Raw genomic sequence first — 144,179 nt, 5'->3', positions numbered from 1 at the left:
AACTAACACACTAAACTAAACGTTTGCGCTAACGTTGAAGGTGGTTGAAGTTGTTGAGTTATCACCGTCACCTACTCTCCAAACTCAGCAGAACACCGTTGGCAATATTCAGCATCACTCCGTACGACACCCGCACCTGGTCGAGGGTGAGCGTAGTTTTCAGTCGGTATTTTCTCAATATGTGTGCCGCCATGATTTTCATCGATAGCCGAGCGTACCGCAGCCCCATACAGTTTCGTGGCCCGGCACTGAACGGAAGATACGCATACGGGTGGCGTTTTGCTATCCTTTCCGGCAGAAAGTTATCCGGATCGAACCGGTCGGCATTGGGTCCCCACACTTTTGGATCCCTGTGCATCTGGTAGATGCCGAGGATTATGTTGCAGTTGGCTGGGATTGTGTGGTTATCTGGAAAAAAAATTGCGGTTTTTGATTAATTTGGACTGAAGCCACATTCTTGTGGCTGGAGTTTTTGTTACTGGGAAGGTAGAATTTACATGTTCTGGATTCACCTTACTAGTGAGACGATCCATGTAATGTTTTTGACACTTTGATGGAAAATCTTATCAAGGAGTAAGTCAACACCTTTGGTGATGTATCATTCAAATATCTTCATAAACATTAAAATGTAACAAAATGAATTGTTTGTTTTTCAGGAACAATAGGTTGGGAGCCCACACTTAGGCAGCATCCATTTATTACGTAACGCTAAAATCGACAATTTTTGACCCCCCTCCCCCTTCCGTAACGCTTTTTTGTATGAAAACCTGAATTTTTTGTATGAGTCGTAACGCTCGGCCGGACTCTAACCACACCCCCCCCCCCTCCCCCTAGAGCGTTACGTAATTTGTGGATGGCGCCTTATACGAAAAACATAAAATCTAAAAAAAATAAAATCTTAGCTTATTTGAGTTAAATCGATTTACAAATTACGTCACGCAAAAATCGAAGATTTCAACCCCCCTCCCCCCTATGTCACACTTTTTGTATTGGACCTCATATTTTTTTGTATGAGTCGTCACGTTCTGCAAAACCCCCCCAAAGATCGTGACGTAATTTGTGTACAGCCCCTAAAGTCTAAAGGAGCGCTCAACGAGCTTGAAGTTTGTATGGAAAAATTTGGTCAAATGTTTAAGATTTTTGCAGCTAGGTGGCGCTGTAAGTGTTCAATTAATATACTGCCGTCGGACGCATAAATGTCACATGTTACATTTCGACATTTTTGAGGTTTTATGTCAAACATCATATTTGGATACGTATTTTCGAAATATTTTGTCAACGTATTCATTTTTATATGTTTCGATAGTTGAATTACGTTGAAATTAATCAAAACCGACAATAGCCAAAGTTTATTTGATACTTCAAATATGTTTTCTCGTGTTTTCGCATTGTAACATGTGATATTTATGCGTCCGTGGGCAGTATAGCGTTTGGTATTCTTGTAGTTGACTACATTCCAAACAACTTTGTCCAAGACCGCAAAGTGATCCGAATCCTATTAAAACAGTTATACCCTGCCAAGTAACATTTTGATTACAAATTAGTCTTAAAGAGGTTTTGAGAACCTTCATTAAACCTAACCTTTTTTTGGTTTTATTTGACTAAAAAATGTTACTTGAGCTTGAGCAAATGATGTCCCAAGATCCAACGAAGAAGCATCAAGACTCTGGCTCTGCTATGGTTTTTGCCATGTGAGCCTTCAGATTTCAATTTTATTATTATGATATTGTTTTTTTTAAGACGAAAAGGTTTTGTACCGTTTTAAGTTTTTTTTTTCTCTCTTACAAATTTATATGTGAAAAATAAATAAATAAATATAAATGCTCTCAAAATCGTGAGTGATGCCAAAGTCGGTCATTTTGGGGTTCTAACAAGCCTGTCCTTTAAAAAAATCTGCCATGAATGCCATGAGTTATTCCATATATTACTTCAGAAATTTCATAGTTTCCTTCAGAATTTTCTTCAAAGTTGTCCTTTATATAGTTTTTCAGGAATCCGTACGAGAATTATTTAAGGAAACCATCCACGGATTCCTTCAGAAATACTTTTATTTATTCTTTAATAAAATCAACGGTTGTGAGCTTCGTGGCCGTGCGGCTAGAGGCGTCAGTCATCTAGACGTTTCGTAAGCCTCGGAGTGTGGGTTCGATTCCCGCTCCAGTCGGGGAAAACTTTTCGTCAAACGGAAAATTCTCCACTGGACCACTGGGTGTTATGTGTGTTGTCCTTTGTCATATGTTAGTGCTTGTTCAGTCTGTACAACCTCTGGTTGAAGACGGTGTAGTGTCTTTTTTTTTAAATCAACGGTTCCAATTTCTCTAAAGATCTCTTTTGAAAATCCACCACAGACTCCTTCAGAAGAAGATTGTTTTGGAAATTACCCTAGAGATTCCTTCAAAAATGTCTAATGGGATTCCTCCATAAATTTGTCCAAAGATTCCAAGTCCAATCCAAAGCAACACACATGGTTACAAAACAGTCACGGCAGCGCATGTAAGGGTTGCGCAGTAAGTCGCAGTGACTTCTGTGCAACCCTTACATGCGCTGCCGTGACTGTTTTGTAACCATGTGTGTTGCTTGGGTGGAAATCTTTAACGGATTCCTTCAAAAATTAATCCAGAAATTCGGTCCAAAAATCTACAGAAGCTTCTTTCAGAAAATCCTCCGACGATTTTTTTTTATTAAATTCTTTAAGGGATTCTTCAAGTAATTTCTCCAGGGCTTCTTTCTGATATTCCCTCATAAATTTCTTCATAAAAATCGCCAAGTCTTTTCTGGGTAGATTTCTACCCAAACTTTAGAAATTCTCTAGGGATTCGTTTAAAAAAAATCATCGAAAGTTTTTCCAAGGATGCCTTCAAAACTTTCTACAAAGATTCCACTAGAAAAACTTTCAAGGATAATTTCAAAAAAATTTCCAGTGGTTTCTTAAAAATGTTTTCTAGAGATTTCTTCAGTAACTCGTTCAGGTGTATCTTCAAGAAATTCACCAGAGATTTGTTTGGTAATTATTCTTGGTATTCCATTCAGAAGGAACTTTTCCAGAGATTTATCCAGAATATATGTATTTTTTCCTGCAGGAATTCCTCCAAAGATTATTGCACTATTACTTTTAGATTCAGGCAGGATTTCCTCCATATATCCTCCCATGTATTTGCTTAGAGATTTATTCGACACTTCCTCTAAGGATAAATGCAATGATATCTCCAAGTATTTTTTGAGAAATTTATCCAATATTTCCTAGGAATTCCTACGGGAATTCGTTAAGAATCTCAGGGTTTTATTTTCTCAGGACCTTTGCAGACGCTTATCTATGCGTTTCTACAGGTTTCCACAGATTTTTTTTTTTTTCAATAAAGTGTCCGCAGATTTTACGTGGAATACTTTCAGAAAACCTTCCAAGAATATTTTCAATGGATTTATCCAGGAATTTTTAGAGCTTCTCGAGAAATTTCTTCAGATAGTTCAGATATAAATTCTCCCAAGATTCCTTCTTGAAATTCCCTGGGATTTCTTCAGATATTCCTCCAGAGAGTCTTTCAAAAATACCTTCTAAGATTTATAAAGGGATTCTACTAAAGATTTTTTTTAGAAATTCAGGGGTTCTTTCCTACCAGGATTTTTTTAGGGATTTCTCCTGTAGGGATCTCTAAAGACATCTCAGGGGATGATTCAGATGGACCATGAAATATACCCTATGATGTCTTTAAAGATCCCTGCAGAATTTGTTAAGATAATCTTTCAGGGATATTTTAGAAGCTCTTTCAGAAATCCTTTAGAATTGTCGCAAGAAATTCCTACAAAAAAAACTCCTGTTTAAACTCTTAGAAGAAATTCTTGAAAAAAATATTGGAGAAATTCTTGGACAAAAATTCCTAAATCAATTTCTATCTATAATTCCTGGATGAATGCCTAGAACAATATCTATAGGACCTATACTGCCGCCACTCGCATAACAGTCCCATCTTTGCTGGGTTTCCTATTCATATGGGACTGTTTTGCGAGTGGGGGCAGTATAGGACCTATAATACCTATAGGAGAAGAAGAAACACCTTGAGATACCTCCCTAATTCTTAGAAAAAAAAATGAGATGCTTCTGGAGCCACTTCGCAATAATTCCAAGAAAAATACTGTTGAGAAATTTCTGAAGGGAATCTTGGAAAAGCCATGGAAGAACTTCTGAAGGAACCTCTTTCAAAAAATCAGCACAAAACGCAGACAAAGGTACTACTGGAAATCTCAATCAATTTCGGAGGGACCCCTGGAGAATTTTTGAAGGAACCCTTGGAAGAACTTTTGAAGATATATCTGAAATTATTCTCAGAATTTTTATATAATTTATGAAGGGGATGGTGCACAAAAAGTGTCTAGACCACTAAATTTCTGAAGGGAATCCTGCAGAAACAAAAAAAAAACGGGAGAAATTTTTTAGAGAACCAGTGGAAAAAATAGCAATCTTTGAAATACCTGGAAGAACTGGAAAATTCTCTGCAGGTATTCATAGAAACATTTCTTGAATAATTCCTTAACAAACGCTAAGGAAAAGATTTTGAAGTCATTTCTACAGAAATTGCAGAGAGAATTTTTGGAAAAAAAATGATCTGAAAGCATCTCTGAAGGAAGATCTGAATTAACCCATATTAAAACCTGGAGGAATACCTGAAGGAGCTTTTGGAGAAACCTATGGAGGAACTTCTAGAAAAATCTTCTCAGAATTTTCTAGAGGGCCAGAAGGAACCTCGGGAGAAATACAAGCCATAATTTCTAGAAAAAAATACTGTATATCTAAAGAAAAACCCTGAAAGAATCACCTAATCTTTGAGAAAAAAAATCTGCTGAAATCACATCATTCAAAAAAATGTTTGAATGAATTTCTAGAGAAACCTCTAAAGAAATTCCCAAAAGAATTTCTTGAAAAATTACAAGTAGATTTTTCAAAGAAATCCCAAATAAACGCTCCTGGAAAAAATCCTACAATATTTTTGAAGGATTTCCATCAGACATGTTTGAAGAAATACATGAAGTAATACAAGAATGAACTTTTGTTGCAGTTCTTGAAGAAATCTATGTACTATAGCATCCTTTGGAAAAAAATGGATTTCCGAGAAAAACCGTGAACTGTTTTTTTTTTAGAAATTCCTTGTGAAACTGCTGAGGAGTTCCTGAAGAAATCTCTGAAGGAATCCCAGGAGAAGTTTTCAATGAAATGCATGGACATAGATGCATTCTGAAGAGATACTAAAAGAAATCTATAGAAGAATTCATGTTTAAATAATTTTAAGAAATCCTGCAATATTCTCCTTTCATGTAAGCCTGATCATTCGGGAGAAAAAAACATTTCTCTTAAAGTTTCCTATGGAAATGTCCAATTGAAAAATATTTCTAGCATTCCATTAGAAAATTTAACCAAAACTTTCATCAAAATATATTTCATAAATTCTTTTGAATTAAGTTGTGTATCCCACTGTACTTACCATCTGGAAAATTTACCTGAATTACTTCGAAATTATCGTCGTATACTAGAACTTCATTTTACTATTTCCCATCATACCAGGAATTCCACCTGATTTATTATACGAAACTTTTAAAGATGATCCGAAAGGAATTCCATCCGATATTTCGATAGATATTATTTTCTCCATTTCTACCGGGTGTTAGGTTCTTGAGTGCAAACTTTTTAAAGGGTAATAGTGAAAAAAATTGTTCTACGCATATGGTCAAATCTCAACCGTTACGTAGTTATTAAACTTCCCATGTTTTTTACTCTTATTACCTTAACTGGCTCTAACTTGAAAATGGTCAAACTTATCGCAGTTTTTTTACCCTTATTCGAAAGATTATTGAATTTTCAATCAAATTGCATCTTTGAATCGATTGGTTTAGTTGAATAACTATGTTTTCTAGAGCAAAATAGCTCAAAAGCAGTGTGTTTCAATTTGTTTTTGTCAATTATCTTTGGAAAATGCGTAATTTTAAATTCTTTCATAAGCAACTTTTTTGCGCACTGTGCCTCACATTTAAATCACAATTGCAAGAAAACGATAAGGGCTAGAAGTTTGGTGTCAAATAACGAATTGTACAGTGTAACAGGGGCCACAATTTTGCCTAAGAAAGAATTTTAATTTATTACGCATGTTTCAAAGATAATTGACAAAAACAATTTAATACACACTATTTTTAGCTATTTTTCTCATGAAAACTTAGTTATTCAACTAAACAAATTGATTCAAAGATGTCATTTGATAGAAAATTCAATAATCTTTCGAATAAGGATGAAAAACCGCGATAAGTTTGACCATTTTCTAGCTTTAGCCAGTTAAGGTAATAAGAGTAAAAACATGGGAAGCTCAATAACTACGTAACGGTTGAGACTTGACCATATGCGAAGAATAATTTTTGTCACCATTTATGGTCCTCTATCACCCTTTAACCCTCCTTTGGCATTAGGGTCATTTTTGACCCAAACCGTACACTACTTCAGTGAGCTACTTCCAACGTGATGCAAAAAAAAAAGGTTAAAAAGTTTGCACTCATGAACCTAACACCCTGTATATATCTTTTGATTGATAAGTTCTTTTAAAATTCACTTAAAGTTTCTCCAAAAATTCTGGGCAAAAATCATTAAAAGCACTGATAGAGTTGCATAAAAAGAAACGGTTGAAAAACTTCAAACGCATTTTGAATTTGTCATGCAAAATAAACCTTATTATTAAACAAAACTGATCTGAAAAAAGTCAACTCTCTTCAAAACTACAAGTAATTTTGGAAGCTCTACAAAGCTTGAGAAAAATATCGAGACGGTAAAAGAAAATGCGGAAAACCCCCTGACCTGTTAACTAGTAGTAGAAAAGTGCTCAAAAAATGGGATGGACAAAATTATCGGGACAGGCCAAATTTTCCCTTTTAAAAAAATGGTCAATTACCGTCGATGGGGGTGACAATGGGTCTGGGGGGTGAGATTGGGTCAAAACGGAGAAACATAAAATTTGAAATAGCTCATCAACTATCGCTAATTTATATAGAAAACTTTATATTATTTCAAAGAGGAGATGTTTTTACACGTCATGATACAGAATAAGATGTTTAGCAATAATCGTTTTTTGTTAAATTTGTGGCTAAACTTATATGATCAAACTACTAGTAAATCACCCTGAAAAAATTTCTCCTTCGCAATGTTTCACAGAGGCACCTAACCATAAATTTTCTTATAAGTGGTTAGCTGTAGGTATTATCTGGTTAATGCAACGAAAAAAGTGGGCTACCAATGCACTTTTTATCAAAAAATTCAATATTTTCGACCCTATGTCTAAATATTAAGAATGGGGGTGAGATTGGGTCAAGCAAGTTATCGAGTGCACATAACCTTTCAGTTAAGTTTAGTTTAGTTCAACTTGTTATCCAGTCCCCATTTGACGTTAAAAAGGTGCCATGTTTACCGTATCTTCATAAAAGCTCGATTTTTTCGAAAATATGTCGAAGAAGTGTCAAGCAAGTGTATTCATACGTTTAGTGCTTAAAATCATTTATAACAATAAACCCATGCGTTTGGACAGCTCCTCTAATCATCATCTAGCCTTTCTTTAGTGTACTGCAATATCGAAAGCTAACAAAATAGACTTAACAGCGTTCTTCCTCACCACTCATTTTTGAAATTTTAAGTAAATATCGTGAAACTACCAGATGGTAGTGGGATCCAGGAAATACCGGGGCTATAAAATTTTAACCGGTAATATAGCACAAAGTCGGAAAGCGAACAAACGTCGAATTGTGGCATACGAGATTGCTTATTGATTACATATTTAATTTGAACTTTACGAATTAAGAGTGCCATATAAGGATCATTCATAAAATACATAAAAATACTAATGAAAGAAGAATAAGTCTACCGTTGTGCTAGAACTCATATAAAATTCATAAAAAAAATCCGTTTAAATTTTATTGCGAGAGAGGGTCTAATAATGTGAAATGTTGTGTAACATAATATTTGAACGACCCTATATCTTGAGATGGAGTGATTTGCTTTGGCAATATAGAGGCCAATGATCATGTACATAAGAGTTTATAACGAAGGGTTTGGTTAAACATTTCTTATGCAGTATACTAAAAATATCATGTTGTTTTTTTCAATCAATCTTTTAATGCGTCCCTCCCTCATTGTTTTCTCCCCTCTCTCCTCTCATGGAGGTTGAAACTTTAAATGATGATGATTATGGTGGCTAAAATGACGATACAACACACAAACGTTATTTTATTAAATTTCATCCATTTTTTCGGTTGAATTAGCCCTTTTAGGTGAATTAATCATCTTTTGAAGTTATCTAAGTTTTCGTTCGTCGAATACTTTGACCCATTCTCACCCCCTCTAAGGGGTGAGATTGGGTCAACTTTCAATCACTTGTAGTTTAGTAAGCAGTTCATATAATGTGATACTTTCTTGCTAAACTATTATTACCACATAGAACAGTATGCATACCAAATAAAAAGTTATTCCGACTTCAATTGCATTTGTTATTTAACAAACAATCTTTGAGTATCCTTTTTTGACCCATTCTCACCCCCAACGACGGTAGCTGTAACTTTTCGAAAAGTGCATTAAAAATTCTCAAATTTTACTGTAAGTTGGTCAACTAGTTTAAAAAAAATGGCTCTACGTTTCCACTGGAACTTGGCCTGCCTCTCTTCAACTAATTGTTCTTTGAGCACTTGGACTTCTATTCATTTCATTTCCCCTTAAAAACTTGGACCTCTTCATTACTTACATGGTATAGATTGAATAATCGTACTACTCTTCCAATACTTACCACTAAGTTTGATATCGGCGTTCGCTGCACGAGCCATAATAGGAACAACGGGGAACAGTCTCATCGATTCTTTACAAACCATATCCAGGTAAGTAAAACTGGTGGCATTTTCTGCAGAAATTACCCCGGCTTCATCAGGGCAGATTTCCGTGACTTCTTGATAGCATCGTTCTTGCACGTCGGGATGCATTGCCATCATGAGTAAAATGTAGTTGAGCGACTTTGCCGTTGTATCGTTGCCAGCAAAAAGCGTCATATCGATGTGGGAATAGATGTCATCCTGCGTCGAATGAATCGATGTTCGAATGTATTTCACAAGACACTCGATAAAGTTTTGCTGTTTGTACGAATTTTCTGACGCCAAATATTGTTCGTCTGCCATGTTTATCCGTTCACGAACTTTATTCTGACGTACAATGTTTTCGGTTATATCATGATGAGCTTTGAGCAAAGCTTGTCTAGTCTGGCAGGCGTCTGTCATGCGGTCAATGCATTCTGGATACAACCAAAACGAGAAGAATTTCTTTGTCAAGAGATGCATGTAGTCGTTCATCATATTGACGGTTTTATCTCCATCGGGAGATGTCTGCATTGAGAAATCACAACCAAAAGCTGTTACTAAAAAAACACAAAAGTGTCAACTTTAATCAGAAATTCAGTATGAATGCATCAATTTACCATAGATTTGGTCTAGAAAACACTTAGCAATCTCATGACTGAAATCGCGTTCCGGTTCCCCAACGTGTTTTTCCAGCAAGTCCACCAACGTTGCACTTGCTTTGTTGAAGATCGGAACGAAGCTCCCCAGAATAGCTGGTCCTAGAGATGAGTTCAGAGCTTTACGTTGAGGTTTCCACAAGTGACCTGTAATTTTATACAAACAACATTATTCACAAGACCATAAAAAATAACAACTGTAAGTCGCCTACCGGGGGCACTAATCAGCGTTCCAGGTACTTGGAGGAAATCATAAAAGAATGCTTTATCGAGACAGTTCGGAGAGTTCAGAACGATTCGAGCCTGTTCGGCATCGAAGATACCCACCTGCGGGAATGGTCCCAAGTGGATGCAAACCGGTGATGGGAACTCGGCGAAATACTTGAGCCCATCGGCGATGGATTCTGAAACGAGAAAATTCAAATTAAAGCATTTTATCTTGAACTTCAGCTTGATTGACCGCTAGTAGATGCTACTCTAGTATCGCCAGATCAGCTACACTGATAAAAATATCCATATTGCTATTATGTGTCAGCTACTATGAATTTTTGCAATTAGATTTTACATATAGTAAAAATGTTCCGTACACATACCTTCAGATGAACTCTCAACTTATTGGACGTATGTGTGGCTCTTATAAAATTCAATTCTCTAGTACTTACTTTTGATCTTCAATGACTTATTTATTTCATTTGGAAAATTTAATGGTTTTTGTTGCATCCTTCATAGATACTTTCAATTCTTTTTTATTTTGCACAAAAAAAAACAAAAAACAAACGAATCAATCTAGCAGTTTATTTTTTCACTCTTTTTATACAATATGTTTGTCTTTGCAATACACATGATTGTAATACACCTCTTATTCTTTAGCCGGCAGCAGATGAGCAAGTATGTTGGGGCCACTTGCGGCGATGAGAATTTTGCTGACATGATGGTACCGTCGTGAAGGGTTCTACAGCCATAAATTAGGCGATGAGTCTATTCAACTGCAAAGGAATTTAAAAGGAATTATGCTTTAGAAGAGAGGCTTTTAACGATTTATTAACAACTTACCAGCAATTATTCCCGCAAATCCCTGAGACAAAGTCCACCTGCTATCTGTGTTCCTATAACACGTTTAAAATTCTTGCTGAGGAACGCTGCTCAATTCTGGTCCTAGGTTCGATCCTTCCAGTCAGGCTTGTCCGCACTGAGCGCATGAAATTTCTGCTCTTTTGATTTACACCACCAAAATCATTGTATTTATGCAATCTTTCTATTTTACCTGATAGAAGGATGTTCAAATATTCTAAATGTCATTTCCAAATGTCAAAAGGTCGCACCGCAGTGCCGCACCGAGCGCGCGAAGAGAAATTCACTGGGGTGAATTCACCCGGGTGAAATTCTCTTTGCACCCTCAGTGCGGCACTGCGGTGCGATTTTTTGACAGTTCGAAATGACATTTGAGATATTTCAACATCCTTCTATCAGGTAAGATAGAAAGATTTGATAAATACGATGATTTTGGTGGTGTAAATCAAAAGAGCAGAATTTTCATGCGCTCAGTGCGGACAAGCCTGCTTCCAGTCACTCTGAAATAGAAAAATGTAATATAATATAGCAATATTCAGTGAAATATCAATTATTTTATATTTACCCGCACAATGTTTCAGCTACTTGGCACGTCGCCCATCTTGAAAAAGGAAAGAATAACAATAAAGTTCACGGGAGGCGTAGGTTCATTAGCGACAATTTGAAATTATGTGTGATATTTTATGGATTTTTACTATAAGGGATGACACATAAAACTGTATCTATTACACCAACAAAATTTTTGTGTGGCGGTTATAAACGTCGGAATGAACTCGGTCCATCAGATATGTGTTTTCACACATAAATAAAATCATTATATTTTTTGTAGTGTACACTCACACAGAGAATTAATGAAAAAATTGCAAGCATCTTCACCTTCAGTGTGTGAGTGTTGGTGATCCTCTACTTTAAGGCGAGAATGGTGCCTGCTACGTCAGGTTGCAGACCACTGTGGGGATGGACGCAATGATTGCAATCATTTGCCTACTTCAGGGCATTGAGTACTCTGCACCTGCACAAGGTCATATGCATATCCATGTGACTATTTTGCATGTGTGCTCAAGAAATTCAAGAAAATTTCCTTACAAAAAGTTTCTGGATCAACCCGGAATTGTACCCGTCGCACTAACGTCCCTTCCCATCCCCTACGACCGTGAGGACGTGGCCGACGTGGCTACTGACAGCATAAAATTTTGGAATTGAACCAACGCATGTTTCGAACTTTTACTCCAGCGGTGGGGAAAGAGTTCGAATTTGATCAAATTTCATCTTATCCGTAACAAAATGTCAGATTTACATTTTAAGTTTCATGGGAGTTTCAGAAAGCTTTCGGAGGAGTTCTTGGGTGTCAATTCTTAACATGCATCCTATAACTTGTTTCAATCTATTATCGGATATCTTGTTACTTCATTTAAAAACATATCTATATTCAAGTCGATTTGAGGGAATATAACTGATCTATCGTGACCATCTTGAATTTCGAAGCGGTGTTGAAGTTTTGAAAAATTTGGGGTTTTATTATAAATATAATCTTATCGCTATATTTTCATCCGTGTTTACATAAGGGGCCGTTCATAAACCACGTAGACTTTTTGGGTCTGGTCAAAGTCTACGCTCCATACAAATTTCGAAATTTTTGTATGGACAAAAGTCTACGAGGGGGGACTACGGAGATAAAGGGTGGTGTGGCCCATGGTGTGGCCAAAATGTTTGGGATAGGCATCCATTTTTTTCTCACATGAAAGGTCAATATGCTGTAACTTTACATAGAGTGCACCAAAAATTCTCAAATTTTGACTGTTTGTCAAACTATTATATAGCCTCCTTAATGCTAGAACTAGGTAACACGTTTTGGAAAGTACGAGTAAAAATGGCTGGTAAAACTTAGGGTAATTCATGTATTTTGGACAGGCTGAAGACAACGTTGGAAAAATCGTCCCCTAGCTTCCTTAGAAAGCAATTAATTATTTTGCAAAGTGACTAATTCACTTATAATATGATTGTACTTTGCGTTCCTGGTGACAAAAACCTTAACGAAAGCATTTTAAGCTATGAAAATCACAATTTTCAATCGCCTATTAGAATGGCATTTTGGACACCGAATATATGTTTTGGACACCCTCAGGTATATATAATTTGGACAGGGCAATTATCTCCATGTTTAACAATGAATACTGCTAAATCATGAAAGTAGCATAAATTAATAAATATTTTCTTGCAAATAATCAAATGTCTCCGCTTAACAGGCATCTATTTTGATAACTATTACAGTTTTTGTTAAAATCGAGGAAATATCGCCAGACCTACAGAATACGCCTCCAAGTATGCAATCGCACAGCATCCCTATGTAGTTCGTCAGATGACCAAAATATATTTACAGTAGAAAACTTGTAATGTATTTTGGACACCACCTATTTTAGGCGTTCTAGATGAATGTTAAGAGATTGGCTGCCCAATGCTTCTTTATTAAACACTAGCTGTACCCGGCAAACTTTCTCTTGCCTACTGCGTTTTTTGACGTTTCAAGTCTAAGTCCCCGTTCAAAATGTATGGAAACCCGATTTCCAAAAACTCTCAATTTTTCCATGTTTTTTGCCTCATAAACCTTCCTCGGGTGAAAACTAACAGAACAAAACATAGACGACCCAAGTCGGACCATCCGTTCGCAAGTTATGCGCGGTCCCACGTATGCCACTGCATTTTTATATATATATATAGATTTTTCTTTGCAATAAGGCATTTAAATTTCTTACAATTATCAATTCAACGATTTTGAGGTGAATATTGTATATGGCTGTGAAGTGTATGTCGTCTTGCATACCTGTGCACTTGAGGGGTTTTAGTGAATTAATTTACATTTTCGATAATTTTGAAGTAAATTCTTAATTGTTAAGCGTATTTTCAACGTAAGTCATCAGAATAGGGTCGATATTGAGAAGTATCTACTTTTATAAGCTCTCCGGAACAAGACATACATCGCCGTGCATGTCCAAATTACATACATGTCCAAATTATATTTTTTACCCTATCCTGCTATAAAACAAACACTTTGTTGGTCTCAAATGAAGCATCATTATGTGTTTTTGTAGTTTCAATCGACAAACTTTTGTTTATTGTGGTGAACGTTCAGATGTAAACAAATTGCTCGCGATTTCGCAAAACCAGTTACCTAGTTCTAGCATTAAGGGGACAATATGTGCATCATTGCACAGTGGGAAAAATCGACCGAAAAAACGGATCTTTTAACGCCGCTGGTTTCGGTACGTGAAGATGATCATTTCTGACGTAAAAAATTACGAGAAATCGATTGGTGCTAAATTTATTCACCGCACGGCACGGGAAGTGGTTCATTTTGCCCTATTTTCCCCTTTTTTCATACAAAAAGAGAATCAAAATGTACTTTTAAACCGCTAACGCGACTGTAGATCATTGAAAATAGCTGCAGGTGTAATTAGAGGTTAATAGAAATCATAAACATACATGAAAGATCCTTTTCAATGCTTATTTTGCCCCATATGCCCCAACACCTGCTGGAACTTCTGAGTTTTACATGATTATGAATGGATTTTTAATGTTACTGATTTGAATTTCATTTTTGTTGCATTAACAAAAAGCGCTAGATCTGTTATCACCAGAATCATCTTCGGGAGTTGTCCAATTTGCCCCATTCCCAAGTAACACACTTGTCACCGAAGAGTCACGGCGGCGCAGGTTTTTGTTACGCAAAAGTCACTGTGACTTACTTCTAGCAAGTAAGTGTTTATTTGTTAGAAGTAAGTCACAGTGACTTCTGCGCAACAAAAACCTGCGCCGCCGTGACTCTTCGGTGACAAGTGTGTTACTTGGGTTGTGCCCTATTATCATGGGAAAATAAGATTTAAAATGTATTTATAAGAAACAGATACTATAATGGAACGTTGAAATTAGTTTTAGTTGCAATTGGAAGCTAACAGCTGTCAAGCGCATAAATGAAAGATATTTTCCCTATTTTGCCTTACATGCCCCTAAAATTGCTGGATGATAACATTTTTTCTATTGTTTGGTAATGTCACTGGTTGCAATACATGAAGTAATAGATCATTTTTATATGTACAAATACGGTTTATCGATAAGCTTTACAATCATCCACGGGAGGGTACAAATAGCTGTACATTTTACCCCAATTTGCCCTGATTTGTTGTCGCCTCATGAATGAATCGATTTCCCCCATTTGCTTATGTCCGAATTGATGGACTTTTGTTACCAATCGGAATCGAAAGGACAGTTAAAACATATGACTCTGGTGGGGAATGAAGGGTGTAATAAGCATTAATCTTTATCTTAATTTGTGGCAAATATGCACGCAACTGATTAAATGAGGCATCTTAAATATAAATAATTTGATGCTTTGAGACGCCCTATTTAGTTAGTTTAGCGCATATTTGACATATTTTATAAAATGCTTATTATGCCCTTAATTCCCCATCAAAAGCTGAAATTATAGAAAAAGTCATATAATTAGGAAAATTGTGAATATCCGACATTTGTTGGGGCATATGGGGCAAAATAAGCATTTAAAAGGATGTTTCATGTATGTTTATGATTTATATTAACCTCTAATTTCACCTGCAGCTATTTTCAATGATCTACAGTCGCGTTAGCTGTTTAAAAATACATTTTGATTCTCTTTTTGTATGAAAAAAGGGGAAAATAGGGCAAAATGGACCACTTTCCGTGCCGTGCGGTGAATGAATTTAGCACCAATCGATTTCTCGTAATTTTTTACGTCAGCATTGGTCAACTTCACGTACCGAAACCAGCGGCGTTGAAAGATCCGTTTTTTGGGTCGATTTTTCCCACTGTGCATTGGTTCAAATTTGAGATCGATTGGTTAATCTTTCGCGAAGCTAGAACTGTTCTGGTAAAACACTATTTTTTAGACAATTAATTTTTGAACTGTCATATCTCGGACACCAGTGAACCGAATTGAATGAAATTTTGAACGTTTATCAATATATTACCGCTTCACAACATTATTAAATTTTTGAATGTTGAAAAAAGCTATGATGGATGAACCCTTTTTGGATCTTTCTCGAAAAAAGGTATTTTTAGATCAACGTCATTAAATTTTAGTTTTAATATCCACAGATTTTCTACTTCTGTTGTCAAGATAGCTCTAGCAAGATATATTAGAGCCTATCTGGATTGAAGGAAGAACACATTTAGTATTTTTTGTGCGGTATTGTAAATTTGACATATTTTCCTCTATACATGGATGGGAACACTCACTTGCAAAGAGTGTATGGACGATTTTTGCTTTGTGGTTTTGTTTGCCGAATAAAGTAGGGGTCGCCGCACACGTATACCCAAATGAGTAAGCTGCGAAGGCAACTCTCTACGAGGTGAACGTAAATTACACTCACCTCGTGGAGAGACGCTTTCACAGCTCTGTCACGACTTTGGTATGCGTGGGCGACCCTTACTCCACAGACAAACAGACGTAACACTTGCAAAATTTCCATCGATCACGCTTTTAACGATCATTTTCAATTTTCATAGTTGTGGCTTTCACAATCAGAGACGCGCGCATCGTTTTGCTATGCGTTTGACATTTCACACGAGCGCCTTCTGTTGACGATATTGCACAACACAGTGATTCGTGCAGCTTTGCCACCGATGGATGGATTTCCATGAAAATCGTTCAAGGTGTTACGTCTGTTTGTCTGTGCTTACTCTATTCGGCAAAGTTTTAGACAAAACCACAAGGCAAAAGTCGTCCACACAAGCAACAATTCAAAATCATTAATAAGCATGTCTGTTGATTAAATGTGCTACAAAGGCGCCGACTGTTGTACAAGAGTTTATGTTGAACAAAATGGCGAATAAATGTTTCATGCAGTGGAAACTGCACGTTAGTTAAACTAGAAATCCTCTACATAGAGATGAGCGGAAGTTACATACGTCGATTCGGCAACGCTGTTTGTTTTGTTTACAACAGCTGCCATCACTTGCTACAAAGCTAGATGTTCAAACTTTGTGCGTGACTTCGTTGTGGTTCAAGTTGTTTGGTTTACATTTTCTAATTATGGTAGAATTTTTTTTGCAAAATTTTGTTGAAATAGCAGAGAAATCGAAGAAATCTGAAATTCATTGCAAAAGTGTTACGCTAATCATATCGGCAGAAGTGAAGCAAGAAGCAGCAATGGAAGTTTTTTCGACAAGTTCAGCAACAAAAGTGTCGTCATAAGCATGAGCTTTTGAAAGCAGAATTAATCAATTTTTATCTTTTTACTAAACATACATATGCCGCCAATTTCTCGATATTAAAAATAAATAATTTTTATTTATTTAGTTCCGATTGCAATACCGTTCAAACGACGCCTTCCTACGAACGATAAGCATGTTCATTTGGCTCACACTTTGACAGTTCTCTCTGCACGATTGGCTCACAATGGCCGCCTCCGCAGATCTCTATAATGTAGGATTACTAAGTTAAACATAATTCTGCTCATTGAATAACCAATGGTATTGTTGCGAAACTGGCAACCGCGCCAGGGCGAAAATCGAATCAGGCCGAGCGAAATGACGAAGAGACGTGTACCGATGAGAATAGAGAAAGAAACAGAAAACAATAGTTCTCGACATGTGATGTGTTTATTGCGGAGCACATAAAACTGTATTTCATGATTAAAATACTTACCAAACCATTGTTTAAGGTTGGAGGATTCGTCATTGTCATAATCGTCATCATTGAAAATACGAAAGCAGTTTTCTCGCTCAAAACTTTAATGTTTGCATTGAAAATGTATTCACTGCACTCCATTCTCCACCCACGAAACAGTGAATACCTTTTGACTGCGAAAATTTCAGTTTTGAACGAGAAAACTGCTTTCGAAATTTCAATGATGACGATAATGTCAATGACGAATCCTTCAACCTTAAAGCCTGTTCAGACAACGATTAGTGTCAGGTGTATATGTTATAGGTGGATGTGAAGTGAATTAGATTAAACAACACCTATTTCTATTCTAGACTAAGGCCACATATTATCCAACTTGATAACCTATACTCATTGTCATACACCAAATGAGATTCGTTCAATGAACTTATATGCGTAATGTATGCACTTCTTGACTAGTTATTTATAGAATAATAATTAAGCCCCTTTGTATCCTATATGCGACAACGTGTGATCGGGTGGCAGCCGATCAATGCAAGGATGTGCATGTTGAGAGTTAAGGGCCGTTTCTTCAACTACAGCATCATCAACGTCCACTGCCCACACGAAGGGAGACCTGATGACGAGAAAGAAGCGTTCTACGCGCAGTTAGAGCAAACATACGATGGTTGCTCGCCGCGTGACGTGAAAATCGTTGTCGGCGACATGAACGCGCAGGTAGGACGGGAGGAAATGTACAGACCGGTAATCGGGCGAAACAGCCTGCACGCCGTATCGAATGATAACGGCCAGCGATGCGTAAACTTTGCAGCCTCCCGTGGTATGGTAGTCCGAAGCACCTTCTTCCCCCGCAAAGATATCCACAAAGCCACCTGGAGAGTGGAGATCACCCGACCATCAAACAGAAAACCAAATCGACCACGTTCTAATCGACGGTAAATTCTTCTTAGATATAACCAACGTCCGCACATACCGCAGTGCGAATATAGATTCGGATCACTACTTAGTCGCTGTATGCATGCGCTCAAAACTTTCGACAGTTATCACCACGCGTCGAAGTCGAACGCCGCGGCTCAACATCGAGCAACTTCGTAACGTAGAAGTGGCTCAAGACTACGCGCAGCAGTTAGCAGTGGCCCTACCAACGGAAGAGCAGCTTGGCGCAGCTACACTTGAAGATGGCTGGAGGGACATCCGATCCGCCATAGGTAGTACCTCGGCTACAGCACTAGGCTTCGCGACTCCGAATCACAGAAACGACTGGTACGACGGCGAATGTGAACAGTTGAAAAACGAGAAGAATGCAGCATGGGCGAGAATGCTGCAACACCGTACGAGAGCGAATGAGGCACGTTACAAACAGGCGCGGAACAGGCAGAACTCAGTCTTCCGGATGAAGAAGCGCCAGCAGGAAGAACGAGATCGCGAAGCGATGGAAGAGCTGTACCGCGCTAAGGACACACGAAAGTTCTACGAGAAGCTGAACCGCTCGCGCAGAGGCTTTGTGCCACAAGCCGACATGTGCCGAGATAATCACGGGAATATTCTCACGAGCGAGCGTGAGGTGGTCGAGAGGTGGCGGCAGCATTACGATGAGCACCTCAATGACGACGTTGCAAGTACCGAAGGTGGCGTGGTAACAGATCTAGGAGTATGTGCACAGGACGAAAGACTTCCGGCCCCTGACCTTCAAGAGATTGAGGAGGAGGTTGGCCGGTTGAAAAACAACAAAGCCGCTAGAGCAGATAAACTACCAAGCGAGCTTCTAAAATACGGTGGAGAAGCACTGGTGAGAGCACTACACTGGGTCATTACCAAGATTTGGGAGGAGGAAGTATTACCGGAGGAATGGATGGAAGGTATCGTGTGTCCCATCTACAAAAAGGGCGACAAGTTGGATTGCGGGAACTACCGCGCGATCACACTACTGAGCGCTGCCTACAAGATACTCTCTCAAATTTTATGCCGCCGTCTATCACCGATTGCAAGAGAGTTCGTGGGGCAATATCAGGCTGGATTTATGGGTGAACGCGCTACAACGGACCAGATGTTCGCCATCCGCCAGGTGTTGCAGAAATGCCTCGAATACAACGTGCCCACACATCACTTGTTCATCGATTTCAAATCGGCGTATGATACAATCAATCGAGAACAGCTATGGCAGATTATGCACGAATACGGATTCCCGGATAAACTGATACGGTTGATCAAGGCGACGATGGATCGAGTGATGTGCGTAGTTCGAGTATCAGGGACACTCTCGAGTCCCTTCGAATCTCGCAGAGGGTTACGGCAAGGTGATGGTCTTTCGTGCTTGCTGTTCAACATTGCTTTGGAGGGTGTAATAAGAAGAGCGGGGATAAACACGAGTGGGACGATTTTCACGAGGTCCGTTCAGCTGCTTGGTTTCGCCGATGATATTGATATTATTGCTCGTAAATTTGAGACGATGGCGGAAACGTACATTCGACTAAAGAGTGAAGCCAGGCGGATCGGATTAGTCATTAATGTGTCGAAGACAAAGTACATGATGGCAAAGGGCTCCAGGGAGGAACCACCGCGCCCGCCACCCCGAATTCATATCGACGGTGATGAAATCGAGGCGGTTGAAGAATTCGTGTACTTGGGCTCACTGGTGACCGACGACAACGACACCAGCAGAGAAATTCAGAGGCGCATTGTGGCAGGAAATCGTGCCTACTTTGGACTCCGCAGAACTCTACGATCGAATAAAGTTCGCCGTAACACGAAGTTAACCATCTACAAAACGTTGATTAGACCGGTCGTCCTCTATGGGCACGAAACATGGACCCTACGTGCAGAGGACCAACGCGCCCTTGGAGTTTTCGAACGGAAGGTGTTGCGTACCATCTACGGCGGAGTGCAGATGGAAGACGGGACTTGGAGAAGGCGAATGAACCACGAGCTGCATAAGCTGCTGAGAGAACCAACCATCGTCCATACCGCGAAAATCGGGAGGCTACGGTGGGCGGGTCACGTCATCAGGATGTCGGATAGCAACCCGACTAAAATGGTTCTCGAGAGTCATCCGACCGGTACAAGAAGACGTGGAGCGCAGCGAGCTAGGTGGGTCGACCAAGTGGAGGACGATCTACGGACCCTACGCAGAGTGCGGAACTGGAGGCAAACAGCCATGGACCGAGTGGAATGGAGGCGGCTACTATGTACAGCAGAGGCCACCCCGGCCTTAGCCTGACCGGTAAGGTAAGGTAAGTAAGTATCCTATATCAAATTATCTGATTCTTTACATTGTTTTGGGACAATTTGCTGAAGATTATAAACCCACTGAAATTGTAAGTCAGCCATTTGAAACATTTAATGAAGATTTCAACTAATACATAATACATTTCTAGCTTAAAGCATCTGCTATACAGAATCAGCGGCGTTTTACTTGTCCCCCAACAGGTATGAAAGTTTAAAAACAGTTGCTTAAGTATTCACATCATCTGTCTGATAGTGCTCTAATAATGATAGAATACAAGCTGCTTCAAACGTATTAGATGCCGTTATTCCACATAAGATCTTCAATGGAACAAGTAGCCTATTTAAAGTTTAATAACTTTTGCTTGATCATTTTATTCAACTACACTGATATAGCTTAACAACAAGATATTACCATGTTTCTTTAATACAAATGTTACACTTTTATTCAAGCAATGTTGATTAGCAGTGGTACTGTGTCACTTAATTATCGTTGTTCGGCCTGCCCCTTTTTGTAAACACGATTGCTGATTAGGAGTCTAAAAAAAGCAACCGCGGCTACAAGCTTGAAGACCAAACAAACTTCTTGCAGCAGCTCCAAATATCACACTATTCACACTTTTAAAAACATTCTAACTTACCTTTTACATTACACGCTCCAATGGCAGCAAAATCGGTAACAAAAACACCAGAAAAAGCAGCTGAAGTGGATCCTGGACGGGTCCTGGGCGGCTCCTCTGTTTGGTATTGACAATCAACTCTATCCACTTTGTTGCCACCGGTCAAACCGGGCTTATCTTCCTTATGTCCATACCTTATAGCTGCCTGGAGATATACACAAGTTTTACACATTCTCCTCCCGACACAAAACAGGAGCAGTGAAAATAAATAAAGTTCACTTATTTGGACGTTCAAATAAAAAAAAAGTTCGAAGCGATACCAATCTTACAACACAACACCGTGAATTACTGTCAGATTAGCAACATAATTAGCATGCATGCCTTTTGATTAAACGTTGCGGTTACAATTATTCAAACATTGATCAACTTCAATGTTTATGAAGACAATTAGTTGAACAAAATATGTAAGCAATGTTTAAGCAGCATATGTACGGTAATGTATTGAATATTTATATACTGCTTTAAATCTGTCGATTAATGTAATTCGGATTGAAGCAGAGCGGATGCAGACGAGTGTGAACCCAAAGATCCAGGTTTCGAGTCTTTCTATTGATGTGATTTGTCCCATAAAATGATATAAAATAAAGATGTTGGGGGTACATAATCAGAGAGAGCTATTCCAGACACAAATGCAGAAATGTTGAATGTTAAATTGTTTTCTCATTTTATTGTTACATGATGTAACATGATGTTGAAGAAACATTTCAGAATCGTTTTAGTAGCAATTATAAAATCATATCTATAAATAGAAATAAATATCGTAAGTTGTATCACGGCTCCAGCATGTTTTGATTATATTATGGTGGAATAAATATCGAAGAAATCTTGTTATTGTGCGCTATACTGCTAGTGTACAATAACGGTTTCTAAAACCATTCTTAAATGACACTAGTTTACAAAATAAAACGAAAGTCGTGAACTTTTATCAACGACCAAAATTTTTGAAGCACAATTTAGCGCTGATTTCGAAACCGCGCTTCAAAAAATTTTAAGTAGAGCAGTTTTTGAGTTCTAGCTTAATATCGAGTTTTACAATTTTTTGAAATATGAAATTTACTAAAATTAAAATATCTTGCGTTTTGTTCAACCAATTTAAAATCTTTTTCCATAAATTAAAAGCTGAATACAATACCATTCGATCATCTGAATGTAGATTTTGCGTCAGATTGATGAAATTCAAGATATTGGTGGGTTTTAGAGACAATCTCCTTAAATTTTAGCAAAATTTCCAAAAAATTATAAAGAAATGTAATTTTTTCAATAAGAAAAAAACAATCTAAAAATTCTTTCTCAACTTATATTTGACATATCATATGTAGGCGAGTTACAGTAAAACACTCAGCTCAATCGGAGCATGAGCATGCTTAAAAATAGAACAAAAATCGATTTCAAATCATCAACCTTGTATGGAAAGTCGAAAAAATTTCCGCTCTACTGTAATTTTTTTCCTTCACGTTTTCGAACTCAGGGCATGGTTCTACACCAAAAATGATCATCAGCTTACCGAGTTCAAAAATGCTGTAAACTAGTGTGATTAAACGAATAGCGTCATACAACATTGTTTAATAAACGCTGAAGTAAAGTTTATGATATTTGTGTAAATTGCTGATGGTTCTAACGTTGAACAAGAGTTTCACAACCGATGTACGATCATTGGATAAACATTCATTTCATCGTGCTTATAGAACTGTTGACGTTGAATAGATTCTCATTTTTGGGCGAACAAGAGTTGAAGGACAGTTTTATTTCAAAATTATTCAAATATAATACGACTTCCAGTATAATAACGTTGCTTTGAGAAACATTTCTTAAAGCATAAATTGTTTCTTGGGCATACATCGTTTCTTGATTGCACGCTTCTGAGCTGAGAAAACAGCAAGTGAGTGTAACTATTTGCAAGTGAGTGTTCCCATCCCTGCCTCTATAGAGAGGAAATTATCAAAGCGGTATAGCTTCATTTGTCATGAGAAAATATTACATATTATAACGTCGAATCAAGTAAACGTTTAGGAGCGGACCTGGTGTGATGGTTAGAACACTTGATTATCACGCCGAGGACCTGGGATCAAATCCCACTCCCGACATACTCACAAAATATGGGTTCTTCCTTCGGAAGGGAAGTAAAACGTGGGTTCCGAGATGAACTAGCCTAGGGTTAAAAATCTCGTTAATACAGAAAAAAAAGTAAACGTTTAAAATCTCATTCAAAACGGTTCACTGGTTTCCAAAATGTGACAAAAATAGTTGCTTCGTGATCGCGAAAGATTAACCAATCGAGAGCAAATTTGTAGTAATGATGCATATAGAATAGGATGATAAACAGTGAAAATTTGAGATTTTTTGATGTACTCTATGGAAAGTTGCAGTTTGTTGAACATTTTTGTGAGAGAAAAAAGTTTCCTATCCCAAACATTTTGGCCGTCCCCTGTGTAACAGTTTAAAGTAGGCTATCGGATAATTATGCATTTTACCAGAATATATCTTACATCATGTAGAATAAACCGATCATTGCCAAATTTTGACCAATGATAGACAACTACTACCAACTTACAGTAATAAGATTTTATTAATGCACTTTTCGAAAAGTTAAAGCTTATTGACGATTTTTTGAAAAAAGAAAATTGTGCCTGTCCTGATCATTTTGTCTATCCCCTGCAGTGTCAACCTTGACCAGAACTGTATTAACTTGCATTGTTGTCAATGCAATGCGGAAGGGGTGAGAATGGGTCAATTTTCATACATTTGAAGTTACAAGAAAAAATGACGAGCTTCAAATATTTTTTTCCAAAAACCATTGATCAAGGGACTTTTTCATGCAAAGAAACAAAAGTTATTGAACATTGTATGTGGATGTATGCATTTTTGACCTATTCTCACCCCTAACGATGGTACCTTTTATTGTGTTTATTTTTACTCGCCACGCTTAATTCACTATCCCTACTATAACTCGGATAAGTCGTATCCCAAACACTATAAAGTTTATTTGCCCGCTCTTTGTCACTGCTCGCCGTGCACTCCGTATGCGTAGCGCGTGATCGCTAACAAAGATGGGCTAACTGAAGTCTGGTACCACTAGCTATCCCAAACCATAACAACTGAGTCATCATTTTATATTCATAACCACTATTTTGGTCTTTGTGACCATTCAAGGCACATTTTCAGGTCGAATTTCTTCACTTGGTAATCCATTATTTTAGCTTCTGTTATAACTTCCAGCGATGTTTGAATTATTTCTTCTGTTTCTTCTTGCTCTTCTGTTAATAATACATTCACAAGATCATAAGAATTAACTCTAAGTTATAGTCTAACGTTCATACACACGTATCACATAAAGGTCCCCGGCAACTTTGCACTAGTAATTCCTCAACATAATGAGCACATTTCATAATCATATTTGCTAAATACTGCAGTAGACATGACTGCAGAAATAAATTCACGGTTTTACAAACATTGCAATTATCAGGAAAGAAATAAAATCCAATGGCATCAACCACAGATGTAATAACATTGCATAGAACGCTTTAAATTTATTGTAATAAATCTTTAAACACAGTAAACAACCACATCCTAACATTTACCTGGCGTCGTATTGAAAAACTTATGGGCATGTCCAATGAACGGCCACTTCTTCGGACAGGACATGCTCGCCAAAGTTTTGTACATTTTTCGTCGGGTCCACTGAATGTACGACACCACAATGCTAACGCCCACGCAGATATACGGAACCAGCAAGTACCACCACATTATTGTCTTTCTTCCGCCGTAGTTAAAATACACACAGATCGATATACCGAACCCGTTGCAAATCTCTAAACAAAATGACCAGAAACCTACCAGCAATGCTACATTTTATCTGCTTTTGCCAGATATTGAACGTTGATCGCGTTTTGCACAGACCTAGGGCCGACCGACCGGCAATGTCAGATGGCTGTGGCTATCGGTCAGCTATCTCAGACCAGCTGATATATCATCGTAGGTCAACGGATTACGCACGGTTGCTGCTGGTTGGGGAACGCTAGTTATGACGCATAATTACTACAGAACTATTCCCGCACAGTGGGTTAATGGCTTGGCTAATGAAATGGAAGCTGTTTAAAGTTGTAAATTGTAACTAACCCAGTCAACCAGTGATCGTATAAGATGTTAAAGTGTAGGCGATATGCGTATATTTTACATGCGCCTAAATGGAGGCATGCACGCATATGGCCTCCACTGTATCATCTTATGCAACATCTCATACGATTACTGGTTGTCTGGGAAGTGCTTCGGTTAACCACATTCGCACAGTTTACAAGTTCAATTCAGATTGTCTCATAAAAAATACACATGTTCGTCAAATATATTGACATTCAATGAAAATGCACTAAACATGATCAAATTACAATATATTACATACTGTATTATTATATAGATACTGATATTTACTCTTCTCGATATACGCTTCAACCAGTTTCAGAATCTTTCCCACAGTGCACCAACGCCCGGTGCCAAATCAACATACCTACTCGTGCATTCATTACCAATTTCAAGTCCAGTAGATGTATAATTGCCTCTAAAGCATCAGCATGAATGCATGGAACGCGATTAGTGAGTGCCTGCAATAAAGGCATTGATAGAACCATCAACAACCGGATCGGGCTCCTCCGTTCGGTTTATTTTCAATTAGTTGCCCAGTTTCTCTTGAAAATTACCATATTGCTGTAGTATAAGGGGCATCCATTTATAACGTCACGCATAAATCAACACTTTTTGGTCACACAACTTCTCTCCATTAGGTTTTTTTTAATAAAAATCCCAAATGTTTTGAATGATCTGTAACTACTCGTAGAGCGTTACGTAATTTTTGTACGGTGCCTTCTCCTTCGAGTACTGGACTAACATTGAATTTGAAAAATGAAAAGCGGATTTAAAACTATTTAAACATTTTTTCCGCGCTTGTTTTTTCAATTGTTGGAATGCGTTGCAGATCAACTCAGTGATAAACGTAATCAAGAAGCGAACGCCCGCGCTCATTGGCTGATTTGTTTTAAATTTTTATTCACGTGTTCTTTAACTTAGGCTAAATCTACACTTATTGGCTAAAGCTACGACAGTACAACTCGAAAGGACCGCCTTCGATTGAAAGAAAGGATGTCTCTGTTTCAAATATGAACGATCACTATCAGCTCACCGTTGGAACGCGTTGGTAACCCGTACTGCATCTCTGAATGCTGAACGTTGTTGGTAATCAGATTCACAACTACCACATACAAATGAATCAACTTGCTGAATATCCTGAATATTCACCATGTGATAGCTGAGTCGACCAGTCAATGCTTTGTTCAACATGCTGCAATTCAGCTTGGACAGATTTGTTAGATACCACTGGAGGTGGCTCAATTCGCTCAATACAATACAATTTTGTTTGACGTCATGACTCCAAACTATTCTAATATTGCTTGTGTTTAGTGGCAGCCCAGGTGTAAATCTAAAGCTTTACCCAACACGTCGATACCGGAATAGCTGGCTCAGGGCCAATGAAGTCATGTGATGTTCCAGTGCGAGCTAACTTATTTCCAATTTATTTCCAGCAATATAAGGATTAGGGTGCCAATGGAATGTATGGGAAAAATTTTATCACCGAATTTCGAAAACGGGTAGCGCTCAAAAGTTTCGTCTTCCCAAAGAAAGTCACCATGCAAAATTTCAGCTCAATCGGACTTCGTTAAGGGGTGGCCCAAAGCGGTCAAAGTTTGGCTGTTTTGAAACACGAAAAAAGTCCCAAGGTAGGGATACATGAAAATTTCGAAATCAAAAATTTTTTTTTGATGCCAAATGCCTTAAAAGTGCATGAAACGTCGAGATCTGGCGTTATCTCAAAAAAATTTTTTTGGAAAAAAATTGACTTTTTGGACTTAGAAAATTTTTGAGTTGAGGGAGTGAAATGAATTTGAAATGGAGGATTTGAATTTAGTTGCTGAAATATTCATAGCAATAGTACTGGAACATGTCTTATATCATCGTTGGCAACTGCTAGCATATTATATATCATATATCGTTAGGGTGGTTCACTTATTTTGCATTAGGGTGGTCCTTTTTGTAGAAAAATTTAAAAAATAAAATAATAGTATTAAAAAATCTCTTATATAACTGTAAGTCATTTTCAATGTTATAATATTTCATTAGTGTGGCTCATTTATTTTTAATTAGGGTGGTTCTTTGAGATGGAAATTAAGAACAAAAAAATATTTCCAGAAAATTTACCACTCATATTTTTGTATAGTTTAAAATCATGATCCTTTATTGGCATGTAACACTTTGTTAAGATATTCCAAGACTAACATGTGGAAAGGGCGTAACAACCATTGCAAATTTCTGCTTCTCCTGTCCAGCCCGGGCGTATCCCCAATTATTCATGAAATATTTTATTTTCTTTTTTAAATTTTGAATCTGTTTATTTTTTTGGTGCTTCACTTATTTTGCATAAGGGTGGTCCTTTTTGTAGAAAAATAAATGAAAAAAACGTTAATAGTTTTTGTATTTGTATTGTGTTTTCCGTTAGGGTTGCTTTTTTTTTGGAAATTAAGATCAAAAAATACTTCCAGAAAATTCAACCACGTAATATTTTTCGTATAGCTTCAAGCCTTGATTTCCTACAAATCTTTCGGTGACTTATCTATAATGAGATTATTATCTCTCCTCTCGTTCTATTTCATTAATCACATAGTGATTAAAACCGATTTCTATCTACAGAATTAAATATTGTGGTACGGACTACTAAAGAGATTAATTTACTAGAGAGGTTCATCTCATTGTATGATTTTGAAAAGTTTTGTGAGACTAAATTCAAAAATTCGAGTAAACATTTATTCAGCTGTTCCTATGAGGAAGAAGAGTTTAGTTTGAAGAGTAAACTGTTTTTTGAACCCCTAAGATGGGGAAGTTTTTCATTAATGCGGTATTTGCAGATATAATTTACTTTTGCAATGGTCATGAATGTCCGTACTTAGCGGATGAAATTTATGCTCGCAGTTCCGCACGGAGCGTTAAAATTCACCCGAGTGAAATTCTCTCCGTGTGCTCAGTGTATCAGGTATCAGAAGGCCGGCTCCAGAGGCACGTTATCCTCCATTTGGGACATTTGTGCCATCGCCAAAATAACAGCCTATTTCATCATCTACCTGAGGGAAAAGGAAGGAAAAAGGATTTGGATGGGGATAGGGACAGGTAGGGAAATAGGAAGAATACCCTGGAAGAGGGTACTAACGCACAAGCGTACCACAATGGGTTCAAACAGCGCCCTGAAAAGGGCACTGTAATAACGCATAAAGCGAAAGAGAGCCTATAGCTCTTTACCACAGCGGGTTAAGAACAACAGAATATCCTGAAGATTCAGGTTTCTGAAGTCAGTTTCACTTAATAAGTGTTTACCGAATACTCGGAAACGCAGTTGCGCGAAAACTGGACAGTTACATATCAAATGATACGAAGTTCCATAATCGGATTCACAGCTATCACAGGCAAATGAATCAGCTTGCTGAATATTCGCCATGTGATAGCTGAGTCGGCAGTGGCCAGTCAATGCTTTGACCAGCATGCTGCAATTCTGCTTAGACAGATTAGTTAGATACTTCGCCACCCGTAGAGATGGCTCAGCACTATACAATTTGGTTTGACGACATGACTCCAAACTATTCCAGTATTGTTTGTGCTGAGTGGCAGCCCAGATGTCAATCTGAAGCTTTACCCAACACTTGGATACCGGAATAGCTGGCTCAGGGCCAATGAAGTCATGTGATGCTCCAGTGCGAGCTAACTCATCAGCCAATTCATTTCCAGCGATGGAAGAATGGCCAGGTACCCATACAAGGTGAACAGCGTTTGCTGAATTCAGCTCCTCGATTTGAGTTCGACAAGCGATAACTATCTTCGACCTGGAGTTGGCCGAAGCAAGTGCTTTAATAGCAGCCTGGCTATCTGAACAGAAGTATATTACTTTGCCCATTACGTGCTGTTGAAGTGCTGATTGCACTCCACACATAAGAGCAAAGATTTCGGCCTGAAAAACGGTGCAGTGTCTACCAAGTGAATAAGACTGATACAGCCTTAGCTCACGAGAGTAAACACCAGCACCTGCTCGACCTTCGAGAAGGGAGCCATCAGTGTAACATACGATGCCGTCTGAAATACTTCTTTCCAGATAACCAGATGTCCACTCTTCCCGGGAAGGGAATTTCGTGGAAAATGTCCTATATGGAAAATTACAAGCAATTGTAAGATCACTTGGAGCAAGGACAATTTTGTCCCAATTCACTAAAAGTGGAAACAACGAGGTGTGTGTTGATGTGCGGTTCACAGAAGTTTCCTCTAGTAGACCGAGTACCCGTAACCGGTAAGTGCAAGAAAGGGCTTCTTGTTTGAGATGAATGTGTAGTGGGGCAACGTCAAAGAGAACTTCGAGCGCTGCCGTAGGAGTTGAAGAGAACGCTCCAGACATCGCCATTAAGCACATCCTTTGGAGATGACCTAATTTAAATTGGACCGTTCTCACTTCACCCTTTTGCCACCACACAAGACATCCATAAGCCAATATTGGCCGAACCACAGTTGTGAAGATCCATTTGATATACTTGGGTTTTAAACCCCAAGTTGTACCAAAAGTACGCCGGCATTGCCCGAAGGCCATACAAGCTTTCTTGATTCTGAACTCAATGTGAGGTGTCCAGGAAAGCTTGGAATCAAGAACGACTCCAACGTTCTTTACCTGTTCAGTCACATCGATTTCAGAATCAAAGAGACGCAAAGGTCGAACGCCATTACGGTTTCGCCTTTCCGTGAAAAGAACAATAGATGTTTTACTCGGATTAACCGAAAGGCCATATTGGCGACACCAACCCTCAACTACCTGAAGGGCGTTTTGCATCAGGTCGAAAAGGGTGCTGATGCACATACCAACTAACAATGTTAGGTAGTCGTCGGCAAAACCATAAGTAGGAAAACCGCTATTATTGAGTTGCCTCAATAGCGTATCTGCTACGAGATTCCACAAAAGCGGTGATAAGACTCCCCCTTGGGGGCATCCACAGACACTCAATTTCCTAATCCCTGCTAGACGCAATGTCGAGAAGAGATATCGGTTTTTGAGCATTTGGTGAATCCAATTGGAAATCATTGGAGATATACCATGACCCCGTGCGGCTTCCAATATGGCATCGAAAGGCACGTTGTCAAAGGCACCCTCGATATCTAAGAAAACACCCAAACAAGATTGCTTTTGAGCGAATGCTTTCTCGATATCGTAAACAACCTTGTGTAAAAGAGTCACAGTGGACTTACCAGATTGGTAGGCATGTTGGTTCACATGAAGAGGCACGTTGGCCAGATGAACATCACGGATGTGATGATCCACAATGCGTTCTAAGCATTTCAGAAGAAAAGAGGTCAAACTGATAGGTCTGAAACTCTTTGCTTCTTCATACGACGCACGACCCACTTTCGGAATAAACTTTACAGTAATATCCCTCCAGGATTTGGGAATATACCCTGTAGCAAAACTGCAAACAAGTAGTTTTTTCAAAACATGTTTGAAATAATCAAATCCCTTCTGAAGCAAAATAGGATAAATCCCATCTGCCCCAGGAGATTTGAAAGGAGCAAAGCTATTAAGAGCCCACTCAATCGATTCTAAAGAATCATAACTACAAGAAAAGACATCAGGATCATCCGAAGATGTAATATCTACACATCCAGGGAAGTGTGTGCTGAATAAGCATTCCAGAACTTCCTCATCAGAGGAAGTCCGATCGCCATTTGGCAAACGAAGTTCGTTCACCCGGAAATCCTTAGATTTCGCAAGGATTTTGTTTAACCGACTGACTTCACTCAAGCTGGAAACATTTGTACAAAGGTTTTTCCAGCCGGATCGTTCAGCAGACCGGAGAGCTTTCCTGTAGGCCATGCGAGCCGACCTGAAAGCCTCCGAACCAGCCAAACGTCGTCTGTTCCAACTCTTTCTACATTGTTTCCTGAGTTTCGCCAGATCAGAGTTCCACCAAGGGGTTCCTCTTGTGATCTTCACAGACCGTAGAGGGCATGCTTCTTCAAAAGCTTCCATGATGAAGGTCGTTGTAGTATCAACGGCATCATCTAAATCACTTGGAGTGTCAATGGATGGTGAATATCCATGAAATTTGGCTGCAACCAAATCAGTATAAAGATCCCAGTTTGTTAACCGAGGATTCTTGAAACGCAATGTTTGCGAAGTAACATTTAAATGTTCAAAAAAGATGTAGCGATGGTCAGATAAAGATTCTTCATCTGACACATGCCAATTGGTCAGCTCGTGACTAATTCTGCTAGAGCAAAGCGTTATATCTAACACTTCCTCTCTAGCAGATACCATGAAGGTTGGGCGGTTGCCTATGTTAAGTAATGCAAGATCTGTACTACTTAAGTACTCCATCAAACTGGAGCCTCTCAAGTTAATGTCTGAGCTGCCCCAGATGATATGGTGAGCATTAGCATCACTGCCAACAATTAGCGGAAGGCCTTTTGAAGTGCAGTATGCGATGACTTGTTTGAAAGCATCCGTAGGGGATGGTTCATCATGCGGTAAATACACAGAACAATAGACGTATTTCCTGTTGAGGTTTCCAACGGATACATCAATTGTGATAGCACATACATCTCTGGTGGTTAGTTCAGAGATGAGTGTAGCAACTATTGCGTTGTTGACAAGCACACAGGCTCGAGGCATGACACGCGAGTTTGCCATTTCATGTTTACTGAAAGTGGCAAACACCGGGTTCACAAGGTTTCCTAGATAGAAATTTCCCTTACGAAAGTAAGGTTCTTGTACTAAGGCCACTTGGGCTGTACCATTTTGCATAAGTCTGCAAAGATTGATCGTTGCTGTTCTTTTATGCTGAAGATTGATCTGAGCTATCTTAACCGTAGCCACTACCCAAACTAGGTAAGATTAAACTCTTCGCAACAACAGCACAACAAAGAACAGCAACAATAAAACCAAATCGGTATCGATTGGAAAACGCCAAAGGCGAGGATACACAGAATACACTGTGTAAAACGCATAATGCGATATAGGTGAAAATTTAAACTAATTAATAACATCTTCATAATCCCGCCCTTATTCAGCCTCAAGTATGAGATTGAAGAAGGGCAGCTGATTGTCTCGGAGAAACACAAGGTCCACCGCGCTATTGCTCCGGTTAGCACAGTAAGGGCAAATACTGTGGAGGGTGCCCTGGTACTCCACAGGCTCCGTTTGCGATTAGGTTTTTATAAGACCCCCCTAACCCTTCATTCCTAGGTACGGTAAGCGTAAAGCCGCATAACACCTTGAATTAGGGGTCACCTCATTAGTGAATTCCTACCACTGGAACAGGCGGTCCGTAGTGCTATTCTTAGCCAGTTGAACTAACCGCTACCGACACTACACAGCTATCTAGGCTGATCGGGAAAAGAAGTTAATATTGATGATCAACTTCATACGGGCCCGAAAAGCCGTCCATCCACGAATTTCTCCAGGAAATTCTTTAAAAGTTCTTCCAGGATTATCTCTAGGAAAACCTTGAATTTTTATCAGAGATTCCTCCAAGAATTCTATCAGATTTTCCTTCAGGAATTGCTGCAGGGATTCGTCTAGGAGTTCCTAGGAAAAAATCTTCAGGGATATTTCCAGTGATTTCTCCACGAATTTGTCCAAGGTTTCTCAAAGGAATTTCTGCAGAAATTCTTTCGAGGATTTCTCTAGAAATTGCTCCAGGAATTTCTCTAGAAATTCCTCCTGGAATTTCTCAGGGGATTTTCCAGAAATTTCTCCCAGAGTTTCTGTATAGATTCCCACAGAAATACATCCAGTAATTGTTGTTAGCGTTCCTCCAAAGATTCCTCCAGGAATTCCTTCAAGGATTCCTTAAGCAATTCCCAAAGGAACTCCTCCAGGAAATTTTCCAGCAATTACGCCAAGAATTTCTTCAGAAATATCTGCATCAATTTCTCTAGGAATGGATCCAAGAATTTCTCCTTGACATCCTTCAGAAATTATGTCAGCAATTTCGCCAGGATTTTTTCCAGGAAATGTTCTGTGGATTTTTTCAAAAATGTTTCTTGGAAATTCTCCTGGAATACAATCAGAAATTTTCCAGGGATTCCTCCAGCCATTTTTCTATTTTTTTCCTGAGATACCTTCATGAATTCCTCTGGAAGTTCCTCTAAGGATTCTTACAGCAAATCCTCTAGGGATTTTTTCAGCAATTCTTCCAGGAAAAGCTCCAGGAATACATTCAGTATTTTTTCAGGGATTCCTCCGGGTATTCCTCCAGAAATTCCTCTAGAGATTCCTTCAGGAATTTCTTCACAAATTTCTTCAAGGATTTCTCCAGAAATTTCGCTAGAAATTCCTCCAGGATTTTCTCAAGGGATTTTCTCAGAAATAGAAAAATAATAGAAATCTCCCAGAATTCCTCTAGAGATATCTCTATTAATGTATGCAAAACTATTTCAAGAATTCCTCTAGAAATTCCTCCAGGAATTTCATCTTGGCTTCTTCCAGCAATTCCCACAGGAATACCTCTAGAAATTCCTACAGAAATTCCTCCAGGATTTCCACTAGAAATTCATCCAGCAATTCCCACAGGAATATCTCTAGGAATTCCTCCAGGCATTCCTCCAAGATTTCATGCAAGGAATTTCTCCAGGAATTCGTGCTGGGTCTAATCCAAGAATTCTTCCAGGAATTACGCCAGGAATTCGTTCAGAATTCAGGCATTCCTCCAGGATTCTCTCTAAAAAATTTCCCAGGAATTGCTTTAGGGATTCCTCCAGCAATTCCTTTGGAGATTTCTCCAAGAATTCCTCCAAGGATTCCTTCTGAAATTTCTCTAAGATTTCCTCTAGGAATAACTCGAGAGATTGCTTTTGATTTTTTTCTAGGGATTCCTCTCAGAATTCCTCTAGGAATTTCTCCAGAATTTTCTCCAAGGAATCCTTCAGAAAGTCATCTGGGAATTCTTCTAGGATTTCCGCATGAGATGTATTCAGATATTTCTCCAGATATTCTTCCCATAATTTATACAGGAATTCCTCCAGGTAGACTTTCAAAAATTCTTCCAGGGATTCCTCCGGGAAATCCTCCTAAGATTCTACAGTGCTTCCTCCAGGCAAACCTAAAGGAATTGCTCCAGGGATTCATCCAGTTGTTTCTTTAGGGATTTATCCAGGAAACTTCCAGGGATTACTCCACGAATTCCTCAAATGGTTTCTTCAGAAATTTCTCTCAGGTTCTCTTCAAAAATTCATTCAGCAGATCCTTCGGAAATTTCATTAATCTTTTAATCTTCTTCTCAGGGATGTACCCAAGAATTTCTACAGGATTATCTGATGATTTATTTTTTAATTATTTCAAAATTTTCTGAAGGAATTACTCCAGCGAATGTTATTGGAAGATAATTTTCAAAGGACTCATACAGCAACCAGGAAATTCTCAGTTCGTAATTTCCAAAAGACTTCAGCTATAACATCTTATCAATGTTTTGTAAACATTATCAAAAAAAAATAGAGTAAAATAATTCACGAGTCAATAAAAATCCTTTATCTTCCTATTTCTAAGCTAACTGGCAACGCTGAAGGTCTCATACTTCGGCCCTGCGAGAACCACTCACACCAACCGACGTGACCTGCAGTTTCTATAGCATCGCAAGATAAAAACAAAACCGATAACGAAACCTCAGATGAATGCGAGCCCTGAAAGCATGGTGAAGTGAATGTGCATTATAATTACCATTTAGATATTATATCGAAAAACCGTGAATTTCTGCATTATATACCCATTAAACTATCCCTTATCTAAGTGAAATTCGAGCGATAGTGAAGTGTAAGCCCGTTTATTGTCTAAGTAGTTATAAAATTAATTATCTAATGTTGACCCTCACTAGGTGAATCATCACAATCGATTCATGCGAAAGGAAATTATAAAAGAGTAATTTACCTAAATTAGTTGTCTATAACGAGTGAGTTTGGTCAGATTATTCTGTATTGATTTGTAATTACAGTAACTACTACTTTCCAAGACGGAATTGAGCCTACACTGAACCAAACCTAAATTCTATAAGCCTACACCAAATTGTGAGTAGATACGTTCAGATTTGTTGAATTTTTCTAATATGAAAAATATTTTAGCTTGAGCTGATCTGGATCCGTCGCAAACGGTTCCTTTAGGAGAAGGCTTTGGAGAAGAAGCGACTCGAGCAGGAACGGCAGCAGATATTGGAAGAAGAAGAACTGGAGAAAACCTTTCTCCAGGAGAAATTCAGCTTGATGGAGATGCAGGAAGCAGATGAGCAGGGAAGCGTTAAGAGCAGTAGAAGTCGTAGGAGTAATCGCGAAAGCATCATGCAATGGATGCGGAATGACGGAACCAAAGAGCCCAGTGGTAGTACGCCAAAGAACGCGACAACGCAGGCACTAAATCCGGAAACCGTTCCACAAAGTGCGTATGCTCGCGAAGATAGAAATCTAGTTTCGTCCTACCTTGCGACCGAGCAATCTACGCTACTTGTACAACCCAGTCCCAGCAGAACCATCATTCAAGGATTAGAAGCCCCAGCACTAGTTCCAGCCGCCGAGCGAAACACCGCGCCGCAGACACGTCCGACTCCTCCGCCACGAGCAGCATTCCCTCAAGCACCACCTCGCCAACGGCTGTCATGCTATCCAGCGCCAACGGCGCCACCAGCCAGTGTCGCGGAAGACGACGCTAGCATCGATGTACCGCCGCTTCCCTTCGTATACGCCTCTTCTGAGTTGGAGGTTGACCATGGTCCTCGTAGAAGTGCCGCCAGAGTTAGACGAGTGGCACCACCTGTACAAAACGTACCACAAGCAGACCTTTCAAGTCAAACAGCCGCTGTACCGCCCAGGAATGTGAGGTACAGCGAACCGAGGGATTATTCCAGAACGAATTTGGAAGATACGTCCGAATTAGCAGCGCATGGACCTACTTCTGCGCAAATTGCAGCGCGTCGTGTAATGTCTCGGGATCTTCCTGATTTCGACGGCAATCCAGAGGACTGGCCAATATTCATTAGTCAGTACGAAATCACCACAGAAAGTTGCGGGTTTAGCAACGCCGAAAACCTCATCAGGCTGCAACGATGCTTGAAAGGACACGCTCGGGAGTCTGTACGCAGCCGCCTGCTGTTGCCCGCCTCGGTGCCCCAGGTGGTAGAAACACTGCGGATGCTGTTCGGTTGTCCAGGATTGCTCATAACCGCTCTGCTGAACAGAGTGCGATTAGCTCCAGCCCCAAGGATGGAACGTCTCGAAACGGTGATCGAGTTCGGAATGGAACTGCAAGGCCTTTGCGAGCATTTGCTAGCCTCAGGAGAATATGCTCATCTGAACACCCCCTCCTTACTGCAGGAACTCGAGGACAAACTGCCCTCACAGATGAAGCTGCAGTGGGCAATGCACAAGCAAACCGTGGTAAACGTTACACTACAGACCTTCGCAGCGTACATGTCACACATGGTTACGGCAGCGAGTCAGGTGACAAAATTGGTGGACTGTTCTGGGGATCGTCGACCCGCCGATCAGAAGAAGAGAGGAAACGCAAAGGCGAAAGGTCATCTTTATGCACACGCATTGACCTCTGATAGTCTACCGAGTAAGAGCACGGCTACCACACAAGAAGCGACCTCGCGCCACTGTCCAGTCTGCGAGAAACCAGACCATCGAGTAAAAGACTGCCGACAGTTCTTGGATTTCAACGTCGAGAATCGCTGGCACTGTATCCACAGACTCAAGCTATGCCGCACTTGCTTGAACCCGCACGGCCGGAATCGTTGTCGGTTATCTGCTAAATGTGGTATCAATGGGTGTGAATACAAGCATCACCCACTACCCCACTCTAAGTCGGAGAACCAAGTTGGACCAATCACCGCTGAAAACCATTCGCATCGGGATCAACTATCGTTGATTTAAACGTTGTTCCGCGTCGTTCCCGTAACGTTGACTGGAAAGGCTGGGAAAGTACATACGTATGCCTTTCTAGACGATGGCTCCGACCTAACGTTGATTGACAAATCAATAGCTCAACAACTCGGTGAGTCCGGACCAAAGGGAAAACTGTACCTCAACTGGACTAGTAACGTGACGCGATGTGAAGCAGATTCTGAGGAAGTTTCTTTCAGAATATCGGGTCTGTCTGGGAGCAAGTCCTTTTTAGTTCGGAGTGCTAGAACAGTGTCCGAACTAAAGCTACCGATACAGTCGCTAAATGTGGACCGACTGACACAACAATACCCCCACTTGAAAGGAGTCCCCATATCAGGGTATGAGGACGCTGTCCCACGCCTGCTTATTAGACTCGACCAGCTGAACCTTTCACTGCCGCTAAAACTACGAGAAGGTCAACAAGGAGATCCCGTCGCCACCAAGACAAGACTCGGCTGGTGCGTCTACTGTGGAAGTAGCAACACAAAATCCGTTGGAGTAAGCTGCCATATCATGCAATCGCAGCCGGAGATGGACCTACACGACGTCGTCAAGCAGTACTTCGAACAAGAAGATACAGGTACCAAGCCAGCGGTACAACTGGAGTCAGCTAAAACGGTGCGAGCAAGGAAGATACTACACGAGACCACTGTGCGTTTGCCCGATAGGTTTGAAACCGGGCTGCTTTGGAGATTTGACCACTTTGAATTTCCGGAAAGCTATTCCATGGCTCTTCGGCGTTTGGAATGCCTGGAACGGAGAATGTCCCGAGAACCCCTGTTGAAGGCGACTGTGGTTCAACAAATCCGAGACTACGAAGAGAAGGGCTACGCTCATCGTGCCACGGAAGAAGAGCTCTTGGCAGCTGATCCACGTCGGACTTGGTACCTCCCGATTGGAATTGTTACCAATCCTAAGAAGCCCGAAGGTTAGGTTAATTTGGGATGCGGCCGCCAAAGTGGACGGCATTTCTCTTAATACCGTTCTATTAAAAGGACCCGACCTACTGAACTCCCTCCCAGGAGTTATATTTCGCTTCCGAGAAAGGGCTGTGGCGGTCAGCGCCGACATCCGTGAAATGTTTCACCAGCTCCGCATTCGCCCAGAAGACCAGCATGCACAGAGATTTCTGATGAGGGAAGATTCAAGCCGGGAACCAGACGTGTACATCATGGACGTGGCCACCTTTGGTTCTACCTGTTCCCCTTGTAGCGTGCAGTATATTAAGAACAGGAACGCAGAAGACTTCGTGCAAGACTATCCCAGGGCGGTGGAAGGAATTACCAAGTGCCATTACGTGGACGATCACTTGGATAGTTTCGACACGGTGAAGGAAGCTCGACGAGTAGCCGCTGAGGTGAAAATGATCCACGGAAAGGGCGGATTTGAAATCCGGGGATGGCGTTCCAGCTCGGCCGAAGTTCTCAGCCACCTGGGAGAAACGACGGTTCCGACGACGAAAGATCTTCAATTAGACAACGGCGGAGTAACGGAGAGGGTTCTCGGTATGCTGTGGTTACCAACGGAGGACGTGCTGTCATTCTCTACGCAAATGCGGAAGGACATAGCTGCGATCATCGACGACGGCCGGCGGCCAACCAAGCGTCAAGTTCTAAGATGCGTCATGTCTTTGTTCGATCCACTCGGACTGTTGGCCATGTACACCGTGCACGGAAAGATCCTAATCCAATCGATATGGCGTTCGGGTAAGGATCGGCGATGAAGAATTCCACCGCTGGATGAAATGGATACGCGTGCTGAACCAGGTTGACAGCATTCGCCTCCCCCGTTACTACATCGGCAAAACTGTCTCCTTGGCTCTGGGATCCGTCCAACTTCACCTCTTCGTGGATGCAAGTGAAGAAGCCTACGCAGCTGCCGCCTACTTCCGGTTCACACTTCTCGACGGAACGATCATCTGTAGCCTCGTCGCGGCGAAGACCAAAGTGGCTCCCCTTAAGCCGCTTTCTATACCTCGATTGGAACTGCAAGCGGCAGTCCTCGGCGCAAGGCTAGCCATCTTTATTGGAGAAAATCATACAATTTCAATCGAAAGAAGGGTTTTCTGGTCAGACTCCAGCACAGTCCTAGCATGGATTCGATCAGACGCCCGTAGATACCGGCAGTACGTAGCCTGCCGTATTGGAGAACTACTCACAATTACGGAAGCTAGTGAGTGGAAATGGGTTCCTACCAATATGAATATTGCAGATGAAGCCACGAAGTGGGGTAGTGGCCCCTGCCTATCTACGAACGGAAGGTGGTTCCAAGGACCGCAGTTTCTGTATTCTCCTGAGCAGCATTGGCCACAACAAAGTCACATGAAAAACATTTGTACGGAGGAAGAACTTCGATCCTGTTTCGTTAACAATGTCTCGCGGCATGTACCGTTGATTCCAGTTGAACGGTTCTCTCGCTGGATTCGGCTTCTAAGAGCTACTGCCTATGCGTTGCGGTTTATCTACAATGTACGGAGGACCAAACAACAGCGAAACACTGGACCATTGGGCTCAGAGGAAATGCGTGAGGCTGAGAACGTTCTTTGGCGGCTCTGCCAAGAAGAATCGTTCCCGAGTGAGATTTCACAACTAAACTCAAAGAAATCTGAAGTGTCGAAATCATCACCTATTGCCAATTTGTCGCCCTATCTTGACGAACTCGGAGTACTGCGGCAAAATGGTCGAATCGGCTCGGCCTCCTACGTTGGATTCAATACGAAGTTCCCGATAATCCTGCCAAAGGCACATCGGATTACTGTTCTACTCCTTGAAGACTTCCACCGCCGAAACCATCATATAAATGTTGAAACTGTCGTGAACGAAATAAGGCAAAACTTCTACATCCCACAGCTCCGCACTGCAGTACGGAAAACGGCAAGAAATTTCCAATGGTGTAAGATCTACAAGTCACAGCCGTCTACTCCAAAGATGGCACCACTACCAGCTGCAAGATTAGCATCCTTTGAACGGCCGTTCTCATACGTTGGAGTGGATTTCTTCGGTCCAATACTAGTGAAGGTGGGACGAAGACACGCAAAACGCTGGGTGGCCCTCTTTACGTGCCTGACTATAAGAGCGGTCCATCTTGAAGTTGCGCATAGCCTAAGTACGGAGAGTTGCATCACCTGTTTTCGTCGTTTCATCGCTCGTCGAGGAGCCCCCTTGGAAGTTTACAGCGATAATGGCACCAACTTTCAAGGTGCCGAGAAACTTCTTCGAGAGCAAATAAACAACGGGTTAGCAGAGTCTTTCACGAACTCCAATACCAAGTGGTTCTTCAACCCTCCCTCAGCCCCGCACATGGGTGGAGCTTGGGAGAGGATGGTGCGCTCTGTAAAAGCCGCTATAGAAAACATCGACACCGGGCGGAAACTAAACGACGAAGGACTTCTGACGCTACTGACAGAAGCGGAGGGTATCGTCAACTCCAGACCGTTAACCTACTTGCCACTGGACTCGGAAGAACAAGAAGCTTTGACGCCGAACCACTTCTTACTTGGAAGCACAACTGGTGTCAAACAACCACAACTGGAAGCAGATTCGTCATCAGCTGGACATTTTTTGGAACCGCTGGCTAAGAGAGTATTTGCCGACCATCTGCCGGCGCACAAAGTGGTTCAGCGATACCAAACCCATCGAGGTGGGAGACTTAGTACTCGTAGCGGAAGGTACTAAACGAAGCAGTTGGACACGCGGGCGAGTGACGGAAATACAGCCAGGTCCCGACGGACGTGTACGACGGGCCACAGTACAAACATGTTCGGGTTTCATGAGAAGGCCAGTTTGTAAGTTGGCCCTGCTTGATGTTCAAGAACCTTGTAAAACAGCTCCGAACACGCAGTCTTACGGGGGCGGGTATGTTCCTAAGCTAACTGGCAACGCTGAAGGTCTCATACTTCGTCCCTGCGAGAACCACTCACACCAACCGACGTGACCTGCAGTTTCTATAGCATCGCAAGATAAATACAAAACCGATAACGAAACCTCAGATGAATGCGAGCCCTGAAAGCATGGTGAAGTGAATGTGCATTATAATTACCATTTAGATATTATATCGAAAAACCGTGAATTTCTGCATTATATACCCATTAAACTATCCCTTATCTAAGTGAAATTCGAGCGATAGTGAAGTGTAAGCCCGTTTATTGTCTAAGTAGTTATAAAATTAATTATCTAATGTTGACCCTCACTAGGTGAATCATCACAATCGATTCATGCGAAAGGAAATTATAAAAGAGTAATTTACCTAAATTAGTTGTCTATAACGAGTGAGTTTGGTCAGATTATTCCGTAAATATGTATAAGATTGCTAAATTGATTTGTAATTACAGTAACTACTACTTTCCAAGACGGAATTGAGCCTACACTGAACCAAACCTAAATTCTATAAGCCTACACCAAATTGTGTGTAGATACGTTCAGATTTGTTGAATTTTTCTAATATGAAATATATTTTAGCTTGAGCTGATCTGGAACTAAACGTTTCAACTGCTAAAAGAAGTGTGGCTACTTGTAGTTTTTAACACTTCCAGAAATTGCTCACCGCTATTAGCACCACGTTGATTAATGTAGATCCGACGAGCTTTTTTAGCGTATTGTACAAAATAAAACAGCGTGACTGCTGAAGGTTAAATAATGCATTTAGAATATAATGTTATTAAGTACCGTAAAACGGGGTAAGTTTGATAGTTTTACAGAGGCTTTTCTTAATCTTTCTCCATGTAACAGTATTACTCTTAGTTTTATATTTTTAAAACAAGTACTGGAGTATCAGTTATCAATTGCATTTGAAAGATCCGATAATCTTAAATATTTTGGATGACTTTTAGTTTTTAGTATGAGCGAAAATCAGATTTTCAGTTTGGGGTAACTTTGATAGTGCCCTGTAAAACACATCAAATCTTAAAAAATAATCACAGATTGATATCTTAGAAGTATGAACATGATGAAAGAAGCCTTGTGGAATATATCGAATAGAATTTTTATATAAAAACATACATTTTTAACTAAATTCTAAATATAAAAATGTGTTTGTGAAGTACTGAGTGGAAAACACAGTGAATTTAGCCATCAGAAATCATTATCTTTGCAAAAATATATGTTCAACGATACATCAACATGTGATTACATGCTATTCATGATGAGTTTTCTTAATTTTTGATAGTTTTTGAATGTTTTATTAACAAATTTTGAACAACAACTGGTTTAACTACATTAAATTCCAATGGCATTGCATACTTTTAGGCGTTTATCGATGTATGGAGATTTATGCCACAATTTACAAAATTGCTTCCATTTTGTAAAAACACCCTTCGTTAAGAGATTCAAGGCCAGAATTGGAATCTACTATGATGGATCTATTGTGAATAAGAGTCCATTCATTGAAGAAATAGTTGAATCGAAGTCGTATAGCAGATTGTTTGAAGAGGTTGGCGAATGACAAAATTATCAACAATTTTTATTTGTCGCCCAAAAAGTTGTATAGAAACTAGATTATAATGAAGATACGTCTAAGATGAACTTCCATATGTATAAACTTAATCTACGTTTGCCTTTTCCTTAACTGATTGAAGGAATCATAGTTATTAGATAAACCATACAATGTCTGTCGCACTATCAAAGTTACCCGCATTATCAAAGATACCCCGTTTTACGGTATATTCAATTTCATCGCATGCGTGTAGTTTTTAAAGCTAGTAGGTACAAATTTGCTAAGGGTGCTTGCCCCTCCCTGACCGAAAAGCTGGCTACGCCCTTACTGAGAAGCACATGTTTTTCTCTCATGGAACCTCGGCAACTTCACGAATTAGTTACATGGGTCTCCCCCAGGGCTCATGCTTAAGCCCCCTTCTTTAACAACTTTTACGTCAGAGACATTGACGAATGTCTCGTGGAAAATTGCACGCTAGGACAGCTTGCGGACGACGCCGTGGTTTCGTCACAGGACCAGAGGCGGAAGAACTGCAAGGACCATTGCAAGATACTTTGGACAATTTGTCTGCTTGGGCTGTAAAGCTGGGTATCGAATTCTCCCCGGAAAAATCTGAGTTAGTTGTCTTTTCTAGGAAGCGTAATCCAGCAGATCTACCCGAGCAGGAATGAATAACTGATACATAACTGGAGCATACCAAAGTCAGGTATCATACCAAGACAAGGTATTGGTCGATTATCCTGGTATTGAAAATAACTTATTTTGGTATTTTGTTGGTATTGATAAAATACCTCAACGAGGTATTGGTTTGGTGTTGAGAACTGCTTGAGGTATCATTCAATTATGGAAAAATCACTATGTATATGGAAAAATCGCCGATTATTATTTAGGTATTGCAATACCTGAAGTCATTATTCACGCGTTATGCACAGAATACACCCCAGTTATTATTTTAGATATTTTACCTCTTATGCAGGGCTACTTAATACCTCATTCAGGTTGTAGGTATTCGGTTTTCCATACCTGAGTTAGGTATTCTTCAGCTATTTTCTCCTGCTCGGGTAGAGCTTCAGTTTTTGGGTAAGGAACTCACTCAAGCTCTTTCGCATATGTATCTAAGGGTCTGGTTCGACTCTAAAGGTACCTGGGGAAAGCACATTAAATGCAATGATCCGAAGTCCTTTTTAATGATGTATCGATCTTGTTAACTTTTCCAGTGTTATCGTTCATGTCACATTTGTCAGAACGGATGTAACATACTTGATATCACGTAAAGGGAGAACGCCTGTGACTACAAAGAGTCGACGCGCTAATCCAACTGTGGAAACTTGCTCATCTCCATATAAATTTATATTGAAGTAACAACCCCTGCTATACATGTGTTTTTGGTATTGGACCAGTCTCTATCTAAAAGTTTGTAAACACTGCAAAACAAGTAAATGATGAAAACGAGTAAAAAATGTGAAAAATTAACACATGCAAAGCACAAAGAACGATTATTTGAGGCGAAATAAGAAAGTGATGATTTTAGGTATGCAAGTAGGTATAACGTATCCACAATCCACATAATGTGTTCTGCATAAATAAACAAAGTGCGTGTTCTTGCTTTAGAGTAAAGGAACTAGACCATGCATGAATAAAGCAAACTCCTCTCGAGCAGGTGAAAGTCATGCCGTCTGCCAGTCCACATAGATACCGCACACGATCGCCACACGTTAAGCTTTACTAATCAATATGGCTAGAACATAGCGTTGCAATTGCACATGCACACCCCTCTGATATTAGCCAACAGCATTTCTGGTGCATCAACCAGATAGCGGCCGGCCGAAGAACACGGTTCTTTCAGACAAAGATACACCCGTTCGGTCCAATTGCTCTGGCTTTAGTTTGTTTTTTATTTCCATGCAATAAAATCCGACTCCACCTGTTAACAGTATGCTCGACCGTTTTACACTTGGCGCGGCAAGGGCTACCGAGTGTTCCGGCATTAGCACCCCTATCGTCAGTAGAGCACCATATTTGCAGAAGCAATCCAAATTCCGACGCCCAGCTTGCACTGACCATATGATTAACAATGCAAAATCCACCGTTATCGGAATAAATATTGTTTTTGGTTTGATTATCGCACCACTTTCGTTCGGACCGTGCTTCCGATGTGAACGGGTTTGATTTTTTCCGCGCAGCAACAACTCGCAGTTCGCGTCGTCCCCGTCGTCGATAGTGTACGCGTACGGTGTAGGCGTAGGGAACCATCCATCCGTCTTCAGGATACAGCAGCGCCCCCGGGAAGCATGTGGTGGTGGGATACATTGTTAACGTATGTCTGCGCGAGTGTCATCATGGCGGTTTTCTACTTTCGGTGGACCCGAAGGAAGATGAACGCCAAGCTGGACACAATGTCCGGTCCACGGCGGCTGCCCGTGTTGGGCCATGCCCACAAGTTCTTCGGAGCGACACCAAGTAAGGACGTGATGGGAGTTTGGTGAACTTCTGTTTGAGGCAGTAGTTTTTATGAAGAAAATGAAGTTATATGTTTGAGTGGGGAATCTTACTCGATCTAGGATCTAGGATCTTTTGTATGGCACAAATGTCCCAAATGGAGGATAACGTGCCTCTGGAGCCGGCCTTCAGATCATCGTACCTGACACATGATATGCAGAAACAAACAGTGATAAAGAAGGCATGTGGAAGTGCTGTCCCAGCGGGAGCATAAGCCAGAAATAATAAGAAGAAGACGTTTGAGCTATAATGTGAAGTGGTTAAAAATGACGCTTATTCATTCAAAAGTTAACTGCAATTGAGTCTTAATTTTATTGGTACAAGAACCAAAAGACATTATACTTATCTTGCCGGTCAGACTAAGCCCTGAGTGGCCTCTGCTGTACGTATAGTTCCTAATTCGTGCCCATAGAGGAGTACCGGTCTAAAGATCTACTAGAATGAGACAGACTTCAATACTCAAAGTTTAAAGTGAAACTAGATTACTTCCAGGCGGAGACTTCTTAAAGGGCACGGAGTTGGAAATACTACCTTACTGATTAATTTATGACGAGTGTGCAAGCAATGATAATTTAACTCACCTCTGTGTGTTGTTCGAATGGCGAGATTCGTGCTTTTAGTGTATGTAAAATAGCAATTTTTAAAGGCAATTTTTGAATTCTGGATTTCAGGATTCATTTTTGAGCTAAAATTTTTTGTTAGAAACAATATTGTTAAACATTTTGTTTTTCCGGCAAGAGCATGTTGGACGTGAAGTTTATAATTGATAAAAAAAATATGTGTATCATTTTCAGTGAAAATGAATACGCTAAAAATACGTATATTCATTGCCATATATACTGGTGAAAAGAGCGATACAGAGAGCAACCATCCTTGCTCACTAGAGTGGGCCATCGTTTATATGGAAAAATGAAAATTTCAATGGTATCCCATCAGATCAAAGCTTTTTTGATCCTATTTCAGGACCCAAATAAGTGTGCAAAATTTGAGCACGATCGGTTATGTCTACGTTTTGCGCATCGCGTTTGAAGTTTGTATGGGGTTTTACATAGGAAAACACACTTTTTTGCATTTCTCTCATGACAAGCTCGAATTTTTCTAAAACCATGTAACCGATAAAGTGAAAACATAGCCTAGGGTGTCCTGAAAAACTTTGTCGGATACCGCGAAGTGATCTGATGCTTATGAAAAAAGTTATAGCGTTGGCATTGCTTAGGGAAACAGCATGATTTTGTTGCTATTGTTATTCCTTTACATGTTAAAACATAAACACATGTATGCGGTTCGTTGGTTATAACTATTTTCACAAGCTTCGGATCGCTTTGCGGTCTTCAACAAAGTTTTTTAGAACATCCTTAGGCTATCATTTTATAGTATCGGTTAAAAAGTTTCAGACAAACTTTTTCAACTTATGACAAAAATGCAAAAAGTATGTTTTCCCATACAAATTTCAATTGCAATGCGCAAAATGTAGACGCAATCGATCGTGCTCAAATTTTGCACAGATACTCAGGACCCGAAACGGAACCAAAAACCCGGATAAATCCACCTAGTGGTGATTGTGCCTTTCTCGTTGAATATGTACTCATGATCCTTCCGTCGACATAAGCATCCTGAATCCTGTGAATAATTTATTTATAAAAGCAAAAATCCAAGCCATCATCGAGTTACTGATGACACATATTTCCGGTGTTATGTTCAATGTATAGGCAGAGCTGAAAAATATCAGACCTCTTAGTTGACTGCGTGACCACCTTTACTATTACTGGAATACCATCAATACCAAGACGATATTTCATTTTTTTCATTTATTTAGTTAACATCAAATTCATGATAATACTGAATCAACAATTTGCCGCCATAATACTCGATTTGCAGCTGCAGCTCTCCAACGCACAGTGTTCGAAATCGATGATTTTGCGATCAAAATTAAATAACTTTTTTTAGGTTGGTTCTAGAGGTTTGGCGTGTTCTACAAACTTTTTCTGCATGTTAAAAGCCGTCTTCTGATAAAATGTAATTAATGATTAATCCCCCTAGAAGTGAGATAAAAAATTTATTTTTTCAAAAAAATTTTTTAGAGGTTTGACGTCTTCAGCAAAGTTGTAGCTCATAATAAGAGAAAAAACTTCGTAGAACATGTCAAAGCTCCACCTCTTACGGTTTTCGAGATATGGAGCGTTTTGTGCGAAGTACCCCTAAAACTAGTTTTTTCAGTGTAGCTTTAACAGATAAAATCCTACAGTTTTCTGACCTTCTACAAACTTGTTCAGAACGTCAAAATACACATTTCTTCTGAAGATGTCCAGTCATTATATCCTAAAACAAAAAAGTTATAGGCAAATTTATCATATTTTAAGGTGTACTTTCACCTTAAGAAACTATTTCCGGCGCAAAATGGCGCAGATGGCTCAGTCGGTAGGTGAAAGATTAGACTTTATGCTATCTCTTGAGGGTGGAAACCCTCGTGGGCAAAAGTGGGCAAGATGTTTTAAATACAAGGCAAAAACGTATTATTTTGCCTGTAATACTGTAAATATATATATATAAAATATAATTAAGATGCCCGCAGTAATTTTTAATGCACTGTGTTGCTTCCGGCAGAATCTTTACAAAGTTCTTGCAGAAAACAGTGAGTTTTAATCAGTAAAAATTGAAAAATCAGTAGAAAATATTGTTATAATCCGAGAGTTATAACTAAAGCTAGTTCTAAATAAAAGTATTTGAATTTCTTCAAACTTATGACAACATATGCTCAAAGGATTGACTATCTACCCAATAGTTATACAATTGAATGGCTATAATGGTTAGAATAGTAAATGCGTTTTGATCAATACCTTCGCAATTCTAATTGACTTCTTTAACGATGTTGAGACACTTCCATATTCTGAATCTGCATGCCAAACTGAGCCGAAATTCAAATTTTCATTAATTTTAGTGCCCGGGACCCTATTTAAAAATCAATTTCAAGTTTGTATGAGAGCGATTTGTTGAATCACCCCTTGTCGCATTTTGTACTGGGCGGAGCTGTCAAGCAGTTGCCCAGCTGTCAAAAGTTGATCGAAAAATCTTTTTGAAGTTGATTTCAAGTACCGAAATAAAGTTCTAAAAATCTAAAATAAAAATCTAAAAATCAATAAATTTTCCAATATTTAAAAACACTATTAAGATAGTTGTAATTTCGCACTCTTCAATTCACATTTTGACGATTTTCTGATGAAAACAAAGCAATATATATTTCAATTGCTCCCCAGTTGAAAGTGAAACTCGTGAATTACCCAAAAAGCTGTTAATTTGCTTTCGGGCGAATCAAAGCTTCTCCTGATATTTTCCGATACTGTGTCGGAAGTTGAAAAGTCAAACAACAACAAATATAAATACATGAAAAAATCTACTCTGTGTTTTGATGCACATCTTGAACTGTTTAATATTTCCTCTCTCCTATTCCTAGCGCTACGTAACTTGAATATTGCCTCGAAAAAAAAACTTCAAACAGTTAATTTTAAAGTAACTTTATCAAAAATTACCTGACCATCTGATAGTTAACAATATGAATTCAAAATCATCAAAAAATATTCTGTTTGATAAGCACAATGCTCAAAAATGTTGTAAAATATATCCGGAAATTACGCAATGCAGTAAAAATTACTGCGGGCATCTTGATTATTATTATTTTTATTTATTTTTCTGTATTACAGGCAAAATAATAAGTTTTTGCCTTGTATTTAAAACACCTTCCCCACTATTGCCCACGAGGGTTTCCACCCTCAAGAGATAGTAAAAAGTCTAATCTTTCACCTACCGACTGAGCCATCTGCGCCATTTTGCGCCGGAAATAGTTACTTAAGGTGAAAGTACACCTCAAAATATGATAAATTTGCCTATAACTTTTCCGTTTTAAGATATAATGATTTGACATCTTCGGAAGAAATGTGTATTTTGACGTTCTGAACAAGTTTGTAGAAGGTCACAAAACTGTAGGATTTTATATGTTAAAGCTACACTGAAAAAACTAGTTTTAGGGGTACTTCGCACAAAACGCTTCATATCTCGAAAACCGTAAGAGGTGCAGCTTTGACATGTTCTACGAAGTTTTCTCTCTTATTATGAGCTACAACTTTGCCGAAGACGTCAAACCTCTAAAAATTTTTTTTGAAAAAATAAAAAATTTATCTCACTTCTAGGGGGATTAATCATTAATTACATTTTATCAGAAGACGCCTTTTAACATGCAGGAAAACTTTGTAGAACACGCCAAACCTCTAGAACCAACCTAAAAAAAGTTATTTAATTTTGATCGCAAAATCATCGATTTCGAACACTGTGCAACGTCGGTCACGCCCAACACTCGCCAGATCACGCTCCACCTGGTCCGCCCATCGTGCTCTCTGCGCTCCACGCCTTCTTGTACCAACCGGATGGTTAGCAAACACCAACTTTGCAGGGTTGTTGTCCGGCATTCTTGCAACATGCCCTGCCCACCGTATCCTTCCGGCTTTGGCTACCTTCTGGATGCTGGGTTCGCCATAAAGTGCAGCGAGCTCGTGGTTCATCCTTCTCCGCCACACACCGTTCTCCTGCACGCCGCCGAAGATCGTCCTTAGCACCCGTCGCTCGAAAACTCCGAGTGCTTGCATGTCCTCCTCGAGCATCGTCCACGTCTCGTGCCCGTAGAGAACCACCGGTCTTATTAACGTCTTGTACATGGTACATTTGGTGCGGGGGTGAATCTTTTTTGACCGCAGTTTCTTCTGGAGCCCATAATAGGCACGACTTCCACTGATGATGCGCCTTCGTATTTCACGGCTCACGTTATTGTCAGCCGTTAGCAAGGAACCGAGGTAGACGAATTCCTCCACCACCTCGAAAGTATCCCCGTCTATCGTAACATTACTGCCAAGGCTTGTCCTGTCTCGCTCAGTCCCACCTACCAGCATGTACTTTGTCTTAGCCGCATTCACCACCAGTCCGACCTTTGCTGCTTCACGTTTCAGGCGGGTGTACTGTTCTGCCACCGTTCCAAATGTCCTAGCAATAATATCCATGTCATCCGCAAAACATACAAATTGGCTGGATTTCGTGAAGATCGTACCCCGGCTCGTCGCATAACACCTTCCAGGGCGATGTTGAATAGTAGGCAGGAAAGTCCATCACCTTGTCGTAGTCCCCGTCGAGATTCAAATGAACTGGATAGTTCACCCGAAATCCTTACGCTGTTCTGCACACCGTCCATCGTTGCTTTTATCAGTCTAGTCAGCTTCCCGGGAAAGCTGTTCTCGTCCATAATTTTCCATAGCTCTGTGCGGTCGATACTGTCGTACATATGCCGCTTTGAAGTCGATGAACAGGTGATGCGTTGGGACCTGGTATTCACGGCATTTCTGGAGGATTTGCCGTACGGTGAAGATCTGGTCCGTTGTCGACCGGCCGTCGATGAAACCGGCTTGGTAACTTCCCACGAACTCATTTACTTTAGGTGAAAGACGACGGAAGATGATCTGGGATAGCACTTTGTAGGCGGCATTCAAAATGGTGATCGCTCGAAAGTTCTCACACATTAACTTGTCGCCTTTCTTGTGGATGGGACAGATTATACCTTCCTTCCACTCCTCCGGTAGCTGTTCGGTTTCCCAGATCTTGACTACTAACTGGTGCAGACAGATGGTCAACTTTTCCAGGCCCATCTTGATGAGTTCCGCTGCGATACCGTCCTTACCAGCCGCTTTGTTGTTTTTGAGCTGGTGGATGGCATCCTTAACTTCCCTCAGCGTGGGAGTTGGTTCGTTCCCGTCCTCTGCTGCACCAACATAGTCATTTCCTCCGCTGCCTTGGTCCTCCGTGCCTACATTCTCTTCGCCATTCAAGACGATAATCACAAGCTTAAATATAATTTATTTCACAACCAAAAATCACTTTACAGCAGTGTACGCAGAATATGCCATCTCAAGCGAAAAATAGGCAACAAAGAAGGCACGGCAACAACGCTTTGTTTTTTCGTTAGCAGATAATGACAAAATCGCTCCCGAGTTTGTTCACAACAAAAACGGTAGGAATATTTATCACGTTCTATTCACATCGTGATTTTCGCATTGTTTTACAATTGAAACTCAACTCTGAGGTTTGCAAGAGTCATAATTCGTCCAAATGCTTATGAATTCGATGATGTGGGCCGAAAATTTTAGCAGAAAAGCAGGAATATCGGCACACGCACGGCAAGCGATGTTTGTTTTATTGTTCTCATCGCCTGACGAGCGTTTGTTGCGGAGCGCCTTTGTTACCAACATACACCGCTTAGGACAAAGCGTTTGTTTTTCGGTGTGATCCGTTTTTCATACCCTGCTTTACAGTCTTCGATAAACTTTTTCCTGCACACTTCAGGCTATATTTTACTATCACTGGTTACTAGATTCAAAAAATTTGACCAAAAAATGGAAGCAAGTGAAATTTTTCGTACTGAATCCAATTCAAATTAGAACCACATCACAGAGCGCGAAGAGCAATCAGTGGGATCAAAATTTTGCGCAGCAATTTTAGACGCATTTCAATTGTCTCATGGAACTCCCATTCTACTGTATATTTACTCAGGAATATGAGAAGATGTGATTTGATGAGCCTGCATCAGTTTTGTCAAGATTTTGTTCTCTTACACATATTTATCGCTTGCATTGATTATTTTCACTGTTTTTACCACTTTCTGTGAGATACCCGGAACCGGTTTCAAGACTGTACCTATTGTCTCAGAGTAGTCTCTTGCTAACTGTTCAACAGGTTTTCTGAAAAGCCGAAAATTGGTGTGCATGCATGGATTTCATTCATTTTACATTTTGGTCATTCTGGCGGGACATACAAAACGGGTTCTACCGGTAGTTTCTAATGTGATCTGATACTATTTTTTTTGTAAACCGTTCATCAGGTTATCGAAAAAGCCGTGGTTTGATATGTCGCATGCATGGGTTTGGCTCTTATATGCATTTGACCACTTCCAACAAGACACCCGGAACCGGTTCCGGAATAGTACTGGTTGTCTCAAATATGGTTTGAAACCATTTTCTTGCTAACCGTTCATCAGGTTATCTAAAGAGCCGCGATTTAATGTGCTGCATGCATGGATTTGGTTCACTTCCGGCGGGATATCCGGAACTGGTTCTAGAGCACTACCGGTAGTCTCTGCTGGCTATTTTCCTGCTTACTATTCACCAGGATATCGATAAAAGCCGCCATTTGATGTGTTGCATGCATGGGTTTGGTCAAGGGTTTGGTTCACTTTTATATTGGACCACTTCCGGCGGGACATCCGGAGCTGGTTCCGGAACACAACCGGTAGTCTCTGCTGTGATTAAAGACTATTTTCCTGCATACCGTTTTTCAGGTTATCGAAAAAGCTGCAATTTAATGTGTCGCATGCATGGGTTTGGTTCCCATCTACATTTGACCACTTCCGGCGGGACACACGGAACCGGTTCCAGAATACTACTGGTTTTCTTAAATATGGTCAGATTCCATTTTATTGCTAACCGTTCATCAGGTTATCTGGATTTGATGTGTCGCATGCATGGGTTTGGTTCAATTTTATATTTGGCCACTTCCCGTGGGGCACCCGGAACCGGTTCCGGAACACTACCAGTAGTCTCTTCTGGGTCAAAGGCTATTTTCCTGATCACTGTTCATCAGGTAATCGAAAAAGCCGCTATTTGATGTGTCGCATGCATGGATTTGGCTCACTTTTATATTTGGCCACCTCCGGCGGGACTTCCGGAACCGATTCCGGAATACTACTGGTTCAGATATGGACTGAGAGTATTTTCCTGCTTACCGTTCGTCAGGTTATCGAAAAAGCCACGGTCTGATATGTCGCATGCATGGTTTTGTAGCATTTTCATATCTGGCCCCTCCCTGGGGTACCGATCCGGAACACCTAAATGGCCATAACTCCGGAACGGCTGAATCGATCCGAACCATTTTCAATAGGAAACAATGGGACCAGATTCCGCGTCGAATGAGCCGGTGGTCATGAAAATCGGTTGAGGTTTACTGCCAAAAAGTGATGTGAGTTTATTTTGTACACACACATACTCACACACACACACATACACACACACACATACATACACACACACAGACATCACCTCAATTCGTCGAGCTGAGTTGATTGGTATATGTGAATCGACCCTCCGGGCCTTCTATCAAAAAGTCATTTTTGGAGTGAACATATAGCCTTTCCAGTACACTTAGTGTACGAGAAAGGCAAAAAGCTTTGATCTGAGAAAACGATTCCGATGACCCACACTATTGCTCACTCTCAGTCTAAATTTTGATTGCTCCTGCTTCCACTTATCTCTGAAGCATGTTAGGCACAGCCCACAAATTACGTAACGCTTTAGATGGAGGGGGAATATGGCTAAGCGTTACGGCCAAAATTTGAAGATTTTCATATAAAAAAGCGGTACGCAGGGCGAGTCAAACAATGTCGATTTTAGCGTTACGTTATGAATAGATGCTGCTTTGACAAATGAAGGTACCGTAAAATAGGATAACTTTGATAGTTTTTTAGCAAATTTTCTTAATATTTTTCAATAAAAGAGTATTTTTTTAGCTTCATATTTTTAAAACAAGTACCGGGGTAGAGTATATTTTTTATCTGTATTAACGAGATTTTTAGCCCATCTCGGGACCCACGCTTCACTTCCCTTCCGAAGGAAAAACTCACATTTTGCGAGTTTGTCGGGAGTGGGAATCGATCCAAGGTCCTCGGCGTGATAGTCAAGTGTTTTAACCATCACACCAGGTCCGCTCCGGTAATAAACCTAAATATCTACCGGCCGATTTTCCAAAAATTTGCTTAAGCTTGTACATATGTACATACATTGTACCTAACACCTCGCCCAGGACTCCCATCTCCTTTCCTGTGCTTGTGGGCTGGCTTATCCTTCTCTTCGTGAGTATCTGGCTACTTGCACTGTCCATCGTCTTACGGTCTACCTTCTCTGCCAGGCGCATTTTGTCCTCTTCAAGCCGCGTCTCGCAGACAGGGTTCCCTTCATCTGGTGTCGTGGGCCATTGTCGAGCTTCCGGCAAAAAAATGCTGTCAGTTTGGGTGGATCTCTCCTCCTTGCGTGCATCGCCCGTGCTCGGCCACAAGGTCGTACTCCTTCTTGACCAGAACTATCGATTTGCGGAGTTTCGGCAGTCCCTGTTTTAGTTCTTTGCTGATGTTGTTCCGCCAGCAGCTTCTCGAGTTGCTCAGCGACTACCAGCATTTTCTTTGGTAGCCCACTCCTGCAGCGGTTCAGCGCCCGCGTGAACTCTGCGCCACTCATCTGCAAATCCTCTGACGGTGCTGTTATGCCACGTGCACCACCGGCAAGCATGGTTTTGCCCCCCCATAATTGAGGATTTTTCGATTTTCCTATACAAAAAATCAGAAAAATCAGGCTCTGCAGCAACCCCCCAATAATTTGGCCAAGTTGGCGCGTCTATTTAGAGGTATCATGCCATCTACCAGAGCTGCGGCAACACACGCGAGCTGGGAACAGCTTTCATCGTGATGAGTGATATGCAGAGGCGCGTAATCGGTTGGTGGCCGATCCATGAAAGTAAGCGCAGATTGAGGATCAAGGGCCGATTCTTCAACTTCAGCATAATAAACGTGCACAGCTCACACTCCTAAAACACTGATGATGACAAGGACGCATTTTATGCGCAGCTCGAACGCGAGTACGACCGCTGCAAGACCAACAACGTCAACATGATCAGGAGATTGGAAATAGACATGGGTAACTCACTCGCGAGTCGACTCAAAGAATCGATTCGCGAAACCGAGTGAGTGAACCATGATTCTTTTCAAAAGTGTTACGATTTGCTGAAGTTCATTACGAGTACAACAAGTTGCCGAAAATAGTTGGATTGATCGCGTACTTTGGTGATGATAAGACACAGAACATGGCAATCTTGGCCAATTGTTTATTTTTCATTCATATATGGCCGGGGTTCTGCTAAACCGAACTAAGCGCCAAAAACTTTATTCCGAGATATTTAAGCTTAAAGTTCAACCACTCACCAATAAACAAAAGCTAAGCTTATTTGAAACTTTTCCGCATACATATAACTTATAAGCCTTTAGTAACCATCAGAGATGAAGAATACATGTAAATTATTTAAAATCATTGATATAATTACATTTAATTTCTCAGTACTTCGCACTCAGTTCACTCTGGCTGAACAAAAACATAGGAATATGGTTTATAGTTCAGTGTGGCTGACTGTGTTTTTTTGTTTCAGAGAAAACCAGTTGGAATGTGAAAAAATCTCGATTTTTCATCGTCTATGAAGTTGAAATCGATACCACTCACAATCCTTCACATGAATCAGAGAGGACGCCTATGGTATGGTAGCACGGAGGTCTCAAAACAGTTTGAAATATGGATGGCGGAAGGCCTCCCAGCTCAGCCCTTTCCACCCATGTTTTTTCATAGGCGGTGCATGTGCAGGCACAGAGCAAGAGTGATTATGTCAAATGATGTCAGTGCATGTCCTGAAGTCCTCAGATGTGAAAGTGGAGCAATTTGTGTACTTCAAATTTATGCTGGTCAAAGAAAACCATGAAAATGTTCTGCCAAAGAGAACCAAGACAAAACAAATTTCAAAAATACGAAAAAGATTCGAACTTGGAACATTTGAGTGATAACCAAGCGCGTTACCTCTAGGTCATTTTACCTACCTGAATGTCAGTCGTTAAGTCAGAATCAAGTTCTAAACATTCTTCTCAAGGATGGTTTTCGTGAAAACGCCATTTTTCGATCAGCCAAAGCGAACCAAGTGTTTAATTTTTTTTTCAAGCTTTATTATTCTAATCAGCCTTGTTGTTCAATGACGGCTCCTGTGTTAAATTATCAGTATGAGGTGTGTCGACGTAACGCAAGTATTTAAAACCAGTTGATTTTTGTATTGTTGAGAACAAATTGATTCTAAAATTCAGTGGATTTGGTACGGTCTGGCTGAATGTGATTTGGAAAAATGGCGATCAGCGCCATCGAAATATAATTGGATTCTCCAACATCCGCATTTGTAATAACGTGTTCAATTCTCTAAAAGATTGTTACTATGAGTCGGTTAGAAGTTATAAATCTGACGGCGATGAGGAGAACTTGAAATGTTCTTCATCTGGACCAAAACTAAAATATTTCACTGATTCTATGGAGTGGTTTACAGTTCACTCTGGTTGGATGAAATTTTAATTTTTGTATGTTCTGCCAAACAGAAATTTTGAATTTACTCCACGAAGAGCTGTCAGAATTATTGGATTTTTACATGGAAAGAGGATCGTCAATTTCTTCATCCAATAGTTAAGAAAACTCAATTTATCAAAAAATGGTCTTTGGTTCGGTTTAGCAGAACCCCGACCATATTGTATGGCCGGCTCGCGCACGCGCTAGTGATTCGACTCTTTAGTCTTTGGTGGCTGGAACGAAAATATTTGTATCCTGCATTTTACTGCGTCGACAGCTGAATCGACGGCCATACCTTGCGAGCTTATTTCCTAGAAAACTGGATATATAAAAAGGGAGTCAGCTAACATCGAAAAATGGCATTCGGTCGCATCGGTCAAAAGAGTCGACTCTTTTTTGAGAGTGAATCGGAAGCGATTTACTCTCAAAACTGAATCAGTTACCCATCTCTAATTGGAAAGTTCAGCGCCCACCTACGACTCATCGATTTCGCCACCTCCAAGAACATGGCCATACGTAGCATCTTTTTCCAGCCCCCCTTATCGTTACCCCTGGATATCACCACATCAGTGACGGAATCTCAATTCGACCATGTTCTGATTTACGAACGGCACTTCACCGACATTATCGACGTCAGGACCTATCGTGGCGCCAACATCGACTCCGACCCAAGCCACCAGATCTTCGGGCAGCAAACGTAAATTATATCCTAGACAGTTAGCACTGTTTGAAACTCATTTTTTGTTCGAAACTAACAACTGTCAAGAATCAATCATTGTAGCAAGCCATGGATTGTCAATTTACTTAATTAATAAATGAATGCATTTAAATGCATTTGAATGCAAACAATTTTGTTGATACATCAGATGTTCAAAGAGTGATCCACCCCTTGCTCCGACCACTATCTGGTGATGATCAAACTGCGCCCGAAACTCTCAGACATCAACATTGTACGGTACCGGCGACCGCCACGGTACAATCAAGAGCGACTAAAACAACCGGATGTCGCCTCAGCATACGCGCAGTATCTCGAAGCCACGTTGCCATACGAGGGCGAGCTCGATGAGGCCCCTCTAGAGGACTGCTGGTGTACAGTGAAAGCAGCCATCAACGACGCAGCCGAGAGCACCATCGGGTACGTGGAACGGAATCGACGAAACAAATGGTTCGTAGAACGTTTTTGGAGAAGAACGCAGCGTGGACGGTAATGCTGCAGCAAGGGACCCGACAGAACATGGTACGTTACAAACAGAAGCGGAAACAGCAGACCCGCCTCTTTCGGGAGAAAAAGCGCCGCCTGGAAGAAGCGGAGTGCAAAGAAATTGAACTACTGTGCCGTTCCCAAGAAACACGGAAGTTCTACCAGTAGCTCAAAGCAATCCCGCAACGGCCTCGTGCAGCGAGCCGTAATGTGTAGAGATAAGGACGGAGGCCTCTTGACGGACGAGCGTGAGGTGATCAAAAGGTGGAAGTAGCACTTCGATTAGCACCTGAATGGCGTGGAGAACGTAGGCACGGGAGACCACGGCAACGAAGGACACGACGATGCCAGGGCAACGGAGGACGGAAATGAACCAACTCCCACGCTGAGGGAAGTTAAGGATGCCATTCATCAGCTCAAAACCAACAAAGCAGCTGGTAAGGATGGTATTGCTGTGTGCATTCAAAATGCAAATATCAAATGCGGGAGCACCAAATGCGGTAAGATTTTCTAACAAGTAACCCGATGTCAGTGGGAGCTTTCGAATCCTAGGTTAGCGGTGATATTGGCTATGGTTGCTACGTTGCCTTTGGTAACATGTGTTACCGCGTTTGAAGCGCATTTGGGCACCGTTTGCATCTTGAACGCACACAGCAATATCACAGCTGGACTCATCAAAATGGGCCCAGAAAAGTTGGCCACCTGTCTGCACCGGCTGATAGTCATAGAAGTCATAGATAGAAACCGAACATCTACCGTAGGAATGGAAGGAAGGGGTAATCTGCCACATTCACAATAAAGGCGATCATTTGGAATGTGAGAACTTCAGAGCGATCACTATTTTGAATGCTGCTTACAAAGTGCTATCTCAGATCATCTGGGAGTTCGTGGGAAGTTACCAAGCCGGCTTCATCGACGGCCGGTCGATAACGGACCAGATCTTCACCGTACGGCAAATCCACCAGAAATGCCGTGAATACCAGATCCCAACGCATCACCTGTTCATCGACTTCAAAGCGGCATACGACAGTATCGACCACGCAGAGCTATGGAGAATCATGGACGAAAAAGGCATTCCTGGGAAACTGACTCGACTGATTGAAACAACGATGACACCGTCCAATGCTCTTGTTTTGCAAGAGTATTGATATGTCGCAAGCTAGGTTTCAGAACCGATCAGAAAGTGGCCACTTCCCTAGGGGCACAAGGTTTCCGGAACATCCGGAGAAGTGGCCAGTACATCCAAAATCTCTAGAAACATAGCCCAATACTCTTGATTTACAAAACCATAAAGTTTGATATGTTGCAAGCTAGGTTTCAGAACCGATCAGAAAGTGGCCACCTCCCTGGGGGCACCAGGTTTCCGACACATCCGGAGAAGTGGCCAGTATATCCGAAATTTCTGGAAACATGCTCCAATACTCTTGATTTACAAAACCATAAAGTTTGATATGTTGCAAGCTAGGTTTCAGAACCGATCAGAAAGTGGCCACCTCCCTGGGGGCACCAGGTTTCCGACACATCCGGAGAAGTGGCCAGTATATCCGAAATTTCTGGAAACATGCTCCAATACTCTTGATTTACAAAACCATAAAGTTTGATATGTTGCAAGCTAGGTTTCAGAACCGATCAGAAAGTGGCCACCTCCCTGGGGGCCCCAGGTTTCCGACACATCCGGAGAAGTGGCCAGTATATCCGAAATTTCTGGAAACATGCTCCAATACTCTTGATTTACAAAACCATAAAGTTTGATATGTCGCAAGCTAGGTTTCAGAACCTGTCAGTAAGTGGCCACTTTCCGGGGGGCACCTGAGTCCGGAACATTCGGAGAAGTGGTCAGTGTAGCCGAAACCTCTAGAAACATGGTCCAATACTCGCAAGCTAGGATTCAGCTAGGATTCAGAACCTGTCAGAAAGTAGCCACTTCCCTGGGGGTATCAGGTATCAGGTATCAGTAGGTCGGCTCTAGAGGCACGTTCTCCTCCATTCGGGAAATTTGTGCCATCGCCATGAACACGAGCCTATTCATCATTTACCTGACGGAGAAGGGAAGGAAAAAGGATAGGACATGGGAAAGGACAGGTAAGGGAATAGGATCGTCATACTCGCAAAAGCGTACCACAATGGGTTCACATAGCGTCCTGAAAAGGACACTGTAATAACGCATAAGCGTGCCACAATGGGTTCGAACAGCGCCCTGAGAAGGGCACTGTAATAATGCATAAAGCGTAAAGAGAGCCTATAGCTCTTTACCACAGCGGGTCAAGAACAACAGAACGTCCTGAAGATTCAGGTTTCTGAAGTCAGTTTCACGTAATAAGTGTTTCCCGAGTACTCGGAAACGCAATTGCGCAAAAGCTGGACAGTTACATATTAAATGATACGAAGTTCCATAATCGGATTCACAGCTATCACATGCAAATGAATCAGCTTGCTGAATATTCGCCATGTGATAACTGAGTCGGCAGTGGCCAGTCAATGCTTTGACCAGCATGCTGCAATTCTGCTTTGACAGATTTGTTAGATACTTTGCCACCCCTAGAGATGGCTCAGTACAATACAATTTTGTTTGACGACATGACTCCAAACTATTCCAGTATTGTTTGTGCTGAGTGGCAGCCCAGGTATCAATCTGAAGCTTCACCCAACACTTGGATACCGGAATAGCTGGCTCAGGGCCAATGAAGTCATGTGATGCTCCAGTGCGAGCTAACTCATCAGCCAATTCATTTCCAGCGATGGAAGAATGGCCAGGTACCCATACAAGGTGAACAGCGTTTGCTGAATTCAGCTCCTCAATTTGAGTTCGACAAGCGATAACTATCTTTGACCTGGAGTTGGCCGAAGCAAGTGCTTTAATAGCAGCCTGGCTATCTGAACAGAAGTATATTACTTTGCCCATTACGTGCTGCTGAAGTGCTGATTGCACTCCGCACATAAGAGCAAAGATTTCGGCCTGAAAAACGGTGCAGTGTCTGCCAAGTGAATAAGATTGATACAGCCTTAGCTCACGAGAATAAACACCAGCACCTGCTCGACCTTCGAGAAGGGAGCCATCAGTGTAACATACGATGCCGTCTGAAATACTTCTCTCCAGATAACCAGATGTCCACTCTTCCCGGGAAGGGAATTTCGTGGAAAATGTCCTATATGGAAAATTACAAGCAATTGTAAGATCACTTGGAGCAAGGACAACTTTGTCCCAATTCACCAAAAGTGGAAACAACGAGGTGTGTGTTGAACTGCGGTTCACAGGAGTTTCCTCTAGTAAACCGAGTACCCATAGGCGGTAAGTGCAAGAAAGTGCTTCTTGTTTGAGATGAATGTGTAGTGGGGCAACGTCAAAGAGAATTTCGAGCGCTGCCGTGGGAGTTGAAGAGAACGCTCCAGACATCGCCATTAAGCACATCCTTTGGAGATGGCCTAACTTTGATTGGACCGTTCTCACTTCGCCCTTTTGCCACCACACAAGACATCCATAGGCCAATATTGGCCGAACAACAGTTGTGTAGATCCATTTGATATACTTGGGTTTTAGACCCCAAGTTGTACCAAAGGTTCGCCGGCATTGCCCGAAGGCCATACAAGCTTTCTTGATTCTGAACTCAACATGAGGTGTCCAGGAAAGCTTGGAATCAAGAATGACTCCAACGTACTTTACCTGTTCAGTCACATTGATTTCAGAATCAAAGAGACGTAAAGTTCGAACACCATTACGGTTTCGCTTTTCCGTGAAAAGAACAATAGATGTTTTACTCGGATTTACCGAAAGGCCATATTGGCGACACCAACCCTCAACTACCTGAAGAGCGTTTTGCATCAGGTCGAAAAGGGTGCTGATGCACATACCGACTAACAATGTTAGGTAGTCGTCGGCAAAACCATAAGTAGGAAAACCGCTATTATTGAGTTGCCTCAATAGCGTATCTGCTACGAGATTCCATAAAAGTGGTGATAAGACTCCCCCTTGGGGGCATCCACAGACACTCAATTTCCTAATCGCCGCTTGACACAATGTCGAGAAGAGATGTCGGTTTTTGAGCATTTGGTGAATCCAATTGGAAATCATTGGAGATATACCATGACCCCGTGCGGCTTCCAATATGGCATCGAAAGGCACGTTGTCAAAGGCACCCTCGATATCTAAGAAAACACCCAAGCAAGATTGCTTTTGAGCGAATGCCTTCTCGATATCGTAAACAACTTTGTGTAAAAGAGTCACAGTGGACTTTCCAGATTGGTAAGCATGTTGGTTCACATGAAGAGGCACATTGGCCAGATGAATATCACGGATGTGATGATCGACTATGCGTTCTAAGCATTTCAGAAGAAAAGAGGTCAAACTGATAGGTCTGAAGCTCTTTGCTTCTTCATACGACGCGCGACCCACTTTCGGAATAAACTTCACAGTAATATCCCGCCAGGATTTGGGAATATACCCTGTAGCAAAACTGCAAACAAGTAGTTGTTTCAAAACATGTTTGAAATGATCAAATCCCTTCTGAAGCAAAATAGGATAAATCCCATCTGCCCCAGGAGATTTGAAAGAAGCAAAACTATTAAGTGCCCATTCAATCGATTCTAAAGTTATGATACTCCGAGCCGAAGCTAAAGAATCATAACTACAAGAAAAGACATCAAGTTCATCCGAAGATGTAATATCCTCACATCCGGGGAAGTGTGTACTGAATAAACATTCTAAAGCTTCCTCATCAGAGGAAGTGAAATCACCATTTGGCAAACGAAGTTCGTTCACTTGAAAATCCTTAGATTTTGCAAGGATTTTGTTCAATCGACTGGCTTCACTCAGACTGGAAACATTTGTACAAAGGTTTTTCCAGCCGGATCGTTCAGCAGACCGAAGAGCTTTCTGGTAGGCCTTGCGAGCCGACCTGAAAGCCTCCGATCCAGCCGAACGTCGTCTGTTCCAACTCTTTCTACATTGTTTCCTGAGCTTCGCCAGATCGGAGTTCCACCAAGGGGTTCGTCTTGTGGTCTTCACAGACCGCAGAGGGCAGGCTTCTTCAAAAGCTTCCATGATGAAGGCCGTTGTAGTATCAACGGCATCATCTAAATCACTTGGAGTGTCAATTGATGGTGAGTATCCATGAAATTTGGCTGCAACCAAATCGGTAAAGAGATCCCAGTTGGTTGACCGGGGATTCCTGAAACGCAAAGTTTGCGAAGTAACATTCACATGTTCAAACAAGATGTAACGATGGTCAGATAAAGATTCTTCATCTGACACACACCAATTGGTCAGCTCATGACTAATTCTGCTAGAGCAAAGCGTTATGTCTAACACTTCCTCTCTACCAGATACCATGAAGGTTGGGCGGTTGCCTATGTTAAGTAATCCAAGATCTGTACTACTCAAGTATTCCATCAAACTGGAGCCTCTCAAATTGATGTCTGAGCTGCCCCAGATTATATGGTGAGCATTAGCATCACTACCAACAATTAGCGGAAGGCCTTTTGAAGTGCAGTATGCAATGACTTGTTTGAAAGCATCCGTAGGGGATGGTTCATCATGCGGTAAATAAACCGAACAATAAACGTATTTCCTGTTGAGGTTTCCAACAGATACATCTATTGTGATAGCACATACATCTCTGGTAGTTAGTTCAGAGATGAGTGTAGCAACGATTGCGTTGTTGACAAGCACACATGCTCGAGGCATGACACGTGAGTTTGCCATTTCATTTTTACTGAAAGTAGCAAACACCGGATTCACAAGGTTTCCTAAATAGAAATTCCCCTTACGAAAGTAAGGTTCTTGGACTAACGCCACTTGGGCTGTACCATTTTGCATAAGTCTACAAAAATTGATCGTTGCTGTTCTTTTGTGCTGAAGATTGATCTGAGCTATCCTAACCGTAGCCACTACCCAAACTAGGCAAGATTAAACTCTTAACAATCACAGCACAAAAAAGAACAGCAACAATAAAGCCAGATCGGTATCGATTTGAGTGCGCCAAAGGCGAGGATGCACAGAATACACTGTGTAAAACGCATAATGCGAAACCATATAGGTGAAAATCTAAACTAATTAATAACATCTTCATAATCCCGCCCTTATTCAGCCTCAAGTATGAGATTGAAGAAGGGCAGCTGATTGTCTCGGAGAAACACAAGGTCCACCGCGCTATTGCTCCGGTTAGCACAGTAAGGGCAAATACTGTGGAGGGTGCCCTGGTACTCCACAGGCTCCGTTTGCGGTTAGGTTTTTATTAGACCCCCCTAGCCATTCAATCCTAGGCACGGTAAGCGTAAAGCCGCATAACACCATGAATTAGGGGTCACCTGATTAGTGGATTCCTACCACTGGAACAGGCGGTCCGTAGTGCTATTCTTAGCCAGTTGAACTAACCGCTACCGACACTACACAGCTATCTAGGCTGATCGGGAAAAGAAGTTAATATTGGTGATCAACTTCATACGGGCCCGAAAAGCCGTATGGGGGTACTTGGTTTCCGGAATATCCGGAGAAGTGGCCAGTATATCCGAAATTTCTGGAAACATGCTCCAATACTCTTGTTTTGCAAAATCATGAAGTTTGATATGACGCAAGCTAGTTTTCGAAGGCAAATTATAGGTTGCACCTCCATCTGATAAGGAGGTTACCCCAGTACCCCCGGCCATTAATCCGGAACAGCGGAAAAATCCGGAACCATGATACCGGTTACATAAACTAGAAGGATTTTGTGATCAACTTTCAAAATTTCATTAACTTCCGTTGAGAAACGGCTGAGAATCAGATTTTTGAAGTTTTGAAATTGGATGCAAAATGAGGCTCAGGCACAGCAGTGTTAATAATTTAATAGTTATTAATGTAACGAGTTGCAAAAAGTTTTTCAGCACCAGTCGTACTTTTATCCAACGAGGCTTGCCGAGTTGGATAAATACGAAGAGTGCTGAAAAAATCTAGTTTTGCGACGAGATCCATACAAAATTTTATGCAATGATTTTTTCATAATGCAACCCATTTGAGTTGCATAATGTTCGTAATGCAACTCAAAGAAGTTGCATTATGAACATTATACAACTATTTTTCATTATGCTACTCATTTCAGTTGCATAACGAGCCAGTTCGGAAAAATTGGCCAATATGATACCAAAATGAGTTATATAAAATGTAAATTATGATACTGAATTGCATAAATATGTTTAACACTTAAGAATCATACGAAGCGTTCAACATCATGCTAATGATAACGAAATCGCATAATTTATTTAATGCCTTTCTGGCATGAAGAGCGAAATCTGTAGACTTGCAACTACAAAAAAAACATCGGCCAGTCCGTTTAATAACTAGTTTCGTTATGCTGAAGATGAAAATTTTCCACCATTGCATTGATTGCACCACTTTCATTTGAGTCGCGCGTTCGATACGAACTGGTTTGAATTGCAGTGCATTCCTGGAACCAGGAAACTAGTGATGCGTGTTGTGTGCTAGGTGACCATGCTAACGTATATCTGCGCGAGCGTTATTTTGGCACTTTTTTACTTTCGATACAGCAGAAAGAAGATGAGCACCAAGCTGGCTTCAATGTCCGGGCCACGCAGAATGCCAGTCTTGGGACATGCTCTGAACTTTTTAACAGCGACACCAAGTAAGGAAGTGACAGTTTTCAATAAGTTCAATTTTGTGAAAACAAAGTTCAAAGTTAGCTTTTCAAGACATTCAACAACTCAAAATTCATCGCCCAAAGTTTGATATTTTTTTTACCGTAGTGTGAACGGTTATAGATTCTAGAATAATCTATTTCAATGCATTTATCGTTTTCTTTTCCAGGAGCAATCGCTGGCACCCTGAAATACTTCAGTGAATTTCCTTCACCAGTATGCATACACATGGGTCCGCTGCCACATGTTGCCATCTTCGATCCTGAACAGCTCCAGGTCGTTCTGCATTCGCAGAACTGCCTTGATAAGTCCATCCAGTACTCATTCCTACGGGTTTCGGAAACTTTGATCAGTGCACCTGGTAAGGACCAAAGAAAGCATTGAACTTTGAGAAACAATGTCCAATCAACGTCCATTTACAGGTCACCTGTGGAAAAATCAACGCAAGGCGTTAAACCCCTCCTTTGGACCGGCCATCCTCACTACTTTTGCCGACATCTTCAACAACAAATGCGCCATCTTGACTGAGCGACTCGAGCAGTACGCAGGAAAGCCAGAGCGAAACTTCTACCGAGACATTTCCAAGTGCACACTGGATCAAATCTATGGTTAGTACGGCAAATTCATAGACAAATACGCTGATTTCTAGGCAATATGATCTCATACCCTTACAGCGACCGCGTTCGGATGCGATTTCAACATGCAGAACTCGCTAGATGGCGAACGATCACTGGATCTGCAAGAAGCATATATGAAGGTCATGGCCAATAGATTTTTCTCAGTTTGGAAATATCCGGACTTTATTTATAAATGGACAGCGGGCTACAAGAAAGAGTTGGAACTACGGCGAATCTACCACGAAACCATTACTTGCAAACTAGTTGACCAGGTAAGTGTTGAGGATAAACTTCACACAAAAGACGACATGAGCTTCAAAACCGAAGAAACGGGCAAAAGAATCCCGGAGAATTTCATCGAGTGCCTGGTGAAGTACCTGCGCGCGGAAGGGGAAACGTCGAAGGACGCCGTCTATCCGCACATCGATATGACGGTGTTTGCCGGCAACGACACATCGGCCAAGACCATTTGTTCTATTCTACTGATGTTGGCAATACATCCCGAAGTGCAAGAACGTTGCTACCAAGAACTGATGGAAATTTGCCCGGATAAAGATCAGCAGATATCCTACAAGGACGCTGCAAACCTCACGTACCTGGAAATGGTGTGTAAGGAAACTATGAGATTGCTACCGGCCGTTCCCTTGATGGCACGGATAACAACCGGAGACATCAAATTGAATGGTAAGAGTTTCTCACCGATGACGTCACTTTTCCTCCATTATAATTGCTTCCTAAATCAACTTCCAGACCAGCACACCATTCCGGCCAACTGTACGATCATCATGGGCATCTTCCAAATCCACCGGGATCCGCGGATATGGGGACCTAAGGCGGATGACTTCGATCCGGACAACTTCCTGCCGGATAATGTTGCCAAGCGGCATCCGTATTCCTACATTCCGTTCAGTGCTGGTCCTAGGAATTGCATCGGTACGCGCTATGCGTACCTTTCGTCGAAAATTATGGTCGGAAGTATCTTGAGAAAGTATCGTCTGAAGACGTCGCTCACCATGGACAAGCTGAGGATCTCCTGTGGGTTGTTGCTGCACATTTCCAACGGGTGTCAGATGGCGATCGAGAAGCGATAGCAAAATGTGGTTTTATTTTGTTTTATTATAAGTTAGAGCTGTTGTTAGTTTACTTGCTATTTCCTGTTGAGAAAATCCTCGATCGTCTTTTGCACACACACCCATTTGCTTGAAATCATATTTTAGATTTTCTAGAAATCATATCCCGTCTGTTGAGCCCGTCTGCGATGTTGAAATTAGCCATAAGCGTCCTTCCCCAACTAACAATTGTTAGTCATAAACAAGCCATCTTGCAGAATTGTTGCTGGGGACTGGGGAGACTTGATCCCTTTTTCTTAATTTGCCTGTAACATTGAGAAAAAACACAAAACTAGATCCATTATTCGTACAGAATGGCAGGTAAACATCTATTGCAAGTTTATACACAACAGAAGGACTTTAAATTATTGTTAAAGTTTTCAAAACTGTGTTTTATGGAGGCATGTCTTATGATGTATTTTTCAAAAATGGGTCACAATTGATCCCCTTTTGAGCACATGTTTAATTTAAAGGGAAAATAACTCCAGAAGCTTCCTGTTCATTTTCTTTTCAAGTTTTCTTACATTTTTGATGATTATGGTGTATTTGAAATTAGAAGATTTCCTTAAATTGTTAAGGATATGCCGTATTTTGAAAATGGGGAGACTTGATCCCCCTTTTAATGGTGTGTAATAAAATAATAATTATCTGACACTTTTTATCATTGAATATACTAGAATTCCGAGTAAATATGGAAGCCTCTATTTATGGAATTTTATTTTTCACATGTATAATGTGTGTGTAATCCTCGAGGGATCAAGTCTCCCCATGTCACTGTTGTATACACCCAGTTAACATTTTGGTCTATATAATTTGTGTTATACATCACCATATAAAAACCAATTCAATCGTATATGATGCACAAAACCGCCATATGCGGACCAAAGTGGAGGCCATATACGTACTCCCGAAGACTCTTTTAGATTTCCTCTGATCACTAAGACGATTTGCAAAATTGATGATACGAAACGACATCATATGATTAACATACGATGTCTATTTTACATAAGTAAATAAAAAAATAAATTGGAACCCAGTCTCGAACACGGAACCTTGTGCTCCCTAGTCTGATACCATACCACTGCCCCATCGAATCACTCGTGAATGGAGTGCTAATTTAGACCAACATAAATTAATGCATCCTAACCCATGACACCTTAGTATTTGCTCACAAATACTGGGTGGCCAATTTGTCTAAGTTATTGCGATTCACTCAGATGCTTTTCACACTTGCATGAAACAACAATCATGATCTGTCAGTAATAAATACAACTTGCAATGATTTTGCATTGCGGTATTTACGGCAAGTTCTGTTGTCAACACAACATTTACATCACGGGCACGCAATTGTCATCGTCATCGCCGCTGCCGCCGCCGCCGCCGTCGCGAAAATAATTTTATTACTCGTCCGTCGTTGTCCAGTGCCGGTCCAGTGCATCATTTTAGTGAACATTTCGACAATGATTTTTCATAAGGGCCTAACTGGTTTGATCGATTTCTCTTCGTCGACTCTCTTTTTCGCAAATAACTTGATCAAAACAAACAAAATCATTATTCTTTTTGTTTCTATAGCAACATGCAGTCGTCTTCTTCACATTTCAACCAAAAAATCTTTGGAAAACTCAATACACATTCTGTGATAACACAAAGAGAGGATCGATGAAGAGAACTCGAAAATGTCAGTTAGGCCCAAATGAAAAATCAGTGTCGATTTGATAAAAGGAAAACCCACAAGGTGTATTGCATGTACAATTCATCATAGAGCAAGGTTTTGTTGAGCTCGCAGTATTAGCAGAGAAGATAGATATCGGATTCCTACACACGAATTCGTCGCCAGCAGACCGGGTGCAATTAACTTCTACCCGGATCATGTCCTCAAGCCTGACTACCGGGTGTCCTGCGCCGCATCTCACATCTTTTCCAAAGGTACGTAGAAGGCAGAATTTTGGCTAGAACATGCCTAAACTTCCTCATCAGTCAGGGGGGAAACTTGCAAAATTTTCATTGGTGCTTATCGCCGCCGTACGATTGGGTTATTATTTTCGCTAAGTGACTGTGATTTCGAATGTTACGATTACGTCCTGATATATGAGCTATCAATTTTAACCACTTGTAGTGATTTTGTATCACGGTATTTACATCGCGTTCTATTTCCAAATTGAATTGTCGTTTTCTAATCGCAATTATGATGTTTATATAATTAATGGTGCCATTCCAACTTACAATATAAACCAATTTGTGCGATTCTGATTTAAAATTAAATAAAATACAATTTTGTATGCACATTTTAATACGATATGTGGTTTACTGGGCACTAAGCTACATTAATTGAAATTTTTATATAACAACATTATTTGGATAAATAGTACCGCCAAGGCACCATTCACCGTGGATCTAAGAGGATTCGGGGCAAATAAGGGCTGTTATTTGACACCAGTCTTATGAACATTGTTGGTGCCGCTTTTAATTGCCTTCATTATAGGTTAAAATTAAAGCAATATCCAGAGAAGTAGAAAATTTTTCACAAAATTTGATGATATAGTACAATTAGTAAAGGGTAGTAGGGTCGCCTAATTCCGTGGTAGGTCACCATTCACCGTGGTAGTAGGGTCCATTCACCGTGTATGAGAAATTTTATTCTACTTTGTTTAAAAATGATCAAAACAACCCAGCCAAGAGAATTTTCTTCGTTTAAATTCATTTCAAGTAATAACTTGCAAGATTTTATTAGAAAAACGAATGTTCAAATTTTCGATTTTTTTTTTCGAGATATATGGGACAATATGGGGCACGATGAATGGAGACCATTGATTTTTAGGGTACCCATTTACCGTGCCTTTTTGTTTCAATTAAAAACTACGAGTAATCGTACTTTCTTGTTAAACTTACTTCGGTAATGCAAAATACACACCTGATATGTGAATTTAATTGCTTCTTGGTGGAATAAAAACGTTACTACATTTAGTTTATCGCTTAAATCACCTTAGCACAGTTTTCGTTTTTTCACCATGAATGCAGTGAACGAGCAGAAACCCGCTTCATGTAAACACACTTTACTGTCAAAATGATACTTTTAAATGTTTCTAATGAGCGTTTTGACATGCTAACTCGATAGAGACGAACCAGCCAAGGGCTGAAAGTCTCTTTAATAAAGACAAATCAATCAATCAATCAATCACATGCTAACAATACATTAGTGTTATATTGGTTAAATTGAAGAGAAATTGTCATATTATTCAATTATAATATGGATATAATGAAAAAATAGTCGAAGGCACACGGTGAATGGAGCCCCCACGGTGAATGGCGCCTTGACGGTATTTTATTTATACTATGTGCTGTGAATTTTTGACACGATTTGGTTCAATTTTCACAAAGTTATTGAGATTTTTCGGAATCGCCTAGAGATTTCTGAAGGACTGAAAACAAACCATCAGCCATTAAAAAAATGCAATACACAATTAAAATCAATTGTAGCCAGAACATTGTCGTCTGTCCAGATGTTGTTTTGGAAAAAAAATATGCTAGAAGAAAACTGTTTTTGATTCCGAGAAAATATGGGGGGAACAAGTCTCCCCAGGGATCAAGTCTCCTCAGTCTCCCCTAATGATTGCTGAACCAGAATTATGCTCTACACATTACTGTCTAAATGATTTTTCATTTGAAAAAGTAGCCAATGTTCGACTTTCCTCATCGCTATTAACAATGTTAAATTGAAACACTTTGTAAACTTTTAATATGAATTTTATTCGACAAGCATTGATAAGTTTCCAAAACAGTTGAAAACATTTGTCTGCTTTTTATTAGGCTGATGTACCAATAAGCATATATCGCCCCCTTAATGCTAGAACTAGGTAACTCGTTTTGGAAAGTACGGGTAAAAATGGCTGGTAAAACTTATCCTGCTATAAAACAAACACTGTGTTGGTCTTAAATGAAGCATCATTATGTGTTTTTGTAGTTTTAAGGTGAAACGGGACGCCGTGTTATTTTTCCTATCTTGCCTCTCTTTCTAACAATTTGCCTCGCGATTTTGAAGATGGTAATCTCGAGTTCTATTGCACTGAAGCTGCTGAAAACCAATCAGCATATGCACTGCAAGTGAGCATACACAATGATAGGTTTTTGTTGCAAAATATGAAGTAGAATCTGAGATTACCATCTTAGTAGCCACAGAGCAATGGCGGGTATTTCCTCGACCGTCCCGTCCGCCCTTAATCGACAAACTTTTGTTTATTGTGGTGAACGTTCAGATGTAAACAAATTGCTCGCGATTTCGCAAAACCAGTTACCTAGTTCTAGCATTAAGGGGACGATAATATGTTCCTGTACAATGTGTTTTTCACTTATCGAATAAACGCTTTCAGTCCATCATACTTCGACTCGCAACTTTGTTTGGATAATGGAAATGTGGCTATAACTATTTAGACAATCAAGTTATCAAAAAACCAACATTTTAAACAATTCAATTAAAGCAAAATAGAATAGATTTATGTAGCTCAACATGGAGAGCCAAGAGACGTCATCAACGTAATTATGAAGCATTTATGTCTGTAATTTGATAAACTGTACCTTGAATATTATCTTTTTTTGAAGTTCCGCAGAAGTTCAATTGTACTAGGCGCTTGGATCGATGCATTTGACTTTCTAGTGATGCCGTGTTTACTAAATATAGTTTTTACAGATTAGGATGATACAGATATGAGTAGATTACCTGATCTGATGTTGTTAATGCACCATGCTGCACTACACTTATGTACTTATAAAGATTAATGTTAAATAATTAAAAAATATATTAATTTCGCAATTTGTACATCAGTCCCACTGTCTGGAAACAATATCTTCAATTTATACCAAGACTTTTTTGCCGTACGTCATACAAGTTTTCTAACCGTGCGATAAAATACTGACAGCGATATCAGAATGGAAAACACGTGTTTTGGGCTGGACAGCTGCTAAAGTATAAGGTGTTGTTCAGTTGATTACCACGTGCTGTGCTAATTAGGCATTACTCTAGGATATTCTCAAGGGATCCCTCCAAGAATTCATACAGGAATTCTTTCAGGGATTCCTCCAAGAATTCATTCAGCATTTCCTCCATGCATTCCTTCAGGACTTCCTCAAGGCATTCTTCCAAAAATTCATATTGCTTCAGGGATTCCTCCAAGAATTCAACCAGGATATACCATAGGAATTCCTTCAGGAATTTATCCAAAAATTCTTCAAGGGATTCTTTCAAGAATATTTCCAAAGACTCCTGCAGGAACTCCTCCAAAGATTTCTCCAGGAATTACTTCATGGATTCCTCCAAGAATTCCACCAGGATTTCTCCTAGGCAAGGCATTATCCTAGAAATTAATCCGGGCATTCTTCCAGGGATGCCTCCTTTGATTCTTTCCGAGATTTCTCCATGAATTCATTCATAGATTCCTTTAGGAATTCCTCGAGATATTCCTCCAGGAATTGCTTCAAGGATTCCTCCAGGAATTCCCTAGGAGTTGTTCCAGGGTCTCTTCGAGTAATTCCTTCAGAAATTACCCCAGGAATTTCTTTAGAGATTCCTCCAAGAATTTCACCAGGAATTAATCTAGGACTTCCTTCATAAATTCTGTAATCAATTCATCCAGAAATTTCCCCAGGAAATCCTTCAGGAGTTCCTTCTGAAATTCTTCCAGGATTTTCTCTAGAAAAACCTTCTGGATTTTTTTTTCAGGGATTCCTTCAATATTTCTCCAGGAATAACTGCAGGGATTCCTTCAGGGTTCCACCGGGAATTCCGCTAAGAATATCGGCAGGAACCTCTTCAACGATTTTCATCAGGGATTTCTCCACGAATTCTTCGGATTCCCCCAGGGATTCCTCCAGAAATTTCTTCGATGATTTCTCCAGGAATTCCAAAAGAAATTCCTCTAGAAATTTCATCACAGATCCCTTTAAAAGTTCTTCCAGGAAATTCTCCAGGAATCATGTCAGGAATACTCTAGGAATTTGTCAGGGATTCCTCCAGGCATTTCTCCAGAAAGTTTCCAAAGATTCCTTCAGGAATTGCTTAAGGAATTCCTCCAGGGATTCCTTGTGGAAATCCTTTCAAGATTCCTCCAGGAAATCCTCCAAAAATTCCTCCAAGGATTCTTCGGGGAAATCCTCTAGGAATTTCTTCAGAAATTCTTCAAGGAAATGCTTCAGGAATACCTTCAGGATTTTTTAAGGATTCCTCCATGCATTCATTCAGGAATTCCTCCAGGAATTGTTTCAAGGGTTTCTCCAGGGATTTCCCCACACATTTTTCTAACGTTTCCCCCATGGGTTCCTTTCTCCAGAAATTCCTCCAAAAATTCTTCTGGAAAAACCTCCAAAATAATAGAAATAGAAATCTCTCTTTCTCTTCTCTCTCTTTATTTTCAGGAATTAGCCCAGGAATTTCTTCAGGAATTCCTCCAGAAATTGCTCCTGGACATCCTTCAGAAACAGGGTATCTACTTGATTGCGAAAATAAAATTCCCTTATTTTTTCAGGTCTAGAAAATAACTCCAGGTTCACATAATAATCACTCCAGTATTGTTCGTGCAGTTGAAAATCGGAATTTTTGACACGCGAAAATCGATGTTTCTCCTAAACCGTGTGTCGGACGTACGTCGGGCACAGTGCGCTGGATAGAGGGCCAGGTCCGCTTTCCAGCGCACTACGTCCGACGTTAGCTTTCACGTACGGATTTTGAGAAAATTCGATTGTCGGGTGTGGGGAAACTTCGAGTTTCAACCGCGACGACAATAACTTGAACGAACCATCGAATCAGCAGAGAAAAATTCACTGCATTTTGTTAGAAGAAATTTGTGGCGGCATTACTAGATTTATTTCAGGTTGAACTTCTGGCAGAAATGGAGCAACCCTAAAAATTTTCGACGGATTTCCTAGATTAGTCAAGATTTAATATAAAAGTCGGTGCAAATGTCTATTTACGGACCACTTTCTTGAATTCCCAATTCAACCTTGCACCAGAAATCTAGATGCACAATTCTCAAGAAATAAACTTGTAACGATAGTGTAATTTTTATTTTGTTCTTGTTCTTTTGTTAAAAGCTTAAAATAAAAATATCCATGCGCTGATTTAGGATATTATGAGATGTGTGCACTCAAAATCGTGAAAAGGTACAAAAGTCAGCCATTTTGGTGGCCATATTAGTATTCTAACGAACTTTTCCCTAATTTATTTGTCAATCAATAGGGAATTTATTTTTTTGTAATTTATTGAGATGTTGGTGAGAGTCTTTAAAACATGTCGGCAAAAAATTATGCTATACATATATAAAAATTCAGTGGCATACGTGGGACCGCGCATAACTCGTGAGCGGAACGTCGGATTTGGGAAGGTTTATGAGACAAAAGACTAAGTTAGAATATTGAGATTCTTTTTGCATTTTGACAGGGAACTTAGTGCGAAACTCAGTAGGCAAGACAAAGTTTGCTTTTGCTAGTTTTGTAAAATTTTTCGATGGAGCAAGATGATAATATCTTGTAGAAACATATAAAAATTTAAAAGTAAATAGAAACTGTCGACATTTATGAAAACAATCCATAACAAGCCTGATTCCAAAATTATTCGAAAAGTCTATATAGAAATTTCTCTAAAAAAAATCCTAGTATTCTAAATTCCATCAACCTATATTTCTTTCAATATCTTCTGAAAAAAAAAACTTCAAACTACCGTCAAGGCACCATTCACCGTGGATCTAAGAGGATTCGGGGCAAATAAGGGCTGTCATTTGACACCAGTCTTATAAACATTGTTGGTGCCGCTTTTAATTGCCTTCATTATAGGTTAAAATTAAAGCAATATCCACAGAAGTAGAATTTGTTTCACAAAATTTGGTGACATAGTACAATTAGTAAAGGGTAGTAGGGTCGCCTAATTCCGTGGTAGGTCACCATTCACCGTGGTAGTAGGGACCCATTCACCGTGTATGAGAAATTTTATTCTGCTTTGTTTAAAAATGATCAAAACAACCCAGCCAAGGGAATTTTCTTCGTTTAAATTCATTTCAAGTAATACCTTGCAAGATTTTATTAGAAAAAACGAATGTTTAAATTTTCGATTTTTTCTAGATATATGGGACAATATGGGGCACGGTGAATGGAGACCATTGATTTTAGGGTACCCATTTACCGTGCCTTTTTGTTTCAATTAAAAAGTACGAGTAATCGTACTTTCTTGTTAAACCTACTTCGGTAATGCAAAATACATACCTGATATGTGAATTTAATTGCTTCTTGGTGGAATAAAAACGTTACTACATTTAGTTAATCGCTTAAATCACCTTAGCGCAGTTTTCGTTTTTTCACTATGAATGCAGTGAACGAGCAGAAACCCGCTTCATGTAAACACACTTTAGTGTCAAAATGATACTTTTAAATGTTTCTAATGAGCGTTTTGACATGGTAACAATACATTAGTGTTGTATTGGGGAAATTGCAGGGAAATTGTCATATCATTCAATCATAATATGCAAATAATGAAAAAATATTCGAAGGCACACGGTGAATGGAGCCCCCACGGTGAATGGCGCCTTGACGGTATTATTTAAAACTACTCCTACAACATCCTACACTTTAGGATGCTCGCCATGGGTTTACCCATATTTTTCGTTTGCAGTATACCAATCTCTTTTTAAGGGATTTGTCCAAAAATTATTTAAGAATAATCAGGGGTTTTCACACTACTCTTCCAGGAATTCTTTAGAAATACTTCCAGAACGTCGTACACAAATTTGCCGAATTTTATTTCTAAAAATTTCCTCATGGTATGTACTTAAAGTAGGTATCCTTTATAAGTTACAAAAACAATTACGTCACTTCTAAGGAGTGTCACCAATGGCTAGACTTGCAATTCTTTTGGATAATTCGACTCCCTCCTATCATCATTACTACTTATTAGATATTTTTTCTGAAAGTTTGTTCAAAGCAATTTTCTGTATTCTGGTAAAGATATGTTAAGATTTCCGTCAGACATTTTTCCAGGACTTCTGGATTTGCATTCGACCCTTTATAATGTTGAAGTATTGTCTTAAATTTTCGGCTGATTTGTTTATCACTGGCTTCTGATTTCAATTAAAACATAGGTATATGGAGATTTTTTCTAGCTACTTCAGAGAACGTCTTAATGCACTTACTCGTGATTTCCATTAGAAATAAGTCAGATATTCCCCGAAGGATGTCCTAAACCTAAACAAATGCTTCAGAAAACTATGCGAAGTTTTTTAAGAATCTGGAAATTCCTTCTAGAAATTTTCCAAGATCTCGAAGCGTTTCCCTAATTTCAAAATAAAGTCAATAAGGGGCTATTAGAAATTTCTTCCCAGCTTCAGCCGCCAACTCCCCTCAAACTTCTATTAAAACCAACTCATGATTAACTCCAGAACTCCCTGATAATTCCAGGTTTTTTTCCAGGGTAAAGACAATTCCCTGATAACTTCCAGGTGGTAGACACCTTGTTTAATACGGTATTGGCATAATATTTTATGTACATCTTCCTTTTCCCAAACATTATTAATGAAATGGCTAAGCACCACAACGCAAGTTCCTTCTTACTTCATCGAGCTGACTTCATTTTGAAGAAAGTAGAGCTGTGCACCAGTGCACCTAAATATGCCTTAGCTGACCGAGTTCAGGAAATTGCAACAAAACGATGCATCGATCGAAATTTGGCGCCCATTATCACACCACCAACGATAAATAGGTATACCGTCTGTAGGTGTTGTCTGTCCGTTGTTTAAACTTACTTTCGATGAAAGCACACTACTGATCGGCCGGCTCAACCAATCGATATATAGAAAGAACAAGCTAGAAATTACACATGGCTGTTTTATTAACCAATGCCGCTAGTGGTGCATCCTCTACTTACCAATCTGAACGCGCAAGCTGAAATGAACCCTTTTCAATCCGGATTGCCTTGTATGATAATAATATATGCAAATCTTTCGTGTTATGAAGAAAAGTAACTAAATTAGATATTAAACGAAATTACAACATAATATAACTATAACATAACATTTTAGGTGCACCTAGAATGTTATTTTATAGTTTTCAAAAACTGTGTAGAACAATGGAAGCCACAAATAAAAAATAATTGAATTGGAAATATTTATTTATTGTCAAAATATAGGGTAAATGTACCAATAGTGGTGCTATTAGTAGCTCCATGTAGTAAAATAATTGAATAAAATTGATAAAATCACTAAATAAAAAGTATGAAAACATTAACCGGAAGTTTTTCACTCAAATTTGCTAAAAAAAATGTAAAAATCATTGTTTATTTCAGTTTTTGCTAATAAATCACTTGCACCAACTATAGGTACACGGTTCCTATTATGGAGGTAAAATTTAACATTGGTATAGTGGCGCATCCCATTGAGTTCTTATGGGATCCACCACTATAGGTACAAAGGAGCAAAAAAATTAAGGAAAATAATTGTTAAAATAGGTTTTTCGGCAAATCCTGAATACAAAACTGAATAAGTGTAATTAATTAAGTATGATGCATCTATTAAAAATGTTATTTGCAAGCTTATTGGTCGAAATAGTGCTAAATTGCCACTACCACCACTATTGGTACTACCTCCACTAAGGGAGCTTTTACCCTAATAATAAGTACAATACATGCAAGAATAATGAAAAGAGTATTCAAATGACCATACAATGTTTAAAAAAAGTACGTTGCTTTCGACTGCTGAACATACCATTCAGAAGAAAACTTTTTCTCCAATGTGTTATTGAAAGGGTCCAAATCGAGCCCCCTTATCGACGGACAAAACAAACCCAAATTCCTAATTGATTGGCACACGCAAAGCCCACCGTAAGCGGAACAAACACTATTTCTTACTATTTGATCGCATAACTTTCGTTGGCGGGGCGTTCTTCCGTTCTGAACTGGTTTGGATTTTAATTGCGGTGAATAAGTGAAGGTGATCGGTTCTTTGAATTTATTGTGCTTTATCGATAGCAACCCTAAGCGATGTGGTGGAATTCCTGGTTCACGTGCCTGTGCGCGAGTGTCTATTTGGTGATAATGTATGTGCGTTGGTTCCGTCGGAAAGCGAATGCCAAGTATGCCCGAATGTCCGGTCCACGGAAGCTGCCGTTGATAGGGCATGCTCATAAGTTCTTCAGAGCAACACCAGGTAAATGGAAGCTGAGTGAGGTCACACGTCCTAATGGTCGTCGGTAAACTAGAAAAAGCAAACATTTCCGACGATCGCATTAGCAGTCAGGATGGTAACGCATGTTATATATTGCTTATGTTCTCTACAATGTTCTAGTGCCCGTCAAAGTACTGCTTCCACCTTTCAATATCTTTCGATCTTTCAATATCAACGACTTTCATTAAAATTTTCTCATCAAGAGATGCGTTGAGCGTCTGATATAACTTTCGTATTTCTGTACAAGTTGCCAACCCAACATACATATTTACGTCATTAGAATTTAATTTCAGCTATTGCATTGGCGTAACGTTCCCACTGAAAAAGAGCCTGCTGTTCTGCGTAGCGTTCTATGAACATTTCCACAGTTATTAAATGAGAACTCTCTTTGACACTTTCTGATAATAGTATTTGATTCGTACCTGTAGGCCAAATTGCCAACACCCTCAAATACTTCGGTAGCTTCCCGTCGCCGGTGTGCATCTACATGGGGCCCCTGCCACACGTTGCCATTTTCGACCCGGAACAGCTTCAGGTGATTCTGCACTCCCAGAACTGCCTAGACAAATCCATACAGTACTCATTTTTGCGGGTTAGCCGTACGCTGATCAGTGCACCCAGTAAGTCTGATTATTCTATCGACCTGTAGAAAATGTTACACTAACTTTAACTGCCTGTTAAAAACCCAGCATATCTGTGGAAAGGTCAACGGAAAGCCTTGAATCCATCGTTCGGAGCTGCCATCCTGAATAACTTTGTACCCATATTCAACGAGAAATGCGCCATCCTGACAGGATTGTTGGAGAAACACGTGGGTCAACCCGAACGCAACTATACTCGGGACCTCTGCAAGTTTACGCTGGATCAGATCTATGGTGATTTTAAAATCATGAATGATATGTGTCACTATTATGCATTAAGTATAATCCCATTCATTGTAGCTACCGCCCTGGGATGTGACTTCGACATGCAGCGATCACCGGATGGCGAACGTTCCCTGGATTTGATAGAATCGTACATCAAGGTCATGGTAGCCAGAATCTACACGGTGTGGAAATATCCCGAGTTTATCTACCGCATGACCAGTGGCTACAAACGAGAACAGGAAATTCTCAAAACCTACCACGAGACTATAATTTCGAAACTACTGAAAGCAATCGATTTCGAAGAGAAATTGAAACAATCCGAAGTCGATTTTTCAAACGAATACACCGACACGAAGAAACCCCACATTTTCATCGACCTTCTTCTGAAACTCATTCGCGATGGAGATGAAGTTGCGAAAGAAGACATTTTCCAACAAATCGATATGATTTTGTTCGCTGGCAACGACACAACGGCCAAAACGACTAGCTTCATTCTGCTAATGTTGGCCATGCACCCCGAAGTGCAGGAGCGCTGCTACCGGGAAATCTTGGAAGTCTGTCCGGGACAAGATCAAAGCGTGTCGGCTGAAGATGTTTCACGATTGCCGTATCTGGATATGGCTTGCCGAGAGACCATGAGACTGTTTCCCGTTGGTTCCGTATTGGCCAGGGTAACGACGGCCGATATAAAATTGAACGGTAAGTGGCGGCGTTGAATGACAAAATGCCGATACTATACGATATTCTTTCCGCAATATTGCAGATGAACACACCATTCCCGCCAACAGCACCGTCATAATGGGGATCTACCAAATGCACCGGGATCCGAAAATATGGGGTCCCAACGCGGATGAGTTCGATCCGAATAACTTCCTTCCGGAGAAAGTTGCCAAGCGACATCCCTACTCGTATCTTCCGTTCAGCGGAGGTCCCCGCAATTGCGTCGGTATGCGCTACGCATGGCTTTCGCTTAAAATTTTAGTGGTGCACATGCTGAGAAAATATCGGCTGAAAACTTCACTTACGATGGACCAGATTAGGATTAAGTACGGTTTGATTTTAAACATTGCAAACGGATGCATGCTGACGTTGGAAAGACGGTAGTATAGTGTCCAATAATAGTTGTTGAATTTTAAATAAAGTCACCTAGTACCTAGTAATTTAGGTTATGTTAATAGTGTACGCGTGATGCAGACAGTAAAAAAAAACAATGAAAGCAATTTTGATGCTTCAGAAATAAGTACGCCTTACAGGAAATTACAAATATAGTACCGCATGGAGTCATCAAACACTGTAACCAGAGACCGACTCTGCATCTCTAAAGGTGTCTCACACCACAATTAAGTTCTTTTAATCATTTTATTTTGTTTAACCTTGCTAGTTCTTCACAACAGTTAAGTAAGTATCGCGTACAAGATTACACTGAGGCTTACGGTGATGAGTTTGAGAATACTTCTGAAGCCTGGACTATGGAGGTTGATCTCCAACAACTATTCACTGTTTTTCCCGTGTAGACAACTTATATTTCCAATCGCATCAGCTATTGAACGACTTCAAGGCGGCATACGACAGTAACGACCACACAGATCTATGGAAAATCATGAACGACAACAGCTGCTGTTTATTCGAAGTTTCCCTTCCACTATTCAACATCGTCCTGGAAAGTGTGATGCAATGAGTTCTTGAATATGCCGTGGTATGATTGTCGTGTAATCCGGTTAATTTGTCTGCATTGAGGTTGCCATGGATATTATCACTTATCACTACAACAGTTGGAACGGATCCAGAGCTGTAGAGTCGTTTGAAACGCGAAGCAGCAAATGTCTATAACAATTGACTAGTGGCGAATGCCACTAACAAAATATACTAAAACCTCTTTTGAAGGTTATTTGTATGCACTTTTTATTTATGCACCTTTTTTATGCCCTGCATAATGGGTAGTACGCTGATCGCAAGAAATTTCTTGGCCTATCTCGATGCGTGGAAAATTCAGGCACAAATGTCCCAAATGGAGAATAATGTTCCTCTGGAGCCGGCCTTCTGATACCTCGCATAAAAGTGGAAGATATACTCAGCATAAGAAAATGTAATAATGACGGTCACTATGGCAACGACGGCCAGGGGACGTTTATGAGGGAAAGCTAAGGGAGGTTGCAGGCGCGTTTTAGGAATCCTAAGGGGTTTCAGTGGGGTATAAGGAGGTGTCAGAAGCGCTTCAAGGGGGTTTGAAGGATCCTATCAAAGGCTCAATGGTAATCCAGGAGTGGAGATTGCGTGAGATTGTGGGGACATTGATTTTCGGAGCAGGTATTAGGGGCGTTTTCGGTGGTCCGAGGGGGGTTTCGAAGACATTGCAGAGAATCTCGAAGGATTTTCGACGGGTTTTGGTGGCCAAAGCCGGCAGGATACGGTGGGCAGGGCACGTTGCAAGAATGCCGGACAACAACCCTGCAAAGCTGGTGTTTGCTACTGTTCCGGTTGGTACAAGAAGGCGTGGAGCGCAGAGAGCACGATGGGCGGACCAGGTGGAGCGTGATCTGGCGAGCGTTGGGCGTGACCGACGTTGGAGAGCTGCAGCTGCAAATCGAGTATTATGGCGGCAAATTGTTGATCTAGTATCATCATGAATTTGATGTTAACTAAGGAGGCGTTTTCGTTTTTTTATTGTAGGGTCTTAGGTGCATTACATAGGGTCCGAGGAGGGAGTTTGAAGCATTTCAGGCTGTTTCAGAGGGTTTTCAGCGTATTTCAGAGGCGTTATAAAGAGGTTTTCGGGGGTTTCGGATGGGTCTCAGGTGCTTTACATGAGTCCCGAAGGGGTTTTAGGGGGATTTTGAAAGTATTTCAGGAAGTTTCAGAAGTTTTAAACGGATTTCAGAGGTGTTACGAAGACGTTTTCGGAGATTTCGTAAGGTCTCTGGTACGTTACATAGGGTTCGAGGGTGTTTTAGGAGGTTATTATTGTTATTGTTATTTATTTTTAACTAAAAATTTTGAAAGAGGGAAAAGCCCCTTTGAGTGATTTCCTCATCTACAAAATCTTTCTCAAAAAGGCATAAAACCTCTTTTATCTTTTCAAAAATCATTATAAAATAAACTTAAAACTAAAGGCTCCTCCGGAAAAGTATCCATAATCGAGCCGTGGACTTGATGCGGATTTGTCAAGGGATGAACCAAGGTAATCTGACTACGACGAAGGAATTTTGAACATCAAGGACAGAAATCGGACGCAGTTCTTGAAAACTGAAAAAAAAATTTAAAGAATATCAAACAGCATAACCAATTTCAATAAAATATCTGAAAAGAATTTTCATCATGACTAAAGATTTACAACCTAAAATATCTCTAACAGATACAGGTAAAGAAAAGCCTAAACTTTTAAATCTATCAATTAAGTTTTTTCTGGGTAATGTATAATGAACACAATGAAATATTATATGATCAATATCTTGATATGATTCACCACAAATACATAAATTTGAATCTACAATATTGATACGATATAAATGACTATTAGAAATATAATGATTAGACATAAGTCTTGAAAACAGACAAATAAAATTTCTACTAGTAGATAAATGTTTGAACCAAGGTTTTTTATCCACAACAGGACAAATGGAATGACACCAACGACCTTTATCACTGCAATCCCAATCAATTTGCCAAGAAGATTTCGATTTTTGTTTGATTTCAGCAAAGTATTCCGAATGAAAAATATTACGTTCATAAATAATACCACGAGTAGCACCTAATTTGGCCAAACAATCAGCTTGTTCATTACCAAAAATTTGACAATGTGCAGGAACCCACACAAATTTTATAATAAATCCTCGACGTTGTAAATCATACTAATTTTCTCAGCATTATGATTATATAATGAATTTTAAAATTGAAATTTGTTGATTTAATTGCATTTAAACAACTCAAACTATCAGTACATATTGTGGGGTATGAACAAAGCTGAGTAGCATTTCCCATGCGTGTATTTCCCCTAGCAAGCATCAGTGACAGCCAGCACCATGACGGGGTCGTCGTGAGTGTGATGCTGCCTCATTGACGAGTGGACTGTTGGCGGAGCAAGACGCCATCACCGTGAGGTTCCGTATTATGCCAAGTGATTCTACTGCAGTTTGCTAAGATGGCTGGGAACGGATTGTTCCAGTGAGTTGCCCGGTATTCACATTGGCGATCCTGCCAGGAGTGCATCATAATCAATAACAAGTTAATCATAAAATAGGTAGAATCACTTGGCATAAAAACAGTGAGAGAAAACCAATCGTTTTGGTGTGTGAAGTGTGTGGTGGTGCTGCAAACACAGTGAAGTGGGTGTTGCAATTCTGCGGTTCCTGACGAAAGCTAGAGCGCGGAAAGTTTTTGTCATGCCAACCGCGTTCTGTTTTAGCCTTGGTTCTAGCACAAACACATGAACATAGGCGCGGTGACGTGGTTGATTTTTGTTGTCGACTGGTAGCACGCTGTGGATAGGTAGTCGGTCGATGATTGCATGCATGTTTCTTCATGTTCTTGCTCGGCATGGATGGTCGCGCTTTCGTTGATTCCTCGGATCGTACATGCTCGTGTTGTCGCTCGGTTGAACGGTAAATGCAAACAGGTTGATGTGCATGATTGTAGAGGTGTTTGACTATTGTGAATGTTGCCGTAAAATTCTCGCGGCGTTGGTTGGTTGGGTTGGTTTTTGCTCGGGTTTTTGGTTGGGCATATTAATGGCGTTTCGAACCGCCGAAAATTTTTCTGCATAAGGAAAATGCAGGGACGTGTAATGAAAACCGTCCAAGGAAACGGCATTTTTTGGATAACCGCCGAAAATTATTCTGCATAAAGAAAATGCAGGGACGTGTAATGAAAACCGTCCAAGGTAAAGGCGTTGTTGGATAACCGCCGACAATTTTTCTGCATAAGGAAAATGCAGGAACGTGTAATGAAAACCGTCCAAGGAAACGGCATTTTTTGGATAACCGCCGAAAATTATTCTGCATAAAGAAAATGCAGGGACGTGTAGTGAAAACCGTCCAAGGTAAAGGCGCTGTTGGATAACCGCCGAAAATTTTTCTGCATAAGGAAAATGCAGGGACGTGTAATGAAAACCGTCCAAGGAAACGGCATTTCTGGATAACCGCCAAAAATTATTCTGCATAAAGAAAATGCAGGGACGTGTAATGAAAACCGTCCAAGGTAAAGGCGTTTTTGGATAACCGCCGACAATTTTTCTGCATAACGAACATGAAGGGACGTGTAATGAAAACCGTCCAAGGAAACGGCATTTTTGGATAACTGCCGAAAATTATTCTGCATAAAGAAAATGCAGGGACGTGTAGTGAAAACCGTCCAAGATAAAGGCGTTGTTGGATAACCGCCGAAAATTTTTTCTGCATAAGGAAAATACAGGGACGTAAAATGAAATCCGTCCAAGGAAATGTTATTGAAAAACTGCCGAAAATTGTTTGCATCACGAAAATGCAGCGATGTGTAAAGAAACCCGTCTAAGGAAATGGCGTTGCATGATAACTGCCGAAAGCTGTGCGTGAGGAAAATGCAGGGACGTGTAATGAAAACCGCCCATTAAAATTGCATATCGTAAAACAGTTTAAAATTCGAAGTACGCAATGAAAACATATCTACTGAAAATATGTTGTAGAACCTCTTTTGAACTCGTTTTGTAGAATCTATTTTCGTATAATGAAGGACATTTGTGTGTTATATATGGTCCATCTGTACCATCACATTGAAGCATTGAAAATGGAGTTGTATGATAAACGGAATCTTTAGTCTGATAAATCTCAAATTCGTTAATCTCTTGTTTTTTTTACTTTTTTTGACAAATAATTCTTACAAAATATGTTCGTTTTCAGTGAATGCGTCGAATTTTCGCAATCGTGAAGAACGATTGATTTGAGTGAGAGAAAACCAGGGCCGGCTACATAACGAGACGTGCGCTTGAAGGAGAGAAGACGCATCACCCAACTGCGTGTGTTGTAGTTATTTTTATTGGAGCTCGGCAAAACCCCATAGATGATTGGTTAGCATAGCAAATTATCAATCAAATGATATAGGTTCGATATTAACAAAAGTGCGTTTACTAAACAAAAAAAGTAAATGTGGCCATTCGTCTTAATTCTTGTATCTTGAAGTGTATCTTGTTGCATTGGTGCCATAAGGATGAAGAGAACGAAATTGAGGGTTTGAGCGTAAAAATAACAAGCCTGCTAGTCGAAAACTTTTTTTTTCGGAGAAGAGGGAGAATGTGGGGTATGAACAAAGCTGAGTAGCATTTCCCATGCGTGTATTTCCCCTAGCAAGCATCAGTGACAGCCAGCACCATGACGGGGTCGTCGTGAGTGTGATGCTGCCTCATTGACGAGTGGACTGTTGGCGGAGCAAGACGCCATCACCGTGAGGTTCCGTATTATGCCAAGTGATTCTACTGCAGTTTGCTAAGATGGCTGGGAACGGATTGTTCCAGTGAGTTGCCCGGTATTCACACATATGATTTTAGGAGGTTTCAGAGGAATATCAACGGGTTTCAGAGGCTTTACGGAGGCGTTACGAAGACTTTTTTGGGAGTTTCGGAGGGCATCAGGTGCGTTACCTAAGGGCCCATATAGCCGAGGCGGTAAACGCACGGGTATTCAGCATGACCATGCTGAGGGTGACGGGTTCGATTCCCGGTCGGTCCAGGATCTTTTCGTAAAGGAAATTTCCTTGACTTCCTTGGGCATAGAGTATCTTCGTGCCTGCCACACGATATACACATGCAAAATGGTCATTGGCAGAGGAAGCTCTCAGTTAATAACTGTGGAAGTGCTCATAGAACACTAAGCTGAGAAGCAGGCTTTGTCCCAGTGAGGACGTTACGCCAAGAAGAGGAGAGGAGGTGCGTTACCTGACGTCCTAAAGGATTTCAGGGGGATTTTGGAAGCATTCCAAGATGCTTTAGAGGATTTTTAGAGACAGCTTCACTAAAACCCTTGAAGTGCCTTGAATCATCTCTGGAACATCCATAACCCCATAAAATGCGCCTGAAAATAATGATTTAAGGGTGTTACTTAAACCCCGCATGATACGACCACAAACATACGTAACACTCTGATAATTTCCACTGTACACCGATTTAACGATGCTGACATAATATGCAGTTATCTGATGAAGTCCCAGGCCAACCTCTGAAATCTCCGTCGCCTTGACAGAGCCCCCACAACAAACAATCTCTAATTCAACAGGCATCATTATGACGAATTAATTCAGCATGATGTTGAATAACATTTGAATTATTTTCACCTACTACGTTCGGGTTTTGTTCATACAAATTTGAAGAAGTTATAAAGCGTAGTGTTTTATACCAACATAATAGTTTGTTGTAAAAAGCGTTTTAGAAACATACAAGAAAGCTTCTATTTAGCTTGGCAAAAATGACTAACAAGAAATAAAACGCAAAAATGTTGAACTCTCCCGAGAGTAATTATTTGCTCTCATGTTAAGAACACCTATTATGAAATAAGAATTACATACAAAATTACCTAAATACAGATTAAAACTCGAGACCTGTCGATTGCCAGCCGCATGCCTTCCTATCTGCACCATCTTAGAGATGGTGGGTTGAAACACCCAAAACAAAAAATAAAATTCCCATGATTCAATAATGATCACGCCTAAACTTGTGTTCAGCAGTGGTGAACTAGCACAGCACGTGGTAATCAACTGAATAACGCATTATACTTCAGCAGCTGTTCAGCCCAAAACACGTGCTTGCGCTGCCAGTATTTTTATCGCACGGTGAGAAAACTTGTATCGAATTTGGCCAAAAAAGTTTTGGTATTAATCGAAAATATTGTTTCCACACTTTGGGGCTGATGTACAAATTGCAAAAGGAAAATATTTTTATTTTTATTATTTAATATCGATCTTCATGGCATGTATGGCAATATGTGGTGCAGCATGGTGCATTCACAACATCTGTTGAGATAATCTACTCATATTCTGTTAGAATTTGGTGAAGCAAAATTTTTATTCATGTTTTTGTTTGAGAATATTGATATCATTAAGAAGAAGTGCCTAAGGATAGAAAAAGATAGAATAAAAAAGATAATAATCAAGGTAAAGTTTATCTAGTTACAGACATATATGCCTCATAATTACATTGATTACGTCTCTTAACACTCAATGTTGAGCTACATAAATAATTTTATTCTATTTTCTTTCGAGTGATTTAATTAAAATGTTGTTTCTGTTTGATTTTTCCTAGAGAATTTCGGCTTGCAGTCTGATAAATTACATTGATTAATTGGTTATCATCGCCGACGTTTCGTTCCGGCTATTGGACCATCTTCAGGGTTCGATCCGCTAATCAACAAGTTACACAATTTTGTACAAGTTTAAAATTGTGTAACTTGTTGATTAACGTATCGAGCCCTGAAGATGGTCCAATAGCCGGCCCGAAACGTCGGCGATGATAAACAATTAATCAACGCAATTTATCAAACTGCAAGCCGAAATTCTCCAATATCCCATTATCCGAACAAAGTTGCGAGTCGAAGTATGACGGATTGAAAACGTTTATTCGACAAGTGAAAAGCACAATGTGCAGGAACATATGCTTATTAATACATCAGCTTAATAAATAAGAAGCAGACCAATGTTTTGTTAAATTGTTTTGTAAAAAGTGAAGAATTAGCTAAATGTTAAAATACACGTTAATAAAAATAAAAAAAAATGTTTTGTAAAGGAATCAATGCTTGTCGAATAAAATTCTTATTAATGTTCTAATTTATTTTTGTTATTACCGATTAGGAAAGTCGAACATTGACTATTTTTTCAATTGAAAAATCAGTAACCATGTAGAGCATAATTTTTGTTCAATTCTGCAATTCAGCAACCTTGCTTGTTTACTATAGTTTTTATTAAAATGAGGATTGCACGAGGTAAACTACATTATCAGATGGAAAGGGGGATGGCTTTCTCAGTCTTTGATTCAAGAACGATTTTTATCTACATTCCCAACGTTTCGGCCTAGGGATTTGGCCTTTTTCAAGGGTCGCTGAAAACATGTATTTTAACATTTATCATTTAACATTGAACATTTAACATTGAACATTTAACATATAAACATTGATAAAAACTCACTAGTGTCTACCGTCTATCGTTTTTGTAGTTTTTGTAGTTTTTGCATATACAATGCTCTTCTGGGTTGCTTTTCCCGAAACACCTATTCCATATAATCGCCGATGTTGAATCTATTCTCAACACCTCATCATACAAAGCAGTAAGAGATTACAACAGATATCGAATATCCACAGCTATGCAAAACCACATATCCAAAACCCAGTCCAAGAAACTTGAAGATCCCGAATCGACGAAAAAGTTTCTTGAGGACAACAAGGACATCATCATCATAGAGTCGGACAAGGGCAAAAGGATGGTCGTCATGTACATCGAAGACTACGACCCGTATACAACACTCTAACCAGAGACCCCACACCAAAAATTCAACGGCAGAACAATCAGCTAGTCCAGCGCCTTAAAAACCTGGATCTAATCGACCAAACAACAGCTATCCGGCTTACCAGCAAAACAGCTACGTGTCCAAGAATTTATGGCCAACCTAAGGCGCATAAGGAGGGATTGCCACTTCGTCCGGTGGTTCCAACCATAACCGCCCCTACATATCAACTGTCAAAATTCATCTCGAACATCATAAAAAACGGATTTAGAAGTGACTACAACATCACCGACAGCTTCACGTTTGCTACCTTCATCACCACAGTCACACTTCTCCTGCTGGATACGTCCTAGTCTCGTTCGATGTTGTCTCGCTTTTTACAAACATACCAAAAGAGCTCGTAATACGGGGCATTATCATGAACTGGGACACCATAGGACAGCACACCAACATCAACCTTGATCTCTTTCTCGAAATAACAAATTTCTGCATAGACAGCAGTTATTTCAAATTTCGAGAAAAATTTTATGAACAGACTTTCGGCACAGCTATGGGCAGTCCCTTATCCCCAATACTAGCGGAAGTAGTCATGGAGGTACTACTCAGGACTGTCACCAACAAACTGAAATTCCCTGTTCCAGTAATTAAAAAATACGTGGATGACCTTTTCATGGCATTACCAGCGGATAAAATCGAAGAAACATTGCAAATTTTCAACAGTTACCACCAGAGCCTCCAGTTTACGGTAGAAAAGGAGTCCGATGGAAGACTGCCGTTCCTCGATACACTCGTCACTCGAAACCCGGACCAAACACTCTCCACACAATGGTATTCAAAACCTATATCATCCGGCCGCCTCCTTAACTACCATTCGTTCCACCCCACAATCATGAAAGTCAACGTCGCAGCCAAACTTTATCCACAGAGTTAAATCGCTCACCACCTCCAATTTCCTAGGGTATAACTTTTTTCACAGACGTTGGATCACTTTGCGGTCTTCGACAAAGTTGTTTGGCATATAGTCACCTACAATAATACCAAAGGGTTTGATTATTGAACGCTTACAGCGCCACCTAGCGGCAGAATTCGAAATCTTGAAATTTCTGCATACATTTTGCCAAGTTTTCCCATACAAACTTCAAGCGTTTTGAGCGCCCCCTTAGGCTCAACCGATTTTGCTCAAATTTTGAACGTAGCTTCTGGGAGTCCAAAACAACTGATTGAGGAGGTAACACTTGGCATTTTTCGAAATTTTTGTTTTTCATATAAGTGTGGGCCACCTCACGGTAGACACTAGAGAGTTTTTATCAATGTTTATATGTTAAATGTTCAATGTTAAATGTTCAATGTTAAATGTTAAATGATAAATGTTAAAATACATGTTTTCAGCGACCCTTGAAAAAGGCCAAATCCCTAGGCCGAAACGTCGGGAATGTAGATAAAAATCGTTCTTGAATCAAAGACTGAGAAAGCCATCCCCCTTTCCATCAAGTTCCCAGTCGTAAAATCCCATACTACATTATCAGAACTTCTAGAATATTGAAATCAAAAAGTTATGTTTATTGTGTAGCTAATCAATAGTCTAACCTTGCACATTAACCCGCATTTCAATAAAAAATATCGTTAATTTTTTAGAAGCATTTTAAACTCTTTTTTCTATACTCCACTAGCAATGCCTCACGTACATGGCAAATTTTTCCTAGATGGCATGTCAGAGCTCTGTCAAGACGAATTCAAACGAACTCTGATAAACTCAGTCAAGTTCGATTTTCCCAAAAAGGTTTCCACGATGACTGATCAAAATATAAAAAGACGTAATGCTGACGCAGCAATGTGAGTGCAAAAGTGCGACCGCCGGTGTTGACCACCGGCGAGACGCAACGCTCAGCGCGCCATTGTGATTCAGCCAGAAACGGTTACTCAACACCGAACCACGCTTGATCATATGGTATCATAAAGGAGGACATATCCTCTGATTAAATTGTCAGAGCACATATCCACGGCTGCGTATGAAAAAAAAGTGTTCAATGGCTATTACTACGTTTGCATCAATTTGATGTTAGTGTCTAACTATAGTGACACTATAAGTCTTGTCCAAGTCATCTGCAAAACTACCCGGAGTTGTTGAATATGGTGAATATTACAGAACATTATCTTTAAACTATGACACGCTCCAGAGACGCATTCAATGAGAAACTGAGTCTTACGAAATATCATTTTTGTTTTCAAAGGCTCATTACAACACCTTTTTAAGTGCTGTAAGTAATCATCTTAATAAGTTTACTTTTTTTACAAATGCCTTCTTTTTTCAACCAAATTTGATCAGAATTTTCACCTTTGATTTATTCTTTTATTTCGAGGCCCATGGGTTTACTTCCCTTCGGAAGGAAGAACTCACACTTTGTCGGGAGTGGGATTTGATTCCAGGTGCCAGCCACGTGCGTTTGTCATCACACCATGTCTGCTCCACACTGAGTTCATTGATCATTTCCACCATACTCCTACACGGAAAAAACAGATTACCTAAAAAAAAACGATCGATCAATTCTGACTATACATGTCAATGGTTGCTCCTCCGTGATTGATCTGAACTGGTACCAGTTGCACTGAGATCCAACTGAATAAGGGACTGGGACATTCCACTTATTCTCAAAGTGCAATTTTAGCAGCTCATGCATATTTTATCAATAACGGCGCCGGCCAAGTCCTTATAGTCAGCTGGGAAGGGAAAGGAATGTTAGAGTGTACTGGTTGTTGCTACTAGAGACCGAGAGCACTCTGCGTCCCCACAACGCAGCACGGACTGGGGTATTTGTTAGACGGAAAGGATGGGAGATCTGGGAGTCACCGTTGGGTCGGTGATGCGATCCATGGATAGGGTTATTTATAGTATTCGTGATAGATTGTGTGGTGAATAAGGTGAATAAGGTCAAGCGGCACAGCACGCTTTGGTTGCATAACCTATAGGCGTTATATACACTATGCTGTGAGTGGAAGTTGGAAGGGAGGGAAACGACTTTTTTTCAATTCGTTTCTGGTTCTAGCGATGGCTATGAACATATGAATATACATGAGTTGTATATGTAGAGAAGAGAGAGAGAGAGAGAAAGTGGATAGAAAGATACAAAGTAGGATGAAAAGGACGGGCCAGGGATTGAACCCATGACCTTCTGCATACGAATCAGAAGCGGTAGCCACTAGACCACCAAGCCCGTCAGGAAAAAACAGATTACCTAAAAAATACGTTAAATGAACGCAAAAATAAGTAAACCGCTTGAACTTTTTACCCAGCAGTGGGTTGTTTCCTCGCTCTCCCGCTCGCAATGTTGTCAAAAACAAAGCGAGAAGCAGCTACCTAGCCGATAATGTCCGTGCGAGAAGCCAAATTTGGGTTTTTTGCCGTTTACCCAAAAGTGGGTTTATTTCAACCCACTAGGGTACTTCGAAAGTCAACGCTAGGTAGAAAGAACTTTGCGATGGGTTGCAATTTTCTGCCAGCATCAAATGGAAACTACCCACTCAGAGCTTTAACGAGATATAGCCAAATTTGGGTTCTCGCACAGAAGAGCCGATATGAGTGAAAAGAACCTATATTTGGGTTGTTTTCTGGTTCCGTGTAACTTGCATATATACTCAGCCAAATAACCTTAAGATTTCCATAAGGCCCAACTTATGAAACGGCCTTTAAATAATTCATAATGATTCGGATGAATTTCATAAGGTCACTCTATGACGTAAAATCGTCTCACAGTTTGGCTTTTATTCATGTTTAGCAACATGATATTCTCAAGCGTCGGTAGCCGTGTGGATAAAACACAGGGTCGGTGATCCCGACGTTCATGGATCGAATCCAGTCTGCATCATTTTAAGATTTTTTTGTTCTTTTCATAAGTCTATCTTATGAAATTTGTCATAGCAAGCACGATCAATTTTCATAAGGTTCTTATGGCATCCATAAGAATTAGTTAAAGCAAATTTTCATAAGGAATTTCGATGAATTTCGCTAGTTTCTTTCGCTGAATGTACACAAAAGTTTTAACTAATTTCAACATTATTTTATCGCCAAATACCATCACTGAAAACTTCCTTGCTTTTGATAATATTCGCTGTTCCACTAATAGGTCCAAGAAATGCCGTCATTAGTATGGGACACGCTTGTATGGAAAAAATAAATCCTCGCTCCAGTCGACTTTTTAGATCCCATTTAGGTCCCATATGAACTGTACAAAATTTCAGCGCAATCGGTGAAACTATAATTTAGCGCAGGCGGTTCAAAGTTTTCATAGAATTTACTATGGGAAAAGTTACACTTTCAGATAAAAAATCCCAGAGGTCGCCCCTTGTCTCCTTAATTCAAATCGATCAACGTTTCTTGTAGAAAAATCATTTATGAAACTTTCCTTCCAAGACCGCAAAACGATTGGATGCTTGTGGAAAAAGTTATTGATTTATTACCGATTAGTGATCCAACGAACGGCTTTTTGTTTTGTTTTATCAGCAGCACTGCTGCTGCCGTTGTTGCATGGGGTGGCGGGTGGCATCACCACCCCCAGAAACAGCAGCATCCAAGGCAGCAGCCACAGTTCTGCTAATAAAACAAAACAAAAAGCCGTTCGTTGGATCACTAATCGGTAATAAATCAATAACTTTTTCCACAAGCATCCAATCGTTTTGCGGTCTTCGAAGGAAAGTTTCATAAATGATTTTTCTACAAGAAGCGTTGATCGATTTGAATTAAGGAGACAAGGGGCAACCTCTGGGATTTTTTATCTGAAAGTGTAACTTTTCCCATAGTAAATCCTATGAAAACTTTGAACCACTTGCGCTAAATTATAGTTTCACCGATTGCGCTAAAATTTTGTACAGTTCAGACGGCCCGTGATCTAAACCTGGGAAAATTTAACGGAACGATTTGTGTTCCGTTATAACTCGATATTCTCATGAGTCGATAGTCCCTTCATTATCGAATCATGGAGGTTTAACTGTACTTGCTCAGTTAGCTTGTTCAGTTAACTGAAATAGCAGTCAATACTGAAATAGGGCCCATATAGCCGAGGCGGTAAACGAACGGGTATTCAGCATGACCATGCTGAGGGTGACGGATTCGATTCCCGGTCGGTCCAGGATCTTTTCGTAAAGGAAAATTCCTTGACTTCCTTGGGCATAGAGTATCTTCGTGCCTGCCCACACGATATACGCATGCAAAATGATCATTGGCAGAGGAAGCTCTCAGTTAAAAACTGTGGAAGTGCTCATAGAACACTAAGCTGAGAAGCAGGTTTTGTCCCAATGAGGACGTTACACCAAGAAGAGAGAGAGAGAGCAGTCAATCGTTAGAGACTCAAATTGACGCAATTAAATTGAAATTGCAGTAAATTGTTAGTGTATTTCTAACTTATGGAAGGCTATATTTAAGTATCAAAAAGAGCAAGATAACATTAATTTCAGTCTCATGCTTTTCTGGAAAGTATCCCATGGCGACATCCATTTATTACGTTTTGCTAAAATCGATATTTTTCAACCACCTAATTAACACTTTTTTGTAAGAGAATTCAAAAAAATGTAAATATGTGCCAGAACACTAAGCTGTACTCCACTGCGTCTAGATAACGTTGCGTAATTTGTGAACGGCACCCATTCTGTGGAATCCCGCTCTAAGGAGTGTCATTCCCCTCCTGGAGAATAACACACCATAAATACAATGTGTTTGAGTAAGCTAATTTGGCATCTCAATGAAATTAATAATTACCCTAACGGAAATACAATGAAAGCATCTCCAAACATTTTTGAATAATAAGCAGTGGTTGTTGCATAAATAAGCGTTTGCTGAGAATAACGTTAATTGACCGTTGTGCAGTCATAAAGGGGGATGTGCGCGTACAGTGACCCCACACCGATGAATCACCTTAATTTTTGTACACTATTTATGAATCACCATGTTGATCAAATGGAGTGATCCATAAACTGTGGTCATTTTTGCCGATTCATAAATTGTGGGGTCACTGTACTTGCGCGCATGGCTCGGCCAATACATTGTTCACGAGTATGAATGACATTCGGTTTTAGACGTTTCATATCTCGGATGAATAACAATGAAATAATTAAAATAGTAGCTCTAAGCGTTGATTTAGTCAGTCGAAGATGGCTTACATGATCGTTCTAATCGTTCTCATCTGCTCGGTTCTTTATCTAACAAATTGGTGGCGCAATCGCTTAATTCGTCGACAACTAGGCAGCCTTCCAGGGCCACTCAGCTTGCCTTTCCTAGGATCGAGCTACATTTTTATTGGCAAAACCTACTCTCAAATATTGGATGCTTTTCATCGAATTTCGTCTACATATGGACGCAACGGAAGTCCTGTGCTATTTTTCCTCGGTACAAAGCCATTCATCATCATAAATCACCCTGACCATGCTCAACGAGTTTTAAATTCAGCGGGTTGTTTGGACAAACCTTGGATCTATCGGTACACTCCACTTGAGGGAATATTTTCACTACCAGCGCTGGAATGGCGAATCCACAGGAAAGCAATCCAGCCGAGTTTTAATTGGAATATTTTGAAAAGTTTCCATCCGATTTTTAAACGCAAAGTAAACGTACTGGTGAATAGAATGAAGGTAAAAGCTTACAACAAAGAAACGTTTGATGTCTACGGTTACATAGCAGCATGTACTTTGGATATGGTGTATGGTAAGTTTGATTCAGTTCAATTCTGTGACTTTTTGTAACAAATAAAATAAATTTCTATCCTATTATGAAGCGACCACCCTCGGTATAGAGATGAACATCCAACAACAATCATCTTGCAAATATCTAGAAATATTAGACGAGTTATTCGAATTAGTAACAAATCGTGTTACGAACGTTTTTCTCCATCAAAACTGGATCTATCGATGGACGAACTACTATCGACGAGAGTGCAAAGCACGTAAAATATTTCAATCTCCAGCCCAAAAAGTTCTCCAGTACAGACCAATCCTTGTGAAGCCATCCAATATACCAGAACCAGACCTCACCAAACCGCAGATCCTCATCGACCAACTCTATCGGGTTGCCACCACAGATTCTCGCTTTACCAAGCAAACAATCGAGAAAGAACTGAACACTATGATTTTCGGAGGAAACGAAACCACTGCCGTCACGATGGCCAACGCCTTGCTTCTGATTGCAATGCATCCAGCCGTTCAGCGCAAGCTACTGGTTGAAATAAGGGAGGTCTTTGGCGACAACTTAGAAGACATAACCGTCGAAGACCTTCAGCGGTTGGTCTACATGGAAGCCGTGCTGAAGGAAGTCATGCGGCTATGGCCGATCACAACGATCCTCGGAAGAACGACCAGTACTGAGGTCCCACTGGGCACCCTTCGGATACCCACTGGAGTCAACCTGGTTATTGACGTCTTCAGCATCCATCGCAGCAGGAGGTACTGGGGAGATGACGCGGATTGTTTTGTTCCGGAGCGGTTTCTCGACCGTGAACCGTATCCCTATGCGTTTCTGGGGTTCAGTGCTGGGCCGAGAAATTGTATCGGGACGCGATATGCATGGTTGTCTATGAAGGTGATGCTGACGAGTATTTTGTGTCAATTTGAATTGTCAACACCATTGCGAATGCAAGACATTCGTTTGAAAGTGGCCATGACTTTGAAGGTCGAGAACGGGCACATGATTGCGGTAAAGGTGAGATGAAAATAAAGGATAGGCTTTTCATTTGACAGGTTCAGGTATGCCATTGCACAATGGTCCGTGGGCCGTATTTAACCGTTATGTGTCCGACAAACTTTATGCTTTTTTGTACACCGTGCTTTTTAAATGGGCGCTGGGTACCCGGGTACCCTGTCGGCCACATAAGGGTTAAATGGACAAAAAATAACGCCTAAATTATAGCGCATTTAGCTTAGCACTGGACTATTGCATGAGTTTTCAAGAGTGCGAAAACGTAAATAAAAGTGCCCGATTGCAACAAATCAACTCAGTGTGTTCAAAGCACTTATTCAGCATAAATAGAAGAAATAATGCGCCGAAGACATCAACTGAATTTGATGCAATCGAGCACTTCTAATAATGTTTTCGCACTTATGAAGACTGAGTGAGCAGTCCAGTGATGAACTAAACGCGCAATATTAATTTTGGCTATATGCTATCTTCGGGAAAGTTCCTTCAAAATTTTTGAACATTTTTTTCTTCAGTAACGTGAAACTAGGGTGGTCCAAATGGTTCCCAAGATCAAAATATCAACTTTTCATTGTTACCATATAGCGCAACAGAATGTTCTACAAAGTTAAAAAACACTTAGAGTAAAGTGGGGCAAAAGTTCGAGTGGGGCAAGAGTTTCTTTTGAAGATTTTGAGCTCAATTCAAATTATTTCTTTCGGGTGTCAAGGTTGTTCGAAGCCTTTTTGAAAAAGAGTCTTTCACTCCAAAAAATTATGAAAATTGATCAATGTTTCGAAAAGTTATGACAAAATATTGGTTTTTGATCAAAAATTTGTAATATGCGATGGTCCTTCCAACGCATGGAATGTAATTGTAATGAAATCGAATTCGATATTTTATTTTGGGGCGTAACTTGGTATATTTTGAAGATGCTTTAGCATGTATAACTTTTTGCAAAAAAGATTTGGAAATCATATTTTACACATAGCGGGGCAAAAGTTCGAATTGTGGGGCAAGAGTTCGAGTCATGTAGCAACTTTAGGTAAAAACCTAAAATTCTGCAAAATGTACATATTATCTCTAAAAATGATGGAATTTGTGAGAAAATTCGATCAAAGTTGAAAAAAATGGTTGTTTTATCTGAATTTGGCGGAAAACTACTAATTTTTGGTGTAATAAATTTAACCCTGATTTGGGTAAAACTCAGATCGAACTTTAAAGTGTATTTCAGTTCCCATATCAAATATCAATTGGTTTTAGGTATTCAGATTACCAAAGTGTCAAAATAGTGTGCTACGGTTAGTGAAATTCCTCAAACACTAGATTCGAACTTTTGCCCCAGTGGTGGGGCAAGAGTTCGAATTAGACACACACATACAAAAAGTGTTGTAACTCAAAATTAAAAAGACATTTGGTGTAACTTTATTCAACAAACTTTTAGCTCATGGATGGTAGAATCACCACACGGTATTCATTAATTTTTATCTGCTTCGATTTCTTGAAAAAAGTTGAATTTTCAACTAAGGTCGAACTTTTGCCCCACCTTACTCTAATTCTGACTAGCTTTGCCGAAGAAACCATATTGCCACAGACAAACAGACGTAACACTTCGAACATTTTTCGATTCAAATCATAGTCACGGAAACATATTCGCCCAATGCTAAAAGGACTATGTTTGGCCGACCACCAACTAGGTGGCGGTAGTGAGCAAACGTCAAACTCGAACAAAAACGATGCGAGCGCCACGGTTGGGTTACGTCTGTTTGTCTGTGATATTGCTATCACTTATGATTTCAGAGATATTATTTTTAAAAGAAGAAAATTAGGGTGAAACCCAAAGTTTTCTTTCGAAAACTTTGTTCCGAGCAGTTTTGGTGCATTTAATATGCAACATTTTTTCCAAAGGCAGCAAAGTTCTGTGTTCTCAATTTAAAAAGTTGTTCACGTTTTCTTGTAATAATGGCTTATTTTTTACCCTCAATATCTCAGAATGGCGCAAGCCGATTTCAAATCTTTTAATCTTGTTCGAAAAATCTTATTTTCATCTTTCAATGGTGGAAAAACAAAAAAGGTGTATTTCGTTTAACCTTCACGTACCCGACCCCCGACAACTCATTTTCAAAATGCTGGCATTTCGTTAATTTACATCCGAACTCAATCGAGCATAAATTGGTGCTAGTTTATTATACTCAAGTGGCCATACAGCATCCGGAACTATTCCGTAGATATTCCGGATTGTGCTGAGGTCAGGGGATTGCCAAAATGACTAAAAGTAGAGGGTCGGGACGTGAAGGTTTACCCGTGAACACCCGGAACGATCTTCTTTTGGTATAAATGCAATATCTTCTTTGTTTTAAAACATTTTACCCTGCATTTTTATAGTCAAGGGGAATGCTTGTGCTAAGAAATGCATGGTACCTCTCCTCTTTGCACCCTCCCCCTTTTGCTGGTAACCGAAAATACGTGGCTTTTTTGTATTTTTTATAAATTCTACATGTTTTTGCTCAAATTTCATCGTTTTCCTAATCATCAATACCCATCATAGCCTGTTGATGTTTTGATCCCAAAGCTATTCTAAGGCCTCCGACGTACTCCGAAGTTTGTGTCACATTCTAAACCAAATTTTATACATGATCACAGAACATAGTCTACGGTACGGAACATAGTCTACGGTACTCAAAAAGCCCCAAAAAAAATCATGGTACATGAATTGAGTGATGTATGTTATCCAAACTACTCAGGAATCCATTTTCTTAAGATCTACCTACAACATCAACCATCAGTTGTGTTCACTTTGTTCAAGAAATTTGAACAAATTGTTGTCCATAAGACCTCGCAAAGCTACGAGCATCTTGATATTATGGTAATTGGACAAATCATTGAAATACAAATGGTCTCCAATACACTTTGAAGTTTGGATTATGATATCTACATACCAGGTATATCATGCTTTCATTGTAAAAAATATTTTGCTTATGGGGTCTCAGTGCACAACTATAATGCTTTAGGTACATTCATGGGATATTTCAGGCTTTCCAAACTATTCTGAAATTAGGACCTTCAAGGTCTACAGGCTCTACTATTGTTTCTCTCACTCTTTTGGCATAATTCTTTCACGATTGTGTATGTTGCACCTCATAATATCACGAGTATCACTATGTGTTGCTATTTGGGTGTCCACTGGCATACAAATAAACCCAATGCATTTAGAAGTATGGGTCACAATATCTGTAAATCCAAGTATATCAAGATTGAGTTTAAATAAGGGCGAAAGTAACATCAGAGAGTTCTCTTCATCGACTCTCTCTTCTGCAAATTAAAGTGACAAGATGCAAATCCAATCGAACTTTTTTACACTTAGACGCTAGATCGCATCGCAATCTTTCGTTTAAGCGTAAAAAAGTTTAATGAAACTTGCATCTTGTCACTTTAATTTGAAGAAGAGAGAGTCGATGAAGAGAACTCTCTCATGTTACTTTCGCGCTTATTTAAACTCAATCTAGATATGTTTATTGTGGCGAATGCTCGCGGAATATAATCTACGCTACTTTTAGAGCCTACGAGTGCAATTCTGATAAATTAGCAACATTCACTTGGTGATCTAGGTCATCCAAACAATTCTGGAATGAAGAGCTTTAAGCTCCACAAGATACAAGAGAATCTCTTTACTTTTATTGGTGTAGTTTTTTCAAAACACCCCTTAAGGAATTCCTCCAAGACTACCGCCAATAATCCATCAAAGAATCCTTCAAGGTATTCCTCCAAGAATTTCTGCCAATAATTCCTCCAAGAATTCCTCCCGGAATATTTCAAGAAATTCTTCGAAAATTATTTCATTCACCAGGGTGCGAGGCCGCCATTTTTAAGAATCCAACATCTAGTATGTAAACATTTGTGTATCCACAAAGCATTCCATTGTGAATACACGATAGATGTTGGCTCCTGTCAGATGCATTAGGTGGGCTTAGGGTTGCCACATACGTACTTTCATTAATTTCTTCAAGAATTTTACCAGAACCTCCACAAAAAAACTTAAAAATTCTTCAAGAAAATGCTCTTGGGATTACTCTAAGAATTCGTCCTGAGAATTCCTTCAGATTTCCTCAGAAATTTCTCGAAATCTTCTTGGAATTCCACCGGGAAATGCTCCAGAAATTCCCCCGGAATTTTCTTCAGGAAGTCCTCCAGGAATTCATAAGAAATTCTTCTTACAATATCTTCAGGAATTCTCCCAAAAAATGCTACAGGAATTCCACCAATAATTCCTCAATGAATTTCTCCAACAATTCATCTAAGAATTCCTTCAAAACTCTTCTTCTTCTTCTTCTTCTTTGTGGCTCTTCGTCCCCACTGGGACTTGGCCTGCCTCGCTTCAACTTAGTGTTCTTTGAGCACTTCCACAGTTATTAATTGATAGGCTTTCTTTGCCTGCCATTGCATGAACTTGTACATTGTGAGGCAAGTACAATGATACTCTATGCCCAGGGAGTCGAGAAAATTTTCCCGACCGGAACGGGAATCGAACCCGCCGTCTCCGGATTGGCGATCCATAGCCTTAACCACTAGGCTAACTGGAGACCCCTTCAAAACATTTGCCTAAAATTCTTCCAAAAATCCCTCCGAGAATTCCTCCAAAAAATCCAACTGGACCTTCTACAAGAATTTCACCAGGGGTCCCTCTATGACTTCTGCCAAGAATTCCTTCAGGAATTTTACCAGAAATGCCTCCAGGGTTTTTTTTTTTCACGAAATTCCTTCGAAAATCAATTCAAAAAATTCTTCAGAAATTCCTTGAATATCTCCTAGATTCTTCAGAATCCTCCGAAAATTCCTCCAGGAATTGTTACGAGACTTCTTCTAAGAATTCCTCCAAGATTTTCTCCAATAATTACTCCAAGAATTCTATTAGGAATTCCTGCAAGAAATCCACCATGATTTTCTCCAAGAATTTCTCAAAAAAAAAATCTAAAATTCCTCCAGGGATTTTACAAATTTTTCCAGATATTCCACCAAACTTTCTGCTAAGAATTCATCCACGAATCCGTCCAGGAATTTCTCAAGAATTCCGACAAAAACTCTAATAAGAATTTCTCCAAAAACTGCTAGAGTTTGGCCACGGATTAATTTATAAATTCCTCTAAGAATGCCTCCAGGGATTTTTTCAATAAATACCTTCAGGAATTCTCCCAAGAAATACTTCAGAAATTCCGCCAGAAATACCAATATGAATCTCCCAGGAATTTCTTCGGGAATTTCTCCAGAAATTTCTCCAAGACATCCGCCAAGAACTCCTAAAATCTATGGTAAAGGTAAGTTGAAATATCTATAATTATCGGCTATTTTCCGTCTGTTATGATGGGAATTTACGAATATGACCAAGTAAATTTCTACCCCAGTCACACGTTTTCCATCCGATAGATTCTATTCTATTATATTATATTCTATTTTATTTGGGTTACTTCACCTCCTACACCCTTGCTCTTTCCGTCGTCACTTTCATGGCAGATTTCGATCCTGTCTCACATACAGACCATCGGTAGACTGTGGCCGGAACTCATGACAATTCAGCAGGTTCATTTGTCTTTCTACTGTGTAGAACATGTTGAAGTGACAAAACTCGCCGGCTTTATGCGTTCCATCAACTTTTTGAATATGAATTACTAAAGATTCATTACAAACGTGTGACAAGTGCTCAGTTTGTGACGATTTATATGTATATCAAGTCCAGCTGAATATGTTCAATGACATGAAAGCAACCTTGTACTTTTTCCGATTGCTATAACTTACATCTCTACGCCATTTTTATACAGCATGTATCTATCACATTTAAGTCTAGATAAGAGTCCCTTCTTGTTTCTGGTGTAACGGCCCACTGGAACAGAGCCCATCTACTTCTCAGCTTATGTTCTTGCTGTGCAATTAACTGATAGCGTTTCAATGAAATGTAACTTAAAAATGGCTTTTTCAGTCTCGGAATAATTCAAATACTGCAAATACTGCTATTTAATCTTGTCCAACGTTTCGGTCGCATTTAGGACCTTCATCGGGGACTAAATTATCACATATTCTACGTTCAGTGTGCTTTGTTGAGCATAGGTTGTCCAGAGGATCGAATTTTCCCTTACAGCAGTTGACGGTTGGGATTCGGTAACAGTGAAAAACCTCTTCCGGAATTTTACCGCTCTAGAATTTGACACCTCGCGCTTGATCGATCACCATTGCTTATGAATGGACTACCCGCTCCAGGGAGTGAAGTTTTCACCAGTTGACAAGAATTAAAATACAGTCATTGCACAATTATTAGTCACTCTGTCACAATTATTAGTCAGTCAGTTCACCATGCCATCCAAATAGTGCTGACCCATAATTGTGGGTGACCCATGATTGTGCTATGACTGTACACAAAACATAAACAAAATATCGTTTTCCTGTAGCTTTATTGTTCATTTCCACCGTCCATCTTTTCGATTTTCGATATCACATCCTCGGGAATCTCCAAAGCCTTCAAATTATCTTCTCCAATTTCGTCCTCCGTCCTGAAAAAGAGAGCTCGTTTCAGCATAAATTTACTCTTTCAAATTAAACACTACTTTACCTAATCAAAATATCCACCACATTTTCGCACGTAACCAGCACCCGCTTTTCCCCGTCCGGACTGCATTCGAACTTGTGCAGCTCCCGGAGCACTTCGTACGTTCCCCGTTCCCGCAAATACTCCCGCCCTTTGCGGGTAGCGCACAGTTGGGCCAACGATTCCAGCAGCATCTTTCTTATGTCCGGATCCTCTTCACGCTTCTTGTCCGGTCCCAAGTATTGCAACTCAACCGGCAGTTTGTCGTTTGTGTCATCGTCGAGCTCTTCGGGCCCTGCCAGTGGCAGCAGAATAAAGGGCAAAACGTCCACCGTTCCACCCAGCAACCAATCGTGTACCGATGAATCGAAGCAAATGTTTTTAAGCAGTCCAACAGCACCCCCTCGACGGACTATGCTGCCTTCGTGATGTACGAACGGCAGGATCCGGGCGAGCAGATCAGTGCTTTCGTTGCAAATGATTTCACGACCTCGCTTGGTCTGCGATAGATTACTGAACAACGGACCCAAGTAGTTGAGGTGACCTTTCTGTTTGTTGTAGCTGACGCGGGTGAAGCAGGTTGTCAATTTCTCGATGGCATGTTCCTCGTGCTTGAGAAGTTCTTCCAAAACCGATTCTACCAGGGTCTCTGGACGGCTTATGTTGCATAATACCATACTCCAAGGATCGGCTAGTTTGCAATTTTCGTCCATGATGCCCGCATACGCCATAGGTACAATTTTACCGGCGAACTACAAGTTAAAAACGTCTCAATATGAATATTTTTTGGAAGAGTGTATAATATTTCTTTACTATTTAATTTTCCCATAAACTTTGTATAGGAGGTAGTTTAGTGTAACAGGTATTCAATGAACTATGGCACAAATTTCCCGAATGGAGGAGAACGTGCCTCTAGAGCCGACCTACCTGATTCAATGAACTAACTAACTATACCAACCAAACACTTAAGAAATTTCTCCGTTGGATAATTTTTAACTTTCTTTTGAGAGCTAAATATTGATATTCTGTGGAGAAAAATCCGAGGTATATGAAAATTTAATAACTATTAACACCGTTTAGCTCGAACTCACACAAAAAGTAGGGAACTTCAAACTTGAAATAAGAGTTTATGGGACCTACCTGTTTTACCAGCGCCTCAGCTCCATCCTGTTCGGCGGAAAGATTTACCAACGTAAGAACGGCATCTTTCCTAATGGTATCGGCTTCATCGGCGCACAGGTCAACCAAATTCGCCAGCAGTTCCGTACACTGACAGATCAACGATATGCCGTCCTTCGAACCGGTAAGCCCAAGGACATGCGTCAACGAAACCGCCTTCAGGTCCAATCGGGCGGATTTACTCAGAAAGGGAGTTATTTCCCGCAGGGCTTCCATATCTGGGCGATGTATGGCCGGTCAGGTACAGATCGAAAGAGCACGCTGTCGAAGACGATGTGTAAATAACACTGTCGAATAGCTTTGTTTTTGTTTTGGTTTTCTGGTTTGCTCAATGATCGCAGTGAATGTCAAGAGCACATGTGCTTGAAAAAGACTATGACGCGAAGACTGTAGCAGAATGTGTGTATGAAAATGGCCAGAATATTTAAATAACCATCACCACATTGAGGGCTTAAAAAATATAATTTGGACATGTATATAATTAGGACGGTCACGGTGCTGTATGACTTATTTCGATAAGCTAATAAACACATCTGATTAATGATTATTGGATCAATCAGACGCGCCGACGTTTGGTGTACGATAACTGCAAATTTGTTGCACTTACCGGACCCAAGTAACAATTTCATTGCTGATTGATTTTGTTTGATTTATATTATATAGGATTGTATTACAGCAATAATGGGCCTTTTCATTTGACGTCCTAAATCAGCTGATTGTTCGGGCGTTTGACAGTTCTTCTATGAAGATGACGCGTTCTTGTTAGCAGCTGTTGTTCAAGCTTTGTAAACAAATGGGGAATCGCGCCACTTGGGCGGTGGCTTCTATATTCGTCTGTTTTCCACTGTAACTCAGTCAAATTTAAACCAATTGACACAACTTTTGAAATGTGATGAGATAGGTATATTATCTACCCGTGTACAACATTTCAAGTCAATTGGTTCAAAATTGACTGAGTTATAGTGGCAAACAGACGAATATAGAAGCCACCGCCCAAGTGGCGCGATACCCTGCATGCACGGATCTGTCACATGAAAAGGCCTATTAAAACTCAGATTACCACTTGTAATCTTCCTCAGTGTCAGTTATCCAAAAAAATTGATTAAGTTTGCAGCCATTTCCATAACATGCTCACATATATAAACATTCTCAGCTGACTTTTCTTGTGATTTGAGATAGTTTTACTAAATTAACAAATTGATTTTTTTCATTCCAAGCTGATAATATTCACCATTTTCAAAGCGCATTAATTTTATGTTACTGCAATATTCACGATAAAATTGAATGAGCATAAGTCTACAAACACATTAACTACTAAAATATTACTTTCAAATGATCGCTTTGTACTTACGAATGATGCCTCCTTCTGAACTTTACGTGCCATCGAAAATACTTCTTTGCATATCTTCAGCTGTCATAGTTTTTGTTGAAAAAAAAACAACAACAATCAATGGAAAAATTTTCAACTGGGTTTAAAAACGGTTTTAATGCTACTCTTAATGCGGTTTACAAACCCTCTCCGAGAGTGGTCCACTTAGCCGGAAGATGCTCAAAAAGAGGTTATCAAGAGGTTTTGATGTATAAATCAGTTTTATTGCAAGTTTTATAAAATTGGTCATGAAGATCTCTTATAGAGCCGAACAAAATTTAAATTACTTGGGAAATCTGTTCGTAAACAAAATCAGCGCAGCTGATCTTCTTATTTTAAGCTTATTACAAGTGAGCAAGAACAGAATAATAAAATGCACTGTTGTTTGAAGCTTGCTTCGTGAGATTTGTGCGTCTGAAGTTATGATGTACTGTTGAAGCGGGATTTCAAGACGTTTGTCTTGAACCGGAAGAAATCTCATTTTCTTCTTTTGTAATAATGCTCGTTGACTGGTCAGGGGGGGGATGATAAATAATAAACATATTTGATGAAAAAATAACCAAACAATTGGGCAAAATCACAAAACTCATCGGATTTGTTAAGAATTTTTCTGGGCGACTCAAATTTCACCTTAAAATTATAAAATTTCTTCCCCCCTCAAACTATTGAAGTCTGACCAAAATTTTCCCAGAGGGGGAGGTGGTTAACATTCTGCTATTCTGCTATTCTATTCTGCTATTATCAACGCATCCCCTGGCTTTCGCCCATCTGCGTTGTCTTTTCACTAGGCAATACGTCTACCAATTGATGTTTATGGGCTTGCCGGACCAAGTCATGTAGCTAAGCCAAACACCCCACCTACAACTGTTGGGTAGGCACCATTGTCCCGCCCACTGGTCTTTTACAGCTAGTTGTAGGTGCATGTGTGCGTGTAAGTATTGGTGTATGTGTGTTAGTGTTGGTGTATTGTAGGCGCCAACTCGTTCTAATCCACTCTGATTGCTAACACCCTATTGAACCATTACCCTCAAATCTGGCAATCTATGAAATAGAATGAGTTAAGCGCCTGAAATAATAGTCAGTTAATCAAACAAAGAATATTAGTATTAAAGTGAAGATACAATGAAGCAACGCCCCGCACCTCAAGAGCACAAACCCCAAGAACCAAATGACAGGCTGCGTGAACAGTCGATCGACTGGCCACCACCAGTGAATAACCAATCGAGCAAACCCTCCAGCACAAACCGCCACCAGCTCTCTCGACCTGCGCCCAACAAATCCGAGGCACAGCCCAGCCATAGCTTCACCTTAAAACCAAAATCTAGATTGCAGATCACAATACTTCCCAAGTAACCACGCAGCTCGGGCCGCAAATCACGCACAACACGTCACAAATGAGACAAACACTACCCCGCCCGTACAACCGAAACCGATCTAGGGTAGAGAAGGGTCTCTTTCCACTACAACCCCGACTCGACTGCACCCACAGGGAGCGCACCCCACACACACACTGCACTCATGCATCCATCACGACCCGAGCCGCACGGTCACCTGGGTTGCTTCTATCTGCATGACCTCACCCAACCCGTAACGCAGAGTTTAAATCCCTCTCTTGCATTACAAAGCAGTCCCTCTTCCTAAAGTTTGTGCGTGGTATAAATGAGATTATAAAGCTGAAGAAATCGTCACCAACACAACCGCCAACAATGAGCACTCAATGGTGTCGGCAGAATCAATGACGACCTCCTCAGTCCCAAACCCAATTATCCTACACTACCCAAGTAACCACAATGCTGAAGCCGTACGCACTGCACGTACGAAGTACATACAGACCTACCCGCACCGCCTAAACAAACCACCTAGGTCGAACACAAGCGAAAAGCGGCGCCACCACTGTTAAACCACGACTATGCCAGTAGGTATAATCGCAATTCAGCAATCGTAGATCCATTCCCCGCTCCTACTCAGCCCTAACGATTCATAGCAATGCTTGTCAATATATGCACCCCACATACGCAACCCCCACAACCCAGCAGTATGGTCACTTGAGTATCCCTGGGATTTTGATTACATGATGGTCAGGGATCACAGCCATCAAAACGTTCCACACTTTGCCAGGGCTTGCGACCTGTAACCATGATGATTTCCGCAATGGGAAACCATGATGGCTAGCGGTGTTAATTTTCCCAGAGGGGGGGGGGGGGTGGTTAACATAAGAGAAAAATGAAATGTGTGTCCGCCTAATAACAAAGATGTATACCTCAAGTAGTCCTCAGTACAAACAATAACAATAAAAACAATAACTCGTTGTGATGTATTTAGTATCGGTGACTTGATAACTGCACACTACCAAATAAGCTCTTTTCAATACCTGTCCAAAACCCCGATTTGTTATGTTATCACATGTTGGTTATGCTGTAGTTATGTGTCGGTAATTCATTTCTGCTCGAAATCTTTGGACACTGATTTTTTATTTGGACCTAACTGACATTTTCGAGTTCTCTTCATCGATCCTCTCTTCGTGTTATCACAGAATGTGTATTAAGTTTTCCAAAGATTTTTTGATTGAAATGCGAAGAAGACAACTACATGTTGCTATAGAAACAAAAAGATTATTATAATGGTTTTGTTTGTTTTGATCAAGTTATTAGCGAAAGAGAGAGCCGACGATAAGAAATCGATCAAGACAGTTAGGCCCTGATGAAAAATCATTGTCGATTTGTCAATTTATCCTACTACACGGAACTACAAATCAACCCAAATTTAAGTTGTTTTGACGCAATCCCGGTCTTCCGTGGAATTACTCAAATTTGCGTTAAACAGCGAAAGTGGTGAGTGAGTAGTTCTCGTTTGAGAGCGGCAAAAAAATTAACCCAGTGGTAAGTTATTTTCACCCAACGGAGGCCTCAAATGACGCAAATTTGGGTTAACTCAAGAAAACCCAAATTTGGCTTCTTCCACGGAAGAGCAGCGGATGCGTCGGTGCTTCTCTCTTTGTTTTCGACAACATTACGGTGGGGCGAGGGAGAAAACAACCCAACTTTGAGTTAAATCTTTAAGCAGTTTAGCCAAATTTGAGTTTTTAAAACTTATTCTTTGGGTTATAATATTTTTCCGTGTACCATGATTTAATGGTATTCGACATATGGCTGAACTTTGAGATAATGACTCTGTACAATATATATTTACTAAGGGTGTTGCGTGTTATCACAGGCGATTTGAAATTGAGATTTTCTCAGCTTGGTATCGTTGAAAATGTTGTCACCGGAAATACAAAGTACAGTTATATCAAAGACAAACAGACGTAACTCTTCGAACAATTTGCGATTCAAATCATAGTCACGGAAAAAAAAGTTATGGGCACGAGACATGGACCCTACGTGCAGAGGACCAACGCGCCCTTGGAGTTTTCGAACGGAAGGTGTTGCGTACCATCTACGGTGGAGTGCAGATGGAAGACGGGACTTGGAGAAGGCGAATGAACCACGAGCTGCATCAGCTGCTGAGAGAACCAACCATCGTCCATACCGCGAAAATCGGGAGGCTACGGTGGGCGGGTCACGTCATCAGGATGTCGGATAGCAACCCGACTAAAATGGTTCTCGAGAGTCATCCGACCGGTACAAGAAGACGTGGAGCACAGCGAGCTAGGTGGGTCGACCAAGTGGAGGACGATCTGCGGACCCTACGCAGAGTGCGGAACTGGAGACAAACAGCCATGGACCGAGTGGAATGGAGGCGGCTACTATGTACAGCAGAGGCCACCCCGGCCTTAGCCTGACCGGTAAGGTAAGTAAGGAAAAAAAGTTCGCCCAATGCTAAGAGGGCTGAGTTTGGCCAATCATGAAGTAGGTGGCGGTATTGAGCAAACGTCAGACTCGAACAAAACGGATGTGAGCGCCACCGATGACAGGGTACCTGAGTACTCATAAGACAAAACAAAATTCCCGAGTTTTTTAGGTTTTTCCGGAGGGGAATTTCGAAACTATATAAATCAAAACAAGAATTCAATCAAGAAAAAGCTTGAAGGTTTCTTCCAGTGCTTTTCCCGAGTTTCTCGTTGGATTCGTCCCCGAGACCATTATAAAATTTATTCATGAATTTCTATCTGTGGTTTTTCGGGATAGCTTTCCAATAGTTTCTCCCGTGATTTTTGAAAGATTTTTGCAGAAGTTCTTCCAGCGAGTTTTTCGACATTTCCCGCGAATTTCACTCGTAGTTCTTCTCGGGGTTTCTTTAGGAGGTCTTCAGAGTTCCTCCTTGAATTTCCTTAATATTTCCTCCCGGGATTACTCCTAAAAATTTAAGGAGTATCTCTCGAGATTTCTGCAATGAGTCATGTCAGATTTTACCTGGATTTCTTCCGATATTTCTCCGGGAATTTCTAACAAGGAATTTCGTTAATTATCCTTGGAGACATTTCGAAGTTCATGGAAAATCTCTACAAGAACTCCGGGAGCAAACTATTAAGGAAATCCTAGAAAGATCATCCATAGAATCTCGGAACAATTTCTGGTAGGGAGTTCGGAAAGTGCTCTGGGAATAATCCCGAGAAAATCTTTTAAAAAATATCTCAATTGGATCACTACGAGCAATCCGGGAAACAACTACAAGGAAAGAAATCATGGGAAGTATTCAATGAGAAATATCAGCAACAGCTTCTGTAGAAATCCCAGAAGGCATTACGGAACAAAATAGGAGAAAGTCCAGAGTAAATTTGTAAAAACTCATATGGCCAACAACGGAAACAGAAACCTTGGGATAAACTCAGAGAAAAATATCTGGTGACTCTTCAAAAGAAATCACTCAAAAACCTTTGAAAAACGTCCCAGCTGAAACTTCTGTAGAAGTCCAGGAGAAACTCTAAAAGAAAGCTCACGGAAACTTTTAGAAGAAAGTACAGTTGAAACTTCGAAAGAAATTCCGGGAGGAGTTCCTGCACAAAATTTACGAAAAAGTCCTTAAGAAATCCTTGGAGGAGCTTTCGGAGAAATCCCATGGAAGATCATGGAAAGATCTCCATAGGAAGTCCCAAGAAGAACACCGGAAAGAATCGCGGAAAATCTGATATTATATTATAAAATGATAAATGAAACGCGAATTTTAACACTTTGACCAGATTAACTATATTTGCAAGCCACATGTATAAGTACGGATACAGTAATACGAGTTAAGTTGTTCGCTTCCACATCAATTCTTATAAACTACATTCCTTTCACTCATTCTTCCTTTTAGCAACAAACCTATCTATCAACCCGTGCAGAATACTGCCAGGTATTCGTTGGTTTTTATTGATCAGTTCCTCAATAGCGTACGCCACCTTTTCCTGCAGCTGCTCCGGCGTCAGCGATGGATCGTACTCGATGGGTTTTCCCAAGTGGGTCCTAAATTTAACCGGAAACCCCCCATAGACCGGTCGAACCGGAAACCTTACCGCATTGTACAGTCGGATAAACAATCGCTTGGCGAATCCGATCGACCGAAAGCCCTCCCGCAGGTTTTCGGTGAACATTGGAATAATAGGTGCTTTGGATTCGATGGCCACCTTGGCGAATCCTACCCGTCGCCTCCACAGCAGCTCGTAGTTGCTGTCGCCGAACTGGGCCTCGTAAACCCCGCCCGGTGCAATCGATAGCATGTTTCCTTCCTTCAGCACGTTGGAACAGGACTGTACCGTTCCGGGGCTGACTTTCATTACCCGCGCCAGACACGACCAACCGGGAAGCATTTCCAGGAAGCGATCACCAACGGTGTAGATGAGGCGGGATCGCTTCAGATAAACACGCGCCACCAGGTAGTACATGTCGATGGGGATAGCACCGTGGTAGTAGATGATCAGCGCTGAACCCGTTTCCGGTAGGTTTTCTATACCGCATACTTCGTAGCCTTCAATTGGTAATGAATAATGAATATAATGAAGTAACAGTCAGAGGAAAAGTAGACACTATTCTAGAAAATGGACACACAGCTATATCACACAGACAAAATCCGTGAATTTGGCACAAAAGCATTCTTGTTTGCCGGTAAACGGATAAAATATTTAAAACTAAAATGAACTTAATTACACATTGATTTCTGTTATAGCCATCGAATAGCCCCTCGTTCCGCTGTCAAAAACATAAACAAAACTCTCAAGAACATTTGCTTTTTTGTCAAGTTTGTCGGAACATTCTCATGCAATTCTGTTGTTTTCGGGAGCGAATGTAACCTGCATGATGCAGATGTTGACATTTGAAGTGTCTCGAGGAAGATCAGTTTTTAGGTTTTTGTCGTCGTTCTTAATTACCTAGAATTCCTCCAGGAGATATTTCTAGAAAATCCTTCCTGGATTGCTCTTGAGATGCCTTCCAAGATTCCTTCAGATTTTTTTTTCCGAGATTCTACCAGCAATGTATTCCCAGATTTCTCCAGATTTCTCGCGCTTAGTATCATACGGGCGTATCTACAATGATCGATTTCTCTTCGTCGATTTTCTCTTTGATTAATAATTTAGCCGGCAAATCATTTTTGGCTGTTTTTGTTGTTTTAGATGATAATGCTAATCGTCTTTTACTAAAACACACCGAGAGATCACCCAAATATTGGTCCCATTTCCCGGAATAATCCGAAGAGAAAATCGATGAAGAGAAATCGATCATTGTAGATACGCCTGTATGATACTAAACGCGAGATTTTTTTCTAGGGATCTTTTCAAGTGCTCTTTCTGTCATAGCTCCCTGAGCAACTTCTAGGATTCTTCCAGCAGTCTCTTTTGAGATTCCTAAGGAGGTTCCATTCAAGATTCCTCCAAACACTCCTTCAGGGATTTATCCAGAGATTCCTTGCAAAATTTATCCAGGAATTTCTTCTAAGATTCTTCTGGAAGTTCCATAATTCCTCAAGAAATTCGTTGAGATTTTCTCAGAAATTCTCCTTGGGATTCCTCCAGGAGTTTCGGGATACATCCAAGAATGTCCTTCTGTTGAGAAACTCTTGAAGGAGTCCTAAACGCTACTTCTGGAGAAATCCTCAGAAAGAGCTCCTGAAGGAATCACAGGAATATGAAAAAAAATCTCATTTAGGAATCCCAGGTGGAAATCCTGATTAATCTCAGAAAAAAACCCCGGATGAATCACATGATGAACTCCGGGAGAAATCCTAAAAGGAACATCTGGAGGAATCCCAGAAAGAGCTCCTGGAGAAATCTTAAATAGGGAATCCTCAAATAAAATGAATCCTAGAAGAAATCATCGAAGAATACCAGAACGAACTCCAACAGGAATTACAGATCTTGAGGGGATCTCACAAATAACTTTTGGTGTAATATCAGGAGGTACGCCTAAAGAAATTTTCAAATTGGGGAATTCTAAAAAAAATAAACACCAGGATTTCTTTATTAATAAATCCCGGATTTCCTCCAGGATTTTTTTTCCGATATTTCTTCCTGGAATTCTTCATAAGGCTCTTCCAGGAAAACCCTTCAAGATTCTTCCAGTTATTACTTTAGTGATTCTTTTAGGAGTTTTCCTAGCATTCCTCCGAGTTTCTTCCTGGGGAATTTCAGGTGTTCCTTCTGAGATTATTTCAGTAGTCTCTGCTGGGATTGCTCCAGGAGTTTCTTCAGAAGTTACTCCACTTGAGATTCTTACATAGAGTAATTCTCGCTGGTCTAGTGGTGGCTAATTTAAACCGTTATAACTCGAAAGTTTCCCCAAAAACCGCCTCTAAACGAAATGTTTTTGAAAAGAGGAAAGATAGAGCTAATATTAACAGTTATAAAAAGTTGGGTCGGCCATATTGATTTTGGCCGCCATCATGAATTTTTATACCAAAACTTTTTTCTTATCATGTTGGCAACCACCGATTTTCACTTTTATACTATAAATAATAGCTCTATTTTTCCTCTTTCCAACAACGTTTCATTTTGAGGGAGAAAAAACTATCGAGTTATAACAGTTAATAAGCAAACATTTGACCAAAATCGAGGGGTCCGCAAGAATTGTTGTGGCTCTAACTAACGAGGAGTCCATCAATTTGAGTAACCAAATGCATTTTCCTCACTTTTTTGGCAACGACTTTTTGTCGCCACCTTAAGCATTTTTAAAGACAAGGTGTAAATAGTGAGCCGGTCTCAGCGAGAATTATTCATAGCTAGTCGTATTCGGTAATTTATCCGAAATCTCAACTGCTAAGCGTTCGGTGATGAGTTTTTAACGTAATTCTGTAAGAAAAAATACCACATTTTGGTAAAATAGTATCGTTTATCTAACAAACTCTAACGAAGTTCGATAAAAGTTGCAAATTTTACCGAATTTGCCCTAACCTCCAACAAACTTAATGTTGAACAATTCGTCATTAAAATCATTGTCATCATCAAACATTTCAAAGCAGTTTTCTCGTTCAAAACAAAAGAGTTTGCCATGAAAATGTATTAACCGCATTCCATATGAAGAATAGAATAGAGTGGATATATTTTCATGGTCATTGTTTTGATTAACAACGAAAAAACTGCTTTTCGTTTTCCAAAAATTGATGGTGGATGCTTGAGCTACAGACAAACAGACGTAACACTTGCGAAATTTCCATCGACCACGCTTTTAACGATCATTTTAAATTTTCATAGTTGTGGCTTTCACAACCAGAGGCGCGCGCATTGTTTTTCTATGCGTTTGACGTTTCACACTAGCGCCTTCTGTTGACGATATTGCACAACACAGTGATTCGTGCAACTTTTCCACCAGGTGATGGTAGTGTAGACTGAGCGATGGATTTCCATGAAAATCGTTCAAGCTGTTACGTCTGTTTGTCTGTGCTTGAGCCTTAACCGTTGAGATTTCGGTAGAACATGACCGAAGTCTGTTATTTATTTTCAGTTTGTAGGATACCCCCGGGAGTCCTTCACGGGTTATTTATTTCTTAAACAACAAGGCCACGGAAGACTTACATAGTAACCGCGGTGCGCAGTGCCCTATAGAGCACTGCATGAAACTCTCTCCTTCTTTTTCACTCTTACAGAACAGAAACTTCGTAAACAACAAGGCCAAGAAACGTCAAAATTCCTTACAAAATCAAAATAATGCAGTGCCCTGTGGAGTTCAGGATCTTTTTGTTATAGCAATATTCATGGCTTCCTCAGGGTATAATATCATCGCGCCTGGCACATGATAAACGAATGCAGACAAAACAGCTTTCAAACATTTGGTTATTTGGTTCGATTGTCTTTTATCGGTGAATTGAAACAGAAGTCGCATATATTTAATTTGCGTAACACGTTTCGGCTTACTTTCAGACATCATCAGACGCAACATGCTGATCTAGATCGCACAGCTTGGCTGGTCAAAACTAAGCGAGAACAGCTTTCAGTTTACTAGTTTAGAAACAGACTTCCACTCCAGTTGCGATGAAACTCCAGGATAAGTGACATCATTCGAGGATGACAATTGTTACAAACTGACGCAACATCGGGTTTGCTGCCACCATGTTTTGTATTTCTGAACAGCATTTTAGGCAAACAAGTTGTTCCAGTTTTGTTGAGTTCTGCGTGAAGAGGTGAATCTTGAATAGTTTTTATAATGAGTTTCGAGCTGAATGAATGCTGAAATATTTAATATAGGTACGATAACCTGTATCATGTATGTATATACAAATTGCCATCAGTATCGTGTCCATTATTCTCGAATGCTGTCTTCACTTGATTTTGCAATTCTACTTACCGTGGAAAATCCATCCATGGGCGTCCCATACAACTGCGACCAGAGTACGCGCCACGTCCCAAAAATCAAAATCTCCATCGTTGTATACTTGTAAGATGAATCGACTGAAATGCAACTTGAAATATAGAAACAAATACGAATGACGCACAGAAATAAACTTTCCACTAACCTGTGCAATTTGTACACGTAGAGAAAGGAAATTGATAAGTATATTAACAATACGAACAGTGTAGGCAACACAAAGGTCAGCATCAAAGGAGTCAGTAACCGGTAGAGCCATATCGAGTAGTCTAGATCTACGTATTGACCTGAAATGAAACGAAACTCTACAGAGACCTCGTCGCAACCGACATGGTAATCACCCAACAAAACAATCGTTGACATATGACCCCCACCACTGACGTGGGATAATACCCACCTATGTAGCTAAAAATTGTTGAATTCATTACGGTGTCATTAGTAAGAGCAATTAATTCCTCTGCGACGGTACCCATTGTTACCGACTTCTCGATGTCAAATATACGTGATGTAAAGTTATGTTGTTTCTTTACTTAATCCTAGAAGCTGACGTATTTCAGCCTAGTTAATCCAGACAGAGCAGCATCACTCATGTCCCATCGGTTTCCACACTTCCCTGGCACGTCTGACTCAATATCGATAAAATATTTCTTGCTTTTGTGACGTATCGGATGCGATAGTCCTACTTCCCGCAGTTTCGCTTTGTTGTGCTTGAAGGCACCCTTATCTGGGTCATTGCCTTCGCAGCAGTAGTGGAATGAACCTGCTGCCACCGAGCACCATAAACAATAACATATCAATGGATCGTTCGCGATCTGTTTGCACTTTCACTTCCAAATGCAGAAATTTCTCAAAAACGTCCTCGAATGCTCTTAGCTTACAAACAAACAAAACTTGTTTTGTTCCAAAATCACATCTGACCTGAGAGCAGCTTCTGCCGCTACTAGCGCGGAGTGTTTGACGATGTTCTTGACTGAGGTGTCGCCAATTCACGGAGGTATGGCAACTCTCTCGCATCAGATCAACTGCGATTTGAAATTATGGGAGGGAATGAAGCCTCAAAGAGAGGACTCTCACACGATTCATCGGCAGAATGCTTGTATTTTTGCAAATAATATTGCGTGAGAGAAACGGCGAGAGAGCTCATAAAATTTTGAAATTGTAAACAGAGAAAAGCCTGCAATCAGATGTTGTTTGCGTGAGAGAGGCGTTTGACAACTACTGTCAAAATTCAAAACAAATCCTTTTTTTATTTGACAGTTTGTGATGTTTGAATAAGACGCAAATCATGTAGATTGAAACTGTTTAGAAATTTTTAAAATGTTAAATGTTTCTATACATCTCTCTCTCTCTTCTTGGCGTTACGTCCTCATTGGGACAAAGCCTGCTTCTCAGCTTCCACAGTTATTAACTGAGAGCTTCCTCTGCCAATGACCATTTTGCATGCGTATATCGTGTGGCAGGCACGAAGATACTCTATGCCCAAGGAAGTCAAGGAAATTTCCTTTACGAAAAGATCCTGGACCGACCGGGAATCGAACCCGTCACCCTCAGCATGGTCATGCTGAATACCCGTGCGTTTGCCGCCTCGGCTATATGTTATACATATGTTTTAGAAATACACACGACAGAAAATATATTTCTTCCGGCCATCCATTAGAGGGGACATAAATTGGTGAGCTCGTTTCATGCTCAACTTCATGAGGAGAACCCTCAAATATTTGCCGATCTACTGAAGGACCGTCGGTTCGGAATCATAGCGATGCCTAAGCAATATTACCAGACGAAGATGCACTCGAAGTAGTCCCTCTACAGGACTGCTAGAGTCAAGGCTAGAGTACAGTAAAAGCAGTCGTCAGTCGATGGAACGAATGATTCGACGAGAAGTGCAGAAAGATTTTGGAAGAGAACAACGCAGCGCGGTAATGCGGTAATGCTGCAGCAAGGAACTTGGCAAAACGTGGAACGTTACAAACAGAAGCGGAAACAGCAGATCTGCATCGTCACTAACTACTTCCAGGCTGTTAATTCGTTCAATGGCATGTAGCTCTAGTGGTGAAACATCGTTCGATTCGATTATGGATTTTGCAAACACATGTGTTTGGTTATCTGAAAATAAATAATAATTTTATAGAAAGATATCCCGCATAAACGATAACCATAAGATTTGCTTAACCACCCATTCGGGATACAATTCGAACAGTAAGCGGTATTGTTGAACCGTCTACATTACGGTCCGTTTATTGTGTTGGTTTATTAGGGATATTCCCAGGGTGTCTACTATCTGGAAAAACCTGGAAAACCTGGAATTCTCAGGGAATTCTGGTGACAATCAGGGAATTTCTGCGTTTATCGTTTCAATACAAATTTTCAGTTAGAAATGACTCAACGCAAACAAAAATGTCGGCTGCGCCGCTACTAACAACCCGCTCGTTAATTATCAGATATTCATTACCCTTAACGTTGAAACTAACTTGTTCTTTTCCACAGCAATCTCCTATTTTATGTTTTACCTATTTCGGAAAACTGAGTCGACATAATTTTATAGTTGAGATTTTGAATTCTCAAAACTTTCAATCTATTGCAGCGTGGCTTAGTGACTTAAATTGTATTTAAGTATATTTTTCTTCTTTTTTTATGTAAATGAGCTTACTGTCTTGCAAAATTTATTGAGGTTTGTCTAACAAGTTCGCAATCGCCTGTAGATGTTGGAAAATACCTGAAGGAACTTAAAGATATATTTTAAGTGTATTTCCTGAAACTCTCGCAGAATATTATTGATCAATTGGAACTCTAGGCGGATTCGATGTTAGTATTTATAGCGAAATTAAATAGATGACTTCTGGAAGATTTTTTAAATATTTTTCTGACGATTTCTGAAACTTTTTTAGAACAGTTCATAAATAATTCTAAACAATGTTTGAAAGAATTTTTAACTCTATCTTTCCCATAGTTGCTTCTGAGCTCCTCATATAACTCGAGAGAAACTATTTTCGATGGACATAATGCAATAGTTTTAGGACATGGTTGCTAACTTATTAGTATATTCTAATTGTCAGTTACTTGTTTCAAGAGTGAAACGATTGTCAATCAAAACTATTGATTACAACATTTTTTCTAATAATTTTGAAATCTGTAACAATATTTGTTCAAACACTTTTGGTAAAATAATCGTTCAAATTTGTTGTGGAGTAAAGAATTAAAATATTCTGAACGAATTCAGAATTCCTCTAGTTGAATTTATGTGAACCCTTTTAAAATTTTCAAGTGCAACTGGCAGTAGAATTTGAAGTAAATTTTTTGAAACTCTTAAATTTCCGACAATATTTAAGAAAGTTTGCTCAGGAACTACTCGGAAGATTTTCTGCTGGAACGGCCAAGCTTAACTTTTATAAAAATAAGGAATTATTTTTTGTGGTTTTCCTTCGAAATTGACAAAATTTTTATCAAATTATGCATCAAGTATCAAGTATCGCCATCAGAAAATCATCTCGTGGTTCCGTCCTAAATACTGGTGGAATGTTGTCCAAATGTCATTATAGTAGGAACTAGAAATTTCTCAAAATGTTGCGTTTCACGAATTTCTAGAAATCTGAAATCATGTTTAGTTTAGTCGATTCTGAACCTGGAATTATTTTCAAAAACCTGGAAAAATCCTGGAAACATCAGGGAATTTCATTTTCATAATTGAGTAGACACCCTGATTCCGAGCGTAATAAATTGGACAACATATTTGCCAGATGTAAGGCTTGAATATACTTTTTTATCGTCGATCTTTCGTTTCGAGCGTTTCATCAAAAACACACTTTCCGACGAGATTGCTATTCAAATACTGCAGATGTTTCAAGAACGCTTTAAGTATTGCTTCGGCAACTTCTTCGTCAGCAGTTTTGTAGATTTTTTGTTAAACATTCTTTAACTTTTCCGCCCTAAAATATAACCATACGCTGAATAACTTTGCGATAAGCTTCACGATGTTGTTCTTTTAACTAATTGTTGTTTAAAAAATGAATAGAGTCATCTTCTCGTTGCCTGTTATTGAAGATTTAACGAAAACATCATTTCTGGCGTTCGATTTGAATAGGTCCTAAGTGTGCTGTGTTCCTATGCAGATTCGACCTATTCAAGTTGAACGCCAGATTTACACCAGAATGGTATGAGCTCTTTTCTAAGCGGTTCCGTTCCGTCTACAATCGCTTTAGAATCTCAACGCAATCCAGCTCACTACTTTCAATCTATAGTACAAGCTATAGATACTATAGATACTATAGTACAAACGTCACTGATTGCGTCCTATTGCGTAGTTTCAAATTGAAGCACTTTGAATGGCTTGCCTGCCAACGAACAGCTTTTTACGATTGGGCCCCAAATAAATTAATTACACAGTTCGAAAAAAAACCTGTAAAATTATGACGGATCGAATGTAACAAAAGGACCCCGTCATATATGATGGAAATTTTTGTGCGGTCTTAAAATTACATTGCAGATATTTGTTAGAAAATAAAAAGAAAAATTGAACTCCGATCCTTGGGGCGTGAGCAGCACGCCCGAGCTCTCTCGGCTATCTTAGCTTGTTGAATAGCTGTCAACCAAAGATAAACTGCTTCTACCATAATGCACGCATTCCCGACATGCTCCGACTGCTGCAGAGAGTACTGAGAGAGACAACGGGGAAACCGCCACAGCTGCGAGCAGCCGAACGTTTAGCTGATGACGGAGAGTGGCTGGCATGGTTTATAGCAGATGCATGTAAATTTAAAGCGGACTGCTCGGCTGACGTTGAATGTTGGCGATTTACATTTTTCTGTCGCAAATTTCAGTTGATCTTCAATTTACGTGCTGTTTAACTTTCATATTTTTTTTGCTGTGTAGTTGCTCTACAGGACTGCTGGAGTACAGTTAAAGCAGTCGTCAGTCGACGGAACGAAAGGTTCCACGAGGTGTGCAGAAAGATTTTGAACAATATAGCAGCGCGGTAATGCCGTAATGCTGCAACAAGGAACCCGGCAGAACGTGGAACTTTACAAACAGAAACGGAAACAGTAGATCCGCATTGCCCCTAAATACTTCTATAGGCTTTTAATTCGTTTAATGGCATTTTGATTTTTATCTTGCTGTTCCACAGCGTAATATCAATTTCTAACAATGATTGCGGAATTTCTAGAGCAACTCAGGCCAAACATTTCAATAGGTCCTATCTGCAATTGAGAGGCTCTCTTTGTTCACTTTCTCTTTCAATTATTGCAATGTAATGGTACACTATTCAACTATTTTTGCATTACAAACCAAAAGACGATTGTTTTGACCATCGTTCAATACAAGGAGACAATCATAATACAAATAAACAGCTGAGATATTAACAAAAGAGAGGGAACCCAAAAAGAGAGCCTCTCTTCCGCAGATAGGACCTTTAGACATGTTTGGCCTGAACTTACAATTGTTAGTGGACAACATATGTAGGGTCTTGTACCATTTGGGCAGGTGTACCTATATTGGGCACTTGCCACTGTAACTAAGTCAGTTTCAAACGGATTGATTTGAATTTTTGTGTATAATTAGGCACGTACAGTATCTAACTCTATACAAAAATTAAAATTAATCGGTTTGAAATTGACTTAGTTATAGCGGCAAGTGCCCAAAATAGGTACACCTGCCCAAATGGTACAAGACCCTACCTGATGTAAGGCTTGAATGTACTTTTTTATCTGCGATCTTTCGTTTCGAGCGTTTCATCCAATAAACACTTTCCGACGAGATTGCTATCCAAATACTACAGATGTTTCAAGAACGCTTTATGTACTGCTTTGGCATCCTCTTCGTCAGCAGTTTCGTAGATTTTTTGTAAACATTATTAAAATTCAGCACCCCCACCCCCCCCAAAATAGAACCGTAAGCTGAATAAATTTGCGATAAGCTTCACGATGTTGTTCTTTGTTGTCGTTCAAAAAATTTAATAAAGTCACCCTCTCGTTGCCTGTTATTGATGATTTAACGAATACATCATTTCTTGCGTTCGATTTGAATAGGTTCTAAGTTTGGCTGTTATTCCTATGCAGATTCGACCTATTCAAATATAACGCCAGATTTACACCAGAATAGTATGAGCTCATTTCTATTTCGTCTACAACCGCTTTAGAATCTCAACATATGGAAATAGGACGCAATCCAACTCACTGCTTTCAATCTAGTACGTCACTGATTGCGTCCTATTGCGTAGTTTCAAATTGAAGCACTTTGAATTCCTTGCCTACCAACGAACAGCTTTTTACGATTGAGCCTTAAACAAATGAATTAGGTAAAACAAAAACTATAACAACTCTTGTATGTGATGTCTACAGTGAAGCCCAATATTCTAAACATTTTGTTTACTCGCAAATGATGTACACATGACTCTAAAACACGGAATAACGATATTATTCAAAAATTATCAATAATAATATCGAAGCTAATAGAAATTACCAGTCTTCAAGATTCCAATCCACAACTGCATTATACATACAACGCTTCTGTATGTTCTATTCCTGTCGAATTTTAAATGGAAGGAACAGCCAACAGCTTACGGATGCCTTCACCAGATGCAACTATAGCCAGTCCTTCAGTTTTGGGGGTGGAAGCAGCTATGAATCTTAGTGAAATGTAAGGTAATTTGGGGTTTCAATGTTGCTTCCAGCTCGTTCTGCTTATGCACTCGAATTTCTAGTCGACTGTTTTTTCAACACTAATTTTGAAACACCGCCCAAGTAACCATGACGCTGCATATAGCGCATTAATTTTGCTTTATAGTGTATTATATGACATGCAATGTAAAGTTGTTTTGTCATTTAGGTACCATTAAAGTAGGTTTAAAGTCGAAAGTGGCGCTACTAGTGTTGATTTAAAGCAAGCTTTACTGTGGAGATTGCTAAAGCATATAAAATGCTTATGCCATATACATCTAGATTGAGTTTAAATAAGGGCGAAAGTAACATGAGAGAGTTCTCTTCATCGACTCTCTCTTCTTCAAATTAAAGTGACAAGATTCAAGTATGGTTGAACTTTTTGGTCATAAATCGCTAGGTTGCGATGCAATCTAGCGTCTAAATGTAAAAAAGTTCGATTGAATTTGCATCTTGTCGCTTTAATTCGCAGAAGAGAAAGTCGATAAAGAGAACTCTCTCATGTTACTTTCGCCCTTATTTAAACTCAATCTAGACATAGCTAATGCAATGAAATAGTATGGAATGCATACTTAACCCTTTCCTTCCCACGACTTTGAACGACTATACTGCCCTTCTAAGCATATCTGTCCCATGTTGTTTTGCATTCTTACCGTGTTTTTCTCAGTAACAGAGCCATTTGAAGGTAATTTAATATTTTTTTCATTTTGCATCACAAATAAATATTCCACGATAACGTCAAGCATCTTTCTGACATTGATTTTTAGTTGTCACTTAAGTTAGAGCGGTGGGACAGTATGCGTAGAAAAACAACATGGTACAGATATGCTTAGAACGGCAGTATATCTATGCCAAAAAAGCGTTTCCGAAAAAAATGGTAGAACAAAAGTTATTGCAAATTGGATAAATTTTTCGAAATCAATGATAAAAATTTTGATTGTAAATCAATAGGTTTTTGATTGTTTATCAATAGTTCAACTATTGAAACAAGTAGGTAGTAGTTGGGTTAACCTTATGATGTTATAACCATATTCTAAAAATTATTGCATCATATTCATCTAATTCCGTTTGTCCGGAGTTCATCGAAAATCGATGGTGCTCTGGAGCAACCATGGGAAGTAGAGGGTTAAGGCATCATGTCAACAAAAGAAAAAAAAAAGTATTTTTTTCATTTTTCTGTCTATTTTGATCTACTCATACCTGTTCCGATACTCTCACTCAGACGTTTTTTATTCTGTTTCGGGAATTGAACCTAGACTGCTGTAACTGGACCGCGATGAAACTCGGACGCGCTAACGCTGTGCTACGACTACCATGTATTTTGCACCTGGGAAAATGTGCAACATAAAGTAACGTACACTGCAAATTTTGTTTGCTGTTATTCAGCAAATTTTGCTGATTTTTTTTGTGCTGATGTCGTTTAGCAATACGAATTTACTGAGTATCAGCAATTATTTTTCAACTTGCTGGACCATCCAGCAGTTTTGACAGTTGATCAGTAACATTGTGCTGATACTCAGCTAAAATTTTGCTGAAATTCAGCAATATATTTTGCTGATTTTTTTTGTACTGGAAGCATTTCAAAAAATTTGGTGTGTATACTCAGTTCGTGCTTTATTGAGTTGTGTTTTCAGCAGCTCTAAAAAGTTGTGCTAGGGTCTGAATGCCATCAGTTATCTTACTCTTCCAAATCTATTCGAAAACAAGCGATTACAGAATCGATTGATTCCACAAACGAAGATAATATAAAGATATAAATTAGTCTGTGTTGATTATGTTATTATTGTTTTCATACGTGCTCACTTCTTTTATGATATCGGGGCACTATATTAAATAAGGAAACCAATATCTCAACCCCCCCATAATGTTTGTTCCCTCAGCATCTGATTGTATTCATGTCCCAAGCAGAAACCAAAAAAAAACATACAAAAATTTGAATTTTCAAACAGCAACATCTGAGCATAACAATCCAAGTTCTACGCAGCAATTCATGAAAATTTGGATTTGTTTTTCTTTTTTTTTTTAATGGTTCACAGCCAGTTTCGATTACCGACTTCGGTAAAATTTTACTGGGTTTTTGAACTGCTGACTTCTCGGTAATGTTGCCATTACTGAAAGGTCAGTAAATTGATAAGTTGATCATCTGTCAAAAAAATACTGGGCAAGTCAGTAATTGTTTAAGGGAAATTTTAACTGAACTTCAGTAATTTGTTTGTTTACCGTGGATTACCGAGTTTATCAGTTTTCCTAAATTATTCCCGCATCCCGTACACCAGCTTTTCAGTTCTAGTTTATTCGTATTTCATTCTGGCATTCATGAATACAGTGAAGAGGCTCAATATTCTCTGCATTCCCTCCAATATGTGAGCGAAATGTGAGGGATCTGCGTCGAATTTGTGGAAGAAGCGAACACGGAGTTGTATCGGTATTAGTATCCGGATGATGGAGAAGCCTCGTCGATCTAATTGCTATAGCTCCAAGATAATCGCCTGATCACTCGATTCACAAATTTAACGCTGATATTCACTGCTTACCTGGTAGTTGGAGGGATCACAGAGAAAACCAAACCTCTTGTCCGTTCTAAAGACATTTTAAAATTTTTCTTCTGCATCTGGAATAGAGTTAATAAACTATAGAGGAAGAATGTCGCTGGCGTCGCTGCCGAAACATCTCTTGCTGGCGGAGATAGGCCGGGCTATAAGTGTCAAAGCGAAAAAGTATGCAGTTTGACAGATAGATACCCGACATGTTTGCGAGCGAGAACAAAGGGAACAGCAGCGACATTCGTCCTCTATAGTTTATTAACTCTATTGCATCTGGCTACTGCTGCTGCTGCTGCCAGAAATGCTTACGCCTATGACAGCTTCTCGGTGGGGCAGTCCAATGTTTACGTTTATTTCTCGCGAAAGCTCGGTAGAAAAGCAAAAACTACTGAAAGTCGGTACTTGGCTTTACTGATTTTTTGACTGAATTCAGTAAAGTACCAACATTACTGTAGATCAGTTGTTGCAGTTGCCATACTCAGTAAAAAGTGATGTCTTTTTACTGAAATTCAGTAAATGTTCGTGAGGAATACTGAATTTTCGCTAGTTTTGTGATTTACAATCTGAGCTCGGTTGAAAAAAATACCGGAACCCTAAATCATAAATAAGTGTGTTGTGTTTCTAAAAATGTTTTACAGATTATTTTTTCGAACTGAGGGATTTTTTTCTGTTTACACTTAGAAATAAAAGTATACACGGAATTACTATTATTTATGCATTTTATATCCGCATCTCTTTCATTCACTTTCTGTTTTCATGCTATCTGCCGTTTAGCCTGGGTTGAAGCGAAGTGATTTGTCAACCCAGACGATGCAGCGGATAGCATGAAAATAGAAAGAGAGTGAGAGATACAAAATGCATAAATAATAGTAATTCCGTGTATACTTTTATTTCTGAGTGTACAACGATGAAAGCATTAGTAAAGGCATATATAAAGTAATAAATCCTTGCATTATTGATTGCCATAAAGCTTTTAACATGGTAATGCAATGAAGCATTAAACAACGTCCCTATAGAACTATACCGAACTGTCAAAATCCCATAATGCTTCAATGCTTTCATAATGTAGAGTAAACGCTTTTTTACTTGACAGGTGTAGAATAAAAGTTATCTCGCAATAGCTTAACTATAATACGATTGAATTAATGTTATGATATAATGCTTGTGGTTCCTTGGGCGTGACTCAATGATTTCGCTTATAGATGATATTAAAAAATACCGCATTTCGATTTACTCACTTTGCAGTGCTCTAAAGCAGCAGCCATATCGACAGTAATAACAACTTTCAATTGTGATTTATATGTGGAAGACGGTTTGGAAAAAAAAAAACTAAAAGAAAATATAAGAATCAATCGATGGAAATTACAATATTTTTGATACATTTTCAAATGAATTCAATTAATGCTTACCCGGTAACTGTAAATCTTCGCCGATAGCACTGATCGAAGGAACGGACTCATTCTGGGTTTGAGATGAAAACTCGAAATTACTAGCAGTGCTCGCTTGTTGGTGGATTAGTCTCTGCTGTTTCTTTCTCCTCAAAATCACTACACGAAATATGTATGTAGTTTCTATTCATTGGACCAGACTCACTTGTTGTTGGAAGAGTTAGTTCACGTTGTTCTTACAAATACCGAAACACTTTTTTTCTTTTTGTTCTTCGGATTATACACCTTCCTGATGTCGAAGAATTTCTGAAATGAATCAGTGAAATCCTTTATTTTTTTTTAGGCAACATTCTTAGCTTGCGCCTCCGCATAAGCTGTTCCAAAATTCGTAATAATACTAGATTTTATGTTGCACTGTCCTGTCTTTTCAAATCCTTGTTGTTCCATGATGCCTTCGCAGTTTGTATTGTTATTCGTGCATTTGATCTAGTATTTTGCTTCTCTGCTCGCAAATAAAACATGAATTTCCGGAAAACTTCGTTGTATGTAGGTCTTGGTGTAAATAGGACAGATGGGGGCATAATGGACACCCAGGGCGAAATGGACACCCTTGTTTTCACCGAAACCGTTGGCTTTCATGTTATACTTTGAATGCATAAGGCCGGACAGGACGGTGGTTGAATCGTCCGCCATTGCTCTGTTGCTAGTAAGATGCAAATCTCAACTTCTACTTCATATTATTGACTAGAAATTTGATCGTTCATTTGCTCACTTGTGGTGCACAATCGACTAAAGTTTCAGCCACGTCAGTGCAGTAGAAATTAATATTTGCTTCTTCAAAATCGCGAGGCAAATTGTTAGAAAGAGAGGGAAGATAGGAAAAACTACACGTCGTCCCGTGCGGCCATAAGTGGAAAGGAACAAGTCATTGTTCTATTTTTCAAAAACACCATTTATATTTCTCCAAAATAACCAAAATATCATTGAAATTGAAATATGTTTTTCATATGGTGAAATTCTTATAATTTCGAAGCAGCAGCAAATAAGGTATTACGAGTGTTTGAGCGTTTGCACCATAAAAACAAGTATATGCAGATTTAGCAGTTGATGAAGTATTTTATTTTTGATCAGAATGTATTCTAAATAGCAATTTCAATGTTCTAGTCGATTCGGGGCGAAATGAACACTGGCAATTACGAATGGATGTACGCGCATTGCATACTGTTGAGCGTTTTAGAGAGCTTGGAAAAATCATTTCGATTAATTTAGCCTAAAATTTATTCGATTAACTTTGATGTTATACTCGTCTAAGATGGAGTATTATATCTGTGGTATTGATCTCCGTAGGCAAATTAAGGACTGTTCATTAAAGAAAGTGGACACCTGTTTTTCAATAGAAAATATTTATTTTCGAACAAATTCATAAGTTTATTTTTTATAAGTGACAATCAACATATATGTGGCCGAATTCACGTGAGTTTGAACATTTACTTCGCATTTCTGTAGAACGCTTGGACTTTCCTCTTGATACCTCCCAATAGATTCTGCACAACTTTCTCCGTAACCTTTCGGTGTGCCGTAGACCAAATTTTCTTGAAGCAATTAACAGAGTTGGATTCTCTTTCATCTCTCTTGAGTTCTCGCTTAATTATTGTTCAGTATCTTTCGACAGGACACAGTTCAGGGAAGTTTGGTGGATTTTGCCATTTTTCGACAAAATCGACTTTTTCCTTCTTGAGCATCTCTAGTGTAGAAGAAGCGTAATAAGCGGATGCCAGATCAGGCCAAAACAATGGAGGATCCGTATGTTTTCGGTAGATGGGTAGAAGTCGTTTTTTGATGCATTCCTTTCTGATATTTTCACCGTTGATTGTTCCCATTGCGAAATACGATGAACTCTTTAAGCCGGATGAACAATTGGCTTGCCACAACAAAAACTTTTTCCCATTTTTTTCAGTTCTGATGTTCCATACATTATCCAGCACATCTGTCCCCTGCTCAGCGTTGAAAAATTGCGGTCCCGGAAGTGGACTAGTATGCCAATTCTCGAAACAACTTTTTGGAACACCATTTGTGCAGAATTAATCTGCTAGTCGCTAAGCTAATCCAACATATCGCTCGAAATTTCTCACTTTTTTCCGTTTTCTTTGAGTGTGTTGCCAAAGTGAACAATGTTTTTACACACTGAGCAAAAGTTCACATGTTTTTGTTTAGTTTTAACTCTAAACTATTGGTAAACAGATGTCCACTTTCTTTAATGAACAGTCCTTACTTAACTGGTCGATGTAATCAAAGAATGAGCATAAAATATGCAGGGGTGTCTATTATGCTTCGATGGGTGTCCGCTTCGCCCCGTACCTTTCCTGCCAGCCCTAAAAAACACACGGTTTACAATTTATTATGTCTTCACAATAAAGACATTGTACCTGCTGTAAATGATTGAAATATGTATAAAACAAGCTAATGTTGTAAGCCAACAGATAATATGTTTAGTTATTCTACAGGCCTAACGTACTCATTTGCTTAGGCGCAGGGGTTTTCAGACCTTTTGAATCGCGGTGCACTTTTTGGAAACAAATCGCACCACGGTGCACATGTTCATTATTGTAAAAAAGCAACTTCAAATTTGTCAAATCTGTTGTATTTTTCATACTAGCGACACCCAGATGCATACACCCGTCGATAACAATTTTTCTCACACTAATTATGACACTGTCTTGAATTTTTCTACTACTTATTAGAATAAAGTGAAGTGACGCAGTTATTCGACTTGGAATATTTCTTGTGGAGAATATTTCAGCAAAAAAATCAAACAAAATCTTTATAAATACTGTGTAAAATCCTGAGAAGATAAAACTCTTGCAAAATTTCAGCAATTTATTTTTAAGAAATCATAACCAGAACTTCGGTGAAGTCATTTGATGAACCCTGTATAGTTTTTAGTAGGGTATCGCGCCACTTGGGCGGTGGCTTCTATATTCGTCTGTTTTCCACTAACTCAGTCAATTTTTAACCAATTGACTTGAAATGTTGTACACGGGTAGATACTATACCTATCTCAACACATTCCAAAAGTTGTGTCAATTGGTTCATATTTGACTGAGTTATAGTGGAAAACAGACGAATATAGAAGCCACCGCCCAAGTGGCGCGATTCCCTATGGTTTTTTGATAGTCGTTTTCTCCAGACTTTTACTGGATTTCTGAAAAAAAAATCCTAGCAAGGCACTTACAAGCTTAAATTTCTTAACTTATTTTTTTTTTTTGATAAATTTCAGAAAGTTTTTGATAAATTCCTCCCAGGCACTCTTGTCAATTTGAAGAAAAAAAATCTGGTCATCTGAATTCTAGACCATAGCTTCCCAACCTTCGTTTCGCGACCCCCCAACCGATTGCAGGTACGCTTTGATTGTTTTACGAAAAGCGCAGTGACGACTGGGGGGTCACGAGAGCCAAGGTTGGGAACCGTGGTTCTAGATCAATGATAGATTCCTCCTTTAGCATTAAGCAAAGCCTTAGAAATATTAGTAAGATTTCTTCTAAGATTATTTCACCAATTCATTGAATACAAATGCTTGTGAATATCCATTACGAGTTTATAGAAAAATATGATACTTATTAGAAGAGTTTTGGTAGACTTGTTCTATGACTCTTCACGAATATCTGAGAGGGCTTGGGGTGAACACGCCAACGGGAAAAATTTACTTTCAATCTGTTCGAACACCTTCGAATAGTTTAGCCTTGAACCCTTTTTTTAATTATTTCGAATCAGTTTTCATTAAACAGGTAATGCATTTGAATATGAAAGGCTTTTCTAAAGTGCCGCGGTGCAGTTGTCATGGTTTCGCGGTGCACCAAGTGCACCCCGGTGCACGATCTGAAAACCCCTGGCTTAGGGTGTCCAGTCCATTATGCCCCTAATCCCCCTATTTTTTTTGTGGGCTTCGTGGCCGTGCGGTTAGCGGCGTCAGTCGTTTAGGCGTATTGTGAGTGCCACGGAGTGAGGGTTCGATTCCCGCTCCAGCTGGAGGAAACTTTTCGTCAAACGAAAAATCCTCCACTGGTCCACTGGGTGTTCCGTGTTGTCCGTTGCCTAATGTTAGTGAATGTGTTCAGTCTGTGCAACCTCTGGTTGAAAACGGTGTAGTGTCTTTATAATGACAGAGTCACTAAATAGCAACTGGAAACTGGGCCTGCCATAATCATCAGGAAGCCACACCTCGAATTTTCAAGAGCACAAATCTGAGTAACCATAAGACGAATTGTGCTGAAAAGTTGATCGATTGGTGACCCGCTGGTGATGACCAATCGATCATCTTTTCAGCGCAAACCAACCCTCGGTTCTTCAGATTTGTGCTTTTAAAAAATCTAAGTGTGGCTTCATTATATATTTACCTTAAAGCTAGTAAAGTTATGTTTTGTAAAGTATTTTTTTTTTCGAAAATTTTCGTTAGGTTTGGTATAGTTTTTTTCACTTTTTCCTTATAGATTTTCCTAACAATTAAATTTCTCGTGAACAACTTTTTATAGTTCATGCCAAGGGCTGAAAGTCTCTTTAATAAAAACAAATCAATCAATCAATTTATAGTTCATATTCTTCTTTTTCAGATCGCCGAGAAAATTTCCCTTTTTATTGATAAAAGCTACGTTTTTCTTTATTTTTTTGCAAAAGCCAAACGTAGATAAAAACGTCATTTATGGACGGTTCGTAAATTATTTTTCTTAGCTTGTGTATTAACTTCATGCTAGAGCTGTGTGCATCACCTATACTTCTGCACTTTCAAACCAATCAAAAGCGAAGAAGTTCTTATAGCCAGTTGTTTCAAACAACAGCTCGTTAACAATCAGAGATAGTTGATCGACAGATGTTTTGAGTAGAACGTTACTCAAATAAAATTTGGTTTTAATTTTAAAAATGTTCATTCTGCTAGTACTCTCCGTTCTAGTTTGTACATTTCAAACCTGTTTCTCCGAGATCGGATGCCGTGATGAAAGCAACAATCTAGTTGATTGGTAAGTCACATTCTCTGGTGCAGCATCCATCACGACACATACCAACATCCCTTGTTCGTTATTGCATATGATGCAGGTACTATCTCTATAAACTACCTGAAGCAGCAGCAGATCACCATCCACCGAAGGATGCAACCTCAGGACTGCACTATGCATTTATTACATCGCACGGTTCCACAGGATGGCAAGTGTCCGAGAGAAATGTGAACCAAAGTGAAAGCATTCCTGGAAGAACGCTGAAACCTTTGCTAAAGGGTGGCAACGATTTGTTGCGGATTTTCTACAACGACGAGCCCCCAAAAGGAGAAACGGATGGTTCCCGGGGGCACACCAAAGGGGTCATCGCTACCGATGGGAACACCGGGTTTTGGATGATTCATTCGGTGCCAAAATTTCCACCGATGTTGAACGAGACCTACCACTATCCAGACACTGGTAGAATCTACGGTCAAAGCTTCCTTTGCGTAAGCGTGGGCGCAGATCAGATGGAAACTATTGGACAACAGCTAGCCATGAACGAACCACACGTTTACTCGTTCCACATCCCGGAAGCATTGAAAGAACGATTCCCGAAGTTAGTTCACGCAACAGAGATGAAGCCAATCAAAAAGCCACCATTCTGGAGTGCCGCCAATTTGAAATCGATCGGTGGAACGAAGTTCCATTCGTTCGCCAAAAGTCGTCAGTTCAAGAAAGAGCTCTACTCGGACTTCATTGCGCCCTCGTTGCAAGTGGATCTGCTGGTGGAAACTTGGCAGCATGGGGCAGGGAACCTACCGAGCGATTGCACGACCTCCCAGTGGAAGGTGATGAACGTGAAGGAAGTGCGGGTGACCGAGCAGTATCAGTTTGCAACGCTGAAAGATCACTCCAAGTGGGCGGTTTCGGTTCCCGGGGATCGAGATTTTATCTGCGTTGGGGACATCAATCGACAAGAGCATCAGAAGGCCAGAGGGGGTGGAAGTGTATGCAGTCAGCTGGACGGTATTGTTCAGACCTATCGAGTAATGGTGGAAAACGTTGAAGCTTGCCCGAAGAGTGGGAATTAAAACTATTATTAGGCGACACAGCGTTTATAATTGAAATTAAGAACTTCTATGATCTCATTTTGGAATTGAGTTATGAATTAGAAATTTGAATAAAAATAATCCTATACACGTAAATTCACTAGAGTTCTACTTCTAACCACTCTCACTGTCCTTATCATAATCTTTGAAATTTCCACTGGGAGTTAATATAAAGCTCTTCGGATTCCAGGTATTTTTTAAGTTTTTATAACGACCATAGAAACAGGACGTGCAACCATTTGGGTAGAAGGTCCTATTTAACTTTCCTTAGTCCCTAAAAAAATAAAGTTACAAATAAGAGCCTGGGGTCATTTTTTACCCCAAACAGCTGACCTCATTTTGTGTTTCACGCTTGAGGTGCAAAGTGTGAGAAACCAATCAGTCATTTGGTTCATTGTGATCAAAGAATTGATTATTAAATGATTCCGTTTAAAAAATGAAGTTTTCCGTGCTTTAGAAATAGAAGTCATACTGTGAATTACTCCAAAAGCTTCACCAGGAATTTCTCAGGAAGATGCACCAAGATTTTTTTGTAGGGGTCAAACCGGATATCCCTCCTTGAGGGATTCACCGATAAATCATCTAAAATTTCCGCGGAGAATTTCTCTAAGAATTTTCCGGAGAAGCTATTGAAGGAATTGTCAGGTCGATCTCCTTTGGAACTTATGGAAAAATTATGGCAAATAATCCGAAGGAACTCTTGAAGGAATTTTCGGACGACCACCCGAAGAAATATCCTGAGAGACTACTGAAGGAAATTCTAGACATCTACTGAAGAACTTTCTGCTAGAAAGATTCTTGGTAGAAACCCTAGAAGAATTAAAGGTGGAACTCTTCGGACGATTTCTGTGGAAATTTTTGAGGAATTCCTGGTGGAACTGTTTTTTGTTTGTGTTTTTTTTTTTTTTTCAAATTAAAGAAATAATAAAATTATCTCTTGGAAGAATTACTGGTGTAACGCCTGGTGAATTTTTCACTGAGTTTTTCTGAGTTTACTGAGCTCCTGATTTTCGATAGGAAATCTTGAAGGGATTCCCGATGAAAATCCAAAAAAATCGAATAAAAGTCTTTGAAGAATTCCATAGAAACTATGAACCAAAAACATTTGGCAATTAGTGGCACTCCTAGAGGATTTTATAAATAAGTATGTAACTATTGTAAATTCAAGAGGAATTTCAGGAGGAGCTAGAAGAATTCACGAAGCATCTGTGTTGCGAAGCTCCCTACAGGTATTCACAGCGAAACTATTAGAAGACTATCTTATGGAGCTCCCAGAAAATTTTCCGGTTAAACTTCTAAACAAATTAAACTCTAGATTTTCACACACAAAAATGCGTCATGGAGATTTAAGTACCGTCAAGGTACCATTCACCGTGGATCTAAGAGGATTCGGGGCAAATATGGGCTTGTCATTTGACACCAGTCTTATAAACATTGTTGGTGCCGCTTTTAATTGCCTTCATTATAGGTTAAAATTAAAGCAATATCCACAGAAGTAGAAATTTTTTCACTAAATTTGGTGATATAGTACAATTAGTAGAGGGTAGTAAGGTCGCCTGATTCCGTGGTAGGTCACCATTCACCATTCACATTTTATTCTACATATTTTGTTTAATAATGATCAAAACAACCCAGCCAAGGGATTTTCTTCGTTTAAATTCATTTCAAATAATAACTTGCAAGATTTTATTAGAAAAATGAATGTTCAAATTTTATTTTTTTAGATATATGGGACAATATGGGGCACGGTGAATGGAGACCATTGATTTTTAGAGTACCCATTTACCGTGCCTTTTTGTTTCAATTAAAAAGTACGAGTGATCTTACTTTCTTGTTAAACTTACCTCGGTAATGCAAAATAAATACCTGATATGTGAATTTAATTGCTTCTTGGTGGAATAAAAACGTTACTACATTTAGTTTATCGCTTAAATCACCTTAGCGCGGTTTTCAACGGGCTTGGTGGTCTAGTGGCTACCGCTTCTGATTCGTATGCAGAAGGTCATGGGTTCAATCCCTGGCCCGTCCTTTTCATCCTACTTTGTATCTTTCTATCCACTTTCTCTCGCTCTTTCTTCTCTACATATACAACTCATGTATATTCATATGTTCATAGCCATCGCTAGAACCAGAAACGAATTGAAAAAAAGTCGTTTCCCTCCCTTCCAACTTCCACTCACAGCACAGTGTATATATAACGCCTATAAGTTATGCAACCAAAGCGTGCTGTGCCGCTTGACCTTATTCACCTTATTCACCACACAATCTATCACGAACACTATAAATAACCCTATCCATGGATCGCATCACCGACCCAACGGTGACTCCCAGATCTCCCATCCTTTCCGTCTAACAAATACCCCAGTCCGTGCGGGTTGTGGGGACGCAGAGTGCTCTCGGTCTCTAGTAGCAACAACCAGTACACTCTAACATTCCTTTCCCTTCCCAGCTGACTATAAGGACTTGGCCAGCGCCGTTATTGATCAAATATACATGAGCTGCTAAAATTGCACTTTGAGAATAAGTGGAATGTCCCAGCCCCTTATTCAGTTGGATCTCAGTGCAACTGGTACCAGTTCAGATCAATCACGGAGGAGCAACCATTGACATGTATAGTCAGAATTGATCGTTTTTGATCGTTTTTAAATCACCTTAGCGCGGTTTTCGTTATTTCACTATGAATGCAGTGAACAAGCAGAAACCCGCTTCATGCAAACACACTTTAGTGTCAAAATGATACTTTCAAATGTTTCTAATGAGCGTTTTGACATGGTAACAATGCATTAGTGTTGTATTGGCGAAATTGAAGGGAAATTGTCATATCATTCAATCGTAATATGGAAATAATGAAAAAATATTCGAAGGCACACGGTGAATGGAGCCCCCACGGTGAATGGCGCCTTGACGGTATTACGTAATAAATTGATGCTGCCTACATAAATTTCCAAAGGAACTCCTAGAAGTCTTTCCGCTGAATTTTCTGCGGAAATTTTAGAGCACTATTTGGTAAACTTGCAGAGAAATTCTCGATGGAATTCCTGCAGAAATGTACGATGGAACTTCTAAAGTAATTACTTAGCGAAATTTTTCGTGGAGCTCCTAGAGGATTTTCCAAAGGTATTTTGAAAAGAACTTCCCACAAGTATTCTCGGTGGTACTCCTGTTAGGAAAGTATCCCCTGTGAATTAAACTTTCAAAGGAATTCCTGACAGAATTCCTCTAGGGATTAAAAGTTTTTACGTAGAGAATTATTTTGAGGAATTCTTGGGAAAATTCTCTTTGGAACTTTCGCGAAAACATAATTCGCGAAAACATAATTGTCTGAAAATTTCAGATTTCTAGGATTCGTTAAACAAAAGCTACAGAGAATTGGGTTGTTTAGCAAATAAAATATTGCTGTTTTCTATAGCCTAATCAGAAGAACTCATTTTTCTGAGTATAACGTGATTTTATTGGATTTCAACACCTTTGTTTTGATGGTTAAATTAACAAAACAGTTTTGATTTTCGTGGATGAATGACAGTGTTGTACTTCCTCACAAGCATGGGTACATTCTACTTCTCGAATAAAACAAGTTACATTATCGAGTACATTTTATTGTGTCCGCTTCTTGCGCGCGTCCGGATCAACTGACTCTACACTGAAAATCTTCTTTACATCAATTTCATATTTCAAGGGGTGCATCAAAGTTAAATACAAAATGAAACATGTAATACAACATCCTCCCCTTTTTGCAAAACAAGAAATGTAAGCTACTTCATTGTTACAACAAAATCTTTAAACTTGGAGGGTATCTTCGATTGGCGTCTGGGTCGATCTAATTGTGGGCTCTCACTACGCACTGCTGTTGATGCGGTAGAAGAACTCACCAACGGTTGCGGACCGCCAGAGTCTTGGGATTCAACTGCTACCGAAGTTGCTGAGGTCCCCTCAGTTTGTATTACAGATGGGATGGATTCCGGAACCGTCTCTAAAACTGATGGTGCAGGCGTTGTAGGTAACAAGGTGGGTAACCAGTCACGGGGTGTTGCAAGGGGTGCTGCCGGTTCTTTCCGTGGTTTTACGTTCACGCAATCGCGTCGATAGCTTGTACCACCTACTTCAACCAAGTATGATCGATCACCAAGTTTGTTGTGAACTATTCCTGGTGTCCACTGCTTTGACGTCTCCGGTCGAAGTTGGACGTACACTGGGGAGCCAATGTCTATTTCGGGTAGGCGTCGAGTACGTTTGTCGTAGTTATACTTTATCCTCTGTCGGTTTTTCAAAATGGCTTCAGGGACATCTTCGACTATGTTTGGTACCAGATTTGCGGCTGGCATAGGAATGCCGCAACGTGTACCACGGGAGAACAATCTCGACGCCGGACTGCTGCCAATGTTGTTTGGTGTATTCCTCCACAGCTGTAACACCAACCACAGATCTTGACCATCTTCTGTTGTCTTCGTGATGAGATGCTTTGCGATTTTAACGGCTGCCTCAGCTTTTCCGTTGGCTTGCTGATGGTACGGCGCCGATGTAGAATGCTTGAAATCCCATGATTTGCTGAAATTGACCATTTCTTCGTTCACAAAATTCGTCCCATTATCGGTTAAGATCATTTGCGGTGTACCATGACAGGCAAAGTTGCGTTTGCATGCCTGAATGACGGACGACGACGATAGGTCTTTGAGGATGCCTATTTCAAAATAATCGGAATAGTGGTCCACAGTCACCAGAAAAATCCGTTGCTTTCCTTGGTACACTTGAAAGAAGACGTCCATTGAAACCAATTGGAACGGATACACGGGAATGGGATGAGATTTCATAGGAGGTTTCCGTTGAGACGCACCGAACTTGGCACAAGTTCCACATTCTTGGATGCGATTCTTTATTTGGTCGTTCATTCCGGGCCAAAAGATATTGGATCTCGCAAGTCTGAGCGAAGCTTCAATTCCTGGGTGTCCGACGTGAAGTTTCTCGATCAACTTCCGACGAATGGCGGTTGGAATCACAACCTGATCTCCACGAAACACAAGACCATCTCGACACGAAATTTCATGGCGATGCTTAAAAAAAAGCTTCACCGGATCTGGAACTTCGCTGATTCTTGTCGGCCAACCTTCCTTGGTGTACAGGATGACAGTCTGAAGAACACTATCTTCGGGGGCATTTTCCAGAATATCGTTGATCCGATCATCCGATCGGAAACTGCTTAAGTCGATCTGTTCCACTTCACCAAACACGCGATAGATGTGGAGTTTATGGAATTCCGAAGTGCCTTCCTTATGGTTTTCAGGTGCTCGAGAAATCGCATCTGCCAACACATTTTCTTTACCAGAAACAAATTGTAGTTGAATGTTGTATCGTTGCAAATTAAGGAGCATGTGCTGGAGTCGTTTTGGAGCTTTTAACAGAGGCTTTTTCATGATATTTATCAGGGGCTTATGATCAGTTTTGACAACGGTTTTAGCATTTCCAATGATAAGTTGATTAAAATGCACGGAAGCAAAAAGTACTGCCAACAGTTCTTTTTCAATTTGTGCGTAGTTTCGTTCCGTCGGTGTCAGTACTCGAGAAGCATATCCAACCACACCAGTGTCTTGGTACACAGCACCCCCAAACCATGGGAGCTGGCGTCGCATTCGATCCAAAACGGCTTATTCATATTGTAGTACTGCAGATTTCCTATGTCAGATACTAAGGATTTAGCCTTGTCAAACTCTGACATTCCGAATTCCACGACCACGGAACTTTTTCGTTAAGCATTTTACGAAGCACGTGTAAGTTTGAACTTAGGTTGGGTATGAACCGACTCAAGTAATTCAGCATACCTATGAAACGGTGTAGTTCCTTTTTATCCGTGGAAGGTGGATAGTTTCTTATCACTGACAACTTAGAATTGTCCGCTTGAAGCCCTCTGTCTGTCAATAGATGACCAAAAAATTTAACTGACGGCTGACAAAGGTTAAGCTTTCATCGATTAAGTTTGACGTTGTGTTGTTTAAGACGCTCAAATAGTTGTTTAAGACACCGGTTGTGATCGTTCATGGCAAGGATGGAAATCTAGTGAACATGATCAGATTTCGAATGTGTCGCGGTCGAACGGCCTCGCGCGATCGTAGCAACAACGATAACATTTTGTCGTCAAGCATCATAACAAACTTCGGTCCGAGAAGAATGATTCGCACGGCATGTGCGGGCTCGATGCGATCGTTTTCATAAAGTCGAAATGATAAATTAGTGATTTCATTCACTTTTTGAGCATTGGTGATTTAACTTCCAGATATGCTTATGAACGTATCATTTCGAATCATGAAAGCAGCTTACGGGTGTATAAGTGGCAAACAATGTGATGAATACAATTTATCATGATTTGTAACATGATCCGATAACGGGTCATCACGCGATAAAGCGTGCATCAGATGCTTTAATTGTTCTGTGATACGAGCACGGTGTGAGGCGTCGGCATCATGCTACTGCAAAAACAAAGCTATCTTGGATTATTCGTATCCTGTATCATTTATCGCTTGAAGTGATTTTCTGCCATCCTTGTTCATGGCTTCTTCCAGTGTTTCCCCTCGACCGTATATCAAAACATCGTCAGCGAGACATTCAACACCTTCCAAGCCGTCGAAAACCTCTCGCATTTTCATTTGAAAGATTTCTGGCGCCGACGAAATACCAAATGGTAGTCTGGTCCAACGGTATCTTCCAAATGGCGTCCAAAACGTTGTCAGTTTACTACTAGCCTCATCTAAAACCACTTGCCAAAATCTTTTCTTAGCATCAACTGTTGAGAAGACTTTGGCATTGGAAAGCTCGGGCAAAACTTCGTCCAGAGTCAAAAATTGCAAATTTGGCCGCTTAAGGGCCTTGTTCAGGGGTATTGGGTCAAGACAGATTCTGAACGACTCACCTGATGATGTTCTATTGACCAAAAGAATGTTGCTAACCCATTTGGTATGCTGGTGCTCCTTGACGATAATTCCATTCTTTTCCAAATTATCCAGCTCCATTTTCAGTTTACCCCGAAGCGCGATTGGAATTCGCCGTGGCTGCTGGATCAGCGGTGGAACAGCTGGGTCGACTTCTAGTATCACTTCTCCATCGATGCTTCCGTAACCGTCGAACACGTCACTGTACTCATCCACAATACGATTCGCTTCGATTCGGTGAATTTTCCACACGTCTGACGGAACGGTTGCCTTCTCGGGTCGCTTATACGCCACCGTATTACAAAATTTCACCAAGCCCAACACATCACACACGTTAGCTGACAGTAACGGCCGGTGATCAACATCCACTACTTGCAGAACCAACGTGACCCTCTGTCCGTTGTGTCGACACGGTAGTTTCACTTCGCCGAGGACAGGGATCGGATTACCACCAAAGCTCTGTAGTTTAAATTCGGATGGCAAAAGCTCCGGATCCTTTTTCCCAAGCAGTTTTCTCAGGCAGTTATAACCGATCAGGCTAGTGTTTGCGCCTGTATCGAGTTCACAAATCACTTTTTCCCAGCGTCCATCCACTTTCAGTTGAAGATCAGCCAAGACGTGTCCACCTTTCGAAGCATTATTGTAGATTTTTCCAATCTGGCGCTCTTCACCGACTCTTCAGATTCACTGTACACGATTGATTCACTGTCATCACTCTCGTCTGAGTTATTCAAAACTTGCTTCACTTTTCGCTTCTTAATAGCACCCTTGTTTGTTGGGCACATCTTCTCAAAATGATTTTTTTGCCTTACACTTTCGACACTTCTGCCCCAACGCAGGGCACACCCCCTTTTCGAAGATGTGGCGCCCCCCACAAAACTTGCAGTACTTCTTCTCATTGTTTTCTCTTCTCGGTCGTATATATTAAACTTCCTTTTCTCGCTCGGCTTCTAGTGCCATCAAGCGGGGTACCGATACCTCTTCCAGCCGGCACTCATCCACCACCTTGGCAAGCGTAATATCGCCACAGGTAATCAATCGCTTTCGTAGGTGTGGCCATTTATTGGCAGTGATCACTTTATACGCGAGCAACCTTTCTTCCAAAACTCCCAACTGGCATGGTTTCGCAAGCACTCTCAACTTCGTTAAAAACTCGTCTATCGACTCAGACTCCTGCTTGACAGATAGGAACTCAAGCAGGTCCAAGTTCATATTCCGCGCACGAACCACTTTAGCTTTGATTGCAGCCAAAGCCGCAACCGGCGATTGCCGTTGTTGATCGGTTAGGTCGAAATTAAAATATTTACGGAGAGCATCGAAACCGATAACCGATAGCAAAAAACCAACTTTCTTCGCATTTTGGTCTGCAGGCCAATTATTCATACCGATTGCACTGCACAATGGTCCGAATCCACGTTTTAGCAGGAAAAAAATCCGTATCTCTGTTTTCGTTAATTTTAGGCATTTGGTGTCTTCAGAGAAGTTGTTTGAATTTGTTTGCTGCATCTTTTCCAAAAATTTTTGATTAGGGTGGTCCGCGTCTTAATTCAAATCTGGAATAGAACTTTAAATTTTCAAGTCATACGCGATCGAGTTCTTCAGCAAAGTTGTAGGCAATGCTATTTTGAGCAACTTTGCCGAATACGCCGTTTATCTAGCTCTTAATTTGAACATAGTAGATCAATTTTAAGTTTTGACTTAGGGTGAGGCACCCAAAAACGGGTTTTTCGCAATAACTTTTTTATTTGACTTTTTTCGAAGATGTGAGCTTCGGAGCATTTGAAGAGCAAGTAATGACGCATATTTGTTCTGAACATTGCACGTTGCTAGGTATTGTCAATCAAATGGTATGGGCAATTTTGACTTAAAATCAACGATGTCTTCAAATGCTTATATCTCTAGGAGCAGGTAATATAAAAAAAGTTCTTTAAGCGGCATTTGAAAGGTCACATATAAAGCCAAATTTGGAGCAAATATTACAAGAACGTTATTTTTTATAAATCGACTCCAAAAATCCCCTTAAAAATTGAAAAAACTACTTATAACTCATACAATTTCAAAGATTGAGTCATACTGTCTTCGGAAAAAATGTAGGTTTTTACCATGCCTACAAGTTTTCCATACACGATTTTTTTGCAAAACGTGAAACAAAAGCTTGAAATTGATAATTTGATTCTTAGGAGTACACCCTATGTTTTTCTAGAAAATCAGAACGATTATATAATTTAAAAACAAATTATCAATTTCAAGCTTTTGTTTCACGTTTTACAAAAATGTCGTGTATGGAAAACTTTTAGGTATGGTGAAAACCCACATTTTTTCCGAAGACAGTTTGACTCTATCTTTAAAATTGTATGAGTTATAAGTAGTTTTTCGATTTTTTTAAGGGATTTTTGGAGTCGATTTATTCCAATTTAAAAAATAACGTTCTTGTAATATTTGCTCCACATTTGGCTTTATGTGACCTTCCAAATGCCGCTAAAAGAACTTTTTTTATTTTACCAGCTCCATGAGATATAAGCATTTGAAGACATCGTTGTTTTTAAGTCAAAATTGCCCATAACATTTGAATGACAAGACCTAGCCACATGCAATGTTCAGAACAAATATGCGTCATTACTTGCTCTTTAAATGCTCCGAAGCTCACATCTTCGAAAAAAATCAAATAAAAAAGTTATTGCGAAAAAACCGTTTTTGGGGGGCTCACCCTAACTCAAAACTTAAAATTGATCTACTATGTTCAAATTAAGAGCTAGATAAACAGCATATTCAGCAAAGTTGCTCGAAATAGCATTGCCTACAACTTTTCTCAAGAACTCGATCGCGTATGACTTGAAATTCAAAAATTCTTTTCCAGATTTGAGTTAGGACGAGGACCACCCTAATCAAAAATTTTTGGAAAAGATGCAGCAAACAAATGCAAACAACTTCTCTGAAGACACCAAACGCCTAAAATCAACGATAACAGAGATACGGTTTTTTTTCCTGCTAAAACGTGGATTCGGACCATTGTGCACTGGCGTAATTGTTCCAATTACGCTCGAAAAAATCAAAGTTCTCACTCATGTCCCCTTCCAAACACAGCGGGGGAGGCTGTGGAACCGGCTGAGATGCCGGCACTCGATCAGTTAAAGCAGCGAACAAATCGTTTTGCCTCGCCAACAGATTATGAATTTCTTCCATGTTGTTTGTTTACTCGGTCCACGAATACGAAAAACAACACGACGGTTTTTCCGCACTTATTCCCGCTCACTACTACACCCGTCTGGTGGAAATCGTTTCCAACGGTGATCAAGAATCACACACACCAACGCGTGAGGTGCGAGAACAACGAGGCTGGCCCCGAGACTGGCCCCAATCAGCAGGCCCACAACGGCAGCAGGCCCGGATACTACAACTTTCCGACGGATTAAAAAACACTACGCGACCGCTTCTGACACCATGTTGTACTTCCTCACAAGCATGGGTACATTCTACTTCTCGAATAAAACAAGTTACATTATCGAGTACATTTAATTGTGTCCGCTTCTAGCGCGCGTCCGGATCAACTGACTCTACACTGAAAATCTTCTTTACATCAATTTCATATTTCAAGGGGTGCATCAAAGTTAAATACAAAATGAAACATGTAATACAACAGACAGTTTAATCGATAAAATGCCGTATAAAACGATATCATACAGTTATGATACAATCAATCATTTTCTTATTATTCGTAGAATCATAAAATGGATCATAAACCAATGATAATGTGAATCATATTAATGATAACAGGAATCATATCCGGAGTTGGAATGATAGACCGAATGGGTTGTTAAGTATCGTTACCATTAAAAAACGGCTATTTTCACGAACAAAAATTTCATCAAATTATACACATTATGATCACTTTATCATTTATTTTATGATACACTGAATAATAAAAACAAAAACTGAAATATTTCACAGCTCTGCCTTACCACAGAGAACAGACATCCAGGCTGGAACAAATTTCATTCGGAAAGTTGTGTAAGGATTTGAATCTTCACTTGAGTAAGGTTGCAAACCAATACACGATGACAACACTAACGCCACCAAACACCATATTTGCCACAGTCAGTGGTGAATTGAAACATTTCAAGTGGTGAATTAAATTAGTATGGGAAATTAACCGATTGCAGCGCCACGCTATTGCCACTTGTGTTGCCGATTTCAAATGGCCGTTAAATTCCTTACACAGTTTCGGAACCGGACTTGGATGTCTGTTCTCTGTGGCCTTACCGACTTAAAAATGATACACCCCTGCAGATCCAAGTACTGTACAGTTCATGACGTCATCTGTTGTGTTTATTTTGGTAGTGCTGGGAGTTTTTTTTTAAGCGGTTGGGAATCGAACTGTTGGCTGCTGCTGGGCTGGTGACTCCGTTTTTTGAAGTGCTTTTCTTGTTGGACCACATCGACAATGTACTCGCGAGTGTTTAGAAGGCAGTTTTGTGAAAGTTGACCGAAAGTGTATGCAGAAACAACATGAAGGAACGTTCGTCTAAGGACTCAATGCGGGTCACCGCCGGGAACGCCGACAAGGTCGACGCACAAATTTGTTGTTTCATGTAAGGTACGTTTTTCTAATGCTTGGGTATTGACTCGCAAACATTCAGGAATGCATGCTTCATCCTGCGCTAATATGTGTGGCACCATCATTGCATCACAAAAAGGCTGCAAAATATGCAAAATATGAATTGCAGTGCGTCATCGAGTGCAGTTTTCCATGATCACTGCCATGCGCTTAGCGTACACTGATTAGGATGCGGATTCTACAACTCCTCTGCATCTTTCTAACCCAAACTTTTTAGCCAAAGACAGTGAATTTAGGCAAACCGAATCATTCAAAATTGTATAGTTATCATTCGATGTGTCATAATTATTTGTTCTATGATACATGAAAAGTATTGAAAAATCATATTTTCACAGTTCACATCATTTGATCATTGGGCTATCATTACTTGTATGATTATCATTCATTGAATAGAAAGCTTATAATATACACGATACCACGAATTGTAAAAATCTATTCGGGATGACAGTTCGACCCGAACAAAAAATTTTCGCCATTCAAACTTTAAATGCATTTTATAAATAGTTCCCGGACTCCAAAAATTATGAAATTTTGGATTTCGGCTAATTTTTGGGCGGAGAATCTGGTTATGAAATAGAGAGAGAGAGAGACAGAGAGAGAGAGAGAGAGAGAGAGAGAGAGAGAGAGAGAGAGAGAGAGAGAGAGAGAGAGAGAACAAAAATTTAGTTCAAAGCACGTTCGAATATCGAATATTCAACATTTTGACTCATAATTCTAAATATAAAAAGTATTATTCGTGGTGTACTTCTAAACATGACTTATTTTGAATAAGTACCTAAGGGTCGTGACGATGGCTATTATCGGCAGGTTTGTTCTTGTCGTGGGGGTTTTTCGTTGGCCAAAATGCCTGAAACATTGCCATATCATTCAGCTTACTTTGGAAGGATTTGTGGCCAATTTTGAGTTCAATAGGTTTCAAAAAACCTTTCATTGACGACGAAAACAAAACTGCCGAAAATACCTAAAAATGACGCAAGTGGATTTCAAATATCTTTTCGCAACTCAGCACTATGAAATTTAATTTATTCTTGCCGTATCACAACGGACTAGTTTTTCATACTTTACCAAAAAATTGCAATATGATTCATAAGCACGATGGTACTGATAGAAATGATCAACTCGTTGCAGAGGAAT

At 40.0% G+C, this 144,179-nt stretch overlaps 8 protein-coding genes across 9 annotated transcripts; 5 read left to right on the top strand and 3 right to left on the bottom strand.

The window, feature by feature from the left end:
- Nucleotides 1-33: 33 nt before the first annotated feature.
- LOC115255265 (probable cytochrome P450 313a4) lies at nucleotides 34-25,213 on the bottom strand. The gene is made up of 5 exons (XM_062860942.1): nucleotides 24,728-25,213; nucleotides 9,731-9,922; nucleotides 9,480-9,665; nucleotides 8,802-9,419; nucleotides 34-408 (listed from the first exon to the last, which is right to left on the bottom strand). Exons 1-5 carry the CDS (start codon nucleotides 24,891-24,893, stop codon nucleotides 68-70), a joined length of 1,503 nt encoding a protein of 500 aa, XP_062716926.1. The 5' UTR covers nucleotides 24,894-25,213; the 3' UTR covers nucleotides 34-67.
- A 13,668-nt stretch (nucleotides 25,214-38,881) lies between these two features.
- On the top strand, nucleotides 38,882-40,816 carry LOC134290331 (uncharacterized). Its single transcript, XM_062857446.1, has one exon. It carries the CDS (start codon nucleotides 38,882-38,884, stop codon nucleotides 40,814-40,816), a length of 1,935 nt encoding a protein of 644 aa, XP_062713430.1.
- A 3,425-nt stretch (nucleotides 40,817-44,241) lies between these two features.
- Nucleotides 44,242-66,874, top strand: LOC109409608 (cytochrome P450 4C1-like). 2 transcript variants are annotated; one of them, XM_062856929.1, is made up of 5 exons: nucleotides 44,242-45,032; nucleotides 65,293-65,484; nucleotides 65,546-65,731; nucleotides 65,798-66,424; nucleotides 66,491-66,874. In XM_062856929.1, the coding sequence occupies exons 1-5, from the start codon at nucleotides 44,864-44,866 to the stop codon at nucleotides 66,829-66,831; spliced, it is 1,515 nt and encodes a 504-aa protein (XP_062712913.1). In that variant the 5' UTR covers nucleotides 44,242-44,863; the 3' UTR covers nucleotides 66,832-66,874. The 2 variants fall into 2 exon arrangements, with proteins under 2 accessions (XP_062712913.1, XP_062712914.1); XM_062856930.1 differs by lacking the exon at nucleotides 44,242-45,032 and adding an exon at nucleotides 64,804-65,110.
- A 10,755-nt stretch (nucleotides 66,875-77,629) lies between these two features.
- LOC109409607 (probable cytochrome P450 313a4) lies at nucleotides 77,630-80,110 on the top strand. The gene is made up of 5 exons (XM_062858786.1): nucleotides 77,630-78,023; nucleotides 78,470-78,661; nucleotides 78,731-78,916; nucleotides 78,983-79,606; nucleotides 79,671-80,110. The coding sequence occupies exons 1-5, from the start codon at nucleotides 77,858-77,860 to the stop codon at nucleotides 80,009-80,011; spliced, it is 1,509 nt and encodes a 502-aa protein (XP_062714770.1). The 5' UTR covers nucleotides 77,630-77,857; the 3' UTR covers nucleotides 80,012-80,110.
- Nucleotides 80,111-94,398: 14,288 nt separating this feature from the next.
- Nucleotides 94,399-96,117, top strand: LOC115255459 (cytochrome P450 4C1-like). The gene is made up of 2 exons (XM_062859374.1): nucleotides 94,399-95,052; nucleotides 95,123-96,117. Exons 1-2 carry the CDS (start codon nucleotides 94,503-94,505, stop codon nucleotides 96,049-96,051), a joined length of 1,479 nt encoding a protein of 492 aa, XP_062715358.1. The 5' UTR covers nucleotides 94,399-94,502; the 3' UTR covers nucleotides 96,052-96,117.
- Nucleotides 96,118-102,438: 6,321 nt separating this feature from the next.
- LOC109430492 (protein HGH1 homolog) lies at nucleotides 102,439-104,056 on the bottom strand. Its single transcript, XM_029876653.2, has 3 exons — nucleotides 103,730-104,056; nucleotides 102,614-103,341; nucleotides 102,439-102,554 (listed from the first exon to the last, which is right to left on the bottom strand). Exons 1-3 carry the CDS (start codon nucleotides 103,982-103,984, stop codon nucleotides 102,455-102,457), a joined length of 1,083 nt encoding a protein of 360 aa, XP_029732513.2. The 5' UTR covers nucleotides 103,985-104,056; the 3' UTR covers nucleotides 102,439-102,454.
- A 6,182-nt stretch (nucleotides 104,057-110,238) lies between these two features.
- LOC109430472 (monoacylglycerol/Diacylglycerol O-acyltransferase) lies at nucleotides 110,239-115,844 on the bottom strand. The gene is made up of 4 exons (XM_029876759.2): nucleotides 115,248-115,844; nucleotides 114,999-115,137; nucleotides 114,830-114,933; nucleotides 110,239-111,023 (listed from the first exon to the last, which is right to left on the bottom strand). The coding sequence occupies exons 1-4, from the start codon at nucleotides 115,321-115,323 to the stop codon at nucleotides 110,353-110,355; spliced, it is 990 nt and encodes a 329-aa protein (XP_029732619.1). The 5' UTR covers nucleotides 115,324-115,844; the 3' UTR covers nucleotides 110,239-110,352.
- Nucleotides 115,845-130,110: 14,266 nt separating this feature from the next.
- LOC109430498 (plancitoxin-1-like) lies at nucleotides 130,111-131,669 on the top strand. The gene is made up of 2 exons (XM_029853012.2): nucleotides 130,111-130,446; nucleotides 130,523-131,669. The coding sequence occupies exons 1-2, from the start codon at nucleotides 130,349-130,351 to the stop codon at nucleotides 131,493-131,495; spliced, it is 1,071 nt and encodes a 356-aa protein (XP_029708872.2). The 5' UTR covers nucleotides 130,111-130,348; the 3' UTR covers nucleotides 131,496-131,669.
- Nucleotides 131,670-144,179: the final 12,510 nt, after the last annotated feature.

The sequence above is a fragment of the Aedes albopictus genome, chromosome 3 (assembly GCF_035046485.1).
Source record: "Aedes albopictus strain Foshan chromosome 3, AalbF5, whole genome shotgun sequence".
Taxonomy (NCBI): Eukaryota; Metazoa; Arthropoda; class Insecta; order Diptera; family Culicidae; genus Aedes; species Aedes albopictus.
The sequence above is the reverse complement of the archived record's forward strand: the minus strand, read 5'-3'. Positions and strand labels throughout refer to the sequence as shown.

Coding starts and splice junctions, on each gene's coding strand:
- LOC109409608 (XM_062856929.1), top strand. CDS start 44,864: ATGTGGTGGTGGGATACATTGTTAACGTATGTCTGCGCGAGTGTCATC. Junction 45,033..65,292: donor GTTCTTCGGAGCGACACCAA/GTAAGGACGTGA, acceptor TTTCTTTTCCAG/GAGCAATCGCTGGCACCCTG. Junction 65,485..65,545: donor AACTTTGATCAGTGCACCTG/GTAAGGACCAAA, acceptor GTCCATTTACAG/GTCACCTGTGGAAAAATCAA.
- LOC115255265 (XM_062860942.1), bottom strand. CDS start 24,893: ATGTGGTGGTACTTGCTGGTTCCGTATATCTGCGTGGGCGTTAGCATT. Junction 9,923..24,727: donor GTTTTTCAATACGACGCCAG/GTAAATGTTAGG, acceptor TTCTCGTTTCAG/AATCCATCGCCGATGGGCTC. Junction 9,420..9,479: donor TTTTCTAGACCAAATCTATG/GTAAATTGATGC, acceptor GTGTTTTTTTAG/TAACAGCTTTTGGTTGTGAT.
- LOC109409607 (XM_062858786.1), top strand. CDS start 77,858: ATGTGGTGGAATTCCTGGTTCACGTGCCTGTGCGCGAGTGTCTATTTG. Junction 78,917..78,982: donor TACGCTGGATCAGATCTATG/GTGATTTTAAAA, acceptor CATTCATTGTAG/CTACCGCCCTGGGATGTGAC. Junction 79,607..79,670: donor GGCCGATATAAAATTGAACG/GTAAGTGGCGGC, acceptor GCAATATTGCAG/ATGAACACACCATTCCCGCC.
- LOC115255459 (XM_062859374.1), top strand. CDS start 94,503: ATGGCTTACATGATCGTTCTAATCGTTCTCATCTGCTCGGTTCTTTAT. Junction 95,053..95,122: donor TACTTTGGATATGGTGTATG/GTAAGTTTGATT, acceptor CCTATTATGAAG/CGACCACCCTCGGTATAGAG.
- LOC109430472 (XM_029876759.2), bottom strand. CDS start 115,323: ATGGGTACCGTCGCAGAGGAATTAATTGCTCTTACTAATGACACCGTA. Junction 114,934..114,998: donor TACGTGTACAAATTGCACAG/GTTAGTGGAAAG, acceptor GTTGCATTTCAG/TCGATTCATCTTACAAGTAT. Junction 111,024..114,829: donor CCATGGATGGATTTTCCACG/GTAAGTAGAATT, acceptor TACCAATTGAAG/GCTACGAAGTATGCGGTATA.
- LOC109430498 (XM_029853012.2), top strand. CDS start 130,349: ATGTTCATTCTGCTAGTACTCTCCGTTCTAGTTTGTACATTTCAAACC. Junction 130,447..130,522: donor AGCAACAATCTAGTTGATTG/GTAAGTCACATT, acceptor CATATGATGCAG/GTACTATCTCTATAAACTAC.
- LOC109430492 (XM_029876653.2), bottom strand. CDS start 103,984: ATGGAAGCCCTGCGGGAAATAACTCCCTTTCTGAGTAAATCCGCCCGA. Junction 103,342..103,729: donor CTGAGGCGCTGGTAAAACAG/GTAGGTCCCATA, acceptor TTTAACTTGTAG/TTCGCCGGTAAAATTGTACC. Junction 102,555..102,613: donor GTGGTGGATATTTTGATTAG/GTAAAGTAGTGT, acceptor TCTCTTTTTCAG/GACGGAGGACGAAATTGGAG.
- LOC134290331 (XM_062857446.1), top strand. CDS start 38,882: ATGAAATGGATACGCGTGCTGAACCAGGTTGACAGCATTCGCCTCCCC.